Consider the following 144,179-nt stretch of genomic DNA (forward strand, 5'->3'; position numbering starts at 1 on the left):
TACGACTTGTCGATTGGAGCTACACTGAAGAAGCTATGACAGTTTGAAGTTTGAATCAATTGCAGATCCGTACCAAATTGGGCAACTACAGCAGCAGCCGAGGGGACAAAAATGAAATGAATGCACGGGCCTAAAGTGCTCACTTTGTGGAGTGTGTCAGTCTTTTTAGATCAGTGATCGGAGTTCTGGTTGCCAAGATATCACCAGATTAAATTTCCTCGGTGGCCAGTTCCGTGCCAGGTTGATTGCCTCAGACTCTGTGCCATATGGGAAATTTACAGCCGCAGTAGGGTTTGTATGTGTTCTATGCAGCTACAGCTTTCCAATCGGGGTCTGAAGCTGTAAGATATTAATGTTTGAAGTCGGTGACAACGATCGATGATGTGGTACCATATGACTTTTGGCCACAAAGTTCAGAATGGTGGCTTTACTGTTCTTGATGAGTTATTTATCCGAATGTCGTCACCCAGAGCGTGTTGATTCCGGGATTTACTCAAGTGCTGCTGGAGAAAAATGTTGTGCTTTGCTTTGGTCGATATGTATGCTAAATGTGGTGCCCAACAAGGGCCAAGGGCCACCCAAACTAAACCCAAATGTCCGCCCAATGAACCCAAATGGCCGCCCACTATGGAAATTTTAGCCGCCCAATTGAGGGGAACCCTTGGCTAGGGTCCGAGATGTACATCAAATGTGGCACCCAAGCCAATCAAGTGGCCACCCACCAAATCATAGGTCGCCCATTTTAAGGGGGCCACCTTATTTTTAATAGTGTGTGAACCAAAGAGTTAGAGGGGGACATGAAGAGCATAGCGTGGCGGTAGTAGGCAGAAGGCGCAAAAGGGACGAAAGCACTCGCACTGGCCGGGTCGGGCGTTGGATGATGTCGAGCAAGAAGGAGAAATTACTTAGCTCACCAAGGTTTTGTGCTACTCATGTTACCTGATGCCACATCATCTGGAGGACGATTTTGCGCTTCCTAGCAACGGCGCCGTCGTTGCTAAGGGAGGCAAAAAGGGCTATTAATAGGGGGTTTAGGGCATGCAAAGAGTGGGTGGAGAACTTAAGAAGAGGGGAGAGTAGTGTATGAAGGTGGAGGAAGGAAGGAAGCAAGGCTGGGGAGCTCGGAAGGGGAAATCTCGCTCTTTCTCTCTCTCAACCTCAGCTACCAAAGCAAGGAAATAATAAGTCAAAGCAAAGGAGGCACTCTCTCTTTCTCGTGCATAAGATAGAGAAGAGGAGAGCAAGGAGACGAAAAGCAGGGTAAGAGCGTGAGATTCGAGGGATTCTCTCTCTACAAGTAGCTCCAAAAGACGCTCGACTAAGCAAAGCAAGGCAATCAAAGAGAGTTTCGAGAGCTCTTGACAACATCAAAAGAGATACTTGAGGCTTGTTGTTGATAACTGAAGCAATGGAAGGAGCGTAAGAACAGGCTAAGGAAAGCACTTAGAGAAGTTTTATGTGAGGACAATCAAAGGAACGGAAGCAGTGCAGAGAGCTCTTAAAGGTAGTTGAAGCAGTTAAAGCGGTAGAGGAAAATTTCCATCACCTTTATCATTCCAAAGATTGATTAAATAGCTTATTAAGCCTCGATGTTGTTAACGGCCCAGTTAATTGTGTAAAACGGGAGCTTAAACTCCTAGTTAGCAGATAATCCAAGTGATGATGCTGCTAACAGTGTGCCTTGGCTAAGGGTTAAGCTTTACTCAAAGCATTGAATTGATCAATTGATAATTGTGGTGATTTCCATAGCCTTTTGCATCTGTTTTTCTTGTTCTCTCTCACACCTCTCACAGCCAGAGGCCCGGCGCTTGACCGAATCACGTTTTGAACACATATCCCGTCGCATATCCCCCAACATCTTTGGTGAAACTGACGCAAAATGAGCCGGGGTGGGAGGTAAAGATGGAGAATTTAGAGCAGATGATGAAGACGATTGCAAAGTTAAGTGCAAAGGGTTTTGATGAGAAGTCAACAGTTTCAGAATACTTGAAGATGCTTCAATTGGTTCAAGGATCTCTGCCTGAAATGGAGACCGTAAAGAAGAAAAATCAAATGGATGAAGCTTTGGATGCAGCCTTAGATGTGGTATACGATGAGAGGTTGTCTTTGATGGATACGATCAAGAGGGCTACCTAGAGTGCTATGAGTTGGAAACCAAGGTAAGAGGGATATCAGAAGAGTTAATGATCAGATCTTTTTAGCAGTTAGTGAGTTCAAATTTGAAGGAGCAGATTCAAGAGGTTACAAAATCCTACAACAACAATTGGGAATATTTCAAAGAAGCTATTGTACAAGTAAGTTATGAGCATTATGAAAGCTATCAAGAACAGAGTTCAAGTCTACCAAACTACGCAGATATTTGAGGACAAGTACGATCAAAGTTAGAAGCTGTGATTGAGAGTGTAGTGTACAAGATGCTACCTTCTTACAAACTAATGATGAGGACATAGTTAAAGTTGTGTATGAAAAGCTGGGTTTAGCAGATGCCTTGCATGAAGTAGAGGTGTTTAAGGGCGAGTTTCTACAACCTCAAGATACACAGGGTGAAATTTGCAAAGAACCTATACATGAAGTACAGGAGGAAAAGAAATCAGGGGATCAAAACAATGAATTGGCTAAAGCTCATGAAGAAAATGTGCAGGTGAATGAGTGCAACCATATTCAAGTAGACATGTATGAAAATTTGATTACAGCTGAAACTTTTGCTACTGAATCAAAATTAGAGCAAAAGTTTTCTAGAACAGATTCTACCATAGAGTTGGTTGATGATACCGGTACAGATTCTACCATAGATTTGATTGATGATGCAGATGTTATAGGTCAAAGCAAGGCTACTGTTGAGAGCAGCAAGACCATGGATTTGGGTATACCAAATTTGGATGTACCAGATTATGAGGACTTGGTTAAGCAAGAGTATGTGTTTGAAGATCTGCAAAATGTTGATTTAGAGGGGGTGCAGACTCCTTCATTGACAAGTTGTTGTGAAGCCAAGCTACCAAAGTGGAAAATTGGTCTTGAATGTGATGATGATGGATTAGAGGGGGTGCAAACTCCTTCTTTGACAAGTTTCTATGACCTAGAGCTACCAATTTGGCAGATTGATCCTGAATTTGTTGGTGATTTAGAGGGGGAGCAAACTTCTTCTCTATCAAGAATTTGTGACACAGGGCTCACACTATGGCAGAATGATCATGAACTTGATGATGCTGATTCAGAGGGGGTGCATAGTGAAGTGCAATCTCTTGGTGCTGAGTATGATTGGTTTCATTGTGCCGATGATACAGACAGGGTAGTAGATGAAATTTTCAATGTGCATGCTGAACTTTGTGCTACAGAGGCTGAGGGTGAAAGACTTAAAGAGAAGTTTATAGCAGATGTATTTAGTATGTATGTCATATGTGGAAATCTTAGTTTACAATAGCTTGAGATGTGCCAGATGGAGGAACCTTTTGAAGTGGTGGACCTAGACCTTATGTGCTTATTGGATGAAGCTTTGGAAGGGTTCTCAAACACAGATGCTAAGGATACCAATCAATCCTGATTCATGCATGAGAAAGTTTGTTTAGATGTAGTTGGTGATGATCTTATGTAGTTATTGGATGATGCTCTACTTGATTTTAAGCCTCTACAAGATAGAGAATTGTTTTCTGATGCATCTTGCGAGCCTAATGAAGAGGATTTTTCCAGAGACTTGATGTATCCATATATGCATGATTGAGATTCCAATACTAGTGAGAGTGAAGGTGCATGGCCAATGCTTTTACCTGTGATTGATGAGCCAGTTGCATAGGGTATCTAGCAGGGATTTAATATTTACGTAATTACGTCAAATTTTGTGTGATCACAAGTTCTTATTGACACATTTACATGATTACAATAAACATGATCACACAGAACCCGGTTAGTGGTGACTTGCAAACCCACAAAATTCCCGCCGGGCTTTTCAGTTTTCCCAGCAGGCCCGCCGAGATTCATTATTTTCCTTGTAGGACCGCAGGGAATACTGAAAAGCCCAGCGGGCTATTAGCGTTATATATACGCAGGACCAATCGGCATGGCTGGGTGTATTAGCGTCTTGCTTCCATCTTCAGAGAGAGAGAGAGAGAGAGAGAGAGAGAGAGAGAGAGAGAGAGAGAGAGAGAGAGAGAGAGAGAGAGAGAGAGAGAGAGAGAGAGAGAGAGAGAGAGCGCTTGCGACCACCTTTGCAGGAACGTCGAGAGGAGAGAGGAGAGAGGGGGTCATGTGGGAGCGTGCTCTACATCGCAGTGCGCGGCAACAACAGAGTACCTGACCACATGATCCGGGTATGTGTTGTGTGTGTGTGTATGCGTTGTGTGGTAGCATGCCTTTTGTCATAGTGCACGACAGTAATAAGGTACCTTACCACACAATGGGAGTGTGTGTGTAAGCTGTTCTACGGAACAATGCTTATCACGAGGGCATCACCTTGGTGACGCGGGGAAGATGGTGTCCTTGTGGTAAGTATTGGCTTACTGTCTAGGTACTACGTCGGCAACGCGGAAAATCTAGTATCCTTATGGTAAGTCAACTTCCCTTCCCCTTTTCGAAAAACATATGGGCATCGATTGGTAACACGGCTATATAATGTTCGTATGTAGGCCATTGTTTTTCTTTAGATTCAGGCTGCACTCGGTCGGTAACGCGGCTAATAGAGTGTCGTTTGTTAGAAGCATATGTTTTTGCATAAATGTGGCATTCATGTTGTTAACCCGACCGTACGAACGTCATATAATTTGTATGTGCATGTGTAGTTAATTTTTTAGGTATTAAGTATATGAAATAGTTGGTCAGTAACGCGGCTGTGAAGAGTATTTCATACACAAAATGTATGAATTGTTTGATGTTTTTAACTGTTCATTTGAAATTATATACTAGCTTATCATATTCAAAAGAATATTTTATTCATCAATCATCGCTATTTTAAATGTTCCATTTATATAGAATACTTTATTCATCAATCATCGCTATTTTAAATGTTCCATTTATAAAGAATACTTTATTCATCAATCATCGCTATTTTAAATGTTCCATTTATATAGAATACTTTATTCATCAAGCATCGCTATTTTAAATGTTCCATGCTTCATTTACATAAATTCTTTGCAAAAAAACTAAATGCACACAATTTGCATGTTAAATATTCTTTTGTATCTTTTTAAAGAGCATCAATTATCATCACTTTTTGATTGCTACATTTACATAAATTCTATGTAAAAAAGTGTGTGAACACAATTTGCTAGTCCAATTTGTATACTTCCAATGCTTTAAATGTTTTTGAAGTTTTTAAGTCGGTGTGTGCTTTATTTGAATTAGTATGTGCGCATGGAGAAAAATATAAGTTAAAAATTCAATATATGCTGAAATGTTAAAGACCGTTAACATGTATTGTTTGATCTGAATAAACCACTTGTTTGAACTGCTCTTTACACGTGTAACAGATTGCAATTTTAAGTGAAGGTTATATTCAATTTTTATCAATATTTCCTTGCACATTTGTTAAAGTCTTCAAGTGGTGGTTAAGAGTTTACCTGAGATAGTGTGAGAGTGTTAGTGTCATTCGCAACCATGAATTTATATTTCATATGCTGTTTTTGTATTGTCCAGTGCAAATATGACGCCATATCAAAAGAAATGTATTATGCGTGCCATTCGTAAAGAATGTATTTTGGCAATCTCATCATGTGCACCTGATCACATACAACAGATTAGTGAAAGCGATGTCTACATCAAAGACATCACTAGCACTATATGGGAGAACACAGAGCGTAGATTGCGCTTGAAGGCCAATACGAGTTGTTGAGTCCAGCTGGGATACGAGAATTTGACCCCCACCACAAGGTCAGGACAGTGTTGGACAATATGAAAGTATGTTGCAGAGACTTAAAGGAAGATATCCCACCTGCTTGCGACATGTCCAAATTAGAGCTGTGGGATAAATTGTGGAAAGAACAAAAGGTAAAGATGAAGCGTGTGAAAGCGTAGGACCAAGCAGCTTTACCCAAGATATTGAAGATGGCCCAAGATGCGCAAGCAGCTTTGGGAGGTCGATCCGATGCCAGCGGGACCGGCACAATCATGCGCACTGATTTGAATGCAAAGTGCACTCATCTTGTCGGCATCCCTCGTGAAGCCTTGGTAGAAGGTATGAGGATTGGAGCAGGCTCCTTCGGTGTGTGCATATTGTACAAGATCAAAGGCATCTCATTTTTTCCAGCACATTACGTAAGTGGAAAAATGTTACAAGGGAGGGAGTGAGGAGAAATTTGACAGCTTTCAGACAGAGCAAGGAACGAAAACGCTTCACCCCTCCATTGGAAGGTGCATTGGGTTTACTACAGAAGCTCCTTGGATCACGATATTCCCATACTACAATGGGGGTACCGCGGGTGACATGATGTGCCGCTTACCGTTCGCTCATGGATTGTTCGGACAACAAATGCGCAGGCTACAACATGGCCGGAGGTCATTACCTATAGCAAACAACCCTGTAACCGAGATAGACACGGTGCGGATCAAAGAAGTGGTCGAGCAGATGCCGTCAATTTGTCATGCCTTAATCGATGGCATTGCGGCTGCCCACTCGGCCGGTATAGTGCACAGTGACCTACACCTGTTTGACGTAATGTTGGACTTTACTCGTGCCAATAAATCCCATGTCGGTATCATTGATTGGGGTATGATGCTGAGAACACTTGCTAAGCGCGTAGAAAATAATTATCTGTTTCCAAGTGCACAGTCGGACGAAGCAGTTTTGAATGCACAGAGAGCAGGGAATACCGAGATGGCTAAGCGATCGTTGATTGCTCCCGAACTATATGATCCACGGTGCACAGATGCATACACAAAAGTGAGAGACATTTATACATTGGGCTACCTATTTGACATGCTGGCAAATTTTTGGAGTGCAGCCAAAAAATTTTATTTTCCAGAAGAAGTTTTTCACCACCCAGACGAAGATGTTATGAGGGCTATTTGAATTAAAGTAGATTGTTGGATGAAGTTAAAAGAGTAGGACCAAAGAAGGAATGCTTCTGACGTGTTGATATTTTTCAAAGAACATTTAAAGACAGACCCTAACCCTATCCAATGTCCACTTGTTGAACTTGCACCATCATTTTATCCGATTTAAACATTTCTATGATATATACATGTCTTGTCAAGTGTATTCTTTTTTTTATTGAAGTGTATTATTTGGTTTAAAGTGGTTCACCTAATTGAGTCAATTATCTTTAGTCATTTCAAATTTATCATTTAACTGCCTTGTGGTTCAATTAGTTGCATTTGTTGTGGTTTGATTTAGTGGATTCCGCATAGTGTCCCAATGAGTGAGAATATATATTTGCCAATGATATTGAATATTTGCCACTCTGTTGACTGCAGCTCTAAGAGAAAATGGCCGATCAAGAACAAGATATTGGCGCCCAATCATTGCCTGATGATCAACAACAAGCGGCTGTTAAATGCATTTCAGCGCATCAAGTCTCTAGCACACGGCATGTCGGCACAACAAGCGACGCATACTGCTCGCCGACTCTCAAAGTGGGAAAATCCAAACCATATGCAGTGGAAAGAGATCAATAAAGAAGTGACAAAGGACATGATCAAGACAATATGGTCATGTGAGGATGCAAAGATCAAGAAAGGAAGGTGGAAGGTTTCGAAGTGCAACCATGATGGTATCAAAGATAATGCTGAGAGGATTTATTTGGAGGTTTATGGCCATCCCCTGCACAATGCAGATTGTGCGCTATATTTTGCAAAAATGTTATATGTTCACTTTGTGCAACAACAACCAGTAGACTTCTCGTCAAAGGAGACAACTGTTGCCACTCATGATTTAAGGGAGAGTTGTGTCACTTTCACCCGAGATGTGTTGGCATTGATAATGGAAGGTGCCGACCTACAGTTAAAGCGAGAGAAGGATATTTACACGACACAGTTGGCAGAGAAAGATGCAGAAATAACATGTCTTTCTATAGCCACCCAGACACCGCAACCCTCACAAGTTTGGATGGAGAAAATCATTCACCGCTTAAGTCAGGACGTTCAAAACCTAACACAGTGAGTGAATCCAACACTTGTACAAGGGACACACATCAACCACCTTGTCTTGCATCCAGAGTTGGTCCCCTCGTCTACTTCATATGCATCCTCATCTTCCCAATGTCCAGTTTGCTACAAGAATTTTGATGGATGGAGTGGATAATATACGTTGACATGTGGTCACTATTATCATTTAGTTTGTCTTATTCGTTTGATGCAAAACAGTAGTCGATGCGCAATCTATTCACAAGATATTCCACAAGGAATATATGTTATGTTTGGCATGGAAAACGAATATAAATTCAAGCAAGCACGCCCAGATACCCCTAGCACAATTGGAAATCTGTTTGCTGAGCAAGATGCTGCTTCAGGGCAACACAATTGAGATCGACAAACTATGTAATATCGCGACAAACTATGTACTATCGAGAATATGAAGCATTGTAATTACTCAAAACACATTTGAATACAAGGTTTTTTACAATGGTTTTTGACATTTACTCATTCTACTCTCAAGCTATATTGAATCAGTTGAGTTATTATCTGGTTCCAAGTCTGAGTGTTGTGGTTCTCCTTGTAATTCAACCTCCACATCTATTATCAAATTCTCTTCTATTTCTTCTACAGTGCATTGAGATACACCAACATTGAAATCTTCTTCATCTTCGTTTTGACAATCATACACCCAAGTTGGAATTTCCTCCTCGTAGCCAGCACTTTCGATGTGATTCAGTATCTTTTCGTTGAAATACATGTACACTAATTTCTCTGCTCTGTCTGCTAATAGTCTATTGCGAATAGTGTTGTGAACATACTTGTACACACTCCAGTTTCTCTCTGAACTTGAATTTGCTGTACAATGTGCGAGTACTTTCATTGCAAGAGGTTGTAAGGTAGAGTAATGCTCTCCATCATTCATCATCCACCACTTCCATGCAGGTTGCTCTTTTGCCATTACCTGTACAAAATCATTCGCAAAAGGACCTTCTTTTAATCTAAATGCACTCATTTCTTTGATGCAATCAATTTGGTCCTGAACGTTGGAGTAGAACGTGTTGACCACGTGATAGAAATCGCCTACCACCTCTGTATTGGACATCATATCTAAATTCCAATACTCCAGATCGAGCATGTAAGCCACACTATGGAGTGGACTATGAGCGCTCTTTCACCTTGCATGAAAATACTTAGCCAAAATTTTCCGTTGTTTGCCAGAGAATGGTAATCGCCACTCCTTCTCTACTCAGACTCTTTCAGCTCTTCAAGATTTTCAAGACTCGGTTGGACTGACCACCATGTCATCCACACTTTGCCCAAGTTTGGCGCCCTTTGATCAAGATTGCGGATTGCGAACATAACGGGCATCATTACATGGTATGCATCCATTACACTCCTCCACCAAGCAACCTTGTTTACATTGACACGTAGACATGTAATTTTATCTTTCACTGTTTCTTTCTGCTCAAGCTGCCATTCATCAAAGGCCGCGCAATTGAATGTGTCAATCACAGCACATTTATTACGGAGAAGTGATTCCAAGGGATAAAAGTGTGTGTAGAACCTAGTTTCAGCAGGAAGTTTCAGCATCACTGACATACGCATCCTATACAAATCGAGCACTCTTTGTAGTTTCAAGATAAATTTCACAACCTGACGTGCTGTATCAATTATTTTGGCGAACCATGTGGTTTCTTCGCTAGTGTACCAATCTTTCAGCACCAAGTTCAAGCTGTGCGTATTACAACCATTGTCAAAAATGTTTAGAAAGCACTTCTTTATTAATTACTAGCGTTTTTACAATTCTTTGAGTTGTCCATCACAACTTGGACGACATGTTCAACACCAATTTCTTTAATTACATTAATCAAGACCTCAAAAATGTATTTTCCACTTTTAATTGCACCAGAACTATCAATCACCTTTATAAACGTTTCTCCCCTTGGACAAACTAGCATTATATTGATCAACGGTCTTCTCTGAACATTTGACCAGCCATCACTCACAATCGTACATCCAGAAAGCATATTCCCAAGTATTATTTTGCCAACATGCTCTTTGACTTCGATGTAACATTTGTCCAAGAAAAAATTTCTTCTCGTGTGATAAGTAGGAGCTGAAAATCCTAGACCAAACTCACCGATTTTCTTCCAAGCAGCCTTCCAATGATTGCTGTCTACCATGACCAAAGCACTTCCAGTAAAGAATATTGCTTTGGCGAGTGCTGTTTGTGCTTCTTCTAGAGACTACACTCAAAAACTTTGATGTAATGATTTTTGACGCATTTGACAAAGTCCACCTTCATTGTGGCATTTAAAAGGAACACTGCATGGAATTTTCTCTCCTTGCGCAGGTTGTTCTCCAAGGTTAGTTGGCATCACTACAGGATCTGCGGAGTTAATATTTGACTCTGGGAACTCTTTACTCGAAGGCACTGTAAAGTGTGAGCTGTGTCCTAAAGTGTGAGTCAAGGAGAGGAGAGTGGATTTATCCCACATATTGTGGAGTAAGATTGTAGAGCTACTTAAAGCTCATTTCATGAATGAATAAACAACAACTTCATTTTGCACTACATGCTTGTCTATGGTGAGCTTGTGCTAAGCTAAGTCAATACTCAAGATTGTGTTTATGAGTCCAAGGTAATTCTATCTTGGAACCTAATTCACTTGAGTGATAACCTTGCTTACACACACACTCACACATTGAAGCTATGTTTCTCTTTCATCCACCATAGCTAGCACGATCCAATTCCTAACATTTGGTATCAGAGCTTGGGTATGCTAGCTAGGCTTGCTATTATGCATTGGCATGTTTGCACAATTAGCATTCATTGATCATCATTAGATAGATCCATTAGGTTTTCTCTTCTATTGCATAATGCATACCTAATTAGTATTCCATTGGATAGCATGAGCATGTTCTTGAGCTAAAGACTCTTGAGCCACTACTCACTAGCTAATTGGAAGATTAATTAGCATAAGGTTTCATTAATTTGTCATTAGAAACTTGCATTTTGCATTCAAAATCTGCTCCTCATTTTAGTAAAATTGGCATTTACGATTGGTGTGTGTGCGTAGCCTGTCTTGAGAGCTTTCCATTGAGCCCAAGATTGTTGCATTCCGATTGTTCTTCTTCATGCTCCAAGCTTAGCTTTTTTCACTCTCATTCTCTGGAATTTTTTGCAGAATAGAGCCACAGAGGCACTTTGTGTGTGTGGGGAGGAAGGAGCATTCAATGCATTTACCCATTGTTGGGTTTATGAGATAGGGTCAGTGGGACCACTGTCTAATAAGGCTAAAGGCAAGTTGACCATTGGCGTGACCACGTGCGTGAAGGCCCACTGGCGGACGTCAACCAGGCAGTAAGCCGTTCTTTTGTAAAATTTTGCGTCCGAACGGACCCTGGCCGGCCAGTCACACCCATTTCTTCTCCGACAGTTCCTGCCCACGCCCGCGCCTGTCTGATCGGCCACGACCGTTTGCCCTCGCCGTCCGGTCACGGACCTCAACACACGCGCGCTCAACTCTTTTCTCTAAAGATTTTGGGTCCGCCCCTCTTGGGCCCCCCTTCCCATGGTCCTGCCCCCGCTGTCCGAATAGAGCATCGACCTTTTAAGAGACTACTCCCACAAGCATAATCAAGAAAGTGTCTCCATAACCTCCAACTCCCTCAAGGGAGCAGTCCCGTGAGGTTACTACCTCAAGACCTCAAAGCTCCCAAGCTCAAGGCCTTGTTCCCACTGAGTGGCCAGCCCTCTCAAGTCAATTTAACCCCCTCAAGCCTCAAAGTTTTGCAAAGCTTCTACACCGGCATTCAAAGGCGGCCTCAAGCACTAAAGAAGAAAGGTAGAAGACGCTTCTTCGAGCATACAAAGCTTTTAAAAGGGATCTCCAAAGGTATCCAAAGCCAACTTCGAAGGCTCATTCCAGTCATCAAAGAAGAACTCAAAGGTGTATGTGAAGGGTGACTTCACCTCGAGTGAAGAGGTACTTCACATTTTACTAAGAAGACATTAAAATTGAAATCTTGTAGCCAAGCACAAAATTTTGCAAATAAATTTTCTATCATCGATTGTGCTCGTGTAAAGAGGCAGACACTGGCTAGGAGAGTCTCCTAAGCTAAGATCCCTCTATCAGCACAAATGGGGGACAAGGGAATAGAGAAATTCAACGTGGAGGGATTTCACACTTGGCAAACAAAGTTAAGAGGCTACCATATGAAAAAAATATTTGTGGTCTGTCATCAGCACTGCCTTAGAGCAACAAGCCGAACCCGATGGAGTGCACACTAGGGCATCTACACTCATAGCAAGCGCACAAAATTTGGCCAAAGATGAACAAGCATTGGGAATCATCATCACCTCCTTGCATGAAAACTACATGCATTTCATAGATGAATGTAAGCATGCACATGATGCCTGGCATGTCCTAGAAAGTAATTTTGGAGCTAGGGCCAAAAGAAGCAAAGTTAGTCTTAAAAGACAGCTTTACAAAGTTACTATGATTACAGGGGAGGACATAGCTAGCCTAGTGAATAGGCTTAAGAGCATTGTCACGCAGCTCACTTACATCCAGGTTGAAGTACCAGAATATGACAAAGTGGCCATACTATTAAGTGCACTTCCACCTTCTTATGACCACTTAGTCACAATTCTTGAAGAAAAAGAACTAGCACCACCATTCCAAGATGTCATCAACTCAGTCCAAGCAGAAGAAAGAAAGCAAAGAGGTTCACTCACCTCATCACAAGAGGAATTTTTATTGCAACATCTTCAAGGGGAAGGCATTCGCCATCAACATCGACAAACGAAAGAAAGTGTTATGAATGTGGAAGAATGGGACACATAGCGAAAGACTGCTACACAAACAAACCTTGCAACAAATGTGGTAGGAAGGGACACCCTCCTTCTCGGTGCTACTCAAATGGAGGCAGTAGCAGTGGAGAAAGCAGCAACAATAGAAGCAACAACAGAAGAAACAACAGAAGCAACGAAGGCAAGAGACCTGACAGAGGATCAGCTCACATAGTAGAAGACAAAAAGGATGAAGACGAGAGCAACGTTGTCTTTTATGAAGACCCATTTTGAAGATGCAGACTCTCTACGTGTAGGGGAGGACTTTTTCCTGTGTGGATACCATCTTATCATCCTGTGTGGATATCACCATCCTTTGTGGATTTTTCTTGTGTGGATTTTACCATCCTGTGTGGATATCACCATCCTTTGTGGACTTTATTTTCCTATGTGGATATCACCATCCTATGTGGATTTTGTTAGCCTGTGTGGATCATGCATCTTCAGTATCTTGTCTTAGTCCAAACCTCAAGGGGAGGATTGTGAAGTGTGAGCTTTGTCCTAAAGTGTGAGTCAAGGAGAGGAGAGTGGATTTATCCCACATACTGTGGAGCAAGGCTGTAGAGCTACTTAAAGCTCATTTCATGAATGAATAAACAACAACTTCATTTTGCACTACATGCTTGTCTATGGTGAGCTTGTGCTAAGCTAAGTCAATACTCAAGATTGTGTTTATGAGTCCAAGCTAATTCTATCTTGGAACCTAATTCACTTGAGTGATAACCTTGCTTACACACACACTCACACATTGAAGCTATGTTTCTCTTTCATCCACCATAGCTAGCACGATCCAATTCCTAACAGGCACAGAGCTATATATCTGTAGTTTCTTGCCACCCTTTTTGGCGAGGTATTCTTTCAAACGCTTTGCAGTTGCAGGTGCCTGAGAATGTTCACATTTCTTACAACTATTTTTAGCGCTACCCAGAAAATGATCCCTAATACATGGTGCACCGCCATAATTTGTTGTGTGATAAAATTTACATTGCCACTCCATATATCGGCTGCATATGTTGTGAGCATAATCCCACTCTTTGCCAGGAGCTTTTTTATTCTTTGGCTTCTTCGTACCAGTTGTGCCCACATTTTGCTCCATTGCTTTTAAATTAAAATTGAAGAGAAAAGAACAAGATGTTCAGTTTTGAAAACATTTTTTTTATTTTCAATATATATTATAATTTAAAAACCATTCAATATGAAAGTAACCATGATGCACAATATGAGATTTTCAATGCACGCTAGTCAATCCACATATCGATCACCTATATTGCGAGCAACCATACACATTACAATGTAGTCTATACATGGAATAATAACTATAACAATGCTATGAATCGTAATACATAATACACTCTCTGTATAAACCAATGCATGAACTAACGAAAATAAACCTTCAATATAATCACCCAATTGGGGACTACTTGTACCTAGTGAAGGATTGTAGCCACCCATGCAACGAATTCAATATGTAAAAGCTATTTTAACCCAATCGAGGATTATAGCTCTTATATTGTAAATCAACTCAAATGCAAGAATTCAAGGATCTTTATATGCCTGGTACACTAGTAGAGGACATCCGACCCTTGACTATCGACTCGTCATTTACATATGCTCATCTTCTAAAACCAATTACAGCCCTCATTTGGACTAATGGCTTCTTCGCAATGAGCATGATTCTCCAAGTTTTTAGTTGTTTTGGTTTCGTACCTTTATGTCGATAAACGAATTAAAACTTTTTAGAAGTGGTTATCGAATTAAGAATCACGTTTGGCCCAAAAAAAAGACCTGTGACTCTGTAACCTTAGGTCAATTCACAAGGAGATGACAATACCCGGCACTCGGATACACTCCCCAAGGATTTGCCTAGCTAAAAGACCGGGGTTAGCACACTATTTACTATATATAATTACTCCGGCGGGCCTTTTTCATTTTCCCGCCGGGCTACTGCATATACCTGGCGGGCCCGCCGGGAAAATGAAGTTGCTCGGCGGGGACCGCAGGGAAAATAACAAAGCCAGGAGGGATAACCGGCTCTATAGGTTTTTGTAGGTCAAAATCAAGGTCACGTTAACAATTAACGTGATCACGTAATTTTTGTGTGTAAATAATATAGTTATTTACACAATCATCCGATCGTGATTACGTTAATGAAATCCCTGGTATCTAGTGCTACCTGATGCTATATGGGATCTCATGTTACCCTATGAAGTAGGGGATTTTGAGTTAGCTTTTGACCCAGGAGGTGACATATATATGCATGGTCCAGGGCTGGTCCAGGGCAATTGATTTATATGCCATATGATCTAGGCAGTTTGCATGAAGATTTGTGGGCTAATTTATGCTTATGCTATAGTGAATGGAAGTTATTGTATTTTCCTTATGATCCTGGAGGATAGTGAAAAACTATTAGAAGAATGATCACAATGGGGCAAATGATTGATTTTTCGTTTGATCCATGGGGCTACTAAAGTGCAAGCTATAGATTCAAGAGTACCAGTTATCTGTTGTAGCAAGTTGCATGGTACAAGGTTTTGGTTTCTAGATTATGCTAAGTCAAAAGAGTTTTTGGTTATGCGTTCAATAAGATTACATGGCTGGCTTCCAGTTGACTTCCTTGGACAATTGATGAAGTATCTTCACATCTTTATCTCAAGTTCTGCTACTAGATTCCGAAAACCTTGCTCCAGTCAACCATGAATATATCCCTTGGAGTAAAGCTCCCTTCGAGCATCTTGATAACAAGGTATTGGTCGATTTTTCCGTGAAAATTGTGCGAACACTTTGTGTTGCCATGGTACTAGGCCAGTTACGGATGTTAAAAACCGCATAAACACACGTTAGTTTTTAGATCCCTGAGATGTTTGGATACTGCTGAAGGTTCACCCGTGGCGTCTAAGATTTTTGTGTTCATGATTTTGTATGTTCCAGCCTCCATGGTTCTTGAACCGCTTATCCTCGAGCAGACGTTATCTGCGTTATTAACATCTTGCATGCGGCGCTTTCAAAAATCAAGTAAAAAAAAAGAAAAAAGTTTATCTTTCCTTTGCCGAAGCACGACAATACTACCGGAGGGCTCAACAATTCCCTAGTTAATCGGTGAGCCATGAATGGTGCATTTTTAGCCCTTCATCCACAGATCTGGAGTAGTCCTGTTTACACTTTCACAAGGCGGACCCACCGTGCTAGGCTTGTGGCCCTTCCCTCTCTCTCTCTCTCTCTCTCTCTCTCTCTCTCTCTCTCTCTCTCTCTCTCTCTTCTCTCTCTCTCTCTCTCTCTCTCTCTCTCTCTCTCTCTCTCTCTCTCTCTCTCTCTCTCTCTCCCCCCCCTCGCCACGGCCCATGCGGCCCAACTCTGAAGGCACCCCTGGCCATGACCCGTCAATGTCCATTCATTAGCCCTGGCTTTCAGAGCCGCGGCCGTGGGAACTGACCCCATTCAAGAAGCATGAAAAAAATAAAAGAAATGCTTCTTTCTGTGGGACGTGTGTCTAACCTCACTATCCTATCTTATTGCAATTTTAGCGAGAACCACGATTAAATTGTCAATCCATGGGACGAAGCTGACTCGACTAGTGCATAGAGGCTACAAGAGGTTGTCAATCTCTCGGGAAAAAACTAACAACTCACATCTAACTCAAGCTACACTCAAGTGACTGAAATCACCAAAAGCCAATCGCTCATCGGCAAACAAATCACATCCGTTACAGCATCAAACGATATCCAAACGTAACGAAACTTCTAGGACATGTTTATAAGACCTAAGCACACATGCTTATGGTCTTAAATCTCACTTTAGATTAATTATAAAAATCACAATTATTAACAATACTGAGTTTTTGACCTAGTCGTTTTTGACCCAGAATGCATCTAAATGCTGAGCAATGATGTCCCAATACCCCGCCTATACTTAGTTTTTTATTTTAAAGCTTAAATTGCTACTTATGATGAAATTAGGCCGTGGGTCGGCGATGCCAAAAGCTACGAAATACCATGAAATGCTTACGTCAATGCGTAGAGCTCTTACCTGCGATTGCAACGCAATAGATGACACTGCAATGTGACAACCGAGAAGGGACTAGGAAGGACGAGAAGGAGATAAGTGAGCGTCGTTAGCTCACGTTGTGTTTCATTATCCAAAAACTTACAAATAACTTACAAAAATTAGCTTTTATACCTTAGCCAAGGTTTTTGGTGGTCAAAACTAATAATCTGGGAGCTCTAACGAAAGATAGGTAATGATAGGTTGATACAATTTTGAAGCTTGTAGACCCGACTCAACTATTACAAGGTTTACTCAAAAAATAGGAGTTACAATATTCTCAATTTATCAAAAATAATAAGTGTTTTTACATGGGAGCTCCAAAAAATGATAGCCGTGGTAGCTTGCTGCTAACATTCCCCCCCTCCTCACTTGTGTCGTCCCTTGACACAGCTTATGGACTGAAGTAGTCTTTGGGTTGACGGCTGGTGAGGTGGTCTTTAAGCACATTTAGTGCCTTTTGGTATCTGATCTTCCCCTCTTTATCTGGCACTTGCAAGAACTACATAGTGACTCTATTTTTCAGCTCCACCGCTAAGTAGCCGACAAACTTTGATGTGAGGTTGCTGATCATTGGCCCATATATTTTTGTTTGCCAAGTGAAGAACCTTGTGTAGAACGCTTCCTCGAATGTAAGCATATTTGAGAAGGTAAAAACATGCATCTGGCATAGAAGCCATAGAGGACTTCTTCGGAAGGTTGACCACTAAGGTTGTAGCATAATCCTTTATTACCCTCGAGGAATGACATCCAAGGGGCGCCTGCTTGCTCTGGCTCATGGAAGACTTTGATGCAGGTGAGCAACATTTGGCAGATTTTATATAACATAGGACATGATAAATCTGGTAGACTTTTGAAGAAGGACATGGCGCCCGTTAGGGTTTTCACCATGTACTCCCCAGTCGGCGGTCCCTTTTCTGGAGCAGGCAATCGGGGGTAGTTCAGCCAAGTTGGCCACTTCTTTGTTAATGCCTCCTATCCTTGCCAGGTCCTTACTCTTGATACATGACAGAAAGTAGGATCCTTTTGTATGGCGCAGGTGATCTTGTGAACAGAATCAAATACCTTGGATTCTTGTTCAACCAACTGAGCCTCCACTTTGGGTGGTCTTGATCTGCACCATCTTCTTGCATGTCTTTGTACAGCCTTTCCTTTACCTGGAGCAACTACACCTTTATCAAAGGGTAAGGCAGGGATTGTTGGTGCCATTGCACATTGATTTGATTGGGAGTGAGTTGTGCAATGTTGACGAAATGAAGGACTCTCAACTCCCAATCCATTGCTGCCTTCCACTGCTCATCTACCTCTTGTGTAATCTTCTCTTTCAGTGCATCTTCCTCAGCCTTTGAAAGCTGGACCATTGGCACTATATCCGTTTTGATTATGTGTACTTGAAATTCCTCCTCGCCACCTAGCGCTTCAGCTGGCTGTGTCTCCATCTCAGCGAAAGTAACTGAGGGGATCTCTATTTGTGGTTGCTCGGAAGTTCCTACCTCTTCTTGTGTTTCTGGCCGTCCCTCTCTCAATAGCTGGTTGACTCTTTTAAGTTTTGCTATTTCTTTCAGTAGCTTGTCTTCTCTTTTGACCCGCATCAAAGCAAGGTCTCTACACTGAGATTGCTCCAATTTAAGCTCCAACTCGAGTTCTTTATTCTTCTTCTCTAATGCCTTGTAGACCTCGTTTGTGCCTTTGATCGAGGCAATGACTGAATTCTCTCGTATTTGCCGCAAGAAAATTACCTGATCATTTATTCTTTGTTCTGAGTACTGTAGGGAAGCATTTGCTACATCTAACTGTACTTGCATCTTTTGAACTGATAGGGTTGTAGTTAGAAGTTCGTTTGTAACTTTTGTCAGCTGTTTATCTTTTGCTTTGCATGCATTTGACAACTTTGTAAGCAAGTCACCGAGCTCCTCCATCTTTTTTTGTTGTTTATTCCTTGCGAGCTGATGTTGTTCAGCTTTCGCTTTCAACTCCTACACTTGACTTTGTAGATCGGTGATGACGTTTAGTCAGTCATCTAACTCCCCTTGAAGTTCGTCAATCACCGTTTCTAATTCTTTGGTCCTTGTGCTACGGCTAAGTGCTGCTGAGCAAAGTCATTCAGTCATGTCCTACATTTTCTTGGCATGCTCATTAACCTGCAGGATCACTTCGTTGTTTGATTGCTAAGCTTCATTTTGTGCTAGCTGACTTGATGTTTCTGCAGATTCTTGTGTATCTTTTGGCGGCATCATGGTGGCTGGTTGTTGTTTCCCTTGTGGCTGTGGCTGATCCTCTTTTGCTTTGTCATTCTGAGGCTTCGTGGATGCCTCGGCCTTCTTTTGATGTGTTGAGGTAGAGGGTGTTCCTCGGCCTCCTGTTCTCTTGGTTCCTCAAACTTTGTGTTGTCCTGTGGTTCAGGACTTTTTGCCCTTTCTGACTCTATCTCTTGCTGTTTGCGTGGCTCTTGTGTAGTAGCTGCCTGTTGTGCAGATTCCCCTGCTTCTTGCTATTCAAGATCTGTCTCTTTTGTTGGCTCAGTTGCTCTGGTTCTAACTACTGGTGATGGTGGTGGGCTTGGCATGGGGTGATCATGCTGTTTAGAAACATATGAAGAAGGGTGGGGAGACACATCACCCTGATCATGTTGTGTTGCTCCTTGTGCAGTGGCTTCCTCTACTTGCTTTTTCTGCTCCACTGTCCCCTTAGATTTTTGTTTTGCTTCTTGGGCTTCTCTCAGTTGCAAGGCTTCTGCTTCTCGATACATCTTTTCCAGTGATTCAGTGGGATCTTCAGCCTGTTTCCTGGTAAGATGCTTAGTTCTTGGTCCTTTAAGCTCAATGGGTACCCACTTTGCTGGGTCCTTTCCTTGTGCTTGGCGGCTTCTTCATTTCTTCCCATCGTGCTCTTTTTTCCTTGTTATTAGAGCTTTCATTGCTGTGTCGTTTTGACAAGCTATATTCTCTTGGCAGATCTTGTAGCTCAAGGAGAAGGTTGTGCTAGCACTATCCAAGTGTCTTGATCTGGGGTAGGTGGAAAGTTGTTGGCCATGCCGATAGCATGGTAGGAAATTCTGGTCAAAACCTCTGACGCTCCCAGGTATGTGATTTTTCCTTCTTTCTTTGTCTCTTTCAATGTGGACAAAACATACTGTGCATGGTCAATTGGTTGCCTGGTTGTTGATTTGAGAACTTGTGTAAAAGTCGTGGCAACCGCATGATTTGGTGTTGTATACCTTTGTGGTCTCTTGGCAAGGAAGTGGAAGTGCTGGTGGTACAACCTTGTGGGCTCTTCCACCTGTTTGTGAATGTGAGAATTAGATATTCCAATGGCTTTTTCTACTCCGCCTTTCCTTTCCGCAAGTACTCCGATACTCGCCTTCCCTGAGGTCAACAAATGTGGCAGCGGCGGTTTCCTTGGTGAAAGTTTCGGCCGTCTTTTGATCTCTTGCCCTCATTGTCATTCCTTTTGTTGGTAGTCTGAGTGCTTCTGACGCTATCTCCTTGGTAATCACTACTTCAACCTTATTCCCTTGTGGGTCAGAGATTTGAGGGGTTCCATCTTCTTTGATTGTGGACAAAAGCTCATACGCTATTTAGAAGTCCACTCCACACAGCTCTTGTTCATAGAAATCTCTGAGTCCTAGCCTTTGATTGGCTTCTTTGGTCTCGGGCTTTGCGGGGATATCATACACTTCTTTTGGTAGAAGTTGCAGCTCTACCTGATGTCCTTCCGGCCTCTTGAATCTACCGGTGAACACTATGGTGTTGTGCTCTTCAAGTTGTTCCTTTGAGAGATAGGTCGCTTTGGCATTCTTGACTGAATGGAGGTCTAGTTGATATGATGGTAGCTCTTGTAGCTTCTCCTTTTACGAGAGCTTCTTCTCGACCCTCTCTGTGGCTTGCATGGCTCCTATTGAGTAAATAGAGTATCAAATGTTAGGAAATTTGGCAGATTCTCTCTGAAATGTCCTTCAGGCTGAAATGCACACAATTTTGGTCTAATTTGCTTCAAATCAATTTTTGAACATGCATAGATGCATAAAAACATGTAAAGATCAAATTCATAAAGTCAATACAAAAATTCACAACAAAAGTAAATAATCACGATTATTTAAAGCTGAGTAATTTCTTCAACTCTTTGCAAACTTAGCATTATAGCCTTGAAGTATATACCAAATACATACTCTGAGTGAAATATGGGCTCATTTGAGTGCACTGGGTGAAATGGTGTTAAATTTAGGCTTTAGGTCTCTAAACAGCAAATGAAAAGAAATTTTGAGATTTTGAGATCCAAATTTGTTCAAACTTGGCTAGTGGGCTTAGGACATCATGTACTTTGGATGTATGATGACAAAGTTGCAACTTTCTCCCATTTTGGCCAAAAAGTAAATAATCACGATTATTAACTTTTCTACCAAAATGAACATTTTTTGGTACAACTTGGTTCTAGGAATTGTATAGACCTTGTACATGTGATATGAGGTGATTTGGATCAAGAAATGTGGCTCATAACTCAGAATTTGGCTTGCAAGGACTTCTTTGTGATTTTTGGCAGTTTTCCAAGTTATATGTGATCATTTTGGCTCATACTTGAATTTTGGCATGTATTAGGTGTGTACAAGTGATAGGTGATGTGATGATGCAACTTTCAAGCCAAAATAGTGCAAAAGTAAATAATCGTGATTATTTACAACAGTGACATTTTTTTGCAAAACTTTCAAATTTTTACCTAAACACATTCTATACACCTAAAACAAGTCAAAAATTGAATTTGGTAAAGTTTGGTCTTGCCGGCATCACTTTGTGCTTTGTCGACTCTGAAATCTTAGATTTTTGTGACTATACTGCGTGTTGAGTTGGTTAGTCACTTTTGAGGCTATGAACTTGTCCGCAACATAGTCGTGAAGCAACTCATCCAATTTTGGCCCATTTGAAGTCAATTTGACCGCGTATTTTAAATTTGACGCTTTGTAGCCTTCGAGCCGTTTTCTGCTTTTTGAGGGCTTTGCTTGATTTATTTCACAAAACCAATCATATACATTGTATGTAGACCTCGTAAGCAAGCTGTCTGTGGAGTCAGAACCCAATTCTGGCATCTACCAAAAACCTAGCTTTTCTAGTTGGGACCCCTTCAACCCTTGCCAAATGGTCAACTGGTGATATAGAAGTGTTATATTATGTTGGGGCATGCTACAGTTCAAATCTCATCCAATTTGGTTGAGTTGACGGGCCACTATGGTCGATTTTTAATCATAGGTCTTCGTGCATTGCTCGGATTCTAGGGTTTTCTCTAGGGGTTTAGACTAGCTTCCGGCCGTACAAAATGGATCATTGATGAGTAAATAACTTACTCCTCATGTTTTGTGTGAGACGGCACTGAAAATGGACGACTGTAGACTCCGAAAAAAACGCGCAAAGGAGGTCGAAAAGCTCTCTCTCCAAAGGAAACAAGTGGAAATGAGGTGATTTTAGCTTACCTTGGGTATCTATACTCGGACTTCCCGAACCATTTTCCCCCAGATTCCCTAGTTAGTCCTACTAAGCCGCGAAATCTATGTTAGACTCAAAAACTTCTCCAATCGGATTCCTGTAGCTCATTCTGCAAGAATTCTGCAAAAGTAGGTATGGCTGCTTAATTTAGGCTTCTCGCTTCCATTTTCCGATTTGATTGAAATTTTTTGTGCTTGTCCGCCTTGACTTTCCAATCACCACCGTGTCTTCAGTTTTTCCATCTCAGCTCCCTTGCTATTTATAATTAAATTTTGACATGTTTATTAAAAAATCAAAGAAAATAACCAAATGCGCTAAAAAAGCAAAGTGAAAATCCGATAATTAAGAAAATCCATCAAAAAACACATCTTTATTGTTTTTTGTTGAATTTCGCCATTTTTAAGTCTCAATATCAAGAAAAACGATGAAAAACAATTATAAAAAAGGATTGTTTTTTGATGATTTACTGATAGTATATACACTTTTTACATTCATCAGGGAAATATTATCAGTTAAATTTCCACTATTGATGAATTATAAGGGCATTATTAGATAATTTTGAAAAAAATCACACGTTAACATCAAATGTTTTCCTCCCTCTTCAAACATTGTCCCTAATTATATAGTACTCTTCCACCCCTCCTAGATGGGGTACTACGGGACGCCTGTGTGCATAGGTTGAACAATCGTGTCTATGCATAGCCTTGGTTGGCTCTACCATGCTTTGAAGATCACTGCAGTTCAAACCATTATTTTGTGCAAGAGGTGGGTCTTGAGTAATTAACTCAAGGGTTTCTGATGTCGAGGCTTTTTTATTCTGTCTTCCAAAGAGAAAATCTTGTAGCTTGTGTGCTCTTTGCTTCATTGTTCCATCAAGATGCTTTATCACACTAATTTCCTGAGCTGTTGGTAGCCCTTTTGACCATTTTCAAGCTTTTACTCGCCATTGATACCTTGGTTTGTTTGGTGTAGAACGGTGTGGTTGAGGTTTCTGAGGCTTAACTCTCCATTGCTTGACTGCTTTTCCCGTTTGCGACGGAGAAGATAAGTGCTCTTTTTTCTGCCAAAACCATTTTGTGTTAGGTTCCCTGCTTGGAGATTCTTGCCTTTGTGTTTTGACCTTTGGAACCGTCTTTGATATTGTCGATGATGTTTTGGGCACCCATATTTGAATCGGCTTGTCCTTAAGTTGTGCTTTCGGTACCCAAATTTTCCTGACTCCTTGCATGCTATCTGTAGCCTTTTCTTGTCGACAGGATGGAGAAGATTGACTACTTCATGGTTTGGTCAGCTGATTGCTTCCTTTCCATTCCTCCTTGCTTGGTGCAATTGGAACAATGAGTTGCCCGCCTTTAGATGATAGCTTGAGCTGATTTGTATCCCAGTCTGGTACTGCCTTGTATGTCCGCATCCATGGAATTCCAAGAATCATCGTTTCATTCATGTGTTCATCTGGTAAGCATATAAACTTATAAGGACATGAATATCCATGTAGTATCACATTCAATTTGACTACTCCCAATGTTGGTGTTGGGTTCTTGTTGCATCCCTTGATTGTTGCTATTCCCGCTGTCAAAGACTGACTTATAGCCTTCTTGTACATGGAATAACTAACTGCATTTACTCTAGCTTCTGTATTGACCAATGCATTTGTGCTATGGTTGTTGAGCCGCACTTTGATGCAAAGGTCTATTCCACGTCTGTTGACACTGCAACTTTCTGCAACTCCCATTGTCGGTCATCTATTTCCAGGGTGTTGATGAGAATAGGTATTTGTTGATTCTTGAGAGCAGATTTCATTTTGAGTACCAAAGCCGAGCTTCTTCTTGGGCTTCATGAATAACCTGTTGTCGTTTTATCTTCCTTTGCTTAGCTGCATGCATTCATTCTAGCAATTCATTGGTTGGTGGAAAATTGTATTTCTTTAAACGGAATCCGCTAATCCAATTAGCCATTGGTTTACCATCTAGTGTGGATAGCTTAATTGCTCCACTTGGAGATACATCTTCAATGATAAACGATCCATTTCCCTTTTTCTTAAACTTGGAAATGTGTTGCTTAAGGGAATAGATTAAAACTAAGTCCCCTTTTTTGAATATTTTTGTAATAAGATGGGGATCAAAAAATTGTTTTTGTTTTCGTTTTTGTGCGTAGATGTGAGCTACAGCTATTAGTCTTTGCTCATCTAGCTTCTCTAAATCTTCAAGTGTTTCTCAAAATTCATGTCCAGTCCACTCAAGATCCTTTGCTACCCTTAATGTCGGTAATAGAAATTCTATTGGTAATATGGCATCAAGGCCATAAACAAGGTTAAAGGGTGTAGCATTTAAAGCTGTTTTGAATGAAACTCGATAAGCCCATAGAGCAGCATGGAGATTCATTTCCCAGTTTGTCCTTCCTGAACTAAACACTTTAGTCAAAACTGAGCTAAGAATCTTATTCGTATGCTCAGCTTGTCTGTTTGCTTGTGGATGATAGGGAGCTGATTTGTTATGGATGATCATAAATTCATTAAGCAAATACTCGATTACCTCATTGAGGAAATGAGTTCTCCTATCACTGACAATTTCTATTGGCAGTCCATATCTTGTGAACCCATATTCATATAAGAATGCAGTAGTGGTTCTAGCATCATTCCTTTGAGTTGCTTAGCCTCGGTCCACTTGGTCAAATAGTTCGTAGCTACAATGATATATTGAGCTTGGGTTCTATAAGCAGGTGGCTGTATTGGCCTAACAAAATCTATACCCCATTTTGCAAAAGCTCTAGCTTCCATCGTTTGATAAGTAAGTGATTAAATAGTTACTCCACTTAGGAACATGAGACATTTGAAACAATATTACATGAGATATGGATGTTTGTTTTTTACATTGAGGACAATCCTTTACGAAAGAGCGAACATCACTCCTCATAGTTGGCCTGAATACTCCAAGTCTCAAGATCCTTTGTATAGTTTGGTCTTCCGCAAAGTGAAGTCCCACTATGGTAATATGTGCTTGACTTAGGTATTGGTTTTTCTCTTCATGATTAATGCATAAGAGTAATATTCAATCTCGGTTTCTTTTGTATAGCCTACCATCTAGTAATTGATACATAGACGATTGTTCGATTAATGCGACTGTAATAGGAAGTGGTATTTGCGAGTCCACTTGAGCTATGGTCATCAATGATACCATATTTTTTGATCATCAAGGTATCATTTTCACGGAGAACAGATATGCATCTGGTAGATCATCATCTACTCCTTTAGGTGATTTCCCTGACAAAATCCTTGACAAATGATCTGCTCTTTGATGAGTGGTGCCCTTTTTTACAGCCACAATAAAATCAAATTCCAGAAGAATGATGAAACCATCTCACTATTCTTCTTGTGCTGCATGGCTTGTTGACCAGGTACAATAAAGCTTGGTGGTCCACGCAGGACACAATTTTTTTTGCTAATAGGTAATGTTTATACTTTTTTATGGCATAGATCATTTCTAATCCTTTCCCTTTGGTGGTGGTGTAATTCTTTTCTACCATGTTCAACTGTTGGCTAGCATAAGAAATAGGAAAATCAATTTTCTCGTCTCCTGGTTGAGCTAGTATACACCCAATGGAAAAATTGGAAGCATCTACATGTATGTGGAATATCTTATTCCAATCTGGTGCTTTCAATATTGGAGCTGAGGTGAGAGCTTGCTTAAGCTTCATGAAGGATTCTTCACATGCCTCAGTCCACTTAAAGTGTGTAATCAAGCTATACATGGGTTTTGCAATTATAGCATACATGTAAATGAACCGTCTGTAATATCCACAATGTCCCATGAAGGCTTGAACCCCCTTGACTATTGTTGGTCTAGGCAAATCAACAATAACATGAACTTTATCCATATCAGTAGCTATGCCATTTTTAGACACTATATGTCCAAGAAGTTTTCCTTGTCTACCCATGAATGTGCACTTTTCAAGATTTAAGCAAATCCTATAAAGTCTACATTTTTTGAATACCTTTTTGAGGTGTTCAAAATGATCAGCCCTGATTGATGAATGTACGCACAAATCATCCATATATACTTCCAATAATTCCCTAAGATATTCTTTAAAAGCATGACTCATCAATCTTTGAAATGTGGTAGGAGCATTAGTTAACCCAAAGGGCATAACTCGATTGGCCAAAATACCCCATTCCGTTGCAAAAGCAGTTTTATGCTGATCTTTTGGGTCAACCAAAAGTTGGTTGTATCCCAAATCTTTTACATGCTCAGTGATTGGAAGAGGAAAGTTGTCTCTAATGGTAGCTGTATTCACTTTCTTGAGGTTGACGCACACTCGTAATTTTCCATGCTTCTTGGGTACTACCACAATTGGAGACACCCAATCTATGTGCTCAATTTCATAAATGAATTTGGCTTCCTTTAGTTTTTCAATCTCTTCTTTGATCTTCCTGGAAAATATCTCATTATATGTGTATGGCCTTTGTCTACTTTGTTTCGCATCATCTCTCATGGGTATGGTATGTTGACAGATTTCTGGATCAACACCCTTGAGATCCTTGTAAGACCAAGCAAACATTTCTTGGTATTCTTTTAGCAAGCTTAACAAAAGCTCTTCTTCTTCTTTTGTTAGGTCATTTGTAATGTAGGCAAGCCTAGTCTCTTCTCCTACATCAGCCAAATCTATCTTTTTCGCGTTTTCGGGCCCTTCAAGGACTCACCCTGTTTTTGTAGTTCTCTAACAGGAGGTTCGACTATAATTTTCCGATCTTGGAGAGTATATTTTTTGTAATGGGATGGAACAGTCATTACATCTTTACCATCCTCTTCTATGATTTCCATTTTGGACGTTGTATATACCTCCTTTAGAGCTTTTTTCAACTCTTTTTACTTCTTTTTCTGCTCAACTCGTGGCATGGTTGACTCCTTTTCCTATTTTTTGGTTTTTCTTGAGTATCCCTTCTCGTTTTTCTTGATGTTTTTGACATTTTTGGGTTTTCATTTGAAGGATATCATGTTGTCTACTTCTAGGGTCTGTTATGCTCTTTTTACTTGAGTGGTCTTACACACTATGGATTCATCTTCATTATCTCCCAAGTAAGAGGGTAATGTTTTCAAGTTCAATGGTTTAGACATTCCTGAAGCTTCAGATCCGCAATCCCCATACAAGGATTGTACATCCATGTCCATATTCGGAGGTAGGTTCTCTAACCAAACTTCCTCTATAGGAGCTGGCTTTAGAGCTAGGCTCCCACCATTGATCTCTCGAACTTTCCCATAAGTGTCCTAGCTAGTCTTCCTCTACGGATGGAATCCCATCTAAGGCATCTTCGCTATCCGGCATTATAAGTTCTGGTCCTTTTGGTTCACAGTCGGGTTCTACCACCACTTTGGATTTTTCTTAATTGTCTCTCACCACACAAGCTCCTCAGGTTTTGCCATACTTTCGAGCTTCGGTTTTTGTTTTTCTAGCATTTCTTGCGTGATTCTTACCAAGTTTTGATAAGCTTCAAGATTAGTTGCTTCCATGTTTAGAAAAGGATAGTTTTTCCATTTGTTTTTCATGTTTTGGTTTGCTTTAAGTCCCACTTGGTAGGCTTCCAAGGTTGCATTAAATAGGCTCAAAAATTTTATCAACCACAATTGATCCTCCAGATGTTACGGTTGTTTCTTTGGTTTCAATTCCAGGTTCTTTCACCTTTTCCTGGAATAGCTGTTTTGCTTTCTCCTTGATTTCAGCTCGTTGTTTCTATTTTCTCATCTCATACCTTTTTCTGCTTCTTTTGGTCTTTTGAGAGGTAATTTCTGTATTCTCTGAATCATCAGAGGAGTTATGTTTCTTTTTCTTAGACTGGGCTCTAGTGGTTACCTTGATTGGGACAATTGGTTCACTCTCAGATGAGCTACTAGGTATCACTTGGACTACGACGTTTACTACTATTTTGCCCTTGTTTAAAGGATTTTTTGGACAATCTTTTGGGAAGTGTCCTCCCTTTTTGCAACATTGTATGCAATAAGCCTTAACCAGCTTGATGTTTTTGTCAGGCTCTGGGCATTCATTTTTCCAATGATCATCTGCACCACAGTTATGACAGTTTCCCGTTCTTGGCTTAACCATGGGTCTTACCATAGGAGGTATAACACCTTGATTAGCTACATAATACATTGGTGCAAGATCTTCCATTGGTGGTGGATGTGAATTATACAATCTCCTTCTACCATTAATGTAGATGGACTAAACTCAGTATAGGGTGTAACAGGCACTAATGCTTGTTCATCTATGACTCCTTTTGAATGCATGTACTTTACATGCACTGCATTATGTCTTGGATATGGAGGTTGTTGACCCAACATGGGTTGAGGTCTTTCCATACACATCGGTGGTCTTTGAGCTGGTGCCATGTTAGGCTACTATCTGTACATGGGTTGTTCTTGTGGCCTCATGGGCACGTACTGAACATCCCCATCATACTTTGGTTGGAAATAGCACTCATTTTTCTCATGGTTGGTCCATTTACCCTCGATTGCTCACCATTTTTGTGGTCTAATTGGTTGTCCCTATTGAGGTATCCCTTGTCCTGGTCCTCTTATAGGTGCTTTTTTCATGTTATTCATCATGTCGTTCATTCTTTTGAGCATGTCTTCTATGGCTGAAAGTGGTGCTGCAGCAGCTGTCCCCACTTGAGCTGGTTTAGTGGATGCTATTTTCTCACTTTGGTTATCCTTAGGGACATCTTCTTCATTGAAAATATCACAATTGTCTCCTAAGTCAATAGCATCTAACACACACTCTTCTAGGGTTGTATGCTTCTTGCTATAGAGTATATCATGAAGTTCTTTGTTTAGCAGTCCCTCTAGAAACAATGATACTAGTTGTTCTTTTGCAAGTATCTCTAGCCCTGGGCATCTGGCAATGTATTGTTTCATTCAAGTTGCACAATTCCTAACAGACTCACTATGTTTCTGTTTAAAGTTGTAGATTTGAGCTACCATATTGTGTTTGATCCCCATTTTGGAAAAAGCAGCTACAAATCCTTGAGCTAATGGTGTTCAAGTCCATGATTGACCTTGGTGGAATGTTTTGGAACCATGTCAATGCTTTTCCTTCTAATGTCATTCCAAACCCTCGAATTGAGTATGGAAATCAAATATGCGTTCAGCTCTTAGCACTTGCTTAAAGCTTGCTAAGTGGTCGTATGGATCCCCAGATCCACTGTATTTTTTGACCCATTTTTAAAAATTAGTTGATATGACGCGTCTATTTGGTTCAACTCCCGATCTCTTGGCAGTTGCTCCTGTTTCGAGTCCTTCAAACCAGTCTGTTGGAAATAGTGACTCATGTAGCCCTGGACTGGCTTTAGTGTCACCGAGTTTCAATTTGTGTGATGAGGTGGTTTCTGGCTTCTTAACATTACTCTTAGATGATCTCTCACGGTGTTCATCTCTTGGAATTGTTTTTGGTCCTTGTCCCAATATCCAATCCCTTATGGAATACCCTTGGAATTTGGTTTGTTCTACCTCCTCAAGAGTCATCATAACAAAGTTATTGTTATAACATTCCCTAAACAGATAGGTTGGTGGGTCTGTTGATCCCTTATCCTTGATCTTGAAGATATAGATGATCTTCATGGTTGTTAGTTGTCCTGATTTGGCATGCAAAGTCCACAGAAGATTCTTTACGTTTCTATCCTCCCAACAATAGACTCCAATCCTAGGATTATCAGTATTAAGCCGTTTAAAGGGCTTCAAATCAACTTGATCATATCCCTTGAATACTAAAGTTGGTGGTCCTTCTTTTGCAGCCATATCTAGAATTATGGTGTTTACTTCTAAACCCCATTTGTCTATCATGTCAGGGTCTTTGACTTGTAAATACTAAGTTACGTTTCTATCCATGTACATTTTTCCTTGTTTGTTTTCCTTGATCTCCTCTTCAAACTCAATACCATACTCTTTGTTAAGATCCAAGTAAACCTGAGCTCCATGGCGATTAGTCTTATAAAAAGAGAGTATATGCTTATAGCGCATTGTTGTTTCGGTTTTTGAGTGAGTCGAATAGAAATACATTTCAGATGTTGAATCTGAAAAAGTGTCAGAGACTTCTTCAAGAATCATGTGCAAGGAATTTCCTTGATTCACGCTCTCTTCAGTGGATACTCTACTGGAGGTTTCTCCAAATATGTCGTGATTTCCTAGTACACGACCAGATCTAAGGTTCATAAAGACTTATGAAGCCCTGGATAGAGTACTTTCTCTAATCAAATTTCCTCAAGTTTGGACTATTTTCCCCCCATTTACACTCAAGTCTGCAAAAGTCAGTACAAACTTTAGTTTTTACCTAGTTTTTTGCAAGTTTGGTGATCCAAATCCAATGTGCCTTTACAAAAGTTGTTTGTACACATGCAATGAGTCACTGGTATCAACCTTGGTCAAATCTAAGCTAAAAGTAAATAATTGTGATTACCTATTTTATGCCCAAAACGAACAATTTTTTGCACTTTTTTCATAGATAATCTTTTCATGAGTTGTTTCAAGCCTATGAATCAAGTCAAAACTTAAGCTGGACTAAAATGTCAAGAAAAAGTAAATAATTTGAGTTTTTGTAAACTCTTGAAATTTTTACCTCAAAGTGTCTTTAAACTTACCTACTGGTGCATACAACTTTTAAGTATACTCTCCAGTCGTATTGAGTGGTTTGGAGTCTTTTCGTGTTATTTCTAACCGTAAACCTGAAATTTTGCACTTCAAATACAAACTCACAATAATTCTTTTCGAGAGAGCAATGTTCTGAAATCCACCTCGGATCCTACTTACCCTACTCCTAGGTTCTCATGCAATGGGGTTGTGGAAAGTGTCCACAAACACTTTGTTTCTTGTTTTTTTATGGTTTCGTGAGCATTGATCTTAAGACTTGTCTTTTCTATCAATTAGTCTCAAAAGCCTAATTTAATTCTACAATCCTACAATCCTAAAGGCACTCGACAAATACGATTACTTCCAAGCTACCTCTACACAACAAAAGACGACAATCTTAAGATATGCAGTTTCTAAAAAGAAAGTTTTAACTCTAGGAGATCCTAGAGGAAGTTGAAGGGTAACTTCACAAGACTCTTGTGTTTTTCCCTAGTTTAGGTCTCTTCGATTCCCAACAGCGGTGCCAAATGTGGGACGTGTGTCTAACCTCACTATCCTATCTTATTGCAGTTTTAGCAAGAACCACGATTACATTGTCAATCCATGGGATGAAGCTGACTCAACTAGTGCATAGAGGCTACAAGAGGTTGTCAATCTCTCAAAAAAAAACTAACAACTTGCATGTAACTCAAGCTACACTCAAGATAGTCAAACAAATCACATCCGTTACAATATCAAACGACATCCAAACGTAATGAAACTTCTAGGGCATGTTTATAAGACCTAAGCACACATGCTTATGGTCTTAAATCTCACTTTAGATCAAGTATAAAAATCACGATTATTAACAAGTGAGTTTTTGACCTAGTCATTTTCGACCCAGAATGCATTTAAATGCTTAGCAATGATGTCCTAATACCCCACCTATACTTAGTTTTTTATTTTAAAGCTTAAATTCCTACTTACAATGAAATTAGGCCGCGGATCGACGATGCCAAAAGCTACAAAATACCGTGAAATGCTTACGTCAATGCATAGAGCTCTTACCTGCGGTTGCAACACAATAGATGGCGATGTCGGCCAAAGCACACGATCAATAAATGCCAGCAACAAAGGTAACAAAGAGACAGAAATCATCTACATCCACGTCCACCGTGAGGAGGTCATCCATATCAAGGGAGGAAAAAGATCGGTAAGGCTTCTCTTTCCTAAGGAATCTGCAAGTAAAGGTATAGCCTCTGCTTCTAAGTGGCCAAAAGGGACTGCTCGAGCCAAAGGAAAGGAAGGGCTAGGCTAGTCCTGAAACACATGACCCCAAAGGAAGAAGCACCTGGCCACACCAGTGCTTCAAGTTTGGGAACCAGAGTCGTGCCTAGTTTGCCAAAAAGAAGGTCATCCGAGGCGAAGCAGTAGAAGGTCACCTATCAATTCACGCGGCGCATGCGAGTGATGCCAGTCCACTTTGACAACCCCAAAGCATAAGTGGTAAGAAGGTTCCCATGCCCTAGGGAGGTGTTAACCACTAGTGTCCAGCCGGGCTTGTCGGCCCAATAGGAAAAGGGTAAGAGTGATCGTCGATGAGAGGTACACTCTAACAAGAACATTCAAGGGTTAGTTGGCTACGTATGGGTGCCCAAGTGTGAATGGGACAAGCTCATATAAAAGTCACCTAAACCTAAAAATCATTCATTCTTTTATTTGTGCAATTGAAGAGTGCTCTTGCTCCATCTCCATCTTCTTCTTCTTCATCTCCTTGTGTGTGTGTATGCGTGTGTGTGTGTGTGTGTGTGTGTGTGTGTGTGTGTGTGTGTGTGTGTGTGTGTGTGAGAGAGAGAGAGAGAGAGAGAGAGAGAGAGAGACTGTGGGTGATCGAGCATTGCAATGACGGAACGATGATGGTGAAGTGGTTGAGCACGGCGCAACGGTGGCTCCTTCTTCTTTGCGGTGAGGAATCATCCATGAAGGCGAGCATAGGGCGGTGAGTGACACACCCTTGCTCTCTTGAGCTTGCTAGATTAGTTTAGTTGTGTGCTTGGAGCCATTTGTGGCTCGCACACAGTGTATCGGCAAGTCCCTTGCATTGGCAGGTACGATAGATGCGCACATTTTTGGCGTTGTTGCCGGGAAATGCCCTGCATTAAGCTCGAGTAGCACTCTATGCTACTTTGTGGTGCATTTTAAAATGTAGGAAAGGTAGATAAGGAAGGGGTGTGTGTTGAGAAGGAGTTTGTTTTGCTACTATGTTTTTTTTGTTAATAAGGTGTTGAAAGTACTGTGTTTTCTCTGTGATAAAGTGTTAGAATTAAGGTAGTAGATCCATAATGTTAGTTCTGTGTAAAGTACAGTAAGTAATTATGTTAGCTAAGAGTTGTTGTAGTAGTGTGTTAGTGTGTAACAGTAGCTCTATTAGTTGTAAGTAGGTAGGTTAGGTATGTGTGTGCTTGCGCTCACAGCGCGGGTGTGGCAACCTTATCCCAATGTCATGCCAAGGGTAGGACCAGGCACGGCCAAGGGCCAGGATGGACATGCAATCAAGGGGGTCCCTATATTTAGAAGGCCAAGGGTCTATATAGGGCATGGTTGGGTGATGATGAGGATGTTCCAGTTCCCTTGCCCTTTCACTGGTATCAGAGCTAGGGGAGAAGGATCCATGGAGGAGGGGGGAAGGTTGCATGAAGCATGCATGGTCTCTTTCCCTTCCTAACTCTCTCTCTCTCTCTCTCTCTCTCTCTCTCTCTCTCTCTCTCTCTCTCTCTCTCTCTCTCTCTCTCTCTCTCTCTCTCTCTCTCTCTCTCTAAGGTCGTGGAAAAATCCTCTAACAAGGAAGGCGCGGGCTGCCGTGGGCAGGCGCCCTAAGCATGAGATGGAGGAGATCTTGGCTGTCAAGGGCATGGACCCTTAAGAGGACGAAGTCAAGGCAGTGGGAGTAGGTGCTTGAAACCAGGGCGGGTTGGAGGCTTACACAAGCAGGCAAGAACTGCCTCTTGCAAGGAGGGGGCGAATGGAGCCGATTGCACAAAACCCATCAAGCGAGCAACTGCACGAGTCGCCGTGAGCTGCTGCACAAAACGCGTCTTTGCACGGGGCCCAGCCGAGGCTCACAGTGCTTGGTAGGAGCACATCTAGTCGACCCGCCATCACCATGCTCACACACTGCTTTTATTTCATATTTGGGTGCCCTAAGGGTGCCCTAAGGCCACCCTAGGGGCTTTTCCCATAGTAGGAATACGCAGGCCACCCACCTAGGTCGCTCCCACAGATTCGGCTACACATGTCCGCAGTCGGCGGTCAAGTTGCATGCATGGACCATGAAAACCGTACACAGGCAGAGCTTAGAAAGTTGTGATACGACCAAGCTTTTCATGGCAACATAAAGTTATACAAGGCATCATGGATGAGCAGGTCTCGAGAAGACGGCATCGAACGATGAGCAGGTCTCAAGAAGGCGGCATCGAACGAACATGTCCTCACAGATTTTGCAAAAAGTTTTGGCATGGCCACATTGATTTTTGGAAGATTTCTTTAGCCATACATATTGACTTGAAGCGACTATCACCATCTCTTTGACAAGGATCGGTTTTTGGTGGTTTTTGATGACGTATTCCTATATCGCCACATACGATAATGCTCATTGATTCGACGATCTTCGACGCATTGATCCCGTAAAGCAGAGCAACTTGCCAAAAGCACTTAGTTTACTTTTTCTGCAGTTGTTGCAGCAGAACCACATAAAGGTTTTTATGGCATGTTTGCATGTCAAGTTGGCATCAAAATTCAAGGAACTTTGAATGCACAAGCTATGTGCCCCTCAAGGTCGGGCAGCAGAATGAGGCATCATGTGGCAAACTTGGGGCAATTTTGGCAAATATGCGTGCAACATGGGGGATTTTACTCGAGACAACGGGAGTCACGACTTGTCAACAATAATTGGTATTTGGCAGGATCGACTCTGAGAAATAATTGGTCAATTATTTAGTTGCAGTACGGTAAGTATTGGTCAGGCTTATGGCTTGTATAGTAAAGATATTTGGCAGGGCCAACTCGTTATTATACTTCAAGAAGCCGACAGGCATTTTGAAGTGTCTGCACCCAGTATTGCATTACCCAGGTACGCTTTGTTTGTGCAATAGTTTATTGCTGATTTTATGTTTTTAGTATGGACATCCACACCTATGAGCTGAATTCCATGTCGACCACCACATGAATTTTCACTACGCCAACTTGTCAAGCAAAGGTTGCTAGGATCAAGAAGGGTTTGATAATAGCTGACATTTGATAGCTCAACTGTAGAGGAGCACCGGGCAATGTCATGATTCTCAATCCGTAGCAAAATTTGGCAAGGCCATTTTCCTATGAAATTTTGACAAGGTCAATCTTTTTCTGCTCGGACACATGTGTGTCACCAAGAGTATCTGTTAGCTATGAGCACTCAGGTTACATTCGTGTCTCATCCATTCATGAACTTATGTGAAGCAAGGCTTCTATTTATGCATCTTGCATTGCGACTCCCCACGTTCGGTCTATGCTATGAGCATACGAACATGGGACGGACTTGACAAACTGCTTGTAGGTTATTTCATTATGTGACAGACGGGCATATATGATACATGGGACGCATTTGCACATATGACAACTCCCACTCCTGCAACAGCAGATATGGCTATGCGCCATTTTTAAGCAAGTTTTCTTCCACGGAATATCGGGCCAACTGGTTACAGCAATGACCAGGTTAGCCAATTTTACAATCTTCTTATTTTTCCATGTTTACATCTTTGATTGGAAACTATTGCTTTGTGCAAAGCAATGTGCTTTAACAATTTTACATGAAGCAAGTCTTCTTCCTTGTGCTAAGGTACTGCCCAATGACTTGGCATCAAGGGCATTGGCACACAATTGGCACACAAGTCCATCATTTTTTTCAAGGGCTCAAGTTTATGTATGCATGGCATGCTAGCTAGATGGATTCAATTCTACCGCCTCTTGAAACACGCTTCCGCTATAACACCAGACACTGTGCCAAGGACAAGATAAGTTCTTGATTGCTTCACATAATTTTGGTTGCTGTCAATGCACAACAACACTAAAAAGAACCTAAATCAAGGACTTAATTCAAAGGCAAAGTGTTATCATTAGGTCACACTACTATCGTCACAACCACATACATGGTAGGTGGGTTAGTCTATGACTTGTTTATGTTTTCCTATTACCTCTTTCAATGAGAGAGTCATAGCAGAAAACTATGGCACGCTTATATGATAAGCTGCACGCTATGCATAAGATGCACATGAGCTTGGGCACAACATATAAAAAGTCGTCACTTAAGGAAAGTTCCTCCACCCAGCATTTTCTCTCTCTCTCTTTCTTATTTCTCTCCATGAATAATGAAAACTTTCTACGCAGTTTTTGATACATGTTTTGTTTGGGAGTTAGCATGAGCCAAGGTGCTCTAACTCTCATCTCAAAATTGGGCAAGATGCCCTCTACATTAGTCTTCATCGTTTCGTTGATTGAACACTAATTGCCATACGGGCTATGAGCCACACACGTTGGCTAAGAGTCATTGTCAGATCTTGGGTATGACCCAACTGTTGGCATTCCTTGGGTGATTGTTCTTAAGATTGAATAGATCTACCCACTCAACTACAGAACGATGTTAATGGACAAGCAAGAGTCTTGTCATTACAGATGTTTACAGTGTCATTTTTGCACGGCATGGTTTCAATGCAACACTTGAGTTGAGTTTTTGATAACCATAAACTCAACTCAGCTTATTTCTACCACGGATTCTAGATGCAACATACCGTTGCAACATCATGGCTATCCATAAGAACGAGGCTTTCCACTTGTGTGGATCTTCTGCTCTCTCTATAGAACTACTAGTGTCTATGGACGCATTGTTTTGGGGTAAGACCCCGTGGGTGCTTACTAAATCACCCCATAGGCATTGAGGATCACAATTTGATCTATTCCCGTTATACTCTTAAGGAAATAATTTTGCAATCTACCACGCGGTAGTGGAAAAATTTAACTTTTCAAGTAGATTCTCATCATTCTCTACACAGTTAAGTATGTTGGTCACCGTTACCTGCTAGTTGAGTAGTTTCTACAAAGGGTCTTACCAAGGGGTTGACTATGTAGGCTCTACCCAATGGGTTTGGATTGCGAAGGCAACACCCACAAGGGTTTCCAGTGCAATGTTGCTTGGTTTTTTCAAGGTGTGAGACATGCTCCTGTGCATTTGAATACAGGTAACTGAACTTTCAGTTCAATCCCCAGGGCCATGCCAAGGGCATGTCGGAACAAGTATTTTGGGCCGTAGTGTCCAATGTACATTATGCTTTTATGAATCCACTTGTCAGATTCAATTTGGCACATGTTGTCACATGGGATACAACATGGTCCAGGGACTCAAGGAGTTCGGTTTAGCCAGGGTGGAGTAATGAATGAGGGTCCCTCTCACTCTCATTGTAGAGTGTTTGTAGTTACCTCCACACACAAGTACATCTTGTACTTGTAGGATGTTCTTTTTTCAGACATCCTTAGTGGAGACATATTCCACATGTGGAGAATATGAGTCTCTGACCTGGCGCCCACGATTTCAAATATGTGTCATGACAAAGTCCCTAGGTGTTGGTCCAATTTTTTTTCTAGACCATTTTTAGCACAACGTTTCATGAGCAATTTCAGTGGCCACAAATTGTCGAATACTTAGAATGACTTGTTAAGGTACAAGTGCTGCTAAACAACATTACAGATGGTTGTTTACACATATAGCAAGGCTCTAAGTTGTTAATGAAAAAGTTTCATTGTTTGTACCTAGAAGTGATCACTGTTTCACCTTCTATTATGGTTCAGACGTTTCAGCAATGCAACTAAAAGTATTTAGTTTCTTTTCAGAACTATTTACATTCCTCTTTAATGGGTGCTCCGAGCATAACATTCACCACAAGTATTGGCAAAGCTAATCATGGATATACAAGTTCAAATCTATTTTTGCTAAATGCATGCACACTAGGTGTTATGGGCCCTAGTATTTAGCAAAGATTGATTTGGAATGGCATGCGTACTCATCAAGTTCTTGCTTATGAAGCATTTTGCACTCTGTGTGTAGTATCTCTATGAGATTACTTTTGTGTCTTCTAATCACCAATAGAGGTCATGTCTTGGTTTGGGTGTTTGTGGATTTTTCAAGTTAACCACAATGGTTATCCCGGACATTGTTGATTCCTCAGCAATGTTATACGATATTGTGACTCCCATTTACCAGTCATCTGGGAAGATTGTCTGTACATCATAGGGGAAACACACCTGAGTACTATTAGTTATCTAAGGGGATAGGAAGATTACAAAGTGTAATCTTGTGCTGAAGGATATGCAAAGTGCGTATATTAGCACCAAGCGATCCAATTAGTAAGCATCTAATGCTCTACTTGGAGTTTGCTTACCATAAAGTTAAAGCATATTTGCGGCTAGGTGTAGTCTCTTCATGTATAAATCAAGTTCTCAACCTTGAACACTAGTGATGGTGGGGTTGTTTACTGTTGAAATTGGAAAACAAGTCAAGGACTTAAACTTGGTTGATGAGTTATGTTAGCAAGTTACTTTCATAGAAAGTGAAAAGAGGTACTCTTTAGGGTACATCTTTGTGTGATAACTCGTTTTGAATACTCATGTGTGTTCTAAAAGAAGTCCACACACTATGATATGATAGGAATCGATAACACAAGCTGGTTGCAAATGGACAACAATGTGGTAAATCAAGATGTTACTCTTGGTTTCATTGAACCTCCTACTGAACCGTGTTCTGGTCAACCAAACAGTTGGATCCATGAAGGATGCCACTATAGAAAACATTAGTGTATCATCACTCTTGTTTTTGAGGATGAAAACGATTCTCCAAGGGGGGAGCAATATCATGCCAAGGGTAGGACTAGGCATGGCCAAGGGCCAGGATGGACATGCAGTCAAGGTGGTCCCTATATTTAGCAGGCCAAGGGTCTATATAGGGCATGGCTGGGTGGTGATGAGGATGTTCTAGTTCCCTTGCCCTTTCACCCAAAAAAATAAAATAAATAAATAAATAAAACTAAAGGTAGGACTGGGATTGGGAATATCTCCCAGACCCAAGCCCAAGCTCACGCTCAGGCTCAGGCCTTAGTCCCCCTTTAAAATTACGTATTTTAGCCTCACGCGTAGGTAAAATTCGACCTTTTTGAGGACCAACAGAGCTTTAGGTAACCGAATGTTGTGCTGTAAAGCACACCATGACCCCTGAGTGATATGCTTATTTCAAGCTATCACACGCTCTGATCCAAACACCGAGCATTAAAAATAAGAAAAAAACGAGTGAAAATGGACGCCTAAAAAAATAAGCGGTTAACCTTTGAGGTTATTCGCTGACGCTTGTAGGGTGCCAAAGGCACATGCTTCTGTACTCTAGTCGTGTGCTAGAGGCAAAGCAACTAGAGAGAATTTTGACATACGAGAGTTCTCAATATCCACCTACCGTAGGTTCCAGGCCCTCGGTGGGGACCCAAGGTAGTACAAACCAAGACCCAAACATAGCGGCTAGTGACTCTTCCTCTGACTACGACGTCATGGAGGGTTCCCCAATTCCTAATCCCGATAGCTCAATCAAAGACATGCATGCCATAGATCCACGGTCCGGGCCGAGCGTGCTTAGCCGCTTGAAGGAAACTTTTAGTAGAGACACTCGCTCCGAACATGGAGCTAACGATGTAAATGAGGGGGGTGGGGAAGTAAATTTGCCATTCATGAAAAAAGTAGACCCTATGCTCTTAGAGAGTGTGCACATGAATACTCCATTCACTGCACCCCCTGACTCTTCAGAGCTATTTCCCTCCGAGGTCATATTACTTGATGGTAGAAGCCTTGCCGAAGTGCAAGAGGTTGAGCGATATATCATCGCGGTTAGGGAAAAGGAAATTGAGAGCTTACGCAAGGCGGAGCAACAAAGAGAGTTAAAAACAAAAGCCTCTATGTCAATATCTTTGCTAGGAGAGCAATCGATTGCTCCTGAATTAGCGACCACCAAGGGTCAACCCATAGAGAGCCACATTGCATCTAGTTCAAAGGACACCCCTAGCACCTCAAGCTTAGATGGAACGTTCCTAAATGATAAATGGGAGTACGAACTACAAACGGAAAGTCTAAACAACCTATACACAGGTCACACCTATCACGTGGGTTGGTTAGATGTCCTAGAATCCACAACTGGTGCTACTAGCGTGGAGGATCAACAACAAAGAGTTTGTGAGGTCATCCATAGGGTTATTGGGCTAGAGAGACAAAACAAGGGGATCCATATGCCTTCAACGGGTCTCATGAGATTCTTGGATATAGGGAAGGCTAAACAACCAACCTTATTGTAAATGGAGACTCCCTCGATAAGTCCGATGGATCCCTCATATGCTGTTTTGCCAGGAGTCTCAGTGCAATCTGAGCCTACAAGTGATAGCTTTAATTTTCCAAGTCTAGCTCATCATTCCCTTGATGACACCACGACTACCATGCCTACCCCAATGATGGGCATGCCAAGAAACACGCCATGGACCTCATTTGTTAGTAAATCACTGCTACATGGTAGCTCAATGGTAGTAAATCACTGCTACATGGTAGCTCAATGCCGACAACGGTCCCTACAAGTGTGTACCAATAGTATGCACCTATGAGTCATCGTACTCATGTAGCCTCTACCCCTCCCATTGTTTCAACAACCTATGCTCCACAACCACAACACCCAAGCTCGTATTTCCATGGGACGATACCGGCTAGCATAAGCATGTCACATCCGACGTCTGCTATGCCTAGGGCCACACATATGAACTTTGGACCGCCACATGGCACAACAACGTACCAAACATGGAATCCAAGGGCTTTCTATGCGCCAAGCCCAATGCCAATACCTACTCCACATGTAGTCTCTGGAGCACCTCCACCCACATTTCCTGCTCACTTAGGTGACTTGGCAACATTTGCTCAAGCTATCGATCGATCTATTGCTGAGAATATGCATAACACGCCTGATAGAGAACCTAGAAGTAAGGGAGTACAAATAGCCAAGCTCACACAAAAATTTAGTGGAGACGGGGATGCGAGAAAGCATATCAAAGTGTTTGAACAAATATGCGATTCTCTAGGACAACACAATGACCTGCATAAGAGTAATACTTTAAGCCTAACCTTAAGTGGAAAGGTTGGGGATTGGTATAGAACCCTAAGGGTGGAAGGAAAAACAAATTACCCCTCTTAGGAGACTGTCCTTAAAAGAATACATACGAGAGGGAGTGCTTTGGGGTGTAGCCTCTCAGCTCCAGAAAGCCCCAAAAGAGGAAGGAGAGTCGGTGAGAGACTTTATTAGTTGCTTGAAGCATTTGAATTCTCGTTGTAATCCAAATGAGCGCTTCAATAATAATCAATTTCTTTATAGGTTCATTAGGGGATTACAACATGAGGATATCTACAATGGCCTAGTCATTAGAGGTATCACCACTTGGGAAGCAGTCACCACCAATGCGATCCAATTGGAGGATAATTTAATGATTCAAGGAGAAAGAGTGTTTGTTGAGCCTAAGTCTATTAGCTCACAAGCATCGGGGCATCAACCAATGACCCTAATGCCTATTGCTAAGGAGCCAAAGATATCTGAAATGACTTTAGCAGACCTCACCAAGGCCATTCAAGAGAGTCTTAGAGACAACCGTGCTCCACAAAACAATCATATGTATCCAAGAAGGAAGCAACAATGGTGCTCAGTATGCTATGGACCACATATTACCAGTGAATGCCCTACTTTTAGAGTAAAATTCAATGGGAACTGCAGTGCCTGTGGGAGGTAATGGTCATCAAGCTAAGGATTGCATAGTATTTAAGCGTGTGATGGCCAATAGACCAACCTTAGCATGGACAGGCACACCTCGAGTGCGTGCATTGATGCCGGCCCCACCTCTTGAACAAACATCACAACACATGGTCCCTAGGGCTCAAAATGTTGTTAAAACAACACTCTTACCACCTCCAGTGCTAGGACCGCAACCACCACATCCAAGAATCACTTCTATGAATCAAGTGGGTTGTGAGTCATCCATTGCTTGTTTGGAAGCCTATGAGGAAGATATAGACCCTAATATTGCCTATGGGATGGATGTGCTTGAAGAAAGTCCACAATACTACATGGAGGACTATTGGGGACACGTCAAAAATGTCTATCAAGTAGCTACTTTTGCTGCAAGAGGCCAAAATATCAATTACACTTCTAAGAGACCACCTCTTTAATGTTATGAGTGTGGAGGTCCACATCGTGTGGCGAGTGTTCTATTAGGCTACAAAAGAAATCCACACTAATGCAAACCTATCAAGCAAGCACGTCTACAATGCCGATTCTCATGTGTAATCAATGTGGCATAGATCATTTGATTGAATAATGTCCAAATAATCCAAATGTACCAAAGATCACACCATTAAATTTGATTGAGGTTATCGAGGAGCCATCACAAATTACACATGTGGTACGAGTAAACGTTTTCACACGATCGATGCTCCAAAAACAAAATTATATTCTTGAGGAAAGAGACAAGGGATTAACTATGAAGGGAATCCTTGATGGTGGTCCTGAGATTAGCATTGTGACTAAAAATTGCTAGGAAACTATGGGAAGACCTCACCTTGCGACCACAACCATAGTAGTGAAGATGGCCACTGGGTCTATTGTTAAACCTATTTGGATGCTAGAAGATCTCAAGATCAAGGTCTTTGGACATAAAATAAGAATTACCTTCATTGTTATGGATTTCTCCGATAACACTATGGCATGGGAGATGATCTTAGGACGTCCTTTCATGAGGGAAGCAAAAATGGTGCATGATTGGTCTAAAAACCATGTCTACTTGCAGTTCCAAGATTATGTCATTCGAGTGGATCTTGTAATTGGTCGAGCACATCCTCTAGGAAACATGTTATAATTGATAATAGATCTGACACCATAGTTCACTTGGACCCATTGCAGTATTGTTACATGTGTAAAGCGGATATTGATGTTGGGGAAGATTCTCCTTATATGGATGTACTACTTGGGATGGATGAGTCGGAAAATGTGGATTGGGTCCACCTAGCAGCAACCATAGACACTTGGGGAAATAGGGGGACGACCTAGGTAACACCTGAGGGGGATGAAATGCCATCACTCGTACCCTTAAATGTGCTACAAGCAATGCATATAGCTTCTGACAAGACTCATCCTAATATAACGAAGAAAAGATACAAGTGGGTCCCTAAAGCTTCTTTAGCGACCATAGCTAGTGCTAAAAAACAGAAGCCTTGTAAGAAACATCCCACTCGCTCCAAGAAATGTAAGGAAATGTGGTGGTGGATTCCTAAATGACTATTGGAAGCCCAAGGCTAATATCAAAGAAATGATCAAATATGGGTGCCAAAACGTAGATTGTGTTCTTCCCTGTCACCTGACCCATGTGCGCCCAATCTTGTAGCTCCAAAACGGATTGACGATTGTGAAAAGAAAAAAATCACAGAATGCTACACACCCGCTCCAGAGCTAGTTTGGGTACTGAAGAAAGAACGATTTGTTCCACCTAGCTCAGGAACAGGGAAGTCAAATGAAGCTTCTTGCTCTTCATGTAGTTCCTATATGGAAATAGAAGCTTTGACACAACCTCCACCCCACCATTGTACATATCCATACAAACAAGGAAGATTTTGCACCTCCCGTTGTAAGTTAACCACCTACAACAATCTTGCAAATAAAATCATGGGAGAGTACCTTACCACCCTTGCAACTAGATGAAATGCATAGGGTGATCGAAAACTATTGGTTAAAGCCTTCACCCATAACAACTTGGAACAATTGGTTTCAAAAGGTGACAACATCTTTCCAAAAAGTATGATCTACCCAAGGAAGGGGGGAGTGTTTACTGACATCCATCATTCACTTGCTTCCCTCTCAACCTTCCTCCCTAACCTCTCAATCTCCAATCCTACGGAATGTATATATAAAGCCTTATACTCACAAAAACAAGATAAAAAAGTAAGAGAGAAAAAGCCACCAAACAATAATGTGGAAACTTACAAGTTCTATACATAACACAAAATCATAAAAACAAATTATGCACAAGAACACGACCCTTGTAATATTTGCACTCTAACCATAATCTATCTATATGTACAGATATGGCTAGTAGGCTAGAGTCATCCACTCCTGCCTTGGGTGAGAGTTACCCTCGTTACGTTTCACAAGTGTTTAACATGGTCTTCCTGGTGCTTGCCTGTGAGAATAGGTTTTGTTAGGTACGCTAGCATGTGAGAGGAATTTTGAGGAGTTAGAATGGCTGATACGTCTCTTGACCACAACTAATCCATACTTAGTAGAGAGCGTTTCTCCCATTGCACAAGCCTACCCTTTTGACCAAGATGACTATAGGCATCTAGTGACCTTCTTAGTAAACATTGGTGCCTCTAATGAAGAAGAAGATTTACATGATTACATGGATGGCACATATGGTCTCATGGATGATGAATTTGTTTTTGTCGACGACGAGGATAGGGGTTTACCTTAGGGTTCCCCCCCAATCTCTACAATATCCTATTCCCTTGACTCTCTAGGGGGAGTGAAAATAATTAGGTTAAGTTTCCTTATGTTTTTTAATTGTGTTCAATGAGTGTTGTACCTTTTTCCACTGATGTCCCTCTGGAAGGTGGATGTTTGGTGGTGACTATTGTGCAGTTTGTGACTACATAAGGATGGCTTTGAAAGATGACAACAATGGATATTTACATGTTACAAAGGATGTTCTCCATTATATCAAGTATACTACTTTCTTTTATCTATGCTTCCACATTTACATGTTTGCATCTTGTCATTTGAATTCTAAAATGCATAATATTTATGAAGTTGTCACATTGCCAATTTAGATGCTATAATTTTTTCAAACTTCTAGTACCTTCTCTTTGAGTTTGGTCTATTAGTTGGCTTTAAGTAGGTATCACGACCTTAGGCTAAACTAGGCCACTTAATTGCTGACTTTAATTCCTAAATAGTCTATTAATTGTAGTAGCTTTAGTAATGTTTTAGGGTATGAGGATATATTTCTCTCTAGTTTATTCCACCTTAGTGTGACTTATCTTATGGAAGCCCATGTGTTAAGCTGGTATTTGAGACCTTGAGTCTCCTGGCTAGTTTATGCTCAAGCTGGTATCTGAGACCTTGAGTCTCCCAGCCTGCTAGTATTTGAGACCTCAAGTCCCCCAGCTACTTGTAGAAACTATGACAACAACAAAAAAGAAAACAAAGAAAAAAAAAAGAGAAAAAAAGAAAAGAGAAAGCAAATAGCACAAACTTCCTTGTATTTTGTGTGGAGCACACTTAAGTGGTATACATGACAAGACCACTAGTCCTTAGACCCCGACGAGCATTCCTGAGGTTAATTACTGTTTAGTCGACATTTTTTAATTAACGTTGGACAATCTAGTACTTACTTTAACCCTAGCTCTTGTGTACTTCTCTTAGAGTCGACCTAATAGACCCTAACTCAATTGAATTTTATTTAAGTACTACACTTGTTCTAGTTGGCAATGTTACAATTCATGAATTTATTTTTGCATTTCCTAGAATATCATGTATGAATCTCACTTATTGCACACATGTACATGCTGCCTTTGAGCTTTCACAATGTTGTTTTTATCCTAACGCAGGTACTTCTATCGTGGATTCCGATGCTGCACTGTTATATTCTGAGGACAGAATCTACATCAGGAAGGGGGACATGCTCCTCAGAATCTACATCAGGAAGGGGGGCATGTTAACCACTAGGGTCCACTTCTAGTAGTCATGAGCCGGGGGCTTGTCAGTCCAATAGGAAAAGGGTAAGAGTGATCGCCGATGAGAGGTGCACTCTAACAGAAACATTCAAGGGTTAGTTGGCTAAGTATGGGTACCCAAGTGTGAATGGGGCGAGCTCATATAAAAGTCATCTCCATCTCCATCTCCATCTTCTTCTTCTTCTTGCTCCATCTCTCTCTTCTTCATATCCATCTCCATCTTCTTCTTCTTCATCTCCTTGTGTGTGTGTGTGTATGCATGAGAGAGAGAGAGAGAGAGAGTGGGTGATCGAGCATTGTGACAACAGCACGGTGGCAGTGAAGCGGTTGAGCACGGCACAGTGGCGGATACTTCTTCTTCGCAGCGAGGAATCCTCCACGAAGGTGAGCGTAGGGCGGTGAGTGACACACCCTTGCTCTCTTGAGCCTACTAGATTAGTCTAGTTGTGTGCTTGGAGCCATTTGTGGCTTACACACAGTGTATCGGCAAGTCCCTTGCGTTGACACGTGCGATAGACGCGAACAGGAGGAGTGGTTTGGCTACTGTCCTCACTACTTTGGAGGGCGGGTAGAGGGTCTTCCTCCTCTTCCCGTACAGCTCATCCTGAAGAAACTATCCACCACGGGTGAGACTAGTGGGCTAGACACGAGTTACAGCTAAATGGAGTGGAGTTCATGCAACGAGCCAACTACGGTAATTACTTGCAGCTACTACTAGCTAAAAGGCTAAGAGTAGTCAAACACGTTGCCATCACTCCATACGTGTTGAGTGATGAAGGGAAGGTGGAGCCTATGAAGGGCGATGACCTCCTGTGGATGTACCGACTTGTCAACACTGGCATGGTAAGAGTGTAAGTAAGTGCTTTACACTCCATGCATCATGGATAACGGACAAACCACCTTTCTGTTTAGGTTTTTGCAACACATGCATGTCATTATTTATGTAGATAGAAAAATCTTCTATCAACAGAAGATTGTGTATTTGTTTGGTGTTGTGGTGCTAGGAGAAATCCTTACCTCCCCAAACCCTATTATTCTCCCCTTGTTGGATTACCACCACTCCTTCAATGTTTCCATTTTTATCATTGTAGAAGGTAAAGACAGTCCCAACATGCGGGAACTGTCTCCTGGAAAGCCGAACAATGGATCAGTCACACATCAATAATTACCACGGCAGTTACTACAATAACTTTTAGAAGGCTATAAATAGGATCCATTACATTGTAATCGGGCTTCTTGCTTCTTACTTCTTAGTTCTCTTGGTTTTAGCCTTCCAAGTATTTCTTGAGCTACAATCTCTTCGCCTGTAACTTCACCTTGTAATCATTATTGCTGTAATCAATTGAGCTTTAATCCGTTACACCTTATACTGGTTATTCCTGAACTATGAATCTGAAACTAAAAACCCTTTTCCAGTTGTCCAGTCTGTTTTTCATTCCAATATACTATTTCAATTCAGATAACTATTTCAGCCAGTTTCTACTCTCTATTCCAGTTTCATTGACTGAACTGACGACTTACCAGTAGCTCTAAATTCTAACACTGGAATCAGCTATCTGAAGAGATCATCTCCAATTCCATTTTGGCGATCACGGCGGTCAAAGCTGTTTGCTCATTGACCAGAACACTCTTCTCCTAGTTATAATTTTTAGCTGTAGTGATGGCGCCCAAAACCGATCGTGGTTGTAAACCATCACACCGCGTTGATCTTGTTCCTGAGGAATCAGAACGAGACTCTTATCCTAAGAAAGACCTGATGACTAAGACTAAGGCTCAGGAGGAGCATAGTCATACTGATGAGGCCAAGAACTCTCAGCACTCTAGTCAGTCCAGAAGGAGAAGGGCTGAGAGGGAAGAACGCAAGGCCAGGAGTTCTCGGACCACACAGAGGGATGTTGGGGCCAAAGGCAGCAAGGGTACTTGTCACAATTCCAGTAGAAAATCCAGAGAAGAGATTGAAACTGAGACTTACGAAGAAATTGATTGGGATGTTGATACAGACCATTACAAGAAGTCCTCAAGACGGAGTCAGGCTCCTATGGTCAGAAGAGGCAGAGACGATGCTGACCGGCATGATTATACCTCTTTATTGAAAATTTCTTTCCCAGTGTTCAAAGGTGGGAAGAAAGATGATCCAGATGTTCATATCCAAAATTTTGAGCAGTATGCTAAGTTGAATAACATTAATGAAGATGACTGGGGTGAACACTTTCCTCAGACACTAAAGGATGCAGTAAGGAAATGGTACTACCATTACCCAGCTTTCCAACTGAGATCATACAACAAATTTCTTAAAGCTTTCAGACTAGAATATTTAGACAACAGAGGAGATGAGGACATCCTCTGTGAACTGGATAAGATAAAGCAAGGAAAATTATCAGCTAGAAGTTATGTTGAGAAAATCAAGGAGCTAACCAGGCAGTTACAGGAGCCACCATCAGAAAAGAGGTTGCAAGCATGGTTTTTAAATGGGTTCCGCAGTAAAAATCTTAGGGAAGAGGAGGTACCCACACCAACAAAGAAATTCAATGATTTGGTGCAGCGCACCCTGAAGCTTGAATAACAGAGCAAAGAAGGAGAGGAGTCACAAGAAGAGGAGGTCCATTAGTAGCAGTTCTTCCACTGAGAATTTTGATCCCAGTAAGACCTCCAATAGCTCTGAAAGAAGCCCAAATAGAGAAAAGACAAGGCCAAGAAGGGGTCTTGGTCCAGAAAGATTGACGAGATGGCCCGACAGATTGCAAAAATTAGCTAGACCAAAAAACCAGTTAGAAGATTGGAAACTTGGTGTTCAAAGTGTAAATCTAAAGATCATGTTTCCAATGAATGTCCACAGTGTACCTATTGCAAAGCATATGGTCATTTATGGAACAATTGTGGCATTCGCATTCATCACTTCAAGAAGGGAAAAGATTTGTCTGTAGTGGCATTTACCAATGTTGAACCAGTCAAAGTGGAGACTACCAGTGTACCCCAAGAAGAGAAATCAGGTACCAGCGGTATTAGTACTGAGTGCAGCAGGTACCAGGGGGTATTGGCCAAGGCTGGGTCGTAGTAATTTCGAGAACCGAAGTCTGAATTGTTATAGTTGTGGCAAGTATGGGCATTTTGCATCTTAGTGTCTAGAATCACCTACTACTGCGGCTACTAAGGCGAAGGCTCCAGAGCCAGTTCCTGTACAAGCAGTTACACGCAGTAAAGAGGTGATCATTGAGGAAATTCCAGATAAGTCGGCAAAACTAGTCAGTCCTGAAAGTAGCAAATGGGCTCAGCAGAGAGAGGTGTGGAAGGCCAAGGGTAAAGAAAAGGTAGTTGATGAATGGTAGGAGCAGAGAGAATTGGCGGCTAAGATCACAGAAGATTCAACCAATAAGCTGCTAGAGAAGCCAAAAAGTTTTGATGCTCAGGTCATTCAGAAGATTATAGCCCAATCTTCTAAGAAAGCACAACTAGATCAGTCAGGGTCTGGGATGCTTGAGACTATGTTGGCTGCAGTTTAGGGACTGATGGAGGAATTAGGGGACGTTAAATCAAATATAAATGCAACAGAAAACACTGAAAGAGGCTTGAAGGCACCAGAATAGAGGAATGGTATTGCGCAGATACTCTCGATTCTTCAAGTTCTGACAATAACTCTGATCAAGAGAGGGAAGAAATTTATATCAAGATTTGTAACAGAATTCAAAAACTCACAGTTGAACTAGATGATATTAGGAAAACTTTACCTGAAGTAGCGAAATTCATCAGATAGTGAAGGAAGACTGAAGCGAAGGCCACAACCATTGAGTTGACTGCTGTCAGAGATGATGAAGTGCCGGTGATCTAGGTAGACTACAAGGTTAGGAAACAGTGAGAGACACTATCAGGTGTCATACTGGATGGAGGAGCAGGAGTAAATATCCTAGGGGTACACCTTCAACAAAGAATGGGTATTACAAACCTGAAACCAGCACCTTTCCAAGTTCAAATGGCGAATCATCAAGTTGTGCAGGAAACTGGGATGATAGAGAGTATGCAAATAAGGGTGGGCAAAGAAAAGTTCAAGACTAGCTTCCTAATACTAGATGTGCAAGGCGCATATGGGATGCTACTGGGGCACCCATGGTTGCAAACAACATAGACTGTTCACGACTATGCCAATCAGACTCTGACAATACTAGGTGCCAGTAGCAGAATTAAGATTCAGATGAATAACACTAGGAGCTAGAGAAAGGAGATTCAACCATAAGAGCTTTGCCAGAAGTATAAGGTGAATAAAATTGAGAGGATGTTGGTGGCAATGAATATTTTTTCATTAGCCAAAATAGATCTCAATGCAGTATTATTGGACAAAGATTAGGCTGAAAAGCAAAAGAAGCAATTTCCAAATCAGTTCACTGAACTGAACTCTGAGGAACGACTAGTTCAGCTGACTAGAAGGCCGGAAGAACCAGTTGATTCCAGTATGCCAGTGGTTTTTGAACAAGCACACTGTGGAGAAGTAACTGAAAATCAGAATAGTAGCTCAAAGCTCAAGAGACCGTCCTGGAATTATGCTAAGGAGTCAACCAAAAGAAAGGGTGGTAGGCCTAACTGGTTGCTTCGAGATGATCAAGAAATAGAGGAATGGAATATGGGTTCTGAGGAAAATCCTAGATTGATCAAAGTCAACAAGCATTTGAATCTAGTAATGAAAGAGAAGGCCCGACACATGTTCCAGCAGTACAAAGATGTGTTCGCATGGGAACATATTGATCTCAAGGGAGTAAATCCATTCAAATCTGTTTTCTTGGTCTGGAAAGGACAGCTAATGGGACATGTAGTGTCCAGAAATGGTATATAAATGGCCAATGACAAGATTCAGTGTGTCCAACAGGTCAAGGCACCCTGCAATGCATCAGAGTTAAGCTCTTTCTTGGGATATATCAATTTCTATAGAAGATTTGTGCATCAGTTTTCTTCCCAGGCATTATCTTTGTATGAGCTCACAAAAAAGAACATCAAGTTCAATTGGACTGTTGAATGTGAAGAGATCTTTTAGAATTTGGAGAATGCCATTATTAGTAAGCCAGTACTTCGACAACCGAATTGGGATGTCATTTTTCATGTACATGTAGATACTTCAAGACTAGCAATGGGAGCAATATTAGCTCAACCAGAAGGGAGGACTGATTATCGAGTGTATTTTGCTAGTCAAGATTCGGTCAGGCTGAACAAGGATATACCACCACTGAAAGAGAAGCCTTAGGAATGGTTTTCAGTGCTATTAAATTTTGACACTATTTGCTGGGCAAGCTATTTCAGTTTCATGTGGATCGTCAGGCATTATTATTCTTGATTAACAAGGTCATTATTCAAGGCAGACTGATAAGATGGATGATGTTCTTGATGGAATTTGAGTTTCGCATTTTTCATAAGCCCGGTAAAACCCATTGTGGTGTTGATTTCCTGTCCAGGAGTAGGGATAGCTACTCTAAGGCGTCCTTGAGAGATGAACCAGTGGATGCAAAACTATTTCTGATGACAGCTGAGGAAATAACTGATCCAGAGCTGTATGATGTGTATCAGATCCTTTCTAAGGGAGGATTCTCAAAAAACTGGACTCAAAATCAAAAGAAGGCTCTAATTATCAGGAGTCTGAAGTTTACCATCATTGGTGGATCACTTTATAGACTGGGAGTCGATGGGGTTCTTCAAAGATGTGTGCCTATGGAAGGGAGAATGCAAGTTATTTCAGAGGCACATGATGGGGCTTCTAGAGGACATTTCTCCACTGTTAAAATAAGATTTTGCAGGCTGGATTGTGGTGGCAAACTTTAATAGCTGATGAGAATCTTTTGTAAAACATGTGATATATGCCAGAGGATGGGTAGACCCACAGCAGCAGATATGACTCCTCTAACTCAAGTCCAACCACTGGGTGTATTTATGAAATGGGGTCTGGATTTCATGGATCCATTCAAGAAAATTACTCCAAGGAAGAATAGGTATATATTGATGGCCACTTGTTATGACACCACATTGGTAGAAGCTAAGGCTCTTCTCAACAACACCGCAAAGTCCACAGCTGTATTTTTATTTGAAAATATTATCTGCCATTATGGATGTCCTATGGAGATTGTGTCTAACCAAGGAACACACTTTATAAATGATACTATGGACATTCTAATGGAAACGCTCTCAGCAAAGCATTGGAAATAAACACCATATTATCCTAGATGCAAATGGGCAAGCAGAGAGCAGTAACAAAACTGTCAAGACCATTCTCACTAAGATTGTGCAGAAGGAGCCACACCAGTGGGATCTGAAGCTCCAGACTACTCTTTGGGCATATAGGACAACCTATAAGGTCACCACTTGACTAACACCATTCAGAATAATGTATGGCATTGAATCTGTCGTGCCTATGGAATTTGTAATTCCCAGTCTCAAGATGGCAGTGGAATATGGATTGGATTTTAATCACAATCTTAAATAGAGACTGGAGAAGTTAACACAGCTAGGTGAGTTAAGACAAAAGGCTATGTTGGAACATAAAATTGTTCAACAAAGAAGGAAACACTGGCATGATAGACGTATCAAAGTTAGGGAGTTTCAGAAAGGAGATTTTGTTCTTCTCTATCAATCTAAACTGGGTCCTAAGAAACCAAACTTAAAGGTAGCTTGGGCTGGTCCATATGAAGTCGATTGGGTGTTTTCCAATGTCACAGTAAGGTTGAACGATTTATCTGAGTTACTGCTGCCAAGTGTGTATAATGAGGCCAAAATCAAGCTATATTATTCAGGTGACAAAGAGACTTCTAGGAATAATGATGCGGGTATTCTGGAAATTGAAGATCAGGAAAACTCAGAATCAGTTATTTTAAGCCTTTTTCATTTACAACCAGTACCAGAGCCAGTCAAAGGGTTAGAAAATTCTCGACACAAAAAAAACATGTCAGTCGTAGAATCAGTAAAGTGTCTGAGCCAGTATTAGTTTTTATGGGGAAAAGTGCCAGTTGGACTGTCTATGATAATCATTTCAAGGAACATGGAGAGTATTAGCCAATGCATGTATGACACGTCATTGGCGGTGCACAAAACTCTAGGAACGGTAAGTAGTGGAGCTTTTATGGTGCAAACACGTAAAACAGTAAGGCGAGTAGGCATTTTTCCTCATAAGCCTCTTGCAAGACGTCTGCCTGCTGTTACACATTCGCCATCGCCAAGCTCTGAAGCCTCTTCACTACAACCACAAACTTCTTCATTAGAAGCAACTGTCGATTGCTACCTGTCTTTACCAGATACACTTGGATACGGATTTGAATATTCCGGTAAGTCTTCTTCTTCTTCCACAGAGTTATCTTCTTCACCTTGTATGGGTAGAAGGAAAATGTCGAAGAAGATGCAGGATACTATAGATGAAACTTTGGCACTTATCACCTCTATCAAAGCTTCTCTACCACTTATTCCCCATAGTAAGATACAATGGTATGTTTTTACCAAGCAAGCAGAAGTGTTTCTACGGCTGTGGGATTTGCATGTGGTTGTGCAAGCCACAAGAATAGAGTTTGACACAACTATCATTAGGCAGGTTCTTGATTCCTTTAATGCTAATGAAGGCAGCGTTGTAGTGTATGGTAGGAAAGTGTCAGCAACCCCGGACGACATTGCTTATGCTTTCAAGATGCCAAATGAGTTGAAGCCGACTGTGGCAACTGCAGAACATATAAGTGTATCTATGAAGGAAGATGATGCAGCCAAGAAAAAGCGCAAGGCCAATGCACAAGGGGTTCAACAGGTCTGGACGTCCTCGTTGCTTGCCGGTTTCTGGATGAAGCTGCGAATCTGTAAAATAATCCCACATATGTCTTAGAAAAATTGTTTGCCATGTTACTGGCAAAGAGATTAGATGCCACAACTTTGATCAACCTATGTCATATTTTGTCTCATAATGTGCTTCAGCAGACTGCCAAGTTGAAGGCTTAGACTATTTTTAAAGCCTGGTATGTATGGCAGTTTCTTTACTGGGAAACTTCTCCTGATGCTCATGACCAGGTACGGATGGCTTGGAGTCAGAAACCCATCCCAGTGACTAACAATGTTGACTTATCTTTAGATGAAGAAACCCCAGGTACTCATTTGGCTCTCACTGGATAGAAGAGAAAGGCCACACAAGTGGAAGCTGGTAGGTTCAAAAGACCAAAAACTACATTGGGCAAGAGCAGTGTTTTCCTGAAGCAGCTAGAAAGTCAAGTCAAAACTGTGTTTATTGAAAAATCTTCAGCGGCAGCCAGACTTTAGTAGGCCAGACAGAACAGCTTCCAGTAAAGATTACTTTTAGGACCAGCCAGCAAGCGAGGCAGAGTCCATCAAACACCAATGCTGGAAAAGACCAGCCAGACAAGACTAGTGTTGATTAGTCGGCAACCCACATTGATAAGGGAAAAGGTTCAACACCTACTAGTCCAGTTAGTAAAGTTCCTATCCCTTCCAGTGAATTGGCTTTAGCCTTAACCAAGAAGGACAGATTACAACAGCTGCAGACTCATCCTCTCACATGACAATTAGTCTTGCACAAATCTGACTTTACCACATTACCATATATGGTTCCTATTACAGTTTATGAGCCAGTTGCCTCTGATCCAACGACGGTCATGGATGGTTGCTCAGTGCTTATCCAATCATCCTAGAATACGAGTTTTCATGCTTTGGGACAAATGATGGATACCTCAGTATCTACTGATGAAGTGAACAAGTTAAAAGCAGAACTGAGGAACAGTGAGCAGCAAGTCATGAAGTTGAAACAAGATATAGGGTCACAATCCTTGCGGCATAGTGTTCTTGAAAATCAATTAGCCAAGACAATTCAGACATTGGAAAGTAAGTTGTTAAAGCTTGAGTTTGAGATGAGGTAGTTAAATGAAGAAAAGGTAGAGGCTGAGAGAGCTGCTGACAGATTTGAGACTATGCTAAGGATGAAGAGAGTTGATTTCAACACATTGCTAACTAGCCACACTGCATTGAAAGCCTCTTTAATAGAGAGATATATACACAATAACTTGGCTAATATTCTAAATCCAAAAGACAATGCCATTTTCAATATAGATAATCTAAAGGCACTCATGGAAACAATGCAGAGTGATTTGTAGGATAAGCTTTTTGAATATAATAGTGCTTTGGCAAATCAAGCTATTCTAAACTATAATGATAAGCATAATGACCTCAATGAGGATTCTGAGAAAGCATAAGAGAAGGATGAAGAGAGGGAGGATGAACCAGTAGATAAACATGATGATGATAATAACTTTCCTCCATCTCCGCCTTCAGGATCTAGTGCTGGTGGATCCACTACCACCAGGGGGCAGTCAGCCCAACACAGACCAGTCAGACCAGTATAAGGATCAACAATTAGGAGACCAAGGGACTGATGATTAGCAACCAGGCAACACTAAAGATTCCCAGTACACCAGTCACAACACAGTTCACATGTGAAAGGGAAAGCTAAAGCTGTGACTGAGACTTTAAAAGGTGATGAGCAACATTCATTACAGCTCATCACACTAAACAAGAGGCTAAGACATCAACAAGATCCTATTACTAAGATGTATCTAAAGGATGATGTTCTTCTTTCTGATTTGGAACGTTTTCAGATACTACATGTTGACGCCCGAGAAATGATCCAGCATTGGAAATCAACCACTTTCCATGATCAGGAGTTGTGTCAACTACCTGAGCATCCTAGCAGAATTCAGCTAGAAAGAGTATCTAAATGGGCACTAACCTCTGATGATAGGCTGGTCAATCCACACTGGTAGTGGCAGTTTTTTGCAAACTATCATTCCCTGGCCATTGAATTAGAGCACTTGCTTGAGAACAGGCCTACATATAGATGTATGAAAGAGGTCAGAAATCAACTAAAAGAAGTCCTACTGCAAATCCAAATTGCCAGAGAAGTTTTGGACCAGAGGGTACGAGCTATTATTGAAGATCAGACTTCCAGTAGTAAAGGACCACAAACTCAAATGTTGTAGGGGGAACATACAACTAGTCTCCGAAGACTGTTTCAGAGCTGGTTCGAGTCACCAGGAAGATGATGCAGCAAGAGAACTAGGCTGTTCTCAACTTTTTAGAGTTTGTACCTGATTCCCCAGTTCTCATGTATTGTAAGGTCTCTGACCCCGATCAAAAGAGCACCATTGTACCTTGAAATGAATATAATGAAAAAAGTTACTATTTTTAGCAGTTTTTTGAATTCTGTCAATGCCATGTTGTTTAGAATGTTTTAAAGCTTCAAAATGTGAATTAAAATAATTTTTGTAAAAAAAATCCAAAAATAGTAAGTTTTTGGTCACCCGACCCATCCAGTTTTGACCGTCTCGAAAAACTACAACCGTACCCCAAATTTGAAAAAAATGCATTTTCGGACCCCAGGGGCTGCTAAATATGGTAGGTACTCAGGCCAGTACGCCTTAGTTAGAGCTTGCTATAGCAATTTTTGGCATCAAAATCCGACTCGTATGACCCGTTTTAGCCTAGAACCAAATTTTTCCAAAATTGTCCGGGAAGGCACCGGGAGCCCGAGGCTGTGTGGGAACAGATTCCAGCCCACTCCAGCTGAGCTTTAGCAGCTAGGGGGTGCCCTCTTCCCTTCTGGGAGTCTTGGGAGAGTTCCTAAGCTTGCTACTAAGTGTGAGAGTCAGTTAACCAAGCCAACTGGACACTTGGTGGGTACGCAACTGGACTTGCCATGCTTAACTAGAGAGGCTCCCAGATGCAACTAGCAACCCAGATCAATTTTCAGCTTGAGGAGGCCTATTTAAAGGGGTGCTCACACACACACACACATGCTCACACACACACCCAGTATACACCCACACACCTACACACACCTTGGGGAGGTGCTGCTAGTACGCACAGAGCTTTTGAAGAAGGAGCAAGGAGGGAGGTGCTGCCGAAATTCTCATCTTGAGGATTCATTGGATCAGAAAAATCAGAGGATTCTCAGCCCCTAATCACGGTAATTATGGTTAAATTACGGTTCTTCTTTATTCTCATCATTACTCTCTCATATTCTTCGTCTATTATGCCTACTTTTAGCTATAATTCCCACTAGATTTTCTCCAAGTTTACATAGCTATACTCCATTACATAATCATCATTCAATTAGCTAAATTATGTAGCCACTCATCATCCTTAATCAAGGATTAATACATGATTAGGAAAGATTCTCTCTCTAGGAAGCATAATTAATAAATTGTCTACCGGTAATAAAGTAGATTTGATGGAATTCATTCTTTTATCATTCAATAGTATTGCAATTAAATTAGACTCAATCTTCTCTCACATTAAAATGTGATTAAGGCTGAAAATTAAACCATCATTAGGCAATTAAGAAGAGAATTTTCTATCACACATGCCTGCGGTAATTCTGCATCTTCAAATTACTCTAGGAAAGTGATTGAACTCGCTTATTTCATCTCTCTTGTAAATAAGTTAGTAAAATTATGAATTTCTTAATCATCTAAGCCAAGTGATTAACTTAGATCTAGTTCCCATAGGGCAAGTAAAGAACTACTTGTAAAATTGCTAGGTCTCGAAGGAAAAATCAAATCTCTTGCATAAGATGGATTCATTAATGATTCTAATATGCCAATTGGTTTGTTATGATGCTCTCGGACTTTAGCTCTTTCTCAAGTTTATCATTTAAAGTAGTGAGTAAAATGGCCCCGGTTAAGAGAACTCGCTTCGGTGGTGCCCACGACCGCGAGGCGGGAACAAGCAATGTCAATGGAAAGGGAAAAACTCCCATGGACGAAGAAATACCGGACATCTCACGGGCCATTGACGAAGAAATGGAAGAGGTAGGCCATAATTTTATTCAAGTCGTTTGAATTAACATTGCACACGTTTAGTCAGGAATGAACATATCCCCAAAACATGTTGGAGAAATCCGACGGAAACCTCGGCACTGAACTCATTTGTACATTAAAGTCTAAAGTAGGAAAGAAATGATTGATGAGTATGCTGTTTGCAATAGGAAAGAATGTCTGCTACGGAAAATTTAGCTCGACATGTTCATTTTATTTTCAATGTTGAATCAGTCTTGACCCCCCTACTGATCACAGGGGGCAGAGTTCCTCGTTAAGGGCTCTTGAATCCACGACTTGCTTTTTATGCGTTTGATACCCACAACTTGCTTTCTATGCGGTGGGAACCCACGACTTGCTTTCTATGCGGTGGGAGTGTCCATGTCATGCTTTCTATGCGGTGGACATACCTAGTTGTATGGACAGCTAGGTGACAACGGGAGGAGTAAACTCTCGCTAGAGGGGGGATGTTGTATCTCCAGAACATTGGAATTTTAATGAATAAGTTTGAGTAGAATCTTTACTAGAATACTGTCTTGGTGTTGTTTGCAATATTGGTTGAAGGGCTGTCTTAACGAACAATGTGATTCGGAATTAGTCAAGGAATCTTTATGTTGAACAATCATTGTGGTAGTAATTAGGTCACACAAGGAAGTGTGAGTGTGGGGGTGGAAAGTGGGGGCTTGGCTCAGGTTGCCAATGCTTATGAGAAGGGTGGTCCCGATTGGTCGGGAACTCTCTGTCCCCATAGTGTTTAATTCTATATTAGTAATACTCATTGCCCCTAGAGCGATGAAATCTCGAGAGTATGTGCCTCTGAAACATGGAGAAAAAGGCACTCGGGGTTTCTCTCCTCTTGGAAGGTGGGTCTTAGGATCGCTAGATAGTTTAAGTACGCTTCGCCTACGAGGTGGAGCTAGATCTCATTGCTAGTAGGCTCGTGATCGACTCACTTTGTGATGGGAGATCGTCCGCTAGCTGAACCCTGAACCACTTTGTTTGCTTCCGCTATAGATCTAGTGGCCACCAGGTTCACCATCAAATCCGTTGTTTGATATGGCGGGGTGGGGACCTCACACCTGGTATCAGAGCCTAGGTTAGGCTGGGAAATAAAGTCGTACTGTTTGAATATTTAAAAAGGAACTGAAAGTATATAGGTAGCTGATCCGAATTCCTTGCATTGGTGTTGCAGGAAGACCCCTTGTTAGAATATCGAAAGTTCCAAGTTTTTGAGCTTGTTTATGAGCAACCTCAAAGATCCCCAGTTTACCAATTCAGACGAGATTTCATGGAGATACTGATGAAGGCTCATACGTCACACTCCACTCGCATTGATAGAGGATGGGAACTTGATTGGACATTTCCAGGAGGGGTTTACTACATCAACGCTCTGAAGCTAGGATGCCTGGCTACCGATTTGAAGAAGATACGTTGGGGAGAAGAGTTGAGGGTAGTGGAGTTATTCTAATTGCTGCCTACCCGATTAGACCTGACTGTTTTAGGCGACTCCAATCAAACCATCAATGACTGGCTCTTGGAAAAGGTCACTGAGGTGATCCCAGCTAACAGAGTCAAAACTTTTGGAGTACCAAAAGAGGAATTCCGGCTTGATATCTTAGTTTAGTATCCACTCAAGGATGAGTACAGGAACTACTTCACGAACAAAGTAGTGCATCATTTGAATACCATCTCCTAGGTGTATTTTATACGCAATCCAAAAAGCCATGTAATAAGTTGATCATCAGTTATCCTAAACCTTGAGGGGTTTCGATTGTAATAAATTTTCATCAATAAAGTGCTTTTGTCTCTGAATCTCTGTCTCTTGATAAAGTGGAATCTTGAATTTTATTTAAAGTCTCGTGTCTATTTTGAAATCCAAGTAATGGTATCAAGAATCTCATATAACCCATGTAGGCCCGCCTGTTGCTCTATACTTGGCAGCGCAAGAGAAGAATATCCTCCTTAAGCAAGACCAACCTCCGATCTTTAAGGGCGAGGGGGCAAATGTGGAGAGAGATGCGGAAGTGTGGATGGAAGCCATGGACGACTAGTTTGAAGCTGCGGGGACCCAGCCCATAAATCAGACCATGCTTGCGATGTTCCTCTTGACTGGCGATGCCAAGATATGGTGGAAGAAACATTGCAGGGACCTGGATATTAAGGGATCTTCCCAATCCTAGGAAGACATCAAAGATGCAATAATGGGGCGTTATTTACCACCTGCCTATAGAACCTTGAGGATGAATGAATTCTTCTCACTTCGGTAGCTGACTTCATCTGTAGAAGAATATTATGCAAAGTTTGTCACTCTTCGAAGATATGCTCCTAAGATGACCTTGGAACAACAGGTGGCGAGGTTCTGCCAAGGGCTAATCGACCCTTTGAATACTCGATTGGAAGCTCTCAGGTCAACGACACTACAGGATGCCTTGTTGAGGGTCAAACCTCTAGCTCTTGAAGTACAAAAGGTTAATCAAAACATGAGGAATCATTGGGCAAAGAGGGCAAGGACAACTGCTTGGAATAACAGACCAGCCAACCAAGCATATGACCAGCGTCCTATTGTGGATACCACCACAACCATGGAGTTCCCAGATGCTCGATGCTATGGTTGCGGCAAGTATGGGCATTATAGATCCAAGTGCCCCAGGAACATTCAGGCAACCAACGCCAATGCCATACCCTTGAATACCCATGGGCGTGGCCAAGCTAATGGAAGAGGAGTGTTGGGGTATAGGCGTCTGTGCCTTGCCCGGCCGCCCAGAGTCTGGGCGCCCACTGACTTGTATACCTTATACATAGCATAAGTGTATAGGGGGCTGCTCACTCTTGGAGTCTCCCCACCCATATCTGTGTTGTGTGTCTCCTTCTCTCTCTCTCACTCTCCGTCTGTGGTGCTCTCCAATCCCCTTCAATCGGTATCAGAGCTATGGTGACCGCGGAGAGCACGACGGCTTTGAGAGCTTCGAGGCGATAGCTCGCTCGCTCTCGACGGTGGAGTTCGATCGCGGAGTTTCACGGAGAGCGATTTTAGCTTGAGGAGCATTGTCTTTGGAGCTTAGGAGCTTGGTGTGGTCAAGCTTGGTCGAGGAGGCGGTTGCGGCTTCCTTGGTGAGAGGAGCTTTTGAGCTCAGTGGAGCTCGTTAGAGAAGTGCTCGGCGGAGGAGAGCTTGACATTCGAGTGTTTGGATGCTGTTGTGGCAGAGCTCTTGTGTTGGAGCTTGCATTGAGAGGACATTGCATCACGCAGAGTGGAGCAGGAGCAGGTTCAAGACTGTGTGCAGCTCGTTTTTGCCATTTTCGGGCTCCAGAACGCAGTTTTTTGCGTAGCTCCGTCATACAGAGTCAGATCTACATGATCCAAGAGTCTAGGTCAGGGTTTTGGCACGCTCCGGACGCGATGGTGATGTCTATTTGCTGAAATTATGCTTTGAATTACAGCAGGTACAGCAGCAAGTTTATTTGTGCACTCTCGGGTCCCAAAAACACTGTTTTTGGCATAGCTTTCACACCCGGACTCGGATACATATGATCCAGGAGTCTACCTTGGGGTTTTGGCACGCTCCGGACGCGCTCGTCATATCAGAATTTTAAAATTCTGAATGCTGAATTTTCTGCAGCAGCAGTTGTTTATTGTGTGTCGAGGATTCCACACATGGTTTGCTCTCAGATGTGAGAGTGATATTTGCTGCAAGTTTCCTCACATGTGGGAGGATACGATGTATGCCTTATGTGGTTTGATGCTCAGGGACACTAATGTGATTGCATTTTGAGCTCGGCAATGTATGCCTCGAGCATGTTTTTTTGCAGTCACAGGTAGAGCAGATATTTGTGTACTAGATTTGCAGGTGTTTGCAATGATGTATGCAAAGTGTGGAGATTGGTGCATGCATTTGGAGTGCGGTTTGATGCGCTTTGGTTGCTCATGGTTTTGAGCGTGCAGTCAGTTTGGTTACTGGTTTCGGCCGTTTTACTGACGAAACTCTGGCGAAATTTTCCCAGGAGTTTTATGCGCATCATTTATGCGATCTAGGTAGAGATTGCGGGTTGCACTCAACATTTGCGTGCGGTGTTCTCTGCAGGTGGGAGATTTGTGCGTGTGTATGCATCGATATCGCACAGTGTGGGCTTGGTGATTAGCTCACGGGTTTGACAGGCGTACAGTTATCTTGGCACACTCACAGGAGTGAGTATTGTGATGTATGCTTGTGTGGCTACGAGCTAGGTAGCCGGATTCGAGCACTAATGGCTTGAGGTTTTTCAGCAGGTTTCAGCTACAGGTTTACAAGTTTACAGGCAGGTTTGAGGGCTTATTTGGGCGCAGAATTTTCAGCCATTGTTTCCTCTTTGCAGGTGTCTATGTATGACTCAGTTGTAGGCTGATCTGGGACACGTTTGTGACTTGTTTATGCAGTTGTTTAAGAGCTGAATTTTGGGGCTGTTTTGGGGCTGATTTGCAGCCATATTTGCAGACTTTTGTTGATGCAATTCGAGCCAGTTTAGGGCTGATTTGGTTGACATTTGCTACTCATTGTTGGTTGCTCTTTGGCGAGCATTATGGCTGATTTTTCATTTGACTTCCAGCGTTATGGTCTGACACAGTTTGATGGTACAGATTTTGTTGCTTGGAAGGAACATATGCTTGTTGCATTGACAGATTTGGGGCAGGATAAACCCTTGCGTGGTTTATCGGCGAAGCCCAAGTCTATGAGTGATGATGATTGGCAGGATCTTGATGAGTTAGCAATGTCTACGATTCGTTTGCATCTGGTTGAGTCTGTTTACTGGCAGGTCTCGAGGGAGACTACAACTCATGCTTTATGGCAGAGTTTACATGTTATGTACGGGACATCCATGTCTACAGGGAAGTCTAGTCCCACTTCTATGTCCATGGGAGAGATTGGTCCCACACGCAAGTCTCGACGGCATAGAGACTTGACATGTTGGCATTGTGGACATAGAGGGCACATTAGGCGTCGATGTTTCAGGCGTTTGAGACAACGGAGGCGACAGATGCGTGATGCAGATTTGGGCATGACAGATGCTAGTGAGATCAGTACGGTGGTTACTGAGTATGCTTGTGACGGCGATGTCACATTTACATCTAGCTTGTCTTCAGACGATCTTATGTCTACGGATTGCATATCGGATTGCACATTGTCTTCACATTGGTTACTAGATTCAGATGCTACTTTCCATGTCACGTCGCATCGTGAGTGGTTTAGCACGTTTTCTAGTGGGAGACTTGGTTGTGTGCACATGGCTGATGGTGCTATGTATGACATTGAGGGTACAGGAGATGTATGTTTGTCCTTGCCCAGTGGTATGAGATTTACCCTGCGTCATGTGCGTTATGTGCCAGATCTGAGACGGGATTTGATCTCAGTCAGACAGTTACGGGATAGTGGATGTCAGATTTCGCTACGAGAGCGAGATTTTGTGATGCATTTGGGTTCGCTAGTGATTGCGAGAGGTGCCAGGAGTGGTACAGGTTACCCATTGCATGTGGATCACGCGAGAGACGGTGTTGTCTCTGTGATCACGCAGCCAGGTAGAGAGCGAGAGAGCAGGCGAGTCTCTTTTGCTTGTGGGTTGCAGGATGCTTTGCATGGAGTGCAGAGTAGTGAGCTCGTTGTGCACACAGTTGGGGCACGACTTGAGCAGTCACACAGAGAGGTGACAGAGTCAGACATGCATGCTTTGCTAGTGACTGAGCAAAGCAGAGAGTCAGTTGTGCGAGATACTTCTATGCAGGATAGACAGGTAGAGTGGTCTTGCTCTAGTGAGTCACGACAGGAGGACGTTGTGCAAGAGTCTATGCATACGGAGTTAGAGCATGAGAGCTCTAGTGAGTCACAGCAGATTGAGTGGTCATGTTTGCACTGGATGATTGCAGAGGAGGCTGAGATGTCAGCGATTATGCAGTCATTCCTTTCTATGCTCGACAGTGAGCATGGGGATATAGTTGTGCAGGATATGTCTTCCAGCAGACACCTAGAGCAGCTGGTTTGCTCTGAGGTTGCACGACAGGTTGATGCGTCTTTTGTGGACAGTCAGGAGATGCATGTGGCTGACACGCCTTGTCAGTCAGAGATGCCTATTGCCAGGGATATATATATTGATGCATGCTCCGTAGAGCTAGCAGGGCCCGCTAGCATTGCATCGGCATTCGGTGGTCTCATGTATGAGATGTTGATCTTGAGACCGGATATCGCAGCTGCAGTGGGATCATTTGCAGTTGGGGTTGTCAGTCGTTTGTTGACTGATGATGGCATAGTGCACGAGGGAGATATGCAGGTATTGCGTACATACTTGCAGTACGTGTGCGGTACGTCTGGTGGTGTATGGACTTACACGGGAGCAGGACAGCCGAATGCACACGATCACAGCCAGCCAGTGGGCATCGGTTGAGAGCGGTTTTCTCTCGCCTTTTGTAGTCTTTAGACTATGTTCTCTTGCTTAAAGGCACAGTCGCCTTTAAGTGGGAGGTTGTTGGCGTATAGGCGTCTGTGCCTTGCCCGGCCGCCCAGAGTCTGGGCGCCCACTGACTTGTATACCTTATACATAGCATAAGTGTATAGGGGGCTGCTCACTCTTGGAGTCTCCCCACCCATATCTGTGTTGTGTGTCTCCTTCTCTCTCTCTCACTCTCCGTCTGTGGTGCTCTCCAATCCCCTTCAAGGAGGACGTGGAAGGATGAACAGAGGGCAAGGGCGTGGAGCTACCGCTAGAGTGAATGCCACAGTGGTACAACCAACTGTGGGTGATGAAGCAGTGGAGAGAGCAACCCTGCATGCTGCAATTGACAACCCCAATGGTTGCGAGCAATACGCAGTCATTCATACGCCAGGATCTCTCAGAGGTGAACAAGTTAACTTCCTTATAGATTGTGGTAGTACTCTTTCATTTCTTTCACCCAGATGCATGAGGAAGCTAAAGATAGATAAGTATTCAACAAGCAAGCTAGTTGTAGAACTAGCAAACGGCAAGGAAGTAGTATCTCAACATTCTGCAAGAAAAATCGACTTTGATTTAGGGGGACACCCAACTTCTGCCCAATTTCGAACCTTACCCTTAGGATTCTTCGATGGGATACTAGGGATGGACTGCTGGCTAAAGCAAAACAAGGCCCACATACATTGTGCACAAGGAAACTTTACCTTTACAGATAACTTGGGTAATGAAGCCTTAATCCAGGGGGAAAATGGGAGACCTAGGGCTACTCTAGTTAAGGCCAGCAGACTCTTGAAGGGACTAAGAAAAGGACAACAAATTTATGCGGTAAAGCTCAACAAGGTGGACCAATCAGATACCTCACTTCGACCAAAATGGTTGAGGGAGTATGATGATGTATTCCCAGAAGAACTTACGAATCTTCCACCACATAGAGAGGTAGATCATGAGATTGAGACTATCCCTGGATGTGAACCTATCTCAAAAAAAAGACCTTATAAAATGTCACTTCCAGAGGCCATCGAACTCAAGGAACAACTTAGGCAACTCATTGAGCAAGGATTCATTCGACCCAATACTTCTCCTTGGGGTGCACCAGTTCTTTTTCAGAAGAAGAAGGATGGAACCTTAAGGTTATGCATAGATTACCGTGGACTGAACCAGGTAACTGTCAAGAATAAGTATCCAATTCCAAGGATCGACAAACTCTTAGACAGGCTCCACAGCGCCAAAATGTTTACAAAGATTGATCTAAGGTCAGGATATTACCAAATCAGGATCAAGGAATCAGATATTCCAAAGACGGCTTTCAATACTAGGTATGGGCACTACGAATTCACAGTAATGTCTTTTGGTCTAACAAATGCTCCTGCAAGCTTCAATCTACTTATGCAGGATATTTTCAGAACTTACCTGGATGATTTTGTCTTGGTTTTCTTTGATGATATTCTGATCTATTCTAAGAACGAGGCAGACCACGAAGAACATGTTCGCAAAGTACTTGATCTTCTTCGGGAACACCAACTTTACGCTAAAGAGAGCAAGTGCGCTTTTTACTCACCAAAGGTCAACTATCTTGGATTTGTCATATCGGCTGAAGGGATCTCAGTAGACCCAGACAAAGTCAAGGATATCATTGATTGGTCTCAACCATCCACCGTCAGCGAAGTAAGAGGATTTCTTGGAATAACGGGTTGGTACAGGATTTTTGTCAAGGACTATGCACGTATTGCTGCACCCTTGACGAAACTCCTGAAGAAAGGAATGAGGATCGAATGGAATACCGAGCACGAGTCTAGCTTTGCTAAGATAAAAGAGTTCTTGGTCTCAGCTCATATTTTAAAGCTTCCAAATTTCAATAAGGAATTTGAAGTAGCGACCGATGCTAGCAAATTTGCTCTAGGCGGAGTTATTACTCAAGAAGGAAGACCAGTGGCGTATACTTCGCGAAAGCTGAGGGATCACGAGAAGAATTATCCTACTCATGATTTGGAACTTTTAGCAGTTATACATGCGCTGAGGCTATAGAGACATTATCTTCTCGGACGCAAGTTTCAGCTGGTTACAGACCACAAGAGCTTAAAATGGATTTTTACTCAACCTATTCTCAACATGCGACAACGGCAATGGATAGAGCTATTACAGGAATTTGACCTTGACATAAAGTATAGACCAGGAAAGGAAAATGCAGTTGCAGATGGTCTTAGCCGAAAATCTTTTCTCGACGCTATCTCTATTCCAAATAACCCTATCTGGGATAGAATCAAGGAAGCATCCTTGGTGGATCCAGAGTACCAACATATAGTATCATTAGTTCAGAAGAATAAGATGCCTGAAGCTAAAGATTACTCTCTTATGGGAGGATGTCTTTACTACAGACATAGACTTTGTGTACCCAGAGACCCAGCTCTAAAGAAGGCTATTCTGTATGAAGCACATGATAGCCCTACATCTGGACATCTAGGCTATGCTAAAACTCTTCATGCTGTTAGGAGGAGTTATTTTTGGACTTGAATGAAAGGAGACATACTTCGCTATGTGAGGCAATGTCTTTCTTGTCAGCGGATAAAAGCTGAAAGGATCAAATTACCAGGGCAACTTCAACCTCTTGACATACCCCAGATGAAATGGGAATGCATCAGTATGGATTTTGTTACAAGATTACCTTCTACAAGAGGTTATGATTCTATTTTCGTGGTTGTTGATATGCTCACAAAAGTGGCTCATCTAATACCCGTAAAGACAACATTTACTGCTTCAGATGTTAGCTGGGTATTCATCAAGGAGATTTTTAGGTTACATGGTCTACCCAAGCGTATCGTCAGTGATAGAGACGCCAAGTTTACATCAAAATTTTGGACTTCTCTTTTCCAATCTATTGGGTTACGATTAGCTTTCAGTACAGCATACCATTTGCAGACCGATGGGCAAACTGAAAGAGTTAATCAAGTCATCGAGGACATTCTCAGAGCCTATTGTTCGCAAGAACCAAAGAAGTGGTTACAATATCTACCTTTGGTGGAGTATGCTTATAATTCTTCCGAACACAGAAGCATTGGAATGTCACCTTTCAAAGCTCTTTATGGACAGGACTGTTTAGCACCAAGGAACTTCTCAGATCCAACCATCAGGGTAGAAGCCTCTAGGAAGATGTTGGAAGATATGGAAGCACAGACTAGAGCTATTCACCAGGACATTCAGGCTGCTCAGGATAGACAGAAGCACTATGCAGATAAGAACCGTTCAGAAAGAACTTTCAAAGAAGGGGATAAGGTTTTTCTGCGAGTCCGACCAAAGAAAATCAACTTATCTCTAGGTAGATATAAGAAGCTAAGCCCAAGGTATTGTGGACCATTCGAGATCATTAAGGTTGTGAGTGACCAAGCTTACAAGCTAAAGTTACCTGCAAACTTGAAGGTTCATGATGTGTTCCACGTCAGCTTACTCAAACCCTATATTCCTAACCCTGATCAATTCTTGGACTCAGATCAGATAGTCATGCCAGCACAAGGAGTTCTCGAGCTCCAACCTGACTATGTACTTGAAACAAGGGAAAGGAAGTTACGCAACAGAACTATCACGGAGCATCTGGTAAAGTGGAAGGATTACCCAGAAGAAGATGCAACTTGGGAGGATGAACCAACACTCATAAAAGATTACCCAAACACATTCTTGAGATGAGGACATCTCAAATTTTTCACGTTGGGGAGGTTGTAAGGTCTCTAACCCCGATCAAAAGAGCACCATTGTACCTTGAAATGAATATAATGGAAAAAGTTACTATTTTTAGCAGTTTTCTGAATTCTATCAGTGCCATGTTGTTTAGAATGTTTTAAAGCTTCGAAATGTGAATTAAAATAATTTTTGTAAAAAATTTCCAAAAATAGTAAGTTTTTGGTCACCCGACCCATCCAATTTTGACCGTCTCGAAAAACTCCACCCGTACCCCAAATTTGAAAAAAAATGCATTTTTGGACCCTGCGGGCTGCTAAATATGGCAGGTACTAGGGCCAGTACGCCTTAGTTAGAGCTTGCTATAGCAATTTTCGGCATCAAAATCCAACTCGTATGACCCGTTTTAGCCTAGAACCAAATTTTCCCAAAATTGTCCGGGAAGGCACCGGGGGCCCAAGGCAGTGTGGGAACAAATTCCAGCCCACTCCAGCTCAACTTTAGCAGCTATGGGGCGCCCTCTTGCCTTGTGGGAGTCTTGGGAGAGTTCCTAAGCTTGCTACTAAGTGTGGGAGTCAGTTAACCAAGCCAACTGGACACTTGGTGGGTAGGCAACTAGACTTGCCATACTTAACTAGAGAGGCTCCCAGATGCAAATAGCAACCCTGATCGATTTTCAGCTTGAGGAGGCCTATTTAAAGGGGTGCTCACACACACACACACACATGCTCACACACACACCCAGTATACACCCACACACCTACACACACCTTGGGGAGGTGCTGCTAGTACACACAGAGCTTTTGAAGAAGGAGCAAGGAGGGAGGTGCTGCCGAAATTCTCATCTTGAGGATTCATTGGATCAGAAAAATCAGAGGATTCTCAGACCCTAATCACGGTAATTATGGTTAAATTACGGTTCTTCTTTATTCTCATCATTACTCTCTCATATTCTTCGTCTATATATGCCTACTTTTAGCTATAATTCCCAATAGCTGCTCTCTAAGTTTACATAGCTATACTCCGTTACATAATCATCGTTCAATTAGCTAAATTATGCAGCCACTCATCATCCTTAATCAAGGATTAATACATGATTAGGAAAGATTCTCTCTCTAGGCAGCATAGTTAATAAATTGTCTGTCGATAATAAAGTAGATTTGATGGAATTCATTCTTTTATCATTCAATAGTATTGCAATTAAATTAGACTCAATCTTCTCTCACATTAAAATGTGATTAAGGCTAAAAATTAAACCGTCATTAGGCAATTAAGAACAGAATTTTCTATCACACATGCCTGCGGTAATTCTGCATCTTCAAATTGCTCTAGGAAAGTGATTGACTTGCTTATTTCATCTCTCTTGTAAATCAATTAGTAAAATTCTGAATTTCTTACTCATCTAAGCCAAGTGATTAACTTAGAGCTAGTTCCCATAGGGCAAGTAAAGAACTACCCGTAAAATTGCTAGGTCTCGAAGGAAAAATCAAATCTCTTGCATAAGGTGGATTCATTAATGATTCTAATATGCCAATTGGTTTGTTATGATGCTCTCGGACTTTAGCTCTTTCTCAAGTTTGTCATTTAAAGTAGTGAGTAAAATGGCCCCGGTTAAGAGAACTCGCTTCGGTGGTGCCTACGACCGCGAGGCGGGAACAAGCAATGTCAATGGAAAGGGAAAAGCTCCCATGGACGAACAAATACCGGCCATCTCACGAGCCATTGACGAAGAAATGGAAGAGGTAGGTCATAATTTTATTCAAGTCGTTTGAATTAACATTACACACGTTTAGTCAAGAATGAACATATCCCCAAAACATGTTGGAGAAATCCGACGGAAACCTCGACACTGAACTCATTGTACAGTTAAAGTCTAAAGTAGGAAAGAAATGATTGATGAGTATGATGTTTGCAATAGGAAAGAATGTCTGCTACGGAAAATTTAGCTCGTCATGTTCATTTTATTTCCAATGTTGAATCAGTCTTGACCCCCCTACTGATCACAGGGGGCAAAGTACATCGTTAAGGGCTCTTGAATCCACGACTTGCTTTTTATGCGGTGGATACCCACGACTTGATTTCTATGCGGTGGGAGTGTCCATGTCGTGCTTTCTATGCGGTGGACATACCTAGTTGTATGGACAGCTAGGCGACAACGGGAGGAGTAAACTCTCGCTGGAGGGGGGATGTTGTACCTCCAGAACATTGGAATTTTAATGAATAAGTTTGAGTAGAATTTTTACTAGAATACTGTCTTGGTGTTGTTTGCAATACTGGTTGAAGGGCTGTCTTAACGAACAATGTGATTCGGAATTAATCAAGGAATGTTTATGTTGAACAATCATTGTGGTAGTAATTAGGTCACACAAGGAAGTGTGAGTGTGGGGGTGGAAAGTGGGGGCTTGGCTCAGGTTGCCAATGCTTATGAGAAGGGTGGTCCCAATTGGTCGGTAACTCTCTGTCCCCATAGTGTTTGATTCGATATTAGTAATACTCATTGCCCCTAGAGCGGTGAAATCTCGAGAGTACGTGCCTCTGAAACATGGGGAAAAAGGCACTCGGGGTTTCTCTCCTCTTGGAAGGTGGGTCTTAGGATCGCTAGATAGTTTAAGTACGCTTCCCCTGCAAGGTGGAGCTAGATCTCATTGCTAGTAGGCTCGATCTCGACTCACTTTGTGATGGGAGATCGTCCGCTAGCTGAACCCTGAACCACTTTGTTTGCTTCCGCTATAGATCTAGTGGCCACCAAGTTCACCATCAGATGCATTGTTTGATATGGCGGGGTGGGGACGTCACATGTATGCATTGCTTGCTAGAGAGATTGAGCTGTCTAGGTTTTTCCAAGCTTTGTATCCTCAACATTTAGAACCGGTGGATCGGCGCACATACTATAACATCACTGATGATCGTCAAGATTGGTATGAGCAAGCCACTATAGAATGGAAAACTTGGCAAACACTGATCAATGATGCTGTGCAATTAAATGATGTTTTGGAACTGCAAGGTGAAATGCAGAGGATCAAGCTCTGTATGGGACAATGGAAGATCCAACTCAAAGGTCTCACCAAGATCACCAATCAGCTGCTTCAACTTACTGTGGAATCCTCTAAGATCCTTGAAAAGGATATTACGGTGTTAGAAGCTGGACACACCCTACGAAAAATGACTGCTTGAAGGAGTATTATTTTTTGTAATTATTCATTTATTGAGAAAACCCGACATTTCACCTTTGTAAATATTGGGGCTTACAGAAGTTTCCAGAGTGTATCCCAGTTTTGACACTTAGATTGAGTAGATGGTTAAATTGGAACATTAGGGTTTGAGAATTGTAAGGTATTTATACCACTTTTTGACTTTAATTAAAAAACCTTTTGTCATTTTAAAAAGTTTGAAGTCTGTGAGTGAGCGTACTGTGTACGAGAGAGAGTGAGACTTTCATCTTGACGCTACACGCGCACCGGTGGTCGGAATCAAGTGCGGAGAAGTGCAGCGTGTTGTCCCCGACGAGAGCTACGTGCCAATACCTACAATGCGCGCGTACAGTCTGGTTTTGCGAGCTCCATCTACGAGCTTCATCTGGTGATTCGGTGAGCATACGCTGTCCGATTTTGCATTGCAGCATATTCGTGCGTTCGCATTGAGTAGAGCTACACATTAGGCACTTTAGTTTTTGAAAACGACGACCTGCAAATTTTGGCCAAACATCCTACGTGATTTTGCACGAGCTATTTTGGGTTGGGGTTTTGGTTCATAGACCTTAGGGAGAGCGAGCTATTGGTGTTAGTAGGGTCTCCTTCAAGTTCTGTGGCATTTCGAGATCGTTTGATGGGTATTTAGCTCTTGGAAGCGTTGTAGGAAATCTCCTCTTATGCACTCCTGAAGACTGTAGCTTAGACATTCGGTAGAGACCTTTGTAGGAATTAGTTAGGAGTCAGTCGAGTGTAGGTTGACACCGTATGCTTGCTTCCACCCTATGCTTGCTTCCACGCGCCTGCGGTTCGAGCTTCGTCCTTAGCTGACAAGTCTTGTTAGGTGAGTTCTCGCTATGCTGACGTCCGTCGCGGCGTATCCGTCCAACATTGGCGCCGCTGTTGGGGACGAAAACCCTAGGTAGGTAACCAAGACTAGTCCTTGAGGATAGGGATTCTTTGGCTTGCCAAGAGTCTCGTTTTACATTTAGATAAGATCAGAGGGTGGAGGACTCTCTAGGTCTTAGAGGGAGTCTAGGGAGCATGTGTCTGGCCTAGATCCTTCGATTTAGGTAGTTTTAGGTAGTTTTTAGTTAAGTTGTCGTGTAGAGAGTAGGAGTTGGAGTGGTAGAAGCGGTGAGAGGAGAGCTTGGGAGTCCGGAGAGGCCAGGAAGCAACCAAAACACCATTATCACCATTTCACATGAGGAGTAGGAATAGAGTAAGTAGGACATCATGATTCAGGATCTAGAGCACTTCATGCATGTATACTTGCTTGTTAGATTCATCACAAGATTGTAAAAGACACAAAAGTGTGTTTGAAAGCTGAAGTGAAGTCCAAAAGTTACTGTGAGTGTTTCTGATAGAGCTGCAGAGCATCGGGAGCATTTCTATTAGGAAAAAAATTTAATTTTAAGCCAGGAGACATCCTACGCGTAGGATGTCTACCAACTAATCTGGTGGGAATTTTGGAATTTTGAGTTGACCAGTGTGTCAAGAAGGTAGGTTTTACCCTATTTTCACCTGGAAAGTGGAAATTTAACCATATCTTAATAGGATAAGGCCAGATAGACAGAAATTGCCAGACATCCTACCCAAATTGTGCCAAGGCATTATTTTAAGACCAAAACCATAGGATGGCTGCATGAGCATGATCTGCATGATATATTGAGTGACTGAGAAAGGTTTCCTCTCATTTGGGTGAGAAAATTGGGTTCAAAGCAGACTTTAGCACTTTTGACTGAAGAAGGCTAGAACAGCTAAAATTGGGGGCTTTTGAAATCCAAACCAAAATCTAAGCATACCACTGGGTTGCTGACATCAAGGGGAAGTTGTGGGTCAAGTCTGGGGTCAAACAGACCAAAAAGACATCCTACGCGTAGAATGTCTTTTGGGTGATCTGGCACTCCAAATCCATATTTGAGCATACCAAAGTGATCAGCACCCCAAGAGGAGTCTGTGCTTTGCATTTGAAGCCATTTTGAGCAATAAGACATCCTACGTGTAGAATGTCTAATGCATGAAATTGAAGCGAGAAACTGACTGTAGGCATAGCAGGGTGTTGTATAGCTTGAGGCAAGCCTCCTAGTCAATTTTGGTCCAAATTGGAGTTGATTAGACTGATCAAGACCAACATCAGGCTGTCGAAACAAATTTCTGATCCTTTGACCAGCTTATAGGTGTCCAAATCAAAAAGTAAAAATAGTTGTGGACTCAGAACATCAAGGGGAATCCATAGTGCAGGAATCCAGGCAAAACAGAACAGGAGACATCCTACGTGTAGGATGTCTACTGGGACTTAGTGAAGAGAAAATTTGACTGAGCTTATACAGAGAGGTTCCATTTGACTTACGGGTTCTAGAACTTCTTTCAGAAGTGAATTTGGACCTTGTTTGACCTGTTGACGGAGCAAAGACTGAATTCAGACTTTTCATGTGAATTGACCAGCATCTGAGGGAATTACAGTTCCAGATTAGTAGACCTAATCCAGAACATCAGTAGTGTATAAAATATAGTAGTGGTTGAGGTTAACTCTCCAGTTATACCAATCATTACTAAGATCACCTCTAGCGGTTAAATACTTTGATTCGATTGCCGAAATTAAACGCTTGTGTACAGGTATATTGAGCGGCAAAGCAAGAAGTTGTGCTGAAATGACCCTTTGCTAGGTGAGTGGTTGGATTTGTAATAAATTGCATTGCTAAGTTTGATGAATTTAAGATCAGGGAGATACATTTTTAGAGACCAAAAGGTGGCAGGTGACCAAGGTAGCTTAGTGTCCACCGAGGAGAGTGTAACTCAGGCAAGGCTAGATCCACTAGCACCGATTATTGAGGGTAGTGATATTGACACTTCATTAGACAAATCCTTCTTCATGATGGGTAGTCAACAGCCAGGAGGTTTCACCTATGACGGACCAATGCCAGGAGGAAGTACCTCCCTAAATCATTTGAATGATTCCAAGTTCACTGTGATCTTCTTAGAAGGAAAAACTTGAGGGGAGCCCTAGTTTATTCTGACTATCGAGGACGCAAGTGTATTTGTATTGAAGAAAGGCCGAGAGAGTGGAGATAATTTCAGTATATGATGATGGATATAGATTCCGAGACGAAAAGGGGAACCACTATCTAATAGTTAGTAACCCTGAGGATTACAATAGATATGGAGATAACGTGGCAAAAGGAAAAATGGTTTCAGAAGCTCAAGAACCGCCACCAAACGTTGATCAACCTGGAGCGCTTTTTGGAGCGCTTTTTATGTATGATAAGAAAATAACCAAGGTCTCAACTTATAATGAGAATGTGGGGATTTACAAGCATGAGAGCGAGGGAATAGTTTCTTACTTTTGTTGCAAAGAACCATACCCAAACGAGTTAAGCAAAGATAAGGTTCTTTACTTATTCTCTTATGAAATTGCTATGGGGAAGGATATTGTTTTTGTTGATAGGTATGGGCGAGAATACCAACATATTCTCCCAGTGGAGGTAGAAAAGGTAACAGTCCCAGGAGCATCAACATATGCCCCCGATGAAGTGCAAAGAGCCACCTACACCCCTAGCAAGTCGGCAAATCCCTTTTCAGAAGAGTATGATGCGACCTCACATTCTACCCGACCACAGACATTCAACAACCAAAACCAACCGGAAACCCAGCCATCATTGCAGGCATGGGTTCGACAGACTGCAACATTAGAACAAGACCAAAACCGAGATGGTTATCAAGCCGCACAAGGGCTAAGGGATTTACAAGAACCACCACTCTATTCACGGTATCAAGGAGAGAGTAAGCCAAAGACTCAAGGGTCAACAGAGCCTGGAAGACCACCCATAGAACGAGTTCAAAGAGATGAACCATCTCTTGTAAGAACTGTTAGAAATTATGGCTTAGGAGCACCACTGGGAGAGGAACACGGCCACTACCGAAGGCCAGAGGAGGTATATAGATTGGGACGAGGAGATCCAATGATGAGATTTGTAGACCATCGTAGAATTACACCTTCTCAAGTGCAAAAATGGGTAAACAAAAAATACACGGGAAATAGGGATCCGAGAGATCATGTAGCAACCTTTGTGCGTGTAATTAGAGCTGAAGAGGTGTTAGACTTCCCTACCCAATTTGCAGGGTTTGGACTAACCCTAGAGGATGACGCTGCTACTTGGTTTGACTCTGTTGAGCGTAGAGACTTTTGAGTCTATGGAGGAGGTGTTTGACGAGTTTATCAAGGAATTCTCACAAAGGGGGATAGCTCATAATACAGTCTCACAAATCCATAAATTCAAACAGAAAGACGGGGAATCTGTGCAAAAGGCATCCCTACGACTAAAAAGATATGTTAAGTTCTGTCCTGTGGAAGAACTGCCAACTCAATCCAGACTTATGCTTATATTTATCCAAGGACTAAGGAATGCAGATCTCCAGAAGGACTTACATATGAAGAGGAGCACGACGTTAAATGAGTTAACTAGGAGGCTCTTTACATTGTAGACAATTGTGCAGTCTACAAAGAGGGTGAGTTCAAGGATCTTGACGATGATTCATCCTCACAACAAAGTGGAAGCAAGTCTTCTACGACAACACCGAAAGGAGAAGTAGCTGTAAACCAAGAGCATCTTGTAGAGGAAGTGCTAAAAAAGATTAACTTGTACGCCAAACCCCAGGCTAAACAGCCTAAGTGGTGTGCTATTGAACAAAAGTGGACAAACCATGGGACGAATAAATGTTATTATAACAAGGGATATGTGAGAGAGAAACCTTACGCTCCCCAAGCTCAGGTAGCATCTCCTCAAATTCCACCAATGCCTAGGCATCAAGTAGGCAACCTACCAGGACCTGTAGGTGTAGAAAGACCACAACCAGTGTTGGGGCAACAACCATCCCTACCAGGATTACGACCAGTTGGCATAAGGTACACACCAACCATAATTGAATCAGAAGAGAAGGCTTTGGTGCCTATGAATGCACCACTAGAACCATGGAGCATGATAGGAGGTGCAGGACCACCAACAGCTGCGCAGGCAGCAGGGGAAGGAAGATATAGCTTGGATGAATGAACGTTGTTGTTCATAGCCAATGGAGGCATGGGCCGACAGAGACAGGCATACCAACAAAGAGGAGCTCAAGGAGCACCTCAACAGCCTAAAGGACCCTGCTAAAAGTGTGGCGGAGACCATTGGCTAAGAGACTGTCCTCATGATGAAATCATTAGAGTCAATGCATATTGCACTGAGTGTGGAGTTACTCATTTGATTCCTGATTGCCCTAAGAACTCAAGCAAAGGAGCAAAAACTACCATGAACATGCTGGAAGCAGTGCCTTCCAGTGGAGGGTCAGAAAACGAGACAATCATACCTATTCAGGCAGTGACGCGAGCCCAAGCTCAAAGAATGACGAACAAAGCCATAATTGAAGAGCCAAAAACCGATGCCCCAAGTTCAGAAACAAAAAATTAGAGAAGTACTTGGAAAGCTAGAAAGGTGCGTACGAAAGCCAGGAGAGAACGAGAGCAAACGGCTCTATCCGAGGAGTTAAAACACACAAAGGATAGATTAGAGTGGTTAGAGGATCTAGCTAGCCTAAGATCACACAATAGGGCAACCATAGCACCCAAGGAAATAACAGAACCCAAAAGTGCAGGATCAGGAGGATCAGTACAGGCAGACAAGGTAAATGAGCAGTTAGATGCAATTTTAAAAGCTTACAAAGCCAGACTCAAAAAGGACCAAACCCAAGAGCAAAGATGGATGACTTATCCATATGCTGAAATAGAAAAACAGAGGTTGGAAATGTGTAGAAAGATGATTGAAACAACTCAATCTTTGATAGAAAACCCGCTTGGTAAACCTGCAAATTGGCATGAAGTACCAGCTCCCACCCCTATCAAACCAACTTTAGAGGAACAAGTAGAAATGAAGGAAAGACTCACAAATGCTTATGAGTCTAGGGGAGAGCCTATCATAGTGCCAAATACAACAGATGAGGCAAGTGACAGGTTCCAGCCTAAAACATTGGTAGAAATGGGTAAGGATTGTAACGGTCTAAATGATCTGTGGAAGCAAATCCGTGAGGCCAACGAAGCTAACAGGGTGAGTTACCACATGAACAACACGAGAAAAGAGAAAAATGAGATCTTACCTCCCATTGAAGAATTTGAGGCAAGATCACAAATATACATTTACAAGGGGGAGACTAGGGATCAATTAGTTCAGGGCACAGCCAACCAGACTCTTTGAAAACTCTACCCTCTTACCTAGGAGAGTATGAAGCCAAGTCTGAGGTGAGAGCAATCGCATCTCAAAGACTTTCTTCTAACAAAGTGATGGATTCACAAGGGTTGATTGAGTTACTGTCCACACCGGTGGCATGCACAATCACATTAGCCGAACTCCTAAGGTTACGACCAAACATGTGGACCACAGTAGACAAATGCCTAGAAAAATTTGGAGTGAAAGATCCCACCTCGAAGCTTCAGAAGGGATTAGAGAATTGGACAGGCCTCAACTAAACACTAGGCCAGTACCTTTAAACAAGGTTGGAGAGTATTGCGAGGGAGAAGATGGAAACACCACGCTACCAGTAGAATTCCAAGGAGTAGTTTCCAAAGATATTCTTGATAGTGGAGCAGGAGTCGCTATCGCCACCAAGGAAATCTGGAAAAAATGGGGAAAACCAGCTTTGAGAGCTACCAGAATGAAATTGCAATTGGCAGATGGGTTCATGGAGAAGCCTCTAGGACTCTTAGAAAAAGTGATTGTCACCTCATGCGGAATCGAGTATGAGCATACATTTGCAATAGTCGATTTCGACAAAAAGAACAATTACGAGATCATCTTGGGAAGACCATTCATGAGACAATTAAAGATGGTCCAGGATTGGGGTTACGACCACATATACCTCAGACATGGCGAGACAACAACCAAAATACACCTAAAAGACCATAGTTACAAGGATGTGAACCAGACACCAGTGGAAGAGTTTGATTCAGCTACATTGGTAGGATCCAAACTCCCAGCATGGTTAGGGCAACAAAAGGAGCTATGGATGTGCGGAGCTTCACATTGTGGGAGCTTAAAAAGAGAGGAATGCGTCTTAGAAAGAGAGATTGGGGACAAGGATTATATTCCGGAACCTTTTCCTAAAGATGCCTTGGAACCTCTGGAATGGGAACACATACTAGCAACATTGGATGTCTGTACCATTACAGATAGTCCAACGACAAAATTTTGCGATAAGGATGGCTATGATGTGCTACCCTATTACATGGTAAGCATTATACCAGGAGAAGATGAGTTTGTAGAACCACCAGAACAAGAAGAGTTTTATAACTCCTCTAAGCATCTGGAGGAAAATAACGATGCAGATAACGAGTGTTCAAACAACTCAAGTGAGCGTGGGCAGAAAACAGAGAATATCAAGTTTTTTATGATTTTGCCAATCAGCACCCTAGACGCCAGGAACGCTATAGGAGAAAATGAGCAGAAAACAAAGCGAGAGAGAATCTGATGCCCAGGATAAAAGATAAAACTCACTATCTAATGCTTGTAAAAGCAGAGGATTGTGTAAAAGATCAAATATCAAGAAGATTCACAAAAGTTCGAAGGGAAGGAACGCGAGAGGAAATAAGACAAGTACGGAAACCTAAAACAGAAACAAAATCACAAAAATAAAAAAAAGAAACAACAAATGACCCAGAGTGGACCAAACTGGAGCGTAAACAGAAATACCAAGAACTAAAACGGTCTTTACGAGAGGTATGGACTACCGAGGGAGATAGTGATGGTAAGGGGGAGTCAGAAAATGGAAACATGAATGTACCATCACACTTTCGAAAATTCACCATCCAGGACAGAAAAATCATAATGACACCACCAGTCAGGGAATAAACAAACCAAGAATCTTACGATGGGCCGGAAAATGCAAAAAGGATAGACCTCGCTGAACCAGATGAAGAGCCTCAGTCGGTCTATATCACAACCAATTTATCGCGTGAAGAAGAAGAACTGCTAACACAACTTCTCAAGAAGTATAAAGATGTGTTTGCATGGTCCTACAAAGATCTCAAAGGAGTTGATCCATCGATATGCCAACATACAATTCCTTTGAAATCAGATGCCAAACCTAGCAAACAACGTCCTTATACATATAATGACAAATTTGCTAAACAAATCAAAGAGGAGATTGACAAGCTGATGGATGCTGAATTCATCTATGAAATCAAACATACAGGTTGGGTGTCACCCATTGTGGTTGTCCCCAAAAAGAACGGAAAATTGCGAGTGTGTGTAAACCTCAAGAAGATAAATGCAGCCACCATAAGGGACAATTATCCCTTGCCGATCACATAACATGTACTTGAGAGGGTGGCCGGGAAACGGGCTTATTCCTTTCTATATGGGTTTTCAGGATACAACCAACTGGCAATTGCAATAAAGGATCAACACAAAACAACTTTTGCCACAGAATGGGAAATTTATGCGTATCGAGTTATGCCTTTTGGCTTAACTAGTGTCCTAACTACCTTTCAAAGGTTAATGACGCATGCGTTCAAAGAATACCTGAGAATATTCTTAGAAATATACATGGATGATCTTTGTGTACACTCTCTTCTACGAGAGGAACATATTGACCATTTGCAAAAGGTATTTGAAAAATGCCAAACATATCGAATCTGTCTTAACCCCGGAAAAGTGTATTTTTATGGTTAGGCAAGGCCGCATCTTAGGACACATTGTCTCAAGAAATGGCATAACCACAGACCTAGACAAAATCAAAGCCATAGTAGACCTGCCCAGGCTTACTAATGTGAAACAGGTGCGATCCTTCATGGGACACTACGGAAATTATCTAAGATTCATATATATGTATGTAGTCATCGCACAACCTCTGTATCGTTTGTTAGTCAGTTTTGACTGGACTAAGGAGTGTGAAACTTCATTCCAAAAGCTAAAGGAAAACCTTGTATCAGCACCTGTACTTAAAGCACCAGATTGGGAAAAGATATTCCATGTTCACATTGATGCATCTGCATATGCAATCGGGAGTATTCTGGCTCAACCGGGAGACGGAACAGTGGATTTTCCAGTTTGTTATGTAAGCCGACAGTTAAATAGTGCGGAAAAGAACTACACAAGCACCGAAAGAGAGGGGTTAGGAATGATTTATGCTGTAAAGAAATTTCGGCATTATTTGCTCGCAAACAAAGTTGTGTTCTTCACAGATCATCAAGCTCTTTTGTATCTGGTAAATAAACCATGCAATACAGGGAGAATTGTACGCTGGTTTATTATATTTCTAGAGTTTGATTTCACAGTGGTAGTCAAAAAGGGTAAAACTCATCTACGAGTGGATCATCTTTCAAGGCTACACAACGGGGAAGCTCCTGAAGGAGTAGATGACGACATACCAGATGCTTATCTTTTCAATATTGAAATGATACCCACATGGTCTCAAAAAATTGTTAGCATTCTTTCCTTTGGAGGTAGGTTTGATAACACGGAAGACAGATCCAAACAATTCGACAAACAAAAAACTTCCAGTTGATTGCAGGACGGCTGTATCATCTAGGATCGGGCCAGATTCTATGATTATGTATAAATCCAGAGGAATTCGAGTATTATCTTGAAGAAGCACATATCCGGGATTGTGCATTTCATTGTTCAACAATGAAAACACACCAGAGGCTGAAACAGTTAGGGGTTTATTGGCCAACTATGTACGCGGACACACATGCTTATGTTAACAATTGTACTATATGTAGTGCCAAACGACCAGTGAATCATGCGACATTGTTTCAGGTAAACATTGCACCTGCATGGAGTCACTATATCATTGATTTCTTAACCACCAAGACATTCCCTGAAAACATAACAAGAGCACGAAAAATGGCTATAGAGCTGGAGGCTCGTGACTTTCAGTTAATTGGGAACCAACTCTATAAGCGAGGAAAGGACGATCAACTTAGAATCTGTGCAAGTGAAAGTGAATACCTGCTGATTCTAGAACACGCACATGGAGGCATAAGTGGAGGCCATTTTTCAGGTGATAAGATGGTAAAATTTTTCTTAACCACAGGAATATGGTGGCCTACATTACATATGGATGCTGAAGAGTTTGTAAAGCGTTGTGACGCTTGTCAATGCACCAAGCTGCCGATAAAGAGAGATGAAATGCCACTACGGCCAATGATGGGAGCAAGGGCATTTGCAAAATGGGGCATTGATTTTGTGGGACCTATTTCACCCCCTGCATATCGCACCCATACCCAATATATCATTGTGGCTACGGACTATCTCACGAGATGGGCGGAAGCCAAGGCAACACAAAAAGCAGATGCACGAACCACTGCACAATTTTTGTATGAGAATGTTTTTGTACGATACGGTTTACCAATAGAAATTGTCAGTGATCGAGGAACACATTTTCTTAATGAAGTCATTGAATATCTACTAGAGGAATTCATGGTCATACATAGAAAATCTGCTCCATATCATCCACTGGACAAGCTGAGGCTACAAATAAAACACTATGCATGGTTCTCACTAAAATTGTATCAGAATCAAGGACAGACTGGGATCAGCAGCTACACTCAACACTATGGGCATACAAGGTAGCTTACAAAACATCGATAGGAACGACACCGTACAACATGGTGTTTGGCCTAAATGCTATATTATCCATAGAGTTTTTAATTCCAACTCTACGAGTAGCAAAACGCTTAGAATGGACAGAGCATGAGCTCTCTTCAAGAATAGATGATCTTGAAAAGCTAGATGAACTTTGCTTGAGAGCTGTAGCTTTGATCTATGATAAAAAGAGAAGACAAAAGGAGTTTTTTGACAAGCATGTGCGCACGGAAGAGTTCAAAACAGGTGATTATGTACTTGTTTATACCTTGAAGCAACATGCCAAGAAACTTAAAAAGCGAGGGATGGGACCCTTTGTAATTAATGACCTATCACAAAGCGGAGCTGTCAATCTTGATACATTAGCAGGAGAAGAAATGCCAAATTGGATTAGTGGGTGTCGATTAAAGAAATATCATTTACCACTAACACAGGATATGCTTCAACAAATCCATCAACAAAAACAACGAATGAAGGAAAAACAGAGGGTACAAGAAGAAGCCCAAGCAGAAGCAAAAGAACGCATTGCAAAAAGAAGGCTTTTATGAAAACAACAACAATGTGGATCACCATTGTGAATAAATGCTATTCGACTAATGAATTTTGATGAAGACATAGTGGAGCCAATAATTGCAGTCAAAATGGGTAGCAATCAAGTTGAATCGACAGCATTGCTTGATTCTAGAGCTCAAGCAAATTTGATCTCTTACAGATTATACAAACAACTCAAGTCCACAGGGCAACTTCATCCTACTCCACAAGTGCTGGAAAGTAGTACATCACATTCGCTAAAAACATTGGGTTGGACTATATTGCATGTACAAGTACATCAATATATTTACCCACACAAATTTTATGTGGTCTAGGATGAAAGTACACAACACCCCATGTTGTTGTGACAACCTTGGCAAAAAGAGTACAATGTGCAGATAGATTGGAATGCTAATGCAGTCAAAATTCAGCATGCACAAGAACAACAAGTGGTAGCCTTTGCTCAACAACCCCGGAATAATCAGCTGCCAGCAATGCAATCACTGGATAAAGAGCCAAAAGAAAGGGTGCCACTAAAGAACAACACGATACCCATGGTAAACAAACAAGTAACTGCCAACATTGTTCACTACAAGTATAAAAAGTCACCAATCGCAGTGAAGATATCAGAATTAGCAACACGAGAAAAACAAGTATGGGTGTGGAAGGATAGAAGTGACATGGCAGACAAACCACATTACAACAGAAGAATTCAATAGAAACCAAAAACCAAGGGAATAAAACAGATATGGATCCCAAAGAAAATGCTCAGCAACAACTCAAATACAACTCACTTATGGATCCCGAAACCAAAGCAAAAGGAACTCCCTTCAGTACAAGCAACATCGAAAGGCAGACAACTGCATATGAAACCGGCAAACCGATTTATGAGGGTGCCAATCAGCAACAAAACAATGGGAACCGAGGTAGTAGCAATAAAACTACAAAAACCGGCAAGGCAAAGCTACACATGGAAAGAAAAAGAGACAAGGTATACGGCCAATTCCGCCACGAAAATTCTCTCCACGGAGACAACTACGGCCATATCGACAGTAGCGGCAAACCACGTGACTTTTGCAAGAAAGACAATCAAACAAAGAGCAGTAGAGTTACAGCTTTTACTTGCAAAGAAAACAGGAAACCTCGGCGGCGAATGCCAATAAGAATCTTGCTTATACCCTTCTTTGCACAACATTAATTTTTCCATGCATTGACCGAGTATGCATAATATAGGGCCACATTACACGGCCAAGCATTAGCACAATTTTTTTCAGCCCGTGCACGGCACATACACCGAGGCGATACCTTGTCGTTCGGGAGGACTCCGGCTAGGAGGGGGAGAGGCATTCTCAAATGTGAACCCAATGGCACAAAGAGCAAAAAAGGGCATGTTTTTTGACTATTTTTAAAGGTTGTTGTTTGATTATGAATTTTTTTGGACTAACCCAAGTACATATGCCCTTATACAGCATGAATCTACAGGTATATGGGACCAAACGCCAAATCAAGCCTCTAGGTGTGTGTATATAAGTAAAAATAGCCATTTTTCGGGTAAAATATTGGTAAAACAAAGAAATCCGGTCATAAAAATTGCCTGTGAGTGTATATAATATTTTGCAGTGATGTTTTTGATTTATTATGATTTTTGGAGATTTTTTGGGTTTGATTTTCTATTTTCCTTTTAATTTTGCTAATTTTCGGCAGAAAAACTTCAAAAATACAAAAGGCAGGTGAAAAACGGTCATAATGAAAAACAAAAAATATGGGATAATCAGTGACTATAGGACAACCTATGGTACAATGGGGGTGCAATTATGAGACTGGAGCGAAAAGCGTGTTTTGGCCAGATTTTGACCGAAACGTCAAATTTCTTATAAACTGGGCAAATGGAGTCCAAATCAAGAAATTTTTGAGCCTAAACCGTATCTCGCATGAGGTTGGGAGCACATGTCAAATTTCATGAAAAGTGGTTCGGGGACCCCCATTATAAGAATTTTTCACTTCATTTTAAGCTCATTCCACTATTGACCTTTGAGAGAGAGCTCCTGCCACCTAGAGCGGACGGAACTTCCAACAGCTTCTACGACGCGCACGACTACCCGACGGGCTTCAGACATGAGAGATAGGCTCACCACCTTGAGCTTTTCGCGCATGTTTGTCGTTTTGTCGCGAAAACTAGCGTAGGGTTCACACAGAAAGCGGGCAGTAGAGACCTACAAGTAGAAAGCGGCCACCTAACGGCTAACCCAAAAGCAATGAGACTTCATCGGCAGCTTACCCTAGCATAGGAGACCAGTTTTGGATGCCCAAAGGTAGTAGAAAACCATCGGGAAAAACCCTAATTCCTAGATCCCTGCAAGAGGCCACCAAATAAGAAATCGGCGGAGAGGCGCCCAAATGCTACCAAAATTCATGGGTAGGAGCATCTCGACATGCTCGACAAGTCTATGTAGCCCACATGACCAAAAGGTGACCCGAAGCAGCAGTAAACTTCAAAAACGGCATCAGACACAGAAAGCGTCAAATAGCTCTCGCGACCAAACCGCATGTCCGTTTGCCACCAAACTTCACGAGCGGCTTTCCTAGACCATCAACAACCAAGTCCTATGGTGGTAGACCACCACAAGTCATCGAAGACATGTAAACGCAACCACGGGTGCTTCTAGAGCAAAAAATTGCCAAACGGAGCTCCGATGAAGCCAAAGTCGACAAAAACCATACGGCAAGGATCCCCAAGGGATCGGGAAGCTATGGAGACCAACATCAAGAAATTTCATCGCCAAAAAGCACTCCAAAGGTCAGAAAACAGCTCGGAGGCTCTGAAATCCACACAATGAGTTACTTTCTATCCATTTGACTTTTTTGTTGAAATAAGGCTTAAAAAGGACTCAGGGGGACTAAGGGCAGGCACCAGTAGCACCTTCAGTAAAAAAATTCATCAGGAGACATCCTATGCGTAGGATGTCTCAAGGCCATTTCTGGGCACCAAACCCAACATCTCTCATCACAAAAAGTTTCTGAATAGCCTTTACATGCTAGCCACCAAGTTTCATCACATTTGGACAAAAATTGACCTCATATGCACAAAAAAAAAAAAGCAAAGTTAGGGCATAGAGTCAATAATGGGCCATAGACCTACCAAAACTTGTTCAAATCACATGAAACTTGCACAATACATTCATGGGCACATTGCCAACCAATCTGTGTGGTCACATGCAAAAAATGTTGAAATAGACATCCTCCGCGTAGGATGTCTAAATGACATTTTTGGCCTACAGAGGGTGTTTTTCAATTCCAGATCTATTCATATCACCTTCAAGAGCACATATATCAAGTTTCCAACCATTCTAATCATTTTTGACCCCCAACACCTCCAAGATACACTTTTTGAGCCCAAAAACACTACACATGGTCTTACCAACACCAATTCTTGTCCAAATCAAAATCCAAGAGCATGGCCATATTCCACAGGCCAAGAGCTACTACCCACAGAACAAATCTCAAGCTATTTTGATGAAAAAGAAATCCTATGTGTAGGATGTCTCCAGCATGATTTTGATCTTCTGTGCAAGAAATGACATCATGGAAGCCATTACCATGATGCAAGGAGCCCATATATCAAATTTCAACCCATTTGAATATCATTTGCCACCTGTTGTGGACATCCTACCCGATTTGTGAGCCTAAAGCTTGAATCTGCCCAAAAATGCACTTTTTGATGTCCAAACCCAATTCCAATCACATAGCCATGTTCAATAGGTCAAGGACCACCAGCATGCCAAGTTTCACCAAAAACTGATGAAAAAGACATCCTACGCATAGGATGTCTAAATGATAAATTTTGGGCAGAATCATACTATGAGCACATGCAGGGTTTCCCAAGTTCCTTTTAAGTTTTATTTTCAATTTTCAAGTCATTTGGATAGTTAAAACTCGGTTTCTCAGATGATATGGAAAAAACACCAACTTCGGACTACTGAGTGCAACAGGATCTATGGCAGCCGCAAAATCACCGGCAAAGAAGAAGAGGATGACCATAAAAGATTACTTGGAAGAAGTAGAGCCGTTTTTCATCCCAGAAGGAACTCTGAAGCCAACCAGCATGTGGATTCAGGAGGATTTGCTAGAGTCTAATGATCTGAAGATCTACCAAGGCGTGTTCAAAGACACTGAAGGAAATGTAATAGAGCTACCCATGCTACCGCGGGAGCTCAATGAGTTTGTCAGAAGCAAGATGGCATAGTACCTGGAGAAGATAGATCTCCATAACTATTTTGAAGCTGTGCCACCTGGAATTGACATAAAAAGAGTATGGGAGTTTGTGAGTACAATCAAGGAAGATGGAGTGGCTAGAGTTACGGATCTGCAGGGCAAGTCGTACACTGTGATTGTAATCACAGAGAGAGTGGTGGAAGCTCACTAGACCTCTCCAACAAAGGGGATAGTGTAAAAAAAAGAAGAGATGAAGTCAAGGTGTAGTCTGAAAAGAAGAGCAACTACACCTTTGAAGACATTGCAAACCTTACAGTGGCAATCATGAGCCAGCTTTACAACCAATATTTCCACATGTGTACAAAGCGGCCACAGAAGTACAGAATGCCGCCTAGAGAAATTGCCACAACCTTCACCTGGGCAATGCAGAAGAGCAAGCCGAAGGTGATCAACTATGCTACCTATATCAATGATAATCTGGTGAAGATGGGAAACAAGAACCCCACCTACATTGTGCCGGGTGAGCTGATCACAAAAGTGGTTTATGGGGCATTGCACGCCAAGGGAAGATGGCATGACCCTCCATCACAGAATGACTGGCTAAGACTCAAGGAAGATAAAGAGGATGAACCGCCCAAAGCGCCCAGGGTAGCAACACATTTGAAGAGCCAATTAGAGACCGTGCAAGAGGAGTAGCCAGAGTTGAAGAAGGGAAAGAAAAGGAATCTGTACAAGTGCCGGTCCAAGAGACAAAATCACAAAAAGCGGCACGGCTAGAGCGGCTAATGGAAAGCTTCAGAGCCCAAAGAGCCCTCAAGGGAGATTTGAGCGAGTTATGGAAGCCATCCCTGGAAGCCATGTCGGGGTCATCCCGAAGGGTGCACAGAGACTGATTTGAAGATTACATTAAAAATTTTGAGATCCTGGATGCTACCGGCAGAAAACATCCCTAACATCCCACTTACAAAAGAAGAACTGGATGAAGTACGACGGCAACTGCTAGAAGAGCAGGAAGGCCACGAAAGAGAGCGGAAGACCAAGGCGGACCGGGACTTCAAGAAGAAGCCACCAACTCCACCGTCAAGCCCGAAGTCCAGCCCACTGCCATCACCACCTCCTTGTAACCCTCCACAAACTCAACAAAAGGAGGAGCTAGACAAATCTGAAGATCAAGAAGATTCAAGGCAAGAACAGAGCCAAGAGCAAGAGCAAAAAGAAGAAGCTAAGCCCAAAGATGAGTAGCCAGAGCCATATGAAGCAAGGTTTAACACGTTTCTTGATCTACTAGCTGCGGGATATTCAAGAGAAGAGGCATCCTAAGTAGCATTTGACTTGGCAAGCACAGGGCCCAAAGAACAGATGCAGAGCCTGCGGTTAGTGGAACTAAAAGAGATGGCCACTGATACAGTGGACCTGCAGCCACCCACCAATGATTGGGATGTGGTGATGAACAAGCTAACCGGGCTCAGGGCACAATCAATGGCCACAGAAAGTGAGATGGCTAATCTCAAAGCCAATGAATTTTTTATCAAATCCGAAGTAGACACACTACAAAGACAGAACCAAGGGCATATGGAGAAAGAATTAGAGTTTCAAGCCAATCTGGCAAAGGCATTGCAAAGATGCCAAAAGATGGAATGAGAGAATCAGGCAGCAGCTCAAAGACTGCAAGGAGCTGAGGACGAATACAGAAAACTCAGCAAGTCATTGAAAGATGCAGAAAGGGAAAGGGACAATCTAACCCTACAACTTGCTGAAGAATCCAAGGAAGTGGAAGCCATGCGGAATGCCAAAGAGAAGGCAGAGATAGAGTAGGAGGCTAGCCAAGATGAGGTCATTGAGCTCAAAGACCAGATTAAAGTTAAAGATCAAACCATCCAACAGCTACGGGCATCTCCTGCCAGAGTCAGAGCAACTAGCTCGACTCACACCGCTTCAGAGAGTCAGCTTTCTGAAGAACAAATGAAAGAGCTCCAAAAGGAGTTAACCTTAGAGAAAAATTAGAGGCTGATGATGGCCGAAGGGTCAGTGGTCATGCAAACCCGCATGGAAGAAGAGCACAAAGCAATGCAGAATGAGCTAGAAATCATCAAGAGAAAGCTCGAAGAGGCGGAAAAAATAAATGCCGATCTAAACGACCTACTTGTGAATATGGGAGAACAAGCTGAAGTGGAAAAGAAGACCTTCCAGCAGCAAATAGAAGAGCAGTTTAGCACAGGGCTTAGCACAGGGCCAGCAACCATGGAAGGAATAGACTTAGAGAATGTGGCAGATCCTGTGGACACACCCATGCAAGAGGAAATCCTTGTAGGACCCTCTCAAGAGCCACAAGATCTGACACAAGAAGAAGAAGAGAAGCTGCGAAAGGCCATAGAAGCGGAAATCAGAGACACGGCCAAAGAAGCCTTGGAATGGGAGCAGAGGGTCTTTAAATCAATGACTATTCAGAAGATAGACACCAGCAACCTTTGGCGTGAATGGCTACAGCCCTCTCTCCCATATCCTCTGCTAAAGTACAAAGCTGCCACAATCAACAAAAGAATCAGAGAGGAGCCAACAGTGCCACTGTACAAAGCAGACATCTCCAAGCATGAAGGGGTAAAGTTGATAGTCGACTCTCAACCCAGGTGGAGAAAGGCATGGCTGACAAGGTATCCACAGTATCTAATCCATCTGGTAGAGGCACCAAAAGTCATCAGAGATAACCTAAGTTTCTGCCCTCTACCAAGGATGCGGACGTGGAAGGCCCATGAGCTATTGCAAAGAAGCCAACCTACTTGGCTAAATTACCTGAAGCTGCCAGGTTTGAAGGCAGGCGAGAGAATAAGTGTTCAATACATGGTGAAAACCCTAATGGGTGCCATCAAATTGTTCACTGGCTCGCCTGACCTATCTTGAATTATGATGAGAAAAATTTGCAAAAAACTTTTGGCAGTCTTCGAGACGTTCAAACCAGGCTAGGCGACAGAAAATATCTTCTTCTTTCAAGATACATACATATGTGCATACAATCTGTCTGGTCAGTCTTCCAAGGAGGTGATACATGCATTATATCAAAGGATCATGTTTTTGCCATCCTATCACCTCCAGGCCTTTGAAGAAGCTTTCTACACCGGCTTCTTCACAATCAACACTGACATATTCGGCCCGACACTACTGGCTCAACATGCAAGATATGAGTCACTACTCAAGATGAGAGAAAGCCTAAGATGAAGAAGCAGCTCAACAGCCATGTCGGGGATGACATGATCAAGGAGGGGGGGAGTGTTAGAAGATGGACACACCCTACGGAAAATGACTGCTCAGAGGATTATTATTTTTTGTAATTATTCATTTATTGAGAAAACCCGACATTTCACCTTTGTAAATATTGGGGCTTACAAAAGTTTCCAGAGTGTATCCCAGTTTTGACACTTAGATTGAGTAGATGGTTAAATTGGAACATTAGGGTTTGAGAATTGTAAGGTATTTATACCACTTTTTGACCTTAATGAAAAAACCTTTTGTCATTTTAAAAAGTTTGAAGTCTGTGAGTGAGCGTACTGTGTACGAGAGAGAGTGAGACTTTCATCTTGACGCTACGCGCGCACCGGTGGTCGGGATCGAGTGAGGAGAAGTGCAGCGTGTTGCCCCCGACGAGAGCTACGCGCCAATACCTACATTGCACACGTACCGTTCCGGTTTTGCGAGCTCCATCTATAAGCTTCATCTGGTGAATCGGTGAGCATACGTTGTCTGATTTTGCATTGCAGCATATCCACGCGTTCGCATTGAGTAGAGCTACACATTAGGCACTTTAGTTTTCAGAAACGATGACCTGCAAATTTCGGCCAGACATCCTACATGATTTTGCACCAGGTATTTTGGGTTGGGGTTTTGGTTCATAGACCTTAGGGAGAGCGACCTATTGGTGTTAGTAGGGTCTCCTTCAAGTTCTGTGGCGTTTTGAGATCGTTTGATGGGTATTTTGCTCTTGGAAGTGTTGTAGGAAATCTCCACTTATGCACTACTGAAGACTGTAGCTTAGACATTGGGTAGAGACCTCTGTAGTAATTAGTTAGGAGTCGGTCGAGTGTAGGTTGACACCCTATGCTTACTTTCACGCGCCTACGGGTTGAGCTTCATCCTTAGCTGACAAACCTTGTTAGGTGAGTTCTCGCTGTGCTGACGTCCGTCGCGGCGTATCCGTCCAAAATACAGCTAAACCAAGTATGGGGCCACAGCACAGAGAAATGGTTGAGATACTCTTTGAATCTAAGATTAAAACAAATCAGCCTCTCCCTAAAGGATGGATCCACACAGCTTCGCATTGTCATAAATTGGCCAGATGCCATCCGACAAAGGGTAGACGCACGCTGTATGATCCCGACACCAAAACATATAATCCTCTCACACCTTATGAATTGGAGATGTCCACTACAAGGTGGGATCAGCTTGAGCAGGAGGCCATTTATCGACTTATCTAGAAGGACAATGCTGGCATTGGAACTTCTGAAGCACCATCACAGAAGAAGGGCAAGAGGAAGTGGGTTCAGTGGAAGGATATTGGGTAGTTCCATCTCAGAATCAGACAAAGGATTGTCCCAGTGAGGTGCAGGAATTTCTTTGGTTGGGCACCCTTGGAATTACAATTATAGGGGTGTCAAGCACTCAACAAGCATGAAATATGGCATAAAGCTAGCAATACCAGAAGAGCTAGCGACTCCAGAGGAGTACTATCATGAGGAACATAGGCCAACTCGTGAGGAACATCAGCCAACTTAGCAAATAGACAAATGGGTTTAGGGTTTGGGCCTCAACCAAAAATCCAGATGGGTTCCTCAACACCATTTTAGAATCAGGCGGTGGATTTTAAAAAATTTTGGAGTTATACCAAAATTCAAGAAAGGAGCGAAGGATGTAGAAGTCAAAGAGAGTTCCAACATGCGAGAACTATCTCTTGGAAAGCCGAACGGTGGATCAGTCACACATCAGTAATTACCATGGCAGTTACTACAGTAACTTCTAGAAGGCTATAAATAGGACCCATTACATTGTAATTGGGCTTCTTGCTTCTTACTTCTTAGTTCTCTTGGTTTTAGCCTTCCAAGTATTTCCTGAGCTACAATCTCTTTGCCTGTAACTTCACCTTGTAATCATTACTTCTGTAATCAATTGAGCTTCAATCCGTTACACCTTGTACTGGTTATTCCTGAACTATGAATCTAAAACTACAAACACTTTTCCAGTTTTCTAGTTTGTTTCTCATTCCAGTATACTATTTCAATTCAGATAACTATTTTAGTCCAGTTTTCACTCTCTATTCCAGTTTCACTGATTGAATTGACGACTTACCAGTAGCTCTAAATTGTAACACTAGAATCAGATATCTAAAGAGATCAGCTCCAATTCCAATCATGTTTTAAATCTATCCACCCAATCCTGTAAGAAAGCCGCTATGAGCCACTGATATCATTTGTGATATATATGTATATATAAAAAGGTTTTTAATCGTGTGCTCATTGATTTACTACCATGGCAAGTGTCTCTTTTCCCACATTCAGTGGAAAAAAGGGAGAAGACATCATCACTGATTTTTTGGATGAATTTGACATCGCTTGTGTGGTTTCCAACAAGGATGACGATGCCTCACGGCTACGAATCTTTCCTCTACTGATGAAAGTAGAGGCCAAGTCTTGGTACAATGCTTTGCCCCAAGCTACCAAGAATGCATGGGACGTACTACGTGCTGCCTTTGTGAAGAGGTTTGGTGGAGGCACAACCTCAAAAAAGTTTTGGTAGCTACTGACAGAGTTAAAGCAGGTGAGTCTGCTAGAGTATGGCTCTTACAAATCCAAGTTTGTGGATTTGTGGGAGCGATGGGTTGCCTCATTGGAGGAAGGTGAAGGAGCGCCTAATTTCGTGAAGAAGGACCGTTTCATTGGTGGCCTATGGTTGCCGCTTAAAGAGAAAGTGAAGGGTAGATTTCCTACAGCGTATAAGTTGGGAGTGGAAGTAGCCCACCTTAAAGACAAAAAGCTGCACATGCAAGCAATAGTCAACAAGTCAGAGGAATCGAGCTCAGTCCGACTAACCTCAGTGACTGCAAGAGCCGCTCAGAGAACCCAACCACAAGAGGCATCAGAAGAGTAGCAAGACTTGTTGAGTCGCATCACTACTCAACTTAAAAGTCTATCCGTGCATCTGGTGCAGCAAGGGCGTGCACCTGTCAAAAATCTAGAGCAAGGGAGAGGACAATGAAGGAAAGACCAAGAATACCACTACTACAATTGTGGGGAGGACGGCCATGGCATGTATTACTGCCCTCATCCTAGAAGGTAGAACTTCAATAGAGGAGGAAGGAAGAATCAAAAATCTCCACCAAGGGCAAGACCACCACCAGTCGTGCAATCACAACCAGTCCCACCAGTTCAGGTCCTACAGCCACCAATGCAATTACCATCACAATCACCACTTACACTCATCCTACGCCCACCACCAATTGGCAGCCGCACATTGAGTTTCATTGGTCTTGCAAAAGAAGTGAAGATGAAGATAACAGAAGAAGAATCAAGCGAGAAGTTTTTTCAAAGGACTGAAGCAGTGGAACAAGAGGTTAAAGAATCAAAATATGCTACCCCAGTGAGGGAGGTAAGTCAAGAAAATCATGTTACAAATGTTTGTACATCTCTAACCTTGGATGAAATAGACACCAAAGCGATCAATCAACAACATTGGGTAGTAAGGGTAAGAAGGTGCAAAGTGTTGATCCAGCCTCATCAGAGTAAGAGGAATGCAAAGAGAATGGAAGAGACAAGAGAAGAGGAAGACCCGCGTGCTAGCAAGGCTTCAGACATCCTACATCAAGGAAGTTGCACTAGAGTACCATAACAAAGAGGTAAGTATAAATGAAGGTTTGGAGCTAGGTATTGTTCCAAAGGCTTGGCAGCGAAGCAAGACTTTACTGTGTAGTGTCATAGACTTGGACATGGGTAATGCCTCTAGTCTACTGAAAGGTCTTATAAACTTAGAGATGGGTAATGCCTACAATTTATGTGAGGGTGTTCAAGTAAGTTTGATGATCAACATGTTGCCAACCTTTTAAGGATGTTCCAGACTCCTCCACAACGTAGCATTGTGTTTGCATGGGATGCATCAAACCTATGCCTATGGTTAACCACTAGAACATATAGAGGCAAGATCATCACGGAGATAAAAGTTAAGGAGCCATGGATAGACAAAAGGATGATAGGATGCAAGAATGAAGGCCTCATTCCCAATTTGGTGCAATTTTTTACAAATAGTGCGTCCTCTCTTTGGAGAGAGGTGAGTGGAGTACGCTTGTATTTAAGCCGCAAGGTATGTGCCTTAACTATCAACATCAGAAAAGACAACTGACATGTTTGAGCACACCCAAGAGGAGCATGATATGCTTGCTGGCTTTTCCAGTCGTGGCAGTAAACAAGATTTTGAAGACAATTGGAGCTCACCACACCAACAAGGCGGCCATATATGGTGGATTCTTGGCACACTCTTGGGAATCATAATCTTCAGTTCTACCTTTGCAGGAGCCAAGATGCTCATTTTTCATCTCGCTACTGGTGGTTACAAATTTGTTCCTATTTGGCATGCAAATTTTATTGTTCAGACACTACAGATAATGATCCTATTCTTCACTTGGGATCCAGGAGGACACTGGAATAAAGTTTTGGAAGCCATGGGCTTCCCATTTAATCATCCTGCACTGTTCCAAGTAACAAGCTATCATCTGAACCTGTTGCAAATTCATGGATATCCCAGAAATCTCACCAATGGCTAAATGGAATGGCTAGTTCAGAAGGCAACTCGATATCGGCTCTTACAGATCAGCTGAAGAAGAATAAAAGGCAGAGCTAGAGGCATGAATGCCTCTAGACAAAAGGGGAGGGCTAAAATCAAGAAAAAAAAAAGAAAAAAGTTTATCTTTCCTCTGCGAAGCATGACAACACCACCAGAGGGCTTGACAATTCCCCGATCAATCGATGAGCGATGAATGGCACATTTTTAGCCCTTCATCCACAGATCTTGAGTAGTCCTGCTTACACTTTGACAAGGCGGACCCCACCATGCCAGGCTTGTGGCCCCCCCCCCCCCCCCCCCTCTCTCTCTCTCTCTCTCTCTCTCTCTCTCTCTCTCTCTCTCTCTCTCTCTCTCTCTCTCCGCCACGGCCCAACTCTGAAAGCACCCCTGGCCATGACCCGTCACTGACCATTCATTAGCCCTGGCTTTCGGAGCCACAGCCACGAGAACTGACCCCATTTGAGAAGCATGAACAAAATAAAAGAAATGTTTGTTTCTGGCTCCATTACTGCCAGTGTCGCTTTCCCCTTGACCTGGCAGCCACCACAGGGGCCGCCCCGCCTCTTAGCTTGGCCACACCCTCCATTATCACCACAGGACAGCACCTCTCTCTCCTGCATGGCTCTGCCAACCCACTGTCACTCTCTCTCTCCCTCGTTCCTATGTCACCAAGCCCAATGGACGCATAAAACAAGCCTTCTCTCTCTCAAGGTCCACCATACAAAGGGACAAGAGTCTTCCTCTCTCTCTTTCATTATTCACACACACTCACACTCTCACATTCTTCTCTCTCTCTCTCTCTCTCTCTCTCTCTCTCTCTCTCTCTCTCTCTCTCTCTCTCTCTCTCTCTCTCTCTCTCTCTCTGTTAACCCTCACGGCACACGGACACCCATCACCTACGATGGACGCGTATTATGTATTTGGTAGAGTCAGGTACCGGGCTTGTCGGACCAATAGGGAAAGGTAGAGTGATCGCCGATGAGAGGCGCACTTTAACTTGGACATTCAAGGGATTAGTTGGTTAAGCATGGGCGCCCAAGTGTGAATGGGGTGAGCTCCTATAAAAGCCAACTAAACCTAATTTTTACTCATTCTCTCATTTGTGCAATTGAAGAGTGCTCTTGCTCCATCTCCATCTTCTTCTTCTTCACCTCCTTGTGTGTGTGTGTGTGAGAGAGAGAGAGAGGGAGAGTGTGTGTGCGATCGAGCACTACGAAGGCACGACGGCAGCGAAGCGGTTGAGCGCGGCACGACTGCAGCTTCTTCTTCATCGTGGCGAGGAATCCACCACAAAGGCGAGCGTAGAGCGGTGAGTGACACACCCTTTGTTTTCTTGAGCTTGCTAGTTTAGGCTTGTTGTGTGCTTGGAGCCGTTTGTGGCTCGCATACGGTGTATTGGCAAGTCCCTTGCTTCGACAGTGCGGCAAGGAGCGCACATTTTTGGCGCCGCTGCCGGGGATATGCCCTACACTAAGCTCGGTTAGCACTTTACGCTTCCTTGTGGTGCAATTTCTATCATAGGAAAGGCAGGGAGAGAGAGAGGTTGGTTTGTATAAAAGATAGATCGGGATCATTTTTCCAAGCCCAAGCCCAAGCCCAAGCCCAAGCCCAGGCCCAGGCCTCAGTCCTCAGTCTTATGATATATACTAGACTCACTCTTATATATATACCCTACTCCCTCAAGAGAGAATGAGAGCATGTGGGACAAGTCCTCCACTCTCCTCCTTTCTCTTCCCACTTGCACCCTTAGGCTTTCTAGTTTGGGCCTAGTTCCCTACTGGAAATTGACAGTTTTAGGGATTCCGAGGGCATAGAGTGACCAAACGGAGGGCTGTAAAGCACGGCACGACCCTCTGACCGATACGCTCGTTTTGAGCTATCACACGGCCCATTCCACGACACGCTCTAAAAAATCTAGCAAAAAAACAAACAAAAAACACGCTAAAAACTAGTCACAAGGCCTCCTAGAGCAGCTTTTTGACACCTTAGGGTATCAAAAGCACATGCACTTACGCTCTGGGCGGGTGCTAGAACACGAGCATATTGAGGGTGCCTCTGTTCATACGGACACCCATTACCCATCCACGATAAGCTCTAGACCCTCAGCTGGGACACAAGGTAGCACCACCTAAGACCCTAAAATAGCCGCTAGTGATTCCTCCTCCGACTCAGAAATCATGGAAGCATACCCTACCCAAAACACTGAGAGAGAAGGCCATGCACCTCCCGAAGCTCCACAGCCTAGTACTAGTATGTTTAGCCGTTTCATGGAAACATTAGGTAGAGCTACTCGCTCGGAACCTGATGCAGATGAAGCACGCGAAGGGGGTGGGGAAGTGGAATCTCCTTTCACATCGCACGTGGACCCCACACCCCCAAAGAGTGTCCATGTGGATATCCTACCAACTTCTTACCAAGAAGGCCCTGTTGAGCTGCCTCCTTCAGAAGTTCCCTCTAGAGTACCGTTGGTGACAAGTAAAACCATGGGGAGCAACATTGCTTCTACCTCACAAGAAACCGTTAACACGTCGACTCTAGAAGGATTGTTCATTAATGATCATTGGACATATGACCTCCACACTGAGGTGTTGACGGATCTACACTCTGGCCACGCCTACCATGTAGGATGGATAGAGATTGTACAATCCACCTCTAGTGCCACGAGCATCGAAGATCAACAGAAAATGATCTGTAATGTTATCCATGGCATTATTCAATCAGAAAGGCAAAACCGAGGGGTAAATATACTCTCAACTGGCCCCATGAGATTTCTGGATACGAGCAAGGCTCAACAGCCTACTCTATCTCAAATGGAGACTCCTCTAATGAGCCCCATGGACCCATCTTACGTCATTTCACCTGGGGTCTCTATGCAATCTGAGCCTCCGAGCGAAAACTTTAGCTTCCCTAACTTGGCTCAACCCTCTATCAAGGAAAACACAGTGCTCACTCCAGGGATAAGCCTGACAGAGAATGTACCGATGACATCTACGGTTAGCGCAGTGCCACTACCTAGTGTCGTAGTACCTAATATGGGGCCTCGACCATATGTGCCTCTAGCCCCTTATGCACACATGGCCCCCACACCTCCAATTGTACCACTTGCTTATGCTCCTCGAGTGCCGCTCCCTAGCTCTTATCCGAGTGGACCTATGCCCGGTTATGTTCCATATCCTGCATCATCCACACATATGCCAAGACCGGTACCCGTCCCTCTCCCACATATGATTCCAAGAGTACCTCCACCGGCCCTGCCTCCTCACATAGGTGACTTGGCAGCGTTTGCTCAAACCATAGGTCGATCTATCGCGGAAAATATGCGTCACGCATCTGATAGAGAGCCTAGAAGTAAGGCAGTACAAATTGCCAAACTCACGCAAAAATTCAATGGGGACGAAGATGCTAGGAAACACATTGAAGTGTTTGAACAAGTATGTGATTCCTTAGGGGAACGCAACGAACTACATAAGTGCAATGCCTTAAGCTTGACATTAAGTGGGAAGGCTGGAGATTGGTATAGAACCCTAAGGGTGGATGAGAAAACAATCTACCCTACCCTTCGAAGGTTGTTTCTAAAGGAGTACATACGAGAAGGTGTGCTTTGGGGTGTAGCATCTCAGCTACAGAAGGCCGAACGTAAGGAAGGAGAGTCAGTAAGGGACTTCATTAGTCGTCTAAAGCACTTAAACTCTCGCTGCCCTGTAAATGAGCGCTTCAACAATAACCAACTGCTTGATCGATTCATTCGAGGGTTGAGGAATGAAGGAATCTATAATGGACTAGTGATTAGAGGTATCACAACCTGGGAAGATGTCACTGCCAATGCAATCCAACTAGAGGACAACTTGATGATAGCAGGCATGAGGGTGTCTACTGACACGAGATCCACTAGCTCACAAGCCATTGAGTATGAACCCATGACTGCAAAGCCCATTGCCAATGAGCCAAAGGTATTTGAGACATTCTTGACAGACCTCACCAAGGCAATCCAAGAGTCTCTTAAGGATAATCGACCCCCTCAAAATAGTCACATGTATCCAAGAAGGGAGCAACAATGGTGTTCCATTTGCTTAGGTCCACATAGCACTAGTGAGTGCCCTACGTTTAGAGTAAAATTTAATGGAACTTGCAACGCATGTGGTAGGTATGGTCACCAAGCTAAGGATTGTTTAATGATCAAACGTATGATGGCAAATAGACCACCTGTAGCCTGGACGGATGCACCTCGAGCTCCTGTATTGATGCCTACTCCACTTGTTGAGCAACTACCGCAACACATGGTCCCTAGATCTCAAAATGTTGTACAAGCTACACCGTTACCACCTCCTGTGCTAGGACCGCAGCCCCCGCATCCAAGAGTCGCCCCTATGAACCAAGTGGGTTGCGAGCCATCAAATGCTTATGCAGATGGCTGTGAGGAGGAAATAGACACTAGTATTGCCTACGGACTTGATACATTGGAAGAATGTCCTATATACTACATGGAAGATTGTTGGGGACAAGTCAAGCCGGTTTATCAAGCTGCTGCTCTCGCATCCAGAGGTCAAAATATCAACACCCAGGCTAGGAGGCCACCTCTTCAATGCTACGAGTGTGGTGGACCACATCGAGTAGCGGAGTGCCCTATTAGGCTGCAAAAGAATGCTGCACAGATGCAAATAAATCAAGGGAGCACGTCTGCAATGCCAATACTCACATGTAATCATTGTGGCATAGATCACTTGATTGCCCAATGCCCCTATAACCCAAATGCGCCTAAAATCACACCCATGAATTTGGTCGAAATTGCTAGTGTGACATCGCCAATACCACCCGTTGCACCCGCTTATGCGATTACACGGTCCATGCTTCAAGGGCCAGGACATATCCTCGAAGAGAGAGATACCGCGTCAGTTATCCAAGCAAAGAAAAGGAAGACACGAAGGAAGAAGTCGCAGAATACGGAAAATTCAAAGCCAAGTTCCAAAACAAACATAGGAACAGGAGATGACCCCGTGTATATGAATGACCTCGAGGATGATTCAGATTCAGTCAAGACAATGGAGACTAGAACCAATACCACAAAGGGAAAGACCGACAAAGAAAACCGTAACATGGAACCAAATGAAAACCGAATAAGAGAAAACCATAAAGAGCCTCTGAAAACACCACAAGTGTCTCCAAATCCAATCCAAGACCCCCAAGATAAATCGCAGGGGCAAAAAGGGAAGAATCGTAAAAAGAAGATTGGGACGTACCCAAACCCTGTAGACGAGATTAAGCAGGTGAAACATCTAAGAGATTTAGTGGAGGAGACTCAAAGGAAACTAGAACCAGAACCCATGCAGGTCAAAATTCATGACACAGTGTTTCCCACGCAAGTTCATCTACCCCACATGAACCATAGACCGTTAGCCATATCTAGTATCATCCAAGAAGGGAGTGAGGACGGGACATCAGAAAGTGAGCATACACCCTTCTTGTTGGAAAGGATGTTTAACGAAGGAATACCTGATCCCATTGAGGAATATGAGATTCCATCCTCACCAGTTCTTAGTGAAGGACCTACACCCTGCAAAACGCCAATGAATGTTGCCAAACTAGTGGACTTCATGTCTTCTGAGGTCCGAACCACGATCATAGCAAAGCTATATGGAGATCCTGAGTTATTCCTTGCACTTCGAGCATTCCTTAACGGAGAGCTACGAACGGGATTACCGCAGTTTGCGCAACCAAATAGGCCTGACTCGATTATGATTGATGAGGAAAATCATGTGCAATCACTTGACTTAGATGGACACGAGTCTGTGATCGAGGTACCCATTAACGAATTAGGGCAGTATTTTGAAGGCGACGAGTCTAATGCGACCCTACCCATCACTACCAAGGGATTAACTATAAAGGGAATTCTTGATGGTGGTGCGGGAGTTAGCATCGTTACAAAAGATTGTTGGGAATCCATGGGAAAACCCCGCCTCAGTGTTACTAACATTGTGGTAAAGATGGCAAATGGTACCATAGCCAAACCTATGGGGATGCTCAAGGATCTTAAGATCAAAGTTCTAGGACACAAGGTACGACATACGTTCATTGTAATGGATTTCTCTAAACACCTTATGTCATATGAAATGATTTTAGGACGACCATTCATGAGGGAAGCACAAATGGTTCACGATTGGTCTAAAAATCATGTCTATTTGCAATTCCAAGACTCTGTCCTTAGAGTGGATTTGGTGACTGGTAAGGTACACCCCTTAGGGAGTAAAACCATTATTGATCATCGCTCTGACACCACAGTTCACTCGGCCCCACTACAATATTGTTACACTTGTAAGAAGGATACAGACATTGGCCAAGATTCTCCTTATATGGATATCCTACCTGGGATGACTGAGTCGGACAATGTGGATTGGGTACACCTAGCTGCAACCATAGATACCTGGGGAAATAGAGGAACCACTTGGGTCACACCAGAGGGGGAAGAGGTACCACAAATTGCACCTCTGAACATGATAAGTGCCATACATGCATCTTCTAAGGGCAAGGCAATTGTGGACCAATCTGACAGTGACACTGATAGCTCAATAGAAGACTTTGACCAACACGACTTGGACACTGACTCCCAGAGTGAAACGGATTCTGAATCTCATGAATTAGAGAGTGGAGCAAGTTCACAGTCAAAACATTCGGAAGGATCGAGCACATCAACCGATGATAGCTCCTCCAAGAGTGAAGAGGACACCAACGAGGACTCCTTTAGTGAGCCAGATCTAAATGCAAATCAAAAGCAGGTCTCAAATAAGAAAAAGAAAAACCTTAAGAGGCGTCGATATCGAGCCAATGTACGTGCTAGGATAAACAAGAAGAGATCCTCAGCAGAATGGCTCAGTTATATAGGAGCATGTGATGCTCATCGAAAATTGGTAGACAATTGGGGTGAATATCTCCAAAATGTTATGTGGTGTAGACCACGACCCCATGACATAGCCCAATTAGAGATCATAGACAAGCCAAAGTTGAGCCGCACTGCAAGGAGGCGTCAAAACCAAGAGTTAGCTCGACAACACAAGAAAGCAGAAATGGAAGCACAAACCAACGCACAACCAGAATCCACAGACTTGCATCCTGCACCAGAACATTTCAAATCTTACACCACAGGGGAAGCAAAGGTTGTGTACACAAAAGCCCAAAGAATACCTATCGATGGGAATAATGGAATCTATGATGGTCCGGCAATAGTTAAGAAATAGAATTAGCTGACCCCGGTGAAGAATCAAAACCTGTTTTTATTGCCCAAGACCTCACAGAAGTTGAAGAGGCGGTCCTCAAAGAGCTTCTCAAGGAATTCAAGGACGTATTCGCTTGGACATACCATGATATGAAAGGTGTTCCGCCTTCTGTGGTCCAACATACAATCCCTATGATTAGCACTGCGAAGCCCGTACAACAAAGACCCTACCCGATGAATCCTAAGTACGCAAAGATCATTCAAGAAGAACTAGAAAAGCTTATCAAATGTGGGTTCATATATCCTATTGAACACTCTGAATGGGTGTCGCCAATAGTTATCGTGCCAAAAAAGAATGGGAAACTCAGGGTGTGCGTGGACCTCAAAAAAGTTAATGCAGCTACTAGAAGAGACCATTACCCCCTACCATATTCCGAACATGTACTTGAAAGAGTTGCAGGCAAGGAAGCTTATAGCTTTCTAGATGGGTACTCAGGCTACAACCAAATCACGATAGCGCTAGAGGACCAAGCTAAAACTGCCTTCATCACAGAATTTGGCGTGTTTGCATTTCGTGTGATGGCTTTTGGCTTAACAAATGCCCCTGCTACATTCCAACGATTAATAAACACTGCTTTTAAAGAATATTTGAGAGAGTTTTGTGAAGCTTTCTTAGACGACCTTTGTGTTTACTCTTCTTGGAAAGAACATCTATCATGTTTGCGGAAGGTGTTTGAAAAATGTAGGTTATATCGTATCTCATTGAACCCGTTCAAATGCCAATTTTGGGTCAAGCATGGAGTTATTTTAGGGCATATAGTATCCAAGAATGGTATCTCAACCGATGAGAGCAAAATTAAAGTGATTCTAGAGTTACCACCACCAACCAATTACAAGGGAGTTCAAAGGTTCATGGGACACGTGGGTTATTATCGACGGTTTATTTTATTTTTCGCTGAGATAGCACGTCCTTTGTACAAGCTTCTCATTGAATTTAAATGGACTGAAGAGTGTGACCAGGCCTATGAACAATTGAAGAAAACACTAGCAAGTGCTCCAATTTTAAGGACACCTAACTGGGATGTCATTTTCCATGTGCATATTGATGCATCAAACTTTGCTATTGGGTGTGTTCTCACTCAACCAGGAGAACATAAATTGGACTATCCCATTAGCTTTGCAAGCCGTCAATTGAACGATGCTGAAAGGAACTACACCACTACAGAGCGAGAAGGTTTGGCAATGGTTTATGCAGTAAAGAAATTTCGCTACTACCTTCTGGCAAACAAGTTTGTATTTTATGTGGATCATCAAGCGTTGCTGTATCTGGTAAACAAGCCATGCTCCACAGGAAGAATCACACGATGGTTGTTAATTCTTCTTGAGTTTGATTTCACGATTGTAGTGAGACCCGGTAAAAGGCACGTCATGGCTGATCATTTGTCTCGCATACCCAATGGTGAAGCCCCTACAGGAGTTGATGATGAATTACCCGATACTTCCCTATTCATAGTTGAGACTATGCCTGAATGGAGTGAGAACATTGTTAACTTTTTAGTTAATGGTTTTCCACCCAAGGAACTTCGTAAGGATATCGCTCGAAGGCTAGTAAAAGAATGTGAACCCTATTGTTTGATTGCCGGAACCCTGTATAGATTAGGCAAGGACGATATTCTTAGGCGTTGTGCCCGCGAGGATGAATATTTGTATATCTTGCAAGAAGCACATATGGGCATAGCAGGAGGACATTTTTCAGGGGACCTGACTGCTAGAAAGGTGCTGCAATCAGGCTATTGGTGGCCAACTTTATTTAAGGATGCATCACTTTTTACAAAAGGGTGTGATGAGTGCCAACGTTACAAGACCACACAGCGCAAGGACAGAATGCCCTTACATCCTATTAAAGTAACCCAACCATTTGAAAAATGGGGCTTAGACTTTGTAGGTCCAATTAGTCCCGCAGCTCGCAACACTCAATCTCGATATATTCTAGTTGCTACGGACTATGTAACAAAGTGGGCTGAAGCTAAGGCTTCACAAAAAGCTGACGCGAGGACAACAGCTAAGTTTCTTTTTGAGAACATTATCACAAGATTTGGTTGCCCTTTTGAAATTGTTAGTGATAATGGTACCCATTTTTTAAATGAGGTAATAAGAGAGCTTACCACGACCTTTATGATATCCCACCATAAGTCTACACCTTATTACCCGCAAGCTAATGGACAAGCCGAGAGCACCAACAAGACTCTAATCTCTATTTTAACCAAGATGGTAGAAGCTCATCGCACTGATTGGGATTTGAAGTTGACATCTGCTCTATGGGCTTATCGTACTGCTTATAAAGTGGCTATTAATTGTACGCCATTCAAAATGGTATACGGCCAAGAAGCGGTTATGCCTTGGGAGTTTGTCATTCCTAGTCTTAGGGTAGCTTCGCAAGAAGGATGGAATGGTAACCCCTTAACCGAGCGTTTGTTTATCTTAGAAAAACTAGACGAAGAGAGACAGTTGGCTGTGCATAATGCTCTTGTGGAAAAGGATAGGAGAAAGAAGTGGTTTGATCGCCATGTGAAGGACAAGGATATCAAAGTTGGTGATAAAGTCCTTATGTATGGAGTACGTAAAGAGAAGAAAAAGTTGAAATATGCTGGTAAAGGACCATATAGAGTATGTGAAATTACCCCACAAGGCACCCTTCGTGTGGAAACTCTTGATGGAGTTGAAACCATTGGATTCCTCAATGGGAGTAAATTCAAAAGATATTATGATCCTTTAAGCCAAGAAGAACTACGGGCCATTCATCAAAAGAAGGCCGCCAAAGCACAAACCGAGTTAAACAAGATACAAGCTCAAGCTGAGGCTAAGGAGCGACAACAACGTATAAGACAAAAACGAGAGGCTAACCTTGGGGTCACAAATGCATTCCACGTGGAAATCGAAGAGGATGGGTTGGACTCTGACACACCTCTACGATACCCCATTGAGTTAAATAGTGCCTATGGAAAAGTGCTATATAACGCCTTATTGGATACGGGTGCTAAATACAATCTGCTATCCTATGGGGTGTGGTGTCAGTTAGGGAAGCCACCTCTATCTGAGAGTATTATCCAAGTCAAGGGTGTCAACAAGAAAAAAACTGCGGTTTTTGGAATCTGGCACACTTCTGTCAGTTATGACAATGGGGTGGTAGCTCAAGACTTTTTGGTCATGCCTACTGGAACTATGGAGGGTAATATAAACCTAGGCCGCACGTGGATGATAGCCACCAAATGCACTATTGATTGGGGGACTGGGGGTGTTACAACGCAAAAACCAACTCTTAGCCCTACCACTCAAGCCATAGTCCCTGAGATATTGCCCAAGGAAATAAAACCCAAGACATTGCATGTCCAGGAGGTTGAACCATACGTCCCCATAGCCCAACTCTCTAGAGCTTCAACTAATGTAGTTGAAAGAAAGCTTGAGACACACAAGAACCATCCTAATATAACAGAGAAAACATACAAGTGGGTCCCTAAAACCTCTGTAATGAGCATGGTTGATGCAAAAAAACGGAAACCTAGTAAGAACCGTACCACTCACTCCAAGAAATGTAAAGAAACGCTGCGTTGGATTCCTAAACGACTATTGGAAGCCTAAGGATACTATGAAGGAAATGATCAAATCTGGGTGCCCAAACGTAAAGTGTACTCTTACCTGTCACCTGGCCCATGTAAACCCAATCCTGTGGCTCCAAAACAAATTGAAAATCGCGGAAAGGAAAAAATCATGGAATGTTACACACCCGTTCTAGAGCTAGTTTGGGTACCAAAGAAAGAACGATTTGTTCCACCTAGCTCAGGAAGGGGGGAGTCCCATGAAGATTCTACCTCCTCATGTAATACATCCATAGAGGTAAAAGCTTCTACACAGCCTCCATCTATAGTAGTGGACCTCAATGAAGCTACAAAAGAATCCACACCTCCCAGTGTTCAAGAATCACCTAATGAACCACTTCAAGTTCGATCCTGGGAGAGTACCTTACCACCCTTGCAGCTTGACAAGGCACCTAGGGTAATAGAAAACTACTGGCAAAAATCCTCACCTATTACCAACTGGAACAATTGGTTTCAAAGGGTGACAAGCTCATTTCAAACGGTATGATCTACCCAAGGAAGGGGGGAGTGTTTGCTGACAGTCATCATTCATTTGCTTCCCTCTCAACCTTTTTCCCTGACCTCTCAATTCCAATCTTAGGGAATGTACATATAAAGCTTTATACTCAAAAAAAAAAAAAGGAGCAAGAGCAATTAGCAAACGAGTATGCACATTAAAGTCAAAACATTGACTCAGACCTACACATGTCACATTTGGTACAGTGAAACAGAAACCTATGCCATAAAACACCTTTGATCCTCATCACTTGAGTGATGGAGGGTAGGTAAGATTAGTACGATAGGAGTGTTTCTGTTTTAGAGTTGAGTGATTAGCAAAGATCTCTTTTCCCACTAATGTGCCTCCTGGAGGTATTCCTTTTGTTTCCTAGTGTGTACACGAGCGTATTGCTATTGATAGGATTTGGATCTTCATGGAACCTTCAAATCAAGCGCGACCATCAACACAAACAGGTGTTTCTTATCCATTAGCATTGCCTTTATCTTTTTGCATCTATGATTGTCTGCTTTGATTGTGATTGGTAGCATAATATTCAGCGCATTTGCTTAGTATCAAACATTTAATTCAATGTAATCTTTTGTCATAATCACTTGTTTAGGTGTAAAAATCAAGCAGTCCTACTAAGCTAGTTTGACCAAGTTAGGTGTTAGAGATTTTCTCTTAATACCATGGGGAATGCCTTCCTAATAAACAATGGTTACTTAGGTTCTTAATCCGATTTAGGCAGCATTGTATGAAATGTACTAGGGCTTTCTAGTGGGCTTAAACCTATTGACCTTTAGCTTAAGTATTATAAAGGGAGTTTACTAATGTGATGAGCCTGGGGAGTGTAACAGTGTTATATGACCTCCCAAAGTTACAAAATTAAAATGCTGAAAATGAACAAACAAAAAATCAAAGTGCCACAATGTAAAATTTTAAGCTGGAAGAGAAATCTCAGCTTGATTTGGTACTTCACTCACATGTATTGCCTATGGTACTAGAGCCCTAGAGGTTCCCAGCGTGGGCGCTTTTCCTTGAAAAGCAAAAAACCCAAGGCATACAAAATAAGCACACACATCATAATTGAATCAATGTGAAAAGACCTTGGGGGGTCAAAGAAAAAGTAATCAGCCAGGCGATGATTTCATGAGAAATTCCTTTTATGGTAGCTTAACTACAAGGTTTTCTAGATATAGCCTCTAGTCAGCCCTTGAACATGAATACTTGGCTCTCGCGATTAAACAACTTAATTGACCACAGAAAGTTAAGAAGCTTACCCATGGTATTAATATTCGATCTCTAGTGCTTTTCGACCGTCAAATTAGTGACCCCAGACTTGTTTAATTTTTTACCTTTACATCTGTTTATGCATTTGATTACATTGCAATTTAATGTTCATTGCTAACAAATTGTTTGAAATTCTTTGACCAATCAATTTTTCTACCTAAAACTGCATATGCTTTTTAAGAGAATGCAATTACTGTGCCAATGTTGTTTGATTTTGCAGTGACTGAAGAAGGCTAAGGACATTCATCTCAAATGCTCTTCCACCTCGACGAACCAGCTTCAACTCAATAGCTTCCGAGGACGGAATCTACATCAGGAAGGGGGGCATGTTAACCCTCACGGCACACGGACACCCATCACCTACGATGGACGCGTATTATGTATTTGGTAGAGTCAGGTACCGGGCTTGTCGGACCAATAGGGAAAGGTAGAGTGATCGCCGATGAGAGGCGCACTTTAACTTGGACATTCAAGGGATTAGTTGGTTAAGCATGGGCGCCCAAGTGTGAATGGGGTGAGCTCCTATAAAAGCCAACTAAACCTAATTTTTACTCATTCTCTCATTTGTGCAATTGAAGAGTGCTCTTGCTCCATCTCCATCTTCTTCTTCTTCACCTCCTTGTGTGTGTGTGTGAGAGAGAGAGAGAGAGGGAGAGTGTGTGTGCGATCGAGCACTACGAAGGCACGACGGCGGCGAAGCGGTTGAGCGCGGCACGACTGCAGCTTCTTCTTCATCGCGGCGAGGAATCCACCACAAAGGCGAGCGTAGAGCGGTGAGTGACACACCCTTTGTTTTCTTGAGCTTGCTAGTTTAGGCTTGTTGTGTGCTTGGAGCCGTTTGTGGCTCGCATACGGTGTATTGGCAAGTCCCTTGCTTCGACAGTGCGACAAGGAGCGCACTCTCTCTCTCTCTCTCTCTCTCTCCCCCCTCTTGTCCACACTCTCTCATCCTCACCAAGCCCCTCTCTCTCCCTCTTGTTTGTCAACCAATGCGGGCCACTTCCCTACTCTCTCATTCCCTCATCCACACCCCCCCCCCCCCCCCTCTCTCTCCATCACCCACTCTCCCTGGTCCACCAACCAGCCTCTCTCTCATATCTACCCCCCCACCTTTTCTCTCTCTTCCCTCGTCCCTTTTGACTCGGTCTCTCTCTCTCCCCCTCGTTCAAGGCCATGCGGGTGCATGCAGAGAGTCTCCCCACACCCCAACGCACTCACACACTACCCCTCACCCCTTCCCTCCCTCTTCCCCCCCCCGCTCGCCATCGTCTCTCTCTCTCGCTAGCGATGAAATAGCACATGCAGGTGCAGTGGAGTAATCCCTCTCACACACACACCCCCCTCATCCCCTCCCTGGCCCGTTACTCTCTCTCCACCTCACCCTCAAATTTTGACTCTCTCTCTCTCTCTCTCTCTCTCTCTCTCTCTCAGCACACACACACTTACACACACAGACACACACACACTCCCCATACCCCTCCAACCCCTCACACACACACACTCTCTCTCTCTCACTCACGCTCTGTGTAGTCAACCAACACGTTAAAAAAAATTAGAAAAAAAAATAATATCTCTCTCTTTCTCTCGTTCCCACACACTCTCTTACCGACACACACGTGCACACACACACACACACACACACACTTACACACCCACACACAGCCCATATACATCGCACACACACTCACAAGCATCTCATTACTCACACAGTAGCATACACCCACACATGCATTTACGTACTCACGAGCATATGCAAAGACATACACGAGTACATGGCACGCGCACGCAGACCATCAAGCCAACATACACTTCACGCCACACACACACACAAGAAGGAAAAGCAGAAGAACTTGAACTCCACACCATTGACAAAAGAAGGAGACGACCAAAATCACGCGGTGGTGACACCAAATCAAGAAGTGACGCCGAAGGCATGTCCCGATCGGCCCCGAAACTGGCGAAAGTGCTACACCGACTCACCAGGAAAGCTTGCCATTTGTCGGCATCTCGTCCACGACGCATCTCCATAGTAACATCCATAGGGTATTATTATTTTCCAGGCCAAAAATCTTGTATAAAAAACCCATTGTAAATTGCCACCTCTCTCTAGATGATGGTCACAAAGGCCCACCTAGGAGATATCATTTTAAAAATTCTCCTATGACAAAGCAAGGGTCAACCATTTGGAACCCAACTCCTTGCTTTGTCTCTCGTGATTAGGGCCCTAAACACTAATCAGATTATCCTAAACTAATGTAGCTTGCACCTATAAAAGGGCACTGAGAGGTCACTATCAAGGGCGGCAAATTCAAGAGAGAGGCACTTGCAGCACTTGAAAAGGGGAAGCATTGGCAACATTTGTATCAAGAGAGAGGGATTTTAGGGTACCATTTTGGGAGAACACTCTTGGAGAGTGGTGTAACATTTTGGGTCACGAGAGTAGAATCTCCGTGCTTATGGAATCACCTCTAGAGAACGCCTATAGGCCCTTTATCTTTCTATCTCTCTCTATCACCATAGTCTCCATCTCGTTGAAGCTAAGGTTTCTGTAAATATTGCATTGAATCAAGTTTTCCGCACATCCCGAGGGGTTTTCATCACCTACGTCTCTCTCTCTCTCTCTCTCTCTCTCTCTCTCTCTGTGTGTGTGTGCAGTGTTTGTGCTATCTTAAATCACTATTGTTCTGCGTCTTAGCTGCTCAAAGCTAGGTGGTGCCCCCTGTTCATTTCTCGTGGCTAACTTGGCATGCACGATCCTGGCATTGAGGCCGTCGAGGTCCGTGTTGCGCTTTGCGCTTGTCAACGGCATCTCTCAAAAACTCGCACCGTGTAGTCCTTCTGCATTCGTAGTTGTGCACATGCCAGGGGGTGCTAATGCTGCGACTACTGGGTGTGTACCTAGGGTGGGCATGCACCCTTAGAAACTTTGAAGAGTGGCCACCCTTGAACCATGGCCCCCAAGTGGAAAACAGCGAAGCCAAAGCAATGGTGGCCTTGCTGCAAAGCAGTGCAAGGAAAAAAATAGACGTCGCAGGCGTTGTGGTGCTCCCCTATTCATGCAGCAGGCTCTGGATTCACTCCCCTTGGCTCTGCAAACCTGATGAGTCCGTCTTCTCCGCATGCCATGCATGTCGACTACCAATACCATCTCTGTGTTAGCGGCCCCTCCCACACGAGTAGCCGAGTTCCTCTTCCTCGATACAAGGGGTGATGCCCGCCCTGCATCATCGAGAAGAAGGTCTCCTCAAGGAGCTTGCACATGGTTCTTCAGAGAGAGAGAGAGAGAGAGAGAGAGAGAGAGAGAGAGAGAGAGAGAGAGAGAGAGAGAGAGAGAGAGCATGAAACGCCCTACCTTCCTCCCTCCTCCATAGCTTTCCCCTCTCCTGGCTCTCATACCAATGAAAGGCCAATGGGAGACTGTATGTTGGATCCTCCTCCCAACCAACCTTTTTAGGAGGGCCCATGGCCCTTTGCCCTAAATGGATCCCCTATCCACACCTTCAGTCCGGCCCTTGGCCTAGGTCCCTGACTGAAGTGCACGTTTGAGAGAGAGAGAGAGAGAGAGAGAGAGAGAGAGAGAGTGTAGCAATGGAGAAAAGAGAAGAGGAGAGGAGACATGTTTGGGTGGACTGCAAACATAGTAGTGTTAGGGTTATGAGTCCTTATTCTTTTGGTGTAGAATGAATGGTCAGTGTTAGTTCCCGGTTAGTCTCCAACCACCCAACACTTAGGCGTGGCACATTGGGCTTTACCACCCCAACAACTGTTGGGGATCACGGGAATGGACATGAAATAAGCTGTTTTTATAGGTCAAAACAGATCTGTAAAAATGTGCAGCTTCTACTTCACGACCTACAGGTAGTTTGAGTGACATATCTCAAAATTGGTGAAGATTTTGAGAAAACTTTCTTCTGCAAAGTTGAAGAGGACAGAAAACTAGTCAAGATGAACGAGAATCGGCTTGAATGAAGACGTTTTGGTAGGCCGAAACAGAGCTGAAAAAACGTGTTACAGTTTTGGTTGTTTCTCCGCCTGCCTCTCCACTGAGCTCCAATGGTACTCCCAATCCTTGAGCCTGATATAGTTGAAGTGCGCGTGCGAGAGTGTGTGTGTGTGCAACAATGGAGAAGAGAGAAGAAGAGAGGAGACACAGGTTTGGGTGGACTCCGAACACAATAGTGTTAGGGTTATGAGTCCTTATTCCTTTATGTAGAATGAATGGTCAGTGTTAGTTCCTGGTTAGTCTCCGGCCGCCCAACACTTAGGCGTGGCACATTGGGCTTTACCACCCCAACAATGACTCCCCTAGGTTGGGGGCCGTGCCCTCTAGCCCTTGGCCTGACATAAGGAGTTGGAAAGATTGTGCTTACTACTGCAAATGACAGTTATTTCACACTTGTTGATGCACTTTATGTACTTGGGATCAAGAAGAATCTTTTATCTATATCCGCACTTGCTAGACTTGGTCTTGTAGTCAAATTTGTGGATGACAAATGTACAGTACATGATCTCAGTTTTGGTGATGAAATTGTTGCATCTGGCATTTTATTATGTGGGCTGTATAAGCTCACTTTGTATGACAAGTGTGGGTAGAGTTTTTCAAATGCAGTTGTGGATTCAAAGGCTATTTCAAATGCAAAACTTTGGCATGCGTTTTGGTCATCTGAATTTTGCTAGTTTGTTGTGTTTGCAAAAATCCAATATGGTTGCTTCTTTGCCGCCTCTTGAAGCACCTGTCAAACATGTTTGTGTAGGCTGTATTTTGGGTAAGATGCAGCATATGAAGTTTCCAAAGGATGGTTCACTTAGGGCCACATGCAGGTTGCATCTTGTGCATAGTTGTGAGCTTCTATCGCACGTGTTGGAGGCTAGGGACTTGTCGAACATTGTGTGCGAGCCACAAATGGCTACAAGCACACAACTAGACTAACCTAGTAAGCGCAAAGGGGCAATGGCGTGTCACTCACTGCTCAATGCTTGCCGTCGTGAAGGATTCCGTGCCATGAAGAAGAGGGAGCCACCGCCGCCGTGCTCAACCGCCTCGCCGTTGCTGATGCCACCGCAATGCTCGATCACTCTCTCTCTCTCTCTCTCTCTCTCTCTCTCTCTCTCTCTCTCTCTCTCTCTCTCTCTCTCTCTCTCTCAAGCGTGCGCGCACACACACACACACACACACACACAAAAATCCATGGTGCTTGAAAATCTGAGATATGAAGAGAGTTGCCATTTGATGTGCCTTAATAGTCTTTTTGACAGGAATAAAATGTGCTTGCTTGCTAAACCTGTCGACTATTGTCCATATTCCTGTATTCCCATGGATAGATTTGGGTAATCCAAAGATGAAATCCATGTATATACTCTCCCATGGTGAATTTGGAATAGGCAATGGCTGGAGTAATCCAGGTTGCTTCCCTCTATCATACTTGGTCTTTTGGCATACTACACATTTTGAAACATACTCTTGTATGTCCACTTTCATGGTAGGCCAATAGAAATACGTCTCTACTCCTGGGAGAGTAGGTTGAATACCTCTATGCCCTGCATATGGAGGAGCATGGGATTCATACATAACCTTCTCACGAAGGGAATGGGTAATACATATCCTATTGCCGTGGAGAAGATAACCATCCTGCAAGGTGAATGGTTCCTCTTTCTTCCCCAAAGCAAGGGCTGGCATTATGTCTCTAAAGTCAGGGTCAGTAGCATACTCATCTTTCATAGAGAATAGATCATTGTGAGTAGCTATAGACACCGCATTAACTTTTGGAAGTCGTGAAAGTGCATCGGCAACTTGATTGTGCTTACCAGCTATGTGAGCAATATGGAAATTAAATTGCGAAAGAAAATTTGCCCACCTCATTTGTTTGTCGGAAAGTTTGGTTTGCGTCATGAAATACTTGAGACTTTGGTGGTTGGTTCGTAGGATAAATGGAGTCCCCAATAGGTAGTGCTTCCATGTATCTAGGGCATGTAGAACAGCTAAAAGCTCTTTCTCATAAATGCCCAAGACTCGTTCATCACTATTGAGCCTTCGGCTCTCATATGCTATGGCATGCCCTTCTTGAAGCAAAACCGCTCCAAGGCAATCACCACAAGCATCACATTGGACCTCAAATGGTTTTGAGAGATCCGGAAGCACGAGGACTGGTTGGGAAGTAAGCTTCTCTTTGAGTTTTTCAAAAGCATTTTGCTCCTTAGCAGTCCATACAAACTTAACGTTCTTCTTTGTTAAGTCGTGTAGTGGTCCTGCTACTTGAGAGAATTTTGCTATGAAGCGTCTATAGTATGCACACATACCAATAAAGCTTCTTAGCTCATGTAGATTCCTTGGGTTAGGCCATGATTTTATTACCTCTAACTTTGATGGATCCATACGAATACCATCGTGAGAGATAATATGACCTAGATATTGAATCTCTTGAAGGAAGAATTCACTTTTCTTTTGGTTGAGAAAAAGTTTGTTCTCCCTCAAGGCTTGAAAAATCACTTGGAGATGTTGCTTATGTTCCTCCAAAGATTTGGAGTAGATGATGATATCATCAAAGAACACTCCAGTGAATTTACGATATGATCTAAAAATTTTCTCCATGAGACGATTGAAAGTAGCTGGTGCATTAGTCAAGCCAAAAGGCATGACTAGATATTCATAAAGACCAAATGTTGTGCAAAACGCGGTCTTTAGGATATCTTCATCCACTATCCTTATTTGACGATAGCCACTCTTAAGGTCAATCCTACTGAAGTAGGTAGAGCCTTGTAGCTTATCAAACAGATCTTCTACCCGAGGCACGGGAAATCTATTTTTGATAGTGATATGGTCTAGTGCTCGATAGTCCACACACATACGGTATGTACCATCTTTCTTTTGCACTAAAAGGACTGGAGAACAAAAGGGAGAGGAACTAGGCCTCACCATCCCTTTGTCTACCAATTCCTGTACTTGCCTCATAATCTCCTCTTGTTGAGCTTGTGAGACTCGATAAGGAGGTTTGTTAGGCGGTGAGCTTCCTGGAAGGAGCTCAATACGATGGTCATCATCCCCTCGTTTTGGAGGTAGGTCCATAGGGACATCATCGATGAACACATCTTGGAATCCTTTTAGAAAAGTAGACAAGTCTAACTCTTCTTGATTCCTATCATTTTCATTTGATGAAACATTATTAGATTTTAGAGACTCTTCGACATAAATCATGTACGCAGAAACTGAGCTCTTCATTGATTTATCAAAAGAAAGAGGATTTACAAGTGGAATAGTGCGACCACGCTCACGAGCATCTATATACATGTTCTTTCCCCTGTAGGTGAAGTAAATTCTCCTTTCAGGGAACTTCATGTTGGCAGCCATGCGATCAAGCCATGGTGCCCCTAGGATAACATCCTGATGTTGGAGAGGAGAGATGAAGAAGTCTTCTTTGTCGACATAGCTTTGGACATGAAGCCTCAACTTCCCAATCAAGGGAGTAACGAATGCTTGTTGTCCCTTGAAAGCTGCATCAGCTGTTACTATATCTCCCATCTCAAAAGCTTGAATGCCCAATTTGGTGGCCAACCCTATTGATATGAAGTTGAGAGTAGAGCTAGGGTCAAACAAGATGAAGGCATCATGCTCTCTTACCTTTCCCCAAGCATAGGAGAGTGATGATCCTTTGCAATGAGCATCATCTTTTGGGGCTTCGATGGTGGAAGCCCTAGGAGTCTCATTGTGAGTATTCTTCTTGGGGCAAGAACGATAGCCATGTCCTTGCTCCCCACACTTGAAACATTTATGGTCCTTGCGAAAAGATTCAAGCTCTTCAGGAGAGAGTTTGTTTTTACCTTTGTAAACTCCCTTCTCCTTGGACCGATTGTTGTTGTTGTTATTTTTGTTGTTGGAAATGCCTTGGGAATTATTTTGTGCATTGTATTTCCCCTTTGCATCATTTTTATCTTTGTTTTCCATGGGCTTGACATTACGTCTAGCCCCTTGATGGAAATTGATGCGTGAAGCAACCATGCTGTGATGGATTACTTCGGTAATAGTACCAGGCCGTTGAGAGTTGATGTATTCGGCCATCTCTTCAGGTAATCCCGCACAGAATTGTTGTCTTTGCTCGGCAAAGTCTATCTTTTGAAAGACAGTAGCTTTGAGATGTAAATCCCAAAACTTGTCTACATACTTGTTGATAGACTCGTGAGAGAGAAGCTTCAAGCCGCGCCATTCGGTAAAAACTTTATCTTTAGTATCGCTTGGAAGAAATTGCTTCATTATGGAAACTCGTAGAGTTTTCCATGTCTTTGGGGCTTCTCCATTGCCACGAAGGCTAGCCCACCATTGACGAGCTGATTTTTGGAAGTGCATAGCTACATGGCGTAGCTTGGAGGACTCTGTGAAGCCCTCGTCCCCAAAGGGCGCATCAAATTGCTGGATGAAGGCCAACACTTTGTCGGTAGCACCAAAGGTGCCATCGTAGGTGAGAAAAGAGATACTCTTTCCTCCCTCCTTGAACTTCTTTAACTTTTGTGACCTTTGCCATGCAGGAAATGATTTGCGATGTCCTCCCCTCTTGTATTCTCTAGGAGAATAGCCATAACTTTCATCGGAAGAGGAGGAAGGTGAAGAAGAAGGAGAAGAGGGTGACCTCTTCCTAGCCCTTTTCTTCCTTTGTTTCCTCTCTTGCCTTTCAGAGTGATGAGGAGAAGGACTATAGGTTGCTCTTTTCCTCTTGGGAGGAGTAGGCGATCGTCTAGACCGCCGTCTTTGTGGAGCCACCTCTTCAGAAGAACTTAGACTTTCATTGCTTTCTTTCTCTTTGGATTCCTCCTCTCGAATGGGAGAGAGTCTTCTTTTGGGGGTCTCTTCAAGAGGACTCCTAAGCTCTCTCTCCTCTGGGAGAGGAAGGGAAATTCCATAAGCACAAAGTTTTTGAGTAACTTCGGCTTGCAAAACAGGGTTGCCCATAGCTTGTTGCAACCTAGTGACGAGATAATTCACAAACATGGGAGCATCATCATTAGCACCTTCATGTGCAAAATCAAAGCTATCAATGTTCATTCTACTCTCTTGTTTATTGTCAGCCATGTTAACAAACTTTATGTTTATACTTAGTGTATGATTTGGCAATACAAAACCTTAGTTGCCACTCCTCTTAGCCTTTGAAAATCGGCTCTTAAGTATCTACACCCACGGCTCAAAGTGGTTAATTATAGAGAGTAGAGGAGTAGGTCTAACATAGCAGAGTTGCCAAGGGCTAGCTCCTTTCGGACTTCTTATGTCTCAATAATGGTAAAGCCATAGGCAAGTCTAAAAAGATTCCATTATTAAGTCCAAAGCTCCCGAGGTGTGCACCATCCCCCACATAGTGGGCTTAACAAAACCGATATTAGATCCCAGTTCCACTTACTCTATTATAATTAACAACATCAACCATTTATAGGCTACTTAAGGACCTCTCTTCTTAAGCAAGAAAAGAGAAACCAAATGCTCTGCCTATTCAATATGAGAGCTTTAACTCTCCCCATCATAGCATAACCTAAACTTGAAGAAAGCTTTACCTATACCAAGCCTCAGTCCCAAGACCTCAAACACCTTCAAAGGTGGAGAGATCTAGCAGGGAATGAGGGTAGGGAAGAGGAAGAAGAAACATTTCATTGTTGCCCTCATGGTGTGCCTAAAGCCTATTGGTTGGCCACCCAAGGGGTCCAATGATAATTTAGGATATTTAATTAATTGATTTTGCATTTATCAAGTCCTCTCTCTAAAAGGGGAAAGTTAGACCTACTCCTCTACTCTCTATAATTAACCACTTTGAGCCGTGGGTGTAGATACTTAAGAGCCGATTTTCAAAGGCTAAGAGGAGTGGCAACTAAGGTTTTGTATTGCCAAATCATACACTAAGTATAAACATAAATTTTGTTAACATGGCTGACAATAATCAAGAGAGTAGAATGAACATTGATAGCTTTGATTTTGCACATGAAGGTGCTAATGATGATGCTCCCATGTTTGTGAATTATCTCATTACTAGGTTGCAACAAGCTATGGGCAACCCTGTTTTGCAAGCCGAAGTTACTCAACAACTTCGTGCTTATGGAATTTCCCTTCCTCTCCCAGAGGAGAGAGAGCTTAGGAGGTCTCTTGAAGAGACCCCCAAAAGAAGACTCTCTCCCATTCGAGAGGAGGAATCCAAAGAGAAAGAAAGCAATGAAAGTCTAAGTTCTTCTGAAGAGGTGGCTCCACGAAGACGGCGGTCTAGACGATCGCCTACTCCTCCCAAGAGGAAAAGAGCAACCTATAGTCCTTCTCCTCATCACTCTGAAAGGCAAGAGAGGAAACAAAGGAAGAAAAGGGCTAGGAAGAGGTCACCCTCTTCTCCTTCTTCTTCACCTTCCTCCTCTTCCGATGAAAGTTATGGCTATTCTCCTAGAGAATACAAGAGGGGAGGACATCGCAAATCATTTCCTGCATAGCGAAGGTCACAAAAGTTAAAGAAGTTCAAGGAGGGAGGAAAGAGTATCTCTTTTCTCACCTACGATGGCACCTTTGGTGCTACCGACAAAGTGTTGGCCTTCATCCAGCAATTTGATGCGGCCTTTGGGGATGAGGGCTTCACAGAGTCCTCCAAGCTACGCCATGTAGCTATGCACTTCCAAAAATCAGCTCGTCAATGGTGGGCTAGCCTTCGTGGCAATGGAGAAGCCCCAAAGACATGGAAAACTCTACGAGTTTCCATAATGAAGCAATTTCTTCCAAGCGATACTAAAGATAAAGTTTTTACCGAATGGCGCGGCTTGAAGCTTCTCTCTCATGAGTCTATCAACAAGTATGTAGACAAGTTTGGGATTTACATCTCAAAGCTACTGTCTTTCAAAAGATAGACTTTGCCGAGCAAAGACAACAATTCTGTGCGGGATTACCTGAAGAGATGGCCGAATACATCAACTCTCAACGGCCTGGTACTATTACCGAAGTAATCCATCACAGCATGGTTGCTTCACGCATCAATTTCCATCAAGGGGCTAGACGTAATGTCAAGCCCATGGAAAACAAAGATAAAAATGATGCAAAGGGGAAATCCAATGCACAAAATAATTCCCAAGGCATTTCCAACAACAAAAATAACAACAACAACAATCGGTCCAAGGAGAAGGGAGTTTACAAAGATAAAAACAAACTCTCTCCTGAAGAGCTTGAAGCTTTTCGCAAGGACCATAAATGTTTCAAGTGTGGGGAGCAAGGACATGGCTATCGTTCTTGCCCCAAGAAGAATACTCGCAATGAGACTCCTAGGGCTTCCACCATCGAAGCCCCAAAAGATGATGCTCATTGCAAAGGATCATCACTCTCCTATGCTTGGGGAAAGGTAAGAGAGCATGATGCCTTCATCTTGTTTGACCCTGGCTCTACTCTCAACTTCATATCAATAGAGTTGGCCACCAAGTTGGGCATTCAAGCTTTTGAGATGGGAGATATAGTAACAGCTGATGCAGCTTTCAAGGGACAACAAGCCTCCGTTACTCCCTTGATTGGGAAGTTGAGGCTTCATGTCCAAAGCTATGTCGACAAAGAAGACTTCTTCAACTCCTCTCCAACATCAGGATGTTATCCTAGGGGCACCATGGCTTGATCGCATGGCTGCCAACATGAAGTTCCCTGAAAGGAGAATTTACTTCACCTACAGGGGAAAGAACATGTATATAGATGCTGGTGAGCGTGGTCGCACTATTCCACTTGTAAATCCTCTTTCTTTTGATAAATCAATGAAGAGCTCAGTTTCTGCGTACATGATTTATGTCAAAGAGTCTCTAAAAGCTAATAATGTTTCATCAAATGAAAATGATAGGAATCAAGAAGAGTTAGACTTGTCTACTTTTCTAAAAGGATTCCAAGATGTGTTCATCGATGATATCCCTATGGACCTACCTCCAAAACGAGGAGATGATGACCATCGTATTGAGCTCCTTCCAGGAAGCTCACCGCCTAACAAACCTCCTTATCGAGTCTCACAAGCTCAACAAGAGGAGATTATGAGGCAAGTACAGGAATTGGTAGACAAAGGGATGGTGAGGCCTAGTTCCTCTCCCTTTTGTTCTCCAGTCCTTTTAGTGCAAAAGAAAGATGGTACATACCGTATGTGTGTGGACTATCGAGCACTAAACCATATCACTATCAAAAACAGATTTCCCGTGCCTTGGGTAGAAGATCTGTTTGATAAGCTACAAGGCTCTACCTACTTCAGTAGGATTGACCTTAAGAGTGTCTATCGTCAAATAAGGATAGTGGATGAAGATATCCTAAAGACCGCGTTTCGCACAACCATTGGTCTTTATGAATATCTAGTCATGCCTTTTGTCTTGACTAATGCACCAGCTACTTTCAATCGTCTCATGGAGAAAATTTTTAGACCATATCGTAAATTCACTGGAGTGTTCTTTGATGATATCATCATCTACTCCAAATCTTTGGAGGAACATAAGCAACATCTCCAAGTGATTTTTCAAGCCTTGAGGGAGAAAAAACTTTTTCTCAACCAAAAGAAAAGTGAATTCTTCCTTCAAGAGATTCAATATCTAGGTCATATTATCTCTCACGATGGTATTCGTATGGATCCATCAAAGTTAGAGGTAATAAAATCATGGCCTAACCCAAGGAATCTACATGAGCTAAGAAGATTTATTGGTATGTGTGCATACTATAGACGCTTCATAGCAAAATTCTCTCAAGTAGCAGGACCACTACACGACTTAACAAAGAAGAACGTTAACACTAGGTTGGTAATGGGACACTTTTATGTCCTGTGAAGTGACCATTTTCCTTGAATTATGTCAAGAGTTTCAAAATGGATTTTGAGGTGCTATCTGGCTAGAAAGTTGTCTCATTAGCTGAAAAAAACTCGACATTTTTTTGGAATATCAATTCCATCTTTAACCTTTTCCTTGCACAACATTTCACAACCTAAACTGTGTGAAAAAACGGGTCCTGTTTTTGGCTTTTTTCAACTTTTTGCAACTATACCACTCTAGAATTCATATTTGTGAGGTCTATAATGCTAGAGAACTATCTTTAGTAGTCCTCAACATGTCCTGATGCTTCTAGGGAGAAATAAATGTTAAAGTTGTAAGTTATGACCAAATTACAAAAATTATCAAATCCTGTTTTTTAGCCAATTTTAGCTCTTCTATGATTTTTTTGATGGCTTTCATGATATCCAAATGCAGTTTTGATATTCTATGTCTCATATTGTAACATAAAGCTAATATTCCTTGAGTTTTGGGGCACCTAATACCCTATTTTGCATAGTAGACAACGATGGTTGATTTTTTCAATTATATAAGAAAACGAAACATTCTAGTATATCAAGTATAGCTTTTTCAATATTGTTAGTTTCTTGTGACAACTACATGCATTTTGTAGGTAGTAACCATATCTAGTCATAAGGATCAAATTTGCCTAGATATTGAATAGTTTCTATGGGATTCTACAACTCATAATGTTGAACCCAGTTTTTTCATATTTGCTGTATTTAGCACTTCATCTTTGTCCCCAAGATTCCCCTTGGTAAGAGATTTATTATTCTTTTGAAATGCTCCATGGCTCCTTATGAACCTAAAGGACAATAGGGAACTAAGAAACCATGCATATATTATTTGTATTGAGCGTGGCTATATAAACTTTGATGATAGGTTTGCAGAATGGTAAAAATTCAACTTTTTTGTACCTTTTATTTTGGCAAAACAAAAAATAGTGAGTGAGAAGCAATCATATGTTCTGATCACCAACCCATTGAAGTTAACTACGGAATTTATCTCAAGTCCTACAAAAATCCCTAATCTTATTTTTATGCAACAAAACGTAAGAAATGACTGTTTTGATGAAAATGTATTGGTCCATCAACTTTGGAGGCTTGGTGTGACCAAAAGATGAGAAATTTTAGAAGTTTCTTATTTTTTACATGTGTAGTAGGCCTTGAACTATAACCTCATGAAAGGATTTTACAAAATGAGTGGATCTACTATGGTTTTGGAGATTTTTTTTAAAAACCCTGAAAGGACACTTTTATGTCCTGTTAGGTTACCAACCTAGTGTTAAGTTTGTATGAACTGCTAAGGAGCAAAATGCTTTTGAAAAACTCAAAGAGAAGCTTACTTCCCAACCAGTCCTCGTGCTTCCGGATCTCTCAAAACCATTTGAGGTCCAATGTGATGCTTGTGGTGATTGCCTTGGAGCGGTTTTGCTTCAAGAAGGGCATGCCATAGCATATGAGAGCCGAAGGCTCAATAGTGATGAACGAGTCTTGGGCATTTATGAGAAAGAACTTTTAGCTGTTCTACATGCCCTAGATACATGGAAGCACTACCTATTGGGGACTCCATTTATTGTTAGTAAATAAGACGTAGCTAAATAGATAATTGAGTAGATTACTTAATGGAGAGAGACAAATTTATATACACGAGATTATAGAGTAGAGAGAGAGAGAGAGAGTACACACGATATACGTGGTTCACCCAATGTGGGCTACGTCCATGGGAAAGCAGCCACTCAATGGCTTTAGTACTTCAAAACAAGAAGTAGTTTACAAAGGGATTATACCCTTAATGGAGCTCCCGCCTTGCTTCACTCTCACCACCTCACACTCACCTTGTTGCATCAAATTCACACTATGAAATGTGTGTAGAAATGGCCTCCTTTTATAGGCCAAAAGGGCTGCCCTCTCTTATGAGAAACAGCCATGTGTAGCCGCCCTTGTGCGAATAAGTCCAAACCGGACCCTCCAATCCGCCCATGTGTGGCCGCCCTTGAGAAGACAAGTCCGCTTTTGAATTCGGCCACTGGCCATTGAATTCGGCCAGCGGCCATCGACCATTGACTTCCGACCACCGGCCACCGGCCATTGACTTCCGACCACCGGCCATCGGCCATTGACTACCAGCCACCGGCCAACCGACCGGTTGTTTTCCGACCACTTTCCGGTCGCCGGCCGGCCATAATATTCCGGCAAAAAAAGAATATTCCGGCCGTGATTCTTGTCCGTGAAAATTTTGTCCGTGAAAATTTTGGTTTCCGGTGAGTGATTTTCCTTCACACACGATGGCTTGTCCTCATAATGGGGGCCTTACAAATGTGCGTTTTTTTACCACAGAAAATTACAAGGGTAAATCAGGCTCCATACTTAACAATCTCCCACTTGGAGACTGATCTCCAAACCAAATCTGTGACTGCTTTCCATTCTGTCTTCTTATCCTTGAATGCCAATTGAAGATGAGCAAAAGCACAACTTCTCCTTGTTGACCACCTTTGTAAACATGTCTGCAGGATTTTCACTTGTATGCACCTTTCCTAGCTTTAGTTGTCCCTCTTCCAAAAGAGTGCGTATGAAGTGATATCTCACCTCAATGTGCTTTGTCCTTGAATGAAAGGCTGAGTTCTTTGCAAGATGGATAGCGCTTTGGCTATCATTGTACAAGACACAATTGTCTTGTTTGAATCCAAGCTCTTCTAAGAATCTGTGAAGCCACAGAATTTCTTTGCTTGCCTCCGTCATTGCTACATACTCTGCTTCCGTGGTAGAAAGTGAAACCACTTTTTGCAGCTTTGAATCCCAGCTTACTGTTGTGCCTCCAACCGTGAACACATAGCCAGTAGTGCTCCTTCGAGTATCTTTGTCAGCTGCCATATCTTCATCAGCATACCCTTCTAGAAAAATATCAGTTCCTCCAAAATACAAAGCATTTGTTGTTGTCCCTTTTAGATACCTAAGTATCCACTCTCCAGAATCTGAGATCAAGAGATGGTTGAAGGAAGGAACAAACCTTTCTGGAGGTCTACTTGCTCTTGTAGATCTTCGGGGAATAGGTTGAGGCTCCTCATTTGGTTGACGTTGTTGCACATTGTCACCGTTTGCAGTCCTTGAGTCTTCACCGTCCTCAAGCTCCATGTACTCATCACCTGTTTCTTTTTTTTGTTTTCTTTCCAATTAATCTTTGTACATATTTTGTTCGTTAAAAATTACATCCCTACTCCTTAAGATTTTACCATCTTCAGGATTCCATAGGCGATACCCAAAGTCTCCTTCTCCATAGCCAATGAAGAAACACTTTTTGGACTTTGCATCTAACTTTGATCTTAGGCTTCTATCTATGTGCATGAAAGCCTCACACCCAAACACTTTGAGAAATGCATAATTCACCCGTTTACCTGTCCATGCCTTTTATGGAACTCCCCCATCCAATGCTGTTGAGGGTGACCGATTGATTAAGTACACAGACGTACTTACAGCTTCCGCCCAAAGCTCAAGCGGTAGGCCTTCATGTAGCCGCATGCTTCGTGCTCATTCCATGATTGTCCTGTTCATCCTTTCCGAAATCCCATTTTGTTGAGGTGTCCTTGGGGTTGTCCTTTTCCTCCGAATGCCATTGCTAGCACAAAAGCTTTCAAAAGCTTGGCTGCAATATTCGCCTCCATTGTCGGATCTTAGGCATTTAACCTTGGTACCTATTTCATTCTCCACAAAGGCTTTCCACCTTTGAAATATGAAAAATACATCGGATTTATTCTTCATGACATAAACCCATGTTTTTCTAGTCGCATCGTCTATGAATGTTACATAGTACAATGAGCCACCAAGTAATGGTGTACTTGCAGGACCCCAAACATCAGAATGAACCAACTCAAGTTTTTTATTTTTTCTTTCATTTACTGATTTTTGAAATTTTACCCTCTTTTGTTTACCATAAACACAATCTTCACAGAACTCTAAGTCCACTTCTTTCAAACCTGGTAGAAGCTTCTTTGTTTGAAGGATTTGCATTCCTTTGGCACTCATATGCCCAAGTCGGTAGTGCCACACCGCACTGTCAACTTCTGTAGTTGCTGCACAAGCTGAAGGTTGCGTGCTAATAGTACACAAGTAAAGTGTACCGACTTTTTCTCCCTTGGCAACCACCAAAGATCCCTTTGAGATCTTCCACCGTTTGTTTCCGAATGCAATGTTGTGACCTTCATCGTCCAATTGTCCTATAGAGATCAAATTTTTGTGAAGAGAAGGAACATGCCTAACATCTTTAAGCTTCCATTCATTTCCGTTAGCAGTTTTGACAGAAACTGTACCTTTGCCGACAATCTCACAAGCTTCATCGTCTCCCAAGTATACATACCCAAAATTACCTTTGGTGTAGTCTTGGAAATGTTGCTTGTGTGGTGTCGCATGGAATGAAGCCCCGGAATCTACTATCCAGGAATTAGACACATTGTCTAATGAGAGAATTAGAGCATCTTGCTCTACTTTACCTGCCACATTGGCCTCCGATGTTGGCTTGTTGTCTTGAGACTCTGTCTCCTTCTTCTTCTTGGACTAGCAATCCTTCTTGACATGGCCCTTCTTGCCGCAGTTCCAACATTCAAGAACTGACTTTGTGCGTGACTTGCTCCGCCTTGAGCGATCACGACCCTTTTGGTTTTTGAACCTCTGCTTAAGCCTTCCTCTTGTTTCCACTGATAGTGCAGCACTTGATGATTCTCCTGTTCTTCTCCTTCGCATTTCCTCGCTTAGGAGAACACCCACAACATCATCAAACTTAAGAGTATTTGTGTCAGAGATAGAATTACTTACAGCCATCACAAGGCTGTCCCAACTATCCGGTAGAGATGATACTATAAGGAGAGCTCGCACTTCGTCATCGAAATTGATTTTCAGTGATCGAAGTTGACTTATGTTTGTGTTAAATTCATTTAGGTATTCTGCAACTGAACCATTCTCTGCCATCTTTAGATTGAACAAGCGCTTCATAAGAAATACCTTATTGGATGCCGATGGTTTCTCGTAGAAGTCGTCAAGTGACTTCATCAAGTCCTCCGTGGTCTTCATCTCCGAAACATTGAAGGCCACCGTTGACGCCAAGCTTAATCGGATTGTTCCCAGTGCCTTTCGATCAAGGACAATCCATGCTTCATCTGCCATTGTTGCGGGCTTCTTCGCAAGACCGCCTAGTGGCAAATAGAGGTCCTTCTGGTAGAGATAGTCTTCAATCTGCATCTTCCAATGTTGGTAGTTTTTGCCGTTGAACTTCTCAATCTTGAGCTTCCCTTCCTCCACCATAACTCCCACTCAATTCAAGGAATCCTTTCCTTGAGATAATTTAGCTACGAGCAAACCTTGCTCTGATACCAGTTGTTAGGAAATAAGACGTAGCTAAATAGATAATTGAGTAGATTACTTAATGGAGAGAGACAAATTTATATACACGAGATTATAGAGTAGAGAGAGAGAGAGAGTACACACGATATACGTGGTTCACCCAATGTGGGCTACGTCCACGGGAAAGCAGCCACTCAATGGCTTTAGTACATCAAAACAAGAAGTAGTTTACAAAGGGATTATACCCTTAATGGAGTTCCCGCCTTGCTTCACTCTCACCACCTCACACTCACCTTGTTGCATCAACTTCACACTATAAAATGTGTGTAGAAATGGCCTCCTTTTATAGGCCAAAAGGGCTGTCCTCTCTTATGAGAGACAGCCATGTGTAGCCGCCCTTGTGCGAATAAGTCCAAATCGGACCCTCCAATCCGCCCAAGTGTGGCCGCCCTTGAGAAGACAAGTCCGCTTTTGAATTCGGCCACCGGCCACCGACCACTTTCCGGCCGCCGTCCGGCCATAATATTCCGGCGAAAAAGAATATTTTGGCGAAAAAAAAAGTCTCGGGGGCGGAGGCCCCCAAGGCCTATAAAGTTGCCCCTGATTCTTGTCTGTGCGCTCCTTGCCGCACTGTCGAAGCAAGGGACTTGCCAATACACCGTGTGCGAGCCACAAACGGCTCCAAGCACACAACAAGCCTAAACTAGCAGGCTCAAGGAAACAAAGGGTGTGTCACTCATCGCTCTACGCTCGCCTTCGTGGTGGATTCCTCGCCACGATGAAGAAGAAGCTGCAGTCGTGCCGCGCTCAACCGCTTCGCCGCCGTCGTGCGTTCGTAATGCTCGATCGCACACACACTCTCCCTCTCTCTCTCTCTCTCACACACACACACACAAGGAGGTGAAGAAGAAGAAGATGGAGATGGAGCAAGAGCACTCTTCAATTGCACAAATGAGAGAATGAGTAAAAATTAGGTTTAGTTGGCTTTTATAGGAGCTCACCCCATTCACACTTGGGCGCCCATGCTTAGCCAACTAATCCCTTGAATGTCCCAGTTAGAGTGCGCCTCTCATCGACGATCACTCTTACCCTTTTCCTATTGGTCCGACAAGCCCGGTACCTGACTCTAAATAATACAACGTTTATAGATCATAGGGTGTCCGTGTGCCGTGAGGGTTAACATGCCCCCCTTCCTGATGTAGATTCCGTCCTCAGAAGCTATTAAGTTGAAGCTGGGTCGTCGAGGTGGAAGAGCATTTGAGATGAATGTCCTTAGCCTTCTTCAGTCACTGCAAAATCAAACAACATTGGCACAGTAATTGCATTCTCTTAAAAAGCATATGCAGTTTTAGGTAGACAAATTGATTGGTCAAAGAATTTCAAACAATTTGATAGCAATGAACATTAAATTGCAATGTAATCAAATGCATAAACAGATGTAAAGGTAGAAAATTAAACAAGTCTGGGGTCTCTAATTTGACGGTCGAAAAGCACTAGAGATCGAATATTAATACCATGGGTAAGCTTCTTAACTTTCTGTGGTCAATTAAGTTGTTTAATCGCGAGAGCCAAGTATTCATGTTCGAGGGCTGACTAGAGGCTATATCTAGAAAACCTTGTAGTTAAGCTACCATAAAAGGAATTTTTCATGAAATCATCGCCTGACTGATTACCTTTCCTTTGACCCCCCAAAGTCTTTTCACATTGATTCAATTATGATGTGTGTGCTTATTTTGTATGCCTTGGGTTTTTTGGTTTTCAAGGAAAAGCGCCCACACTGCGAACCTCTAGGGCTCTAGTACCATAGGCGATACATGTGAGTGAAGTACCAAATCAAGCCGAGATTTCTCTTCCAGCTTAAAATTTTACATTGTGGCACTTTGATTTTTTGTTTGTTCATTTTCAGCATTTTAATTTTTTAACTTTGGGGGTCATATAACACTGTTACCCTCCCCAGGCTCATCACATTAGTAAACTCCCTTTATAATACTTAAGCTAAAGGTCAATAGGGTTAAGCCCACTAGAAAGCCCTAGTACATTTCACACAATGCTACCTAAATCGGATTAAGAACCTAAGTAACCATTGCTTATTAGGAAGGCATTCCCCATGGTATTAAGAGAAGATTTCGAATACCTAGCTTGGTCAAACTAGCTTAGTCGGACTGCTTGATTTTTAAACCTAGACAAGTGATTATGACAAAACATTACATTGAATTAAATGTTTGATACTAAGCCAATGCGCTGAATATTATGCTACCAATCACAATCAAAGCAAACAAACATGGATGCAAAAAAAATAAGGGCAATGCTAATGGACAAGAAACACCTGTTTGTGTTGATGGTCGTGCTTGATCTGAAGTGTGAACGAGAGAAAGGTTCCATGAAGGTCCAAATCCTATCAATAGCAACACGCTCCTGTACACACTAGGAAACAAAAGGAATACCTCCAGGAGGCACATCAGTGGGAAAAGATAACTTCGCTAATCACTCAACTCTAAAACAGAAACACTCCTATCGTACTAATCTTACCTACCCTCCATCACTCAAGTGATGAGGATCGAAGGTGTTTCATGGGATAGGTTTCTGTTTCACTGTACCAGATGTGACATGTGTAGGTCTGAGTCAATGTTTTGACTTTTATTGTGCATACTCGTTTGCTAATTGCTCTTGCTCTTTATTTTTATTTTTTTGTGAGTATAAAGCTTTATATGTACATTCCCTAAGATTGGTGATTGAGAGGTCAGGGAAAAAGGTTGAGAGGGAAACAAGTGAATGATGGATGTCCACAAACACTCCCCCCTTCCTTGGGTAGATCATATCGTTGAAATGAGCTTGTCACCCTTTGAAACCAATTGTTCCAGTTGGTAATAGGTGAGGATTTTTGCCAGTAGTTTTCTATTACCCTAGGTGCCTCGTCAAGTTTCAAGGGTGGTAAGGTACTCTCCCAGGATCGAACTTGAAGTGGTTCATCAGGTGATTCTTGAACACTGGGAGGTGTGGATTCTTTTGTAGCTTCATGGAGGTCCACTACTATAGATGGAGGCTGTGTAGAAGCTTTTACCTCTATGGATGTATTACATGAGGAGCTAGAAGCTTCATGGGACTCCCCCATTCCTGAGCTAGGTGGAACAAATCGTTCTTTCTTTGGTACCCAAACTAGCTCGGGAGCGGGTGTGTCGCATTCTGTGATTTTTTCCTTTCCACGATCATTGATTCGTTTTGGAGCTACGGGATTGGGCTCACTTGGGTCAGGTGATAGGTAAGAGCACAATCTACGTTTTGGCACCCAGATTTGATCATTTCCTTGATAGTAGCCTTGGGCTTCCAATAGTCGTTTAGGGATCCATCGCAACATTTTCTTACTTTTCTTGGAGCGAGTGGTACGTTTCTTACAAGGCTTCTGTTTTTTAGCACTAGCTATGGTCACTAAAGAAGCTTTAGGGACCCACTTGTATGTTTTCTTTGTTACCTTAGGATGAGTCTTGTCGGAAGCGATACGCATTGCTTGTAGCATATTTAAGGGTATAGGCATTTCATCCCCCTCAGGTGTTACCCAGGTCGTCCCCCTATTTCCCCAAGTGTCTATGGTTGATGCTAGGTGGACCCAATCCACATTGTCCGACTCAGTCATCCCAGGTAGGATATCCATATAAGGAGAATCTTGGCCAATGTCTGTATCCTTCTTACAAGTGTAACAATATTGTAGTGGGGCCGAGTGAACTGTGGTGTCAGAGCGATGATCAATAATGGTTTTACTCCCTAAGGGGTGTACCTTACCAGTCACCAAATCCACTCTTAGGACAGAGTCTTGGAATTGCAAATAGACATGATTTTTAGACCAATCATGAACCATTTGTGCTTCCCTCATGAATGGTCGTCCTAAAATCATTTCATATGACATAAGGTGTTTAGAGAAATCCATTACAATGAACGTATGTCGTACCTTGTGTCCTAGAACTTTGATCTTAAGATCCTTGAGCATCCCCATAGGTTTGGCTATGGTACCATTTGCCATCTTTACCACAATGTTAGTAACACTGAGGCGGGGTTTTCCCATGGATTCCCAACAATCTTTTGTAACGATGCTAACTCCCGCACCACCATCAAGAATTCCCTTTATAGTTAATCCCTTGGTAGTGATGGGTAGGGTCGCATTAGACTCGTCGCCTTCAAAATACTGCCCTAATTCGTTAATGGGTACCTCGATCACAGACTCGTGTCCATCTAAGTCAAGTGATTGCACATGATTTTCCTCATCAATCATAATCGAGTCAGGCCTATTTGGTTGCGCAAACTGCGGTAATCCCGTTCGTAGCTCTCCGTTAAGGAATGCTCGAAGTGCAAGGAATAACTCAGGATCTCCATACAGCTTTGCTATGATCGTGGTTCGGACCTCAGAAGACATGAAGTCCACTAGTTTCCCAACATTCATTGGCGTTTTGCAGGGTGTAGGTCCTTGACTAGGAACTGGTGAGGATGGAATCTCATATTCCTCAATGGGATCAGGTATTCCTTCGTTAAACATCCTTTCCAACAAGAAGGGTGTATGCTCACTTTCTGATGTCCTATCCTGACTCCCTTCTTGGATGATACTAGATATGGCTAACGGTCTATGGTTCATGTGGGGTGGATGAACTTGCGTGGGAAACACTGTGTCATGAATTTTTACATGCATGGGTTCTGGTTCTAGTTTCCTTTGAGTCTCCTCCACTAAACCTCTTAGATGTTTCACCTGCTTAATCTCGTCTACAGGGTTTGGGTACGTCCCAATCTTCTTTTTACGATTCTTCCCTTTTTGCCCCTGTGGTTTATCTTGGGGGTCTTGGATTGGATTTGGAAACACTTGTGGTGTTTTCAGAGGCTCTTTATCATTTTCTCTTATTCGGTTTTCATTTGGTTCCATGTTACGGTTTTCTTTGTCGGTCTTTCCCTTTGTGGTATTGGTTCTAGTCTCCATTGTCTCGACTGAATCTGAATCATCCTCGAGGTCATTCATATACACGGGGTCATCTCCTGTTCCTATGTTTGTTTTGGAACTTGGCTTTGAATTTTCCGTATTCTGCGACTTCTTCCTTCGTGTCTTCTTTTTCTTTGCTTGGATAACTGACGCGGTATCTCTCTCTTCGAGGATATGTCCTGGCCCTTGAAGCATGGACCGTGTAATCGCATAAGCGGGTGCGACGGGTGGTATTGGCGATGTCACACTAGCAATTTCGACCAAATTTAGGGGTGTGATTTTAGGCGCATTTGGGTTATAGGGGCATTGGGCAATCAAGTGATCTATGCCACAATGATTACATGTGAGTATTGGCATTGCAGACGTGCTCCCTTGATTTATTTGCATCTGTGCAGCATTCTTTTGCAGCCTAATAGGGCACTCCGCTACTCGATGTGGTCCACCACACTCGTAGCATTGAAGAGGTGGCCTCCTAGCCTGGGTGTTGATATTTTGACCTCTGGATGCGAGAGCAACAGCTTGATAAACCGGCTTGACTTGCCCCCAACAATCTTCCATGTAGTATATAGGACACTCTTCCAATGTATCAAGTCCGTAGGCAATACTAGTGTCTATTTCCTCCTCACAGCCATCTGCATAAGCATTTGATGGCTCGCAACCCACTTGGTTCATAGGGGCGACTCTTGGATGCGGGGGCTACGGTCCTAGCACAGGAGGTGGTAGCGGTGTAGCTTGTACAACATTTTGAGATCTAGGGACCATGTGTTGCGGTAGTTGCTCAACAGGTGGAGCAGGCATCAATACAGGAGCTCGAGGCGCATCTGTCCAGGCTACAGGTGGTCTATTTTCCATCATACGTTTGATCATTAAACAATCCTTAGCTTGGTGACCATACCTACCACATGCGTTGCAAGTTCCATTAAATTTTACTCTAAACGTAGGGCACTCACTAGTGCGATGTGGACCTAAGCAAATGGAACACCATTGTTGCTCCCTTCTTGGATACATGTGACTATTTTGAGGGGGTCGATTATCCTTAAGAGACTCTTGGATTGCCTTGGTGAGGTCTGTCAAGAATGTCTCAAATACCTTTGGCTCATTGGCAATGGCCTTTGCAGTCATGGGTTCATACTCAATGGCTTGTGAGCTAGTGGATCTCGTGTCAGTAGACACCCTCATGCCTGCTATCATCAAGTTGTCCTCTAATTGGATTGCATTGGCAGTGACATCTTCCCAGGTTGTGATACCTCTAATCACTAGTCCATTATAGATTCCTTCATTCCTCAACCCTCGAATGAATCGATCAAGCAGTTGGTTATTGTTGAAGCGCTCATTTACAGGGCAGCGAGAGTTTAAGTGCTCTAGACGACTAATGAAGTCCCTTACTGACTCTCCTTCCTTACGTTCGGCCTTCTGTAGCTGAGATGCTACACCCCAAAGCACACCTTCTCGTATGTACTCCTTTAGAAACAACCTTCGAAGGGTAGGGTAGATTGTTTTCTCGTCCACCCTTAGGGTTCTATACCAATCTCCAGCCTTCCCACTTAATGTCAAGCTTAAGGCATTGCACTTATGCAGTTCGTTGCGTTCCCCTAAGGAATCACATACTTGTTCAAACACTTCAATGTGTTTTCTAGCATCTTCATCCCCATTGAATTTTTGCGTGAGTTTGGCAATTTGTACTGCCTTACTTCTAGGCTCTCTATCAAATGCATGACGCATATTTTCCGCGATAGATCGACCTATGGTTTGAGCAAACGCTGCCAAGTCACCTATGTGAGGAGGCAGGGCCGGTGGAGGTACTCTTGGAATCATATGTGGGAGAGGAACGGGTACCGGTCTTGGCATATGTGTGGATGATGCAGGATATGGAACATAACCGGGCATAGGTCCACTCGGATAAGAGCTAGGGAGCGGCACTCGAGGAGCATAAGCAAGTGGTACAATTGGAGGTGTGGGGGCCATGTGTGCATAAGGGGCTAGAGGCACATATGGTCGAGGCCCCATATTAGGTACTACGACACTAGGTAGTGGCACTGCGCTAACCGTAGATGTCATCGGTACATTCTCTGTCAGGCTTATCCCTGGAGTGAGCACTGTGTTTTCCTTAATAGAGGTTGAGCCAAGTTAGGGAAGCTAAAGTTTTCGCTCGGAGGCTCAGATTGCATAGAGACCCCATGTGAAATGACGTAAGATGGGTCCATGGGACTCATTAGAGGAGTCTCCATTTGTGATAGAGTAGGCTGTTGAGCCTTGCTCGTATCCAAAAATCTCATGGGGCCAATTGAGAGTATATTTACCCCTCGGTTTTGCCTTTCGGATTGAATAATGCCATGGATAACATTACAGATCATTTTCTGTTGATCTTCGATGCTCGTGGCACTAGAGGTGGATTGTACAATCTCTATCCATCCTACATGGTAGGCGTGGCCAGAGTGTAGATCCGTCAACACCTCAGTGTGGAGGTCGTATGTCCAATGATCATTAATGAACAATCCTTCTAGAGTTGACGTGTTAACGGTTTCTTGTGAGGTAGAAGCAATGTTGCTCCCCGTGGTTTTACTTGTCACCAACGGTACTCTAGAGGGAACTTCTGAAGGAGGCAGCTCAACAGGGCCTTCTTGGTAAGAAGTTGGCAGGATATCCACATGGACACTCTTTGGGGGTGTGGGGTCCACGTGCGATGTGAAAGGAGAGTCCACTTCCCCACCCCCTTCGTGTGCTTCATTTGCATCAGGTTCCGAGCGAGTAGCTCTACCTAATGTTTCCATGAAACGGCTAAACATACTAGTACTAGGCTGTGGAGCTTCGGGAGGTGCATGGCCTTCTCTCTCAGTGTTTTGGGTAGGGTATGCTTCCATGATTTCTGAGTCGGGGGAGGAATCACTAGCGGCTATTTTAGGGTCTTGGGTGGTGCTACCTTGTGTCCCCGCTGAGGGTCTAGAGCTTATCGTGGATGGGTAATGGGTGTCCGTATGAACAGAGGCACCCTCAATATGCTCGTGTTCTAGCACCCGCCCAGAGCGTAAGTGCATGTGCTTTTGATACCCTAAGGTGTCAAAAAGCTGCTCTAGGAGGCCTTGTGACTAGTTTTTAGCGTGTTTTTTGTTTGTTTTTTTGCTAGATTTTTTAGAGCGTGTCGTGGAATGGGCCGTGTGATAGCTCGAAACGAGCGTATCGGTCAGAGGGTCGTGCCGTGCTTTACAGCCCTCCGTTTGGTCACTCTATGCCCTCGGAATCCCTAAAACTGTCAATTTCCAGTAGGGAACTAGGCCCAAATTAAAAAGTCTAAGGGTGCAAGTGGGAAGAGAAAGGAGGAGAGTGGAGGACTTGTCCCACATGCTCTCATTCTCTCTTGAGGGAGTAGGGTATATATATAAGAGTGAGTCTAGTATATATCAGAGGACTGAGGACTGAGGCCTGGGCCTGGGCCTGGGCTTGGGCTTGGGCTTGGGCTTGGGCTTGGGCTTGGGAAAATGATCTCGATCCCGATCTACCTTTTATACAAACCAACCCGTCCGTTTTAAGAAATTGAAAACGCCGAACTTGAAATTGCAGAAAATTGAAAAAACGCAGAAATGCAGAAACTTGCAGAAATTGAAAACGTGTAAAGTGCTAACCGAGCTTAGTGTAGGGCATATCCCCGACAGCGCGCCAAAAATGTGTGCTCCTTGCCGCATGTTAACCCTCACGGCTCATGGACACCCCATCACCTACGATGGATGCGTATTATGTATTTGGTAGAGTCAGGTACCGGGCTTGTCGGACCAATAGGGAAAGGTAGAGTGATCGCCGATGAGAGGCGCACTTTAACTTGGACATTCAAGGGATTAGTTGGTTAAGCATGGGCGCCCAAGTGTGAATGGGGTGAGCTCCTATAAAAGCCAACTAAACCTAATTTTTACTCATTCTCTCATTTGTGCAATTGAAGAGTGCTCTTGCTCCATCTCCATCTTCTTCTTCTTCACCTCCTTGTGTGTGTGTGTGAGAGAGAGAGAGAGAGAGGGAGAGTGTGTGTGCGATCGAGCATTACGAAGGCACGACGGCGGCGAAGCGGTTGAGCGCGGCACGACTGCAGCTTCTTCTTCATCGCGGCGAGGAATCCACCACGAAGGCGAGCGTAGAGCGGTGAGTGACACACCCTTTGTTTTCTTGAGCTTGCTAGTTTAGGCTTGTTGTGTGCTTGGAGCCGTCTGTGGCTCGCATACGGTGTATTGGCAAGTCCCTTGCTTCGACAGTGCGGCAAGGAGCGCACATTTTTGGCGCCGCTGCCGGGGATATGCCCTACACTAAGCTCGGTTAGCACTTTACGCTTCCTTGTGGTGCAACTTCTATCATAGGAAAGGCAGTGAAGGGGTGTGTGGAGATTTCTGTTTTTTGCGTTTTCTGCAATTGCTGTCAAGTTTCAATTTCTGCTATTGTCTGCGTTTTTTCAATTTCTGCAATTTCCGCGTTTTCAAGTTCGGCGTTTTCAATTTCTGCAATTTTCTGCATTTCTGTCAATTTGCTGCAATTTCTGCGTTTTTTCTGCATTTTCTGCAATTTCTGCGTTTTTTCTGCATTTTTTTCAATTTCTGTATTTTCTGCATCAACAAAAAAATAAAAATAAAAAATAAAAAAATTGGAAAAAAAAAGTTTTTTGAGAAAAAAAAAATAATTTTGAAAAAAAAATATTTTTAAAAGGAAAAAAATTCGGAAATTAAAAACGCGAGCGAATGGGCGGCGAAATTTTTCGAAAATAAAAAACGTGACTCTTAAAACGGACTTCGAAAATAAAAAAACGTGACTCTTAAAACGGACGGGTTGGTTTGTATAAAAGATAGATCGGGATCGGGATCATTTTCCCAAGCCCAAGCCCAAGCCCAAGCCCAAGCCCAAGCCTCAGTCCTCAATCTTATGATATATACTAAACTCACTCTTATATATATACCCTACTCCCTCAAGAGAGAATGAGAGCATGTGGGACAAGTCCTCCACTCTCCTCCTTTCTCTTCCCACTTGCACCCTTAGACTTTCTAGTTTGGGCCTAGTTCCCTACTGGAAATTGACAGTTTTAGGGATTCCAAGGGCATAGAGTGACCAAACGGAGGGCTGTAAAGCACGGCACGACCCTCTGACCGATACGCTCGTTTCGAGCTATCACACGGCCCATTCCACGACATGCTCTAAAAAATCTAGCAAAAAAAACAAACAAAAAACACGCTAAAAACTAGTCACAAGGCCTCCTAGAGCAGCTTTTTGACACCTTAGGGTATCAAAAGCACATGCACTTACGCTCTGGGCGGGTGCTAGAACACGAGCATATTGAGGGTGCCTCTGTTCATACGGACACCCATTACCCATCCACGATAAGCTCTAGACCCTCAGCGGGGACACAAGGTAGCACCACCCAAGACCCTAAAATAGCCGCTAGTGATTCCTCCTCCGACTCAGAAATCATGGAAGCATACCCTACCCAAAACACTGAGAGAGAAGGCCATGCACCTCCCGAAGCTCCACAGCCTAGTACTAGTATGTTTAGCCGTTTCATGGAAACATTAGGTAGAGCTACTCGCTCGGAACCTGATGCAAATGAAGCACACGAAGGGGGTGGGGAAGTGGACTCTCCTTTCACATCGCACGTGGACCCCACACCCCCAAAGAGTGTCCATGTGGATATCCTACCAACTTCTTACCAAGAAGGCCCTGTTGAGCTGCCTCCTTCAGAAGTTCCCTCTAGAGTACCGTTGGTGGCAAGTAAAACCATGGGGAGCAACATTGCTTCTACCTCACAAGAAACCGTTAACACGTCGACTCTAGAAGGATTGTTCATTAATGATCATTGGACATACGACCTCCACACTGAGGTGTTGACGGATCTACACTCTGGCCACGCCTACCATGTAGGATGGATAGAGATTGTACAATCCACCTCTAGTGCCACGAGCATCGAAGATCAACAGAAAATGATCTGTAATGTTATCCATGGCATTATTCAATCAGAAAGGCAAAACCGAGGGGTAAATATACTCTCAACTGGCCCCATGAGATTTCTGGATACGAGCAAGGCTCAACAGCCTACTCTATCACAAATGGAGACTCCTCTAATGAGCCCCATGGACCCATCTTACGTCATTTCACCTGGGGTCTCTATGCAATCTGAGCCTCCGAGCGAAAACTTTAGCTTCCCTAACTTGGCTCAACCCTCTATTAAGGAAAACACAGTGCTCACTCCAGGGATAAGCCTGACAGAGAATGTACCGATGACATCTACGGTTAGCGCAGTGCCACTACCTAGTGTCGTAGTACCTAATATGGGGCCTCGACCGTATGTGCCTCTAGCCCCTTATGCACACATGGCCCCCACACCTCCAATTGTACCACTTGCTTATGCTCCTCGAGTGCCGCTCCCTAGCTCTTATCCGAGTGGACCTATGCCCGGTTATGTTCCATATCCTGCATCATCCACACATATGCCAAGACCGGTACCCGTTCCTCTCCCACATATGATTCCAAGAGTACCTCCATCGGCCCTGCCTCCTCACATAGGTGACTTGGCAGCGTTTGCTCAAACCATAGGTCGATCTATCGCGGAAAATATGCGTCATGCATTTGATAGAGAGCCTAGAAGTCAGGCAGTACAAATTGCCAAACTCACGCAAAAATTCAATGGGGACGAAGATGCTAGAAAACACATTGAAGTGTTTGAACAAGTATGTGATTCCTTAGGGGAACGCAACGAACTGCATAAGTGCAATGCCTTAAGCTTGACATTAAGTGGGAAGGCTGGAGATTGGTATAGAACCCTAAGGGTGGACGAGAAAACAATCTACCCTATCCTTCGAAGGTTGTTTCTAAAGGAGTACATACGAGAAGGTGTGCTTTGGGGTGTAGCATCTCAGCTACAGAAGGCCGAACGTAAGGAAGGAGAGTCAGTAAGGGACTTCATTAGTCGTCTAGAGCACTTAAACTCTCGCTGCCCTGTAAATGAGCGCTTCAACAATAACCAACTGCTTGATCGATTCATTCGAGGGTTGAGGAATGAAGGAATCTATAATGGACTAGTGATTAGAGGTATCACAACCTGGGAAGATGTCACTGCCAATGCAATCCAATTAGAGGACAACTTGATGATAGCAGGCATGAGGGTGTCTACTGACACGAGATCCACTAGCTCACAAGCCATTGAGTATGAACCCATGACTGCAAAGCCCATTGCCAATGAGCCAAAGGTATTTGAGACATTCTTGACAGACCTCACCAAGGCAATCCAAGAGTCTCTTAAGGATAATCGACCCCCTCAAAATAGTCACATGTATCCAAGAAGGGAGCAACAATGGTGTTCCATTTGCTTAGGTCCACATAGCACTAGTGAGTGCCCTACGTTTAGAGTAAAATTTAATGGAACTTGCAACGCATGTGGTAGGTATGGTCACCAAGCTAAGGATTGTTTAATGATCAAACGTATGATGGCAAATAGACCACCTGTAGCCTGGACGGATGCGCCTCGAGCTCCTGTATTGATGCCTACTCCACCTGTTGAGCAACTACCGCAACACATGGTCCCTAGATCTCAAAATGTTGTACAAGCTACACCGTTACCACCTCCTGTGCTAGGACCGCAGCCCCCGCATCCAAGAGTCGCCCCTATGAACCAAGTGGGTTGCGAGCCATCTAATGCTTATGCAGATGGCTGTGAGGAGGAAATAGACACTAGTATTGCCTACGGACTTGATACATTGGAAGAGTGTCCTATATACTACATGGAAGATTGTTGGGGACAAGTCAAGCCGGTTTATCAAGCTGCTGCTCTCGCATCCAGAGGTCAAAATATCAACACCCAGGCTAGGAGGCCACCTCTTCAATGCTACGAGTGTGGTGGACCACATCGAGTAGCGGAGTGCCCTATTAGGCTGCAAAAGAATGCTGCACAGATGCAAATGAATCAAGGGAGCACGTCTGCAATGCCAATACTCACATGTAATCGTTGTGGCATAGATCACTTGATTGCCCAATGCCCCTATAACCCAAATGCGCCTAAAATCACACCCCTGAATTTGGTCGAAATTGCTAGTGTGACATCGCCAATACCACCCGTCGCACCCGCTTATGCGATTACACGGTCCATGCTTCAAGGGCCAGGACATATCCTCGAAGAGAGAGATACCGCGTCAATTATCCAAGCAAAGAAAAAGAAGACACGAAGGAAGAAGTCGCAGAATACGGAAAATTCAAAGCCAAGTTCCAAAACAAACATAGGAACAGGAGATGACCCCGTGTATATGAATGACCTCGAGGATGATTCAGATTCAGTCGAGACAATGGAGACTAGAACCAATACCACAAAGGGAAAGACCGACAAAGAAAACCGTAAGATGGGACCAAATGAAAACCGAATAAGAGAAAACCATAAAGAGCCTCTGAAAACACCACAAGTGTTTCCAAATCCAATCCAAGACCCCCAAGATAAGCCGCAGGGGCAAAAAGGGAAGAATCGTAAAAAGAAGATTGGGACGTACCCAAACCCTGTAGACGAGATTAAGCAGGTGAAACATCTAAGAGGTTTAGTGGAGGAGACTCAAAGGAAACTAGAACCAGAACCCATGCATGTCAAAATTCATGACACAGTGTTTCCCACGCAAGTTCATCCACCCCACATGAACCATAGACCGTTAGCCATATCTAGTATCATCCAAGAAGGGAGTCAGGATAGGACATCAGAAAGTGAGCATACACCCTTCTTGTTGGAAAGGATGTTTAACGAAGGAATACCTGATCCCATTGAGGAATATGAGATTCCATCCTCACCAGTTCCTAGTCAAGGACCTACACCCTGCAAAACGCCAATGAATGTTGCCAAACTAGTGGACTTCATGTCTTCTGAGGTCCGAACCACGATCATAGCAAAGCTGTATGGAGATCCTGAGTTATTCCTTGCACTTCGAGCATTCCTTAACGGAGAGCTACGAACGGGATTACCGCAGTTTGCGCAACCAAATAGGCCTGACTCGATTATGATTGATGAGGAAAATCATGTGCAATCACTTGACTTAGATGGACACGAGTCTGTGATCGAGGTACCCATTAACGAATTAGGGCAGTATTTTGAAGGCGACGAGTCTAATGCGACCCTACCCATCACTACCAAGGGATTAACTATAAAGGGAATTCTTGATGGTGGTGCGGGAGTTAGCATCGTTACAAAAGATTGTTGGGAATCCATGGGAAAACCCCGCCTCAGTGTTACTAACATTGTGGTAAAGATGGCAAATGGTACCATAGCCAAACCTATGGGGATGCTCAAGGATCTTAAGATCAAAGTTCTAGGACACAAGGTACGACATACGTTCATTGTAATGGATTTCTCTAAACACCTTATGTCATATGAAATGATTTTAGGACGACCATTCATGAGGGAAGCACAAATGGTTCACGATTGGTCTAAAAATCATGTCTATTTGCAATTCCAAAACTCTGTCCTTAGAGTGGATTTGGTGACTGGTAAGGTACACCCCTTAGGGAGTAAAACCATTATTGATCATCGCTCTGACACCACAGTTCACTCGGCCCCACTACAATATTGTTACACTTGTAAGAAGGATACAGACATTGGCCAAGATTCTCCTTATATGGATATCCTACCTGGTATGACGGAATCAGACAATGTAGACTGGGTCCACCTAGCATCAACCATAGACACTTGGGGAAATAGAGGGACGACCTGGGTAACACCTGAGGGGGATGAAATGCGTATACCCTTAAATATGCTACAAGAAATGCATATCGCTTCCGACAAGACTCATCCTAATGTAACAGAGAAAACATACAAGTGGGTCCCTAAAGCTTCTTTAGTGACCATAGCTAGTGCTAAAAAACAGAAGCCTTGTAAGAAACGTACCACTCGCTCCAAGAAAAGTAAGAAAATGTTGCGATGGATCCCTAAACGACTATTGGAAGCCCAAGGCTACTATCAAGGAAATGATCAAATCTGGGTGCCAAAACGTAGATTGTGCTCTTACCTAACACCTGACCCAAGTGAGCCCAATCCCGTAGCTCCAAAACGAATCAATGATCGTGGAAAGAAAAAGATCACAGAATGCTACACACCCGCTCCCGAGCTAGTTTGGGTACCAAAGAAAGAACGATTTGTTCCACCTAGCTCAGGAAGGGGGGAGTCCCATAGAGATTCTAGCTCATCATGTAATACATCCATAGAGGTAAAAGCTTCTACACCGCCTCCATCTATAGTAGTGGACCTCAATGAAGCTACAAAAGAATCCACACCTCCCAGTGTTCAAGAATCACCTGATGAACCACTTCAAGTTCAATCCTGGGAGAGTACCTTACCACCGTTGCAACTTGACAAGGCACCTAGGGTAATAGAAAACTACTGGCAAAAATCCTCACCTATTACCAACTGGAATAATTGGTTTCAAAGGGTGACAAGCTCATTTCAAACGGTATGATCTACCCAAGGAAGGGGGGAGTGTTTGCTAACAGTCATCATTCATTTGTTTCCCTCTCAACCTTTCTCCCTGACCTCTCAATCTCCGATCTTAGGGAATGTACATATAAAGCTTTATACTCACAAAAAAAAAAAAAGAGCAAGAGCAATTAGCAAACGATTATGCACAATAAAAGTCAAAACATTGACTCAGACCTACATATGTCACATCTGGTACAGTGAAACAGAAACCTATGCCATAATACACCTTTGATCCTCATCACTTGAGTGATAGAGGGTAGGTAAGATTAGTACGATAGGAGTGTTTCTGTTTTAGAGTTGAGTGATTAACAAAGTTCTCTTTTCCCACTGATGTGCCTCCTAGAGGTATTGTTTGTGTTTCATAGTGTGTACAAGAGCGTGTTGCTATTGATAGGATTTGGACCTTCATGAAACCTTCAAATCAAGCGCGACCATCAACACAAATAGGTGTTTCTTGTCCATTAGCATTGCCCTTATCTTTTTGCATCTATGATTGTCTGCTTTGATTGTGATTGGTAGCATAATATTCAGCGCATTGGCTTAGTATCAAACATTTAATTCAATGCAATCTTTTGTCATAATCACTTGTTTAGGTGTAAAAATCAAGCAGTCCGACTAAGCTAGTTTGACCAAGCTAGGTATTAGAAATCTTCTCTTAATACCATGGGGAATGCCTTCCTAATAAACAATGGTTACTTAGGTTCTTAATCCGATTTAGGCAGCATTGTATGAAATGTACTAGGCTTTCTAGTGGGCTTAACCCTAGTGACCTTTAGCTTAAGTATTATAAAGGGAGTTTACTAATGTGATGAGCCTGGGGAGGGTAACAGTGTTATATGACCTCCCAAAGTTACAAAATTTAAATGTTGAAAATGAACAAACAAAAAATCAAAGTGCCACAATGTAAAATTTTAAGCTGGAAGAGAAATCTCAGCTTGATTTGGTACTTCACTCACATGTATTGCCTATGGTACTAGAGCCCTAGAGGTTCCCAGCGTGGGCGCTTTTCCTTGAAAAGCAAAAAACCCAAGGCATACAAAATAAGCACACACATCATAATTGAATCAATGTGAAAAGACCTTGGGGGGTCAAAGAAAAAGTAATCAGTCAGGCGATGATTTCATGAGAAATTCCTTTTATGGTAGCTTAACTACAAGGTTTTCTAGATATAGCCTCTAGTCAGCCCTCGAACATGAATACTTGGCTCTCGCGATTAAACAACTTAATTGACCACAGAAAATTAAGAAGCTTACCCATGGTATTAATATTCGATCTCTAGTGCTTTTCGACCGTCAAATTAGCGACCCCAGACTTGTTTAATTTTTGCCTTTACATCTGTTTATGCATTTGATTACATTGCAATTTAATGTTCATTGCTAACAAATTGTTTGAAATTCTTTGACCAATCAATTTTTCTATCTAAAACTGCATATGCTTTTTAAGAGAATGCAATTACTGTGCCAATGTTGTTTGATTTTGCAGTGACTGAAGAAGGCTAAGGACATTCATCTCAAATGCTCTTCCACCTCGACGAACCAGCTTCAACTCAATAGCTTCCGAGGACGGAATCTACATCAGGAAGGGGGGCATGTTAACCCTCACGGCACACGGACACCCATCACCTACGATGGACGCGTATTATGTATTTGGTAGAGTCAGGTACCGGGCTTGTCGGACCAATAGGGAAAGGTAGAGTGATCGCCGATGAGAGGCGCACTTTAACTTGGACATTCAAGGGATTAGTTGGTTAAGCATGGGCGCCCAAGTGTGAATGGGGTGAGCTCCTATAAAAGCCAACTAAACCTAATTTTTACTCATTCTCTCATTTGTGCAATTGAAGAGTGCTCTTGCTCCATCTCCATCTTCTTCTTCTTCACCTCCTTGTGTGTGTGTGTGTGAGAGAGAGAGAGAGAGAGGGAGAGTGTGTGTGTGCGATCGAGCATTACGAAGGCACGACGGCGGCGAAGCGGTTGAGCGCGGCACGACTGCAGCTTCTTCTTCATCGCGGCGAGGAATCCACCACGAAGGCGAGCGTAGAGCGGTGAGTGACACACCCTTTGTTTTCTTGAGCTTGCTAGTTTAGGCTTGTTGTGTGCTTGGAGCCGTTTGTGGCTCGCATACGGTGTATTGGCAAGTCCCTTGCTTCGACAGTGCGGCAAGGAGCGCACACCGCACTGTGGAAGCAAGGGACTTGCCAATACACCGTGTGCGAGCCACAAACGGCTCCAAGCACACAACAAGCCTAAACTAGCAAGCTCAAGGAAACAAAGGGTGTGTCACTCACCGCTCTACGCTCGCCTTCGTGGTGGATTCCTCGCCACGATGAAGAAGAAGCTGCAGTCGTGCCGCGCTCAACCGCTTCGCCGCCGTCGTGCCTTCGTAATGCTCGATCGCACACACACTCTCCCTCTCTCTCTCTCTCTCACACACACACACACAAGGAGGTGAAGAAGAAGAAGATGGAGATGGAGCAAGAGCACTCTTCAATTGCACAAATGAGAGAATGAGTAAAAATTAGGTTTAGTTGGCTTTTATAGGAGCTCACCCCATTCACACTTGGGCGCCCATGCTTAGCCAACTAATCCCTTGAATGTCCCAGTTAGAGTGCGCCTCTCATCGACGATCACTCTTACCCTTTTCCTATTGGTCCGACAAGCCCGGTACCTGACTCTAAATAATACAACGTTTATAGATCATAGGGTGTCCGTGTGCCGTGAGGGTTAACATTGTCCTTGAAAATTTTGGTTTCCGGTGAGTGATTTTCCTTCACGCACGATGGCTTCTCCTCATAATGGGGGCCTTACAAATGTGCGCTTTTACCACAGAAAATTACAAGGGTAAATCAAGCTCCATACTTAACAAAAACTATAAAAGCAAGGGACACATGAAAAGAAAAGAAAAACAAAAACAAAAAAACAAACCAAACAAACTAACTAAATCACTTTGTTTGCTACGAAACAAAACTACATAAAACAAAACATTATTAACTTAAAAATGTTTTTTAGAAAAGGCATGTGTAAAATAAGTTGACGCGACTTACTTAGCTTAAAACAAGTACTCAACTTTAAGCAAAAAAAAAAAAAGGATAAGACATCTTAAACACTTAATCCTAGAAATCAAACTTCACACAACAACTGATAACGGAACACATTCTTAAGTCCTCGGGTAAGCTAAATATGAAATCGAAAAATGAATACTACAAACCTACGAAGAGCAAAGAACCAAACTTGACAATGTGTGATCTCAACTTCACTGCTTGTCCAAACAGGAAGAATAAGATTATCACATTTATCATGCATAGCTTGGACAACAGCTATGACATCCCTACTCACGTCGTCAGTGCCCAAGAGTAGGTGCAGGTTTATATAGAGGCCATTCATGCTTTGAACGTACTCTACAAAACCAACGAGCTGAGATTCTATCACCCTATGGAGGTGATGGGCATACTCAACCATGATAAAGGTTAGCAATTGTCAAGCTATAGTGAAAATACTAGAAGCGCTAAAGATCAAAACAACAACATAAGGTGTTATTAAGTCAAACAATAAGTGGACTTTTTAGCTCCCCACTTCTATTGAATTTACTACTGATTATCTTGAACATTCCAAAGGAAGAAACACTAAAAATAAACTTACTATGATGTAAAAATGAACGAACTTTTTGTGAATGAGTATCCTTTTTCAACTAGTAAAGAAATAAGATGGCAAGATTGAACAACAAAAGTAGATTTACTAGAACAAAGACGAGAAAATCTTAATAGTTGAGAGCAAATGACACTGTACTTAGCTAAAAGAGAAATGTTCGAAGAAAA

General features: G+C 42.8%; 2 pseudogenes; both read right to left on the reverse strand.

Annotated features, from left to right (window-relative positions):
- Positions 1 to 15,728: 15,728 nt before the first annotated feature.
- Positions 15,729 to 109,984, reverse strand: LOC147453383 (uncharacterized; annotated as a pseudogene).
- Positions 109,985 to 143,905: 33,921 nt separating this feature from the next.
- Positions 143,906 to 144,179, reverse strand: part of LOC147453384 (uncharacterized) — a 649-nt pseudogene continuing 375 nt past the window's right edge.

The sequence above is a fragment of the Adiantum capillus-veneris genome, chromosome 7 (assembly GCF_014529385.1).
Source record: "Adiantum capillus-veneris isolate H3 chromosome 7, ASM1452938v2, whole genome shotgun sequence".
NCBI lineage: Eukaryota > Viridiplantae > Streptophyta > Polypodiopsida > Polypodiales > Pteridaceae > Adiantum > Adiantum capillus-veneris.